General features: G+C 38.6%; 1 protein-coding gene and 2 long non-coding RNA genes across 6 annotated transcripts; 2 read left to right on the top strand and 1 right to left on the bottom strand.

The window, feature by feature from the left end:
• The first annotated feature begins 15,647 nt into the window (after nucleotides 1–15,647).
• LOC310732363 lies at nucleotides 15,648–22,635 on the top strand. Its single transcript, XR_014535463.1, has 3 exons — nucleotides 15,648–17,759; nucleotides 17,995–18,313; nucleotides 20,697–22,635. It is a non-coding gene; the product is annotated as an uncharacterized lncRNA (long non-coding RNA).
• Nucleotides 22,636–33,253: 10,618 nt separating this feature from the next.
• LOC310732355 lies at nucleotides 33,254–34,883 on the top strand. The gene is made up of 2 exons (XR_014535455.1): nucleotides 33,254–33,561; nucleotides 34,053–34,883. It is a non-coding gene; the product is annotated as an uncharacterized lncRNA (long non-coding RNA).
• Nucleotides 34,884–40,061: 5,178 nt separating this feature from the next.
• cdon (cell adhesion associated, oncogene regulated) lies at nucleotides 40,062–81,252 on the bottom strand. Of its 4 annotated transcripts, none has more exons than XR_014535432.1 (19): nucleotides 80,720–81,249; nucleotides 64,233–64,376; nucleotides 63,628–63,906; nucleotides 60,913–61,059; nucleotides 60,591–60,734; nucleotides 60,167–60,457; nucleotides 59,746–60,015; nucleotides 55,653–55,924; nucleotides 54,860–55,034; nucleotides 51,675–51,788; nucleotides 50,951–51,154; nucleotides 49,906–50,087; nucleotides 48,846–48,951; nucleotides 47,734–47,856; nucleotides 46,894–47,085; nucleotides 46,292–46,626; nucleotides 45,878–46,206; nucleotides 44,989–45,242; nucleotides 40,062–40,742 (listed from the first exon to the last, which is right to left on the bottom strand). XR_014535432.1 is itself a non-coding variant. In XM_083552623.1 (19 exons), exons 2-19 carry the CDS (start codon nucleotides 64,312–64,314, stop codon nucleotides 40,594–40,596), a joined length of 3,360 nt encoding a protein of 1,119 aa, XP_083408749.1. In that variant the 5' UTR covers nucleotides 64,315–64,376; nucleotides 80,720–81,252; the 3' UTR covers nucleotides 40,062–40,593. The 4 variants fall into 4 exon arrangements, 3 of the variants coding, with proteins under 3 accessions (XP_083408749.1, XP_083408750.1, XP_083408751.1); XM_083552623.1 differs by having other exon boundaries at nucleotides 45,878–45,957; nucleotides 46,331–46,626; nucleotides 80,720–81,252; XM_083552624.1 differs by having other exon boundaries at nucleotides 45,878–45,957; nucleotides 46,331–46,626; nucleotides 80,997–81,244.
• Nucleotides 81,253–114,070: the final 32,818 nt, after the last annotated feature.

Here is a 114,070-nt window from a genome sequence, read left to right as displayed (position 1 = left end):
TCATGCTTCAGCATATCAAGACATTTTGGACGATTTCATGCTCCCAACTTTGTGGTAACAGTTTGGGGACAGTTGGGCCAAGTTTCTGTTCCAACATGACTGCGCACCAGTGCACGAAGCAAGGTCTACAAAGACATGGGTAAGTTTGGTGTGGAGGAACTTGACTGGCCTGCACAGAGTACTGACCTCAACCCAATAAAACACCTTTGGGATGAATTAGAGCGGAGACTGTGATCCAGGCCTTCTCGTCCAGCATCAGTGTCTGAGTTTACTACAACAAAAACAACAACATTTTATATATATATATATATATATATATATATATATATATATATATATATATATATATATATATATATATATATATATATATATATCTCATAGTAATAAATACTGTTGTTGTTGTTGTTGTTGTTTGTCACAGCGGATAAAACATGAATGCCCAACCTTGTTAAACGTGTAGGTTTTTCTGAAAATCATCTCTTGAACTTATATTTTGTTAAAACACCTTTTAATTATAATACAGCACCCATTCTTACTAAATAAAAGTCTACCAACTTGATTAGGCAACTTTACTCCACTGTTCCTTTCAGAAATGCCCAAGATCAATCAAATTGCAAGGGGGTTCTTTTGTCCACTGCCCTTTTCCAGTCATTCCACAGATCTTCAATAGGATTTAGTTCTTGATGGTGTCATTCTGGAACATTAGACTTTTCCTTTCAAAGGCATTCTTTTGTTGACTTGGATTTGTGCTTTGGGTTGTCATCATGCTGGAAGGTAAGAATTTTAGTCATGTTCAGCTATCTAATGAAGGTCTGCAGATTTTGTGCTAAACTAGATTGTGATTCGGGATCCATTATTGTCTTTGAAAGCCCAGTTGAAAATAAGTAGCCTGACTGTATGCACCTTGGTTATGGTGTTCTAATCTGTCTTGATTATGGGTAATAATCTGTCTTGTTTTTTTGGCAATCATAGCTTTTACAGTTCTGTTTAAGTTCTACATTGGAAAACAGAAAGCACTGACAAAGTCTAGTTAGGGTTGAATTTATTTTCTTATGTGAAAGGTCTCGCTGTCTAGCCACTCATCATATAGTAAAGACGTGAAGAATAGGAGAGATTGTTGTCACATGCAGGGAGTGTCCAGTACTTGACCAATATTCCTATTGATGCTTTAATATTGCTGTAGGTATCTTGACAGCCTCTGTGATCTATGGTCCTGTCATCAATTTAAGAGACACATCCTGTTCCTGGTGATGTCACTGTGATGTGCCATTTTCTCCACTTGATGATGATGATGGCTTACATGGTGTTCCATAGTACATTTAATGTTTTGGAAATTGGTGTGTTCCCGCCTGCAGAGTAATACATTTTGACAATAAAATCCTGTACTTGTTTTGTAAGCTCTTTCTGGACCATGGCTTCAGCAGCTGGAAGAAACTTTGAAGGTAGATTAGAAATTAAGAAGATAACAGCTGATCTTTATTGTGAGGCTGATTACAGCCATTTCATTGATAATGGGCTTATGATAATTACTTTTGAGCATTGGGCTGAATGTGATTTATACAGTTTGAGTAACAGCCCAATTGTTACACACTTATGTAACCAGGCTATTGTAAGCACACACAATGCATGCTTTCCTAACCATCCACAAGTAACCTTTATCAAAATACTTATAACATGTACCACACTGCCATCCTGTTCTTCCTTCCAATGTACCCTTTCTATGTGCCCTTCCCATGTACCCTTTATATGTTTTCCTACCATGTACCCATCCCATGTGCCCCATTTACCCTTCTTATGTATTTTTGTGTATTTTCATGTATCTTTTCTATGTCCTTTTCCCAAGTACCCTTTCCATGTGCCCTCTCCGTGTATCCTTCTTATGTACTTTTCCCGAATACCCTTTCCATGTGCCCTCTCCATGTATCCTTCCTATGTGCTTTTCCAAGTACCCTTCCCATGTGCCCTCTGTTTGTATCCTTCCCATGTACTCTTCCTATGTACCCTTCCCAATCCTTAAGCAGTGGTTAAAGTTATTTCACATATATCTTGTTGTGTCATATACAGTAAGGAAAATAAGTATTTGAACACCCTGCTATTTTGCAAGTTCTCCCACTTAGAAATCATAGAGGGGTCTGAAATTGTCATCGTAGGTGCATGTCCACTGTGAGAGACAATCTAAAAAAAAAAATTCAGAAATCACAATGTATGATTTTTCAACTATTTATTTGTATTAAACAGCTGCAAATAAGTATTTGAACACCTGAGAAAGTCAATGTTAATATTTGGTACAGTAGCCTTTGTTTGCAATTACAGAGGTCAAACGTTTCCTGTAGTTTTTCACCAGGTTTGCACACACTGCAGGAGTGATTTTGGCCCACTCCTCCACACAGATCTTCTCTAGATCAGTCAGGTTTCTGGCCAGTCGCTGAGAAACACGGAGTTTGAGCTCCCTCCAAAGATTCTCTATTGGGTTTAGGTCTGGAGACTGGCTAGGCCACACCAGAACCTTGATATGCTTCTTACAGAGCCACTCCTTGGTAATCCTGGCTGTGTGCTTCGGGTCATTGTCATGTTGGAAGACCCAGCCTCGACCCATCTTCAATGCTCTAACTGAGGGAAGGAGGTTGTTCCCCAAAATCTCACAATACATGGCCCCGGTCATCCTCTCCTTAATACAGTGCAGTCGCCCTGTCCCATGTGCAGAAAAACACCCCCAAAGCATGATGCTACCACCCCCATGCTTCACAGTAGGGATGGTGTTCTTGGGATGGTACTTATCATTCTTCTTCCTCCAAACACGTTTAGTGGAATTATGACCCAAAAGTTCTATTTTGGTCTCATCTGACCACATGACTTTCTCCCATGACTCCTCTGGATCATCCAAATGGTCATTGGCAAACTTAAGACGTGCCTGGACATGTGCTGGTTTAAGCAGGGGAACCTTCCGTGCCATGCATGATTTCAAACCATGACGTCTTAGTGTTTCACCAACAGTAACCTTGGAAACGGTGGTCCCAGCTCTTTTTAGGTCATTGACCAGCTCCTCCCGTGTAGTTCTGGGCTGATTTCTCACCTTCCTTAGGATCATTGAGACCCCGCGAGGTGAGATCTTGCATGGAGCCCCAGTCCGAGGGAGATTGACAGTCATGTTTAGCTTCTTCCATTTTCTAATAATTGCTCCAACAGTGCTGCTTGGCAGCCTCTCTAGTGTCTTTGGACAGCTCTTTGGTCATGGCCATGTTAGTAGTTGGATTCTTACTGATTGTATGGGGTGGACAGGTGTCTTTATGCAGCTAACAACCTCAAACAGGTGCATCTAATTTAGGATAATAAATGTAGTGGAGGTGGACATTTTCAAGGCAGACTAACAGGTCTTTGAGGGTCAGAATTCTAGCTGATAGACAGGTGTTCAAATACTTATTTGCAGCTGTATCATACAAATAAATAGTTTAAAAATCATATATTGTGATTTCTGGATTTTTTTTTTAGATTATGTCTCTCACAGTGGACATGCACCTATAATGACAATTTCAGACCCCTCCATGATTTCTAAGTGGGAGAACTTGCAAAATAGCAGGGTGTTCAAATACTTATTTTCCTCACTGTAGCTATTGCACATACTTATTATTAAGTGGTTTTTCACATTAAAGGTGGATAAAAAAAAAAAAGCTGTGCTCTTTATGGTAATTTTTTTTTTTTTACATCATATAAACCTTATCATTTCAGCAAGGCCTCTAACCCTAAACTTCAAATTTGTATGAATTTGTAAGTCATTCTGGATAAGGGAGTCTGCCAAATGCTGTAAATGTAATACACAGTTATATAATTGTTCTGCTATATATTTTTAAGTTACATTTTTATAAAGACACAAAGCATAATAAAGATCTCCCATTCCTAGAGAACTTCCACTCTATTCGCCTCTCTCATTATGATTAAAGTCTGCTTTCAAATAAAATGATAGCCCTGCTGTTTGATGTTTTTCTGGTATGTGATATCCTCTTCATAGGCATGTGGTGCTAGTAATGTGAATGAACGTGTGATGATTGGGTAGACTGCACTCCACTCCCTCCTTATTTCACAGGTGAGCACTCCCTCTGGTGGTGCAGGGAGCTGGAAAATCTCCTCGAGAACAGCAAAAATAATCGGTTTCATTGAACTGTTGGAAGATAAATCCTCATCTAGAAATGAGGGGGTGGACGTGGAAGTGTAAATGTGCAGATAAATATCTTCTATACAGTAAATTAGTCTCTATGTAGGTAGTCTGATGTAAATGACAACTGAGTAATTAAGCCTGTGTTTATTTGTGTGTGTGTGTGTGTGTGTGTGTGTGTGTGTGTGTGTGTGTGTGTTTTAATACATTCCATTTCAGTAAACATTCATGATAATAATAATAACTGCATGATGTAATGTAGTGAAATTACTACGAGGTAAGCCATGTGCAGAATTTGTGAATTTCTTTGGAAGTCAAAATTAGCCAAGGCTCTGTAAAACTAATTGTTGCTTTCTTAAATGCCCCTAAAAAGTATTTTCTATTTCTTAGGGAAACAGTTGTCTCATTTTGCCCACTAATAGCTGTTGATGCACAGTCTTTAGGTTTACTAAGCGTGAAAAATGATGAACCGGGTAAGTTTACTTAGCTGAAAAATGTTAAGGTGGAAAAAAGACAGAAGACAAGTTCTAGAAGTCCTGCATATGCTTTTTAAATGTGTAGTTTATGAAGTATATTTTATTTAAATGGGGTGTATTTTCACAAATGTCTATAAATAAAAGTAATCTAATACCTGCTGTCAGCCTCAGGGATATTTCATTTATTTTTCATAACAGAAATGAGTTCTTGTCTAAAGAGAACGCATGAGACGCATGATGAGATTCACAAATAATGATCCCCTCAGTGTTAAATCACTTTGAAACATGGCGCATTATGTGCAGTGACAGAGATGTTCAAGGACACCAAGAGCAGTTCTCCTCCTCTGCTGAGATCATTTCCTTTTTCTACTCTCTGCCTCTTGTCCTTTTCTTTGTGTCCAGCACCTTTTGCTGTTGTGTGCCAGTATAGCTACAATGTCAATTAGGCAAGGAGATGGGAGCTAAAGAGAGAAACCTAACAGGCATGAAAAGATGAATAAAGGAGGAAGTGGAAGGTTAAGATTAGAGGAGAAGAGAGGCAAAAAAAAAAAAAAACAGCAGGAATGAAAAGATCCTGAGGTGTGGTGATAGAGAGAAAGAGAGCTGTGTTGTCATGGAAACTGGCAAGGATCTGAAGACTAAAAACAAGAATGGAAATTGGTTTACCCCCAGAGAGAGTGACGGAGTTGGATAACAAGATGGGAGAAAGGGAATAAATTATATAAAGGAGTGAAGAAATGTGAAGAGGGAATTGGTTTAAATTGAAGAAATATGCTCAAATGATTATCAGGGAGTATGAAATGAGCAACCTGTCAAGGCCAAAGGTTAATTGCATCAGCCAGGAACAAAACATAGTTTTGCACACACTCAACAAATGGCTTAAATTTGTACATGCTGAAAGAGAACATTTGTAACACTATTAACATTTCCTTACAATCAGCAGCAAAAAATCCATGACTAGAGTAATTAAGAGGTCTTACTAATTAGGCTTCATTTGTGTTGTGTGGCTGTGTGTTCTTGCCTTCATGGGTGCATGCAGCAATTGCCTTGTTTGTCTTTTACAAATTTAATTAATCTTATTAAAGGAGAGTCATCCTCGGGAGGGCTCAAGCTTCCCCTGCAATTCATCACACTTACTCTAAGGTGTGCAAATCTCCCTACAAAAATGGCAGAAGGTGTGTGTGTGTGTGTGTGTGTGTGTGTGTGTGTGTGTGTGTGTGTGTGTGTGTGTGTGTATATATATATGGACATCATTGTTTATTATAGATGAAAATGATAGATTAACAGTTTTTAACATATTTGCCTCCAGCTATTTTTTTTTTTTTTATTATTCCAGGAATCGGTTAAGTGTTTCTTAGAAGGCATTAGTTACTTATTTTCCAGTGAAGGGCATCTTTGAAACAATGCATGGTTAGCACTGAGAGTGCTCATTGAAAGTCTTTTTAAAGAGACGTAAAGTTCACAACACCTCACACTGCTAAGCCCGTCATTTTTTCTATCTAAATATTGATTTAAAAACGAATGAGAGATCAATGAAGAATTTCTTTTTTTCTGCTTAATAGCCCTGTGCCTGCTTTGATTTTCTTACCTCCTTTCAATGCCTTCAATCACCCACCTCCTTTATTTATTTATTTTTTTATTAAAGAACATCTCAATGCTTTATTGATGTCCTTTCAGCCTCCAGCCCACCTACTTAGTCACTTAGGACTGCACAGAGACACAAAGCAAGCGGATGTATTTTGACACCTAGAGCTGCTGGAATCCCATCCCTGGATGCCATGCTTGCTTATGGTCTAGCTTGATGGGTTGGTTGCCTGGCAACTAGTGGTTTCCGTGGTGACAACAATTTCCTCTGCCACTGCGTCTGTTACTGAGAAATCAGCTGGCCCTGCACACAAACTTGTATACACATACACAGTATATAGCTAAACATATAATTAAAGTATTATATATATATTATACATATATATATATATATATATATATATATATATATATATATATATATATATATATATATATATATATATATATATATATATATATATATATTAAAATGCCAGATTTATTTTTTGTTAATTTCAGGAGTGTAGAATGTGCTGTGGAATAATTTTTTGAACAGAGCACTAACTCTCAAATGCTGCAGGTTCTTAATGAGGTTCATGTGTGTTTAACTAAAGTAATTAAATATTAAATGAATATAGGTTATGGGAGCAAAAGGACATTTAACAGAATGCAGAACTTTAAATAGAACTACCATGCATGCAGTAACTGCTGCACAAACAATGTCTCAGTATTAAGGTTCCTGCTGAAAATTGGAAAATCTATTTTAATAAATTAATAAAGGATTAGAACAAATGAAATTCCCAAACAGTGAGTTTGGTAGGTATTTAGACCCCATCTGTCTTTGTGCACTATATTGCTATAGATTAATGGATCAATTTGTTCTCTTTTGCAATGTATTACAATTAAAAAATATAACTATAAATAACATTTTTAATTTTAATAACAAACATTTTAACATAAAAAAACAAACATTTTAATAATATTTAATATCTTTCATTTGTTTTGTTCTTTGGTACAAGAACACCTTTGGCAGCAGTTACAGCTTTCCTCTTTTTGGGTACAACTCGACAAGCTTTTCACAGCTGGATTCAGGCGATTTCTCAATGCATCCTGCCAGATCCTCTCAAGTTCACAGTGTTAGGAGAGTGTCTGTGAACTGCAGGCCTCTTTAATGCTATTTATGCCTGAGTTTTGGCTGGGCCACTCAAGACAATCAGAAACCTGTCCCCAAGCTTTTGAATGCTATATCTTTACCTCAGTCTGTGGGCTTGTGTGGTCTGAAGCAGGTTTTCTCTTAGGACAACTCTATACTTGGTTGCAGTGATCTTTACTTGTTTTTTTAGTTGCTGTAATTCACAGCAGAGAGAACGCATGCCATGCCTCTCACCCAGAGAACATGGCCAATTGCGTACCCATGTCACCCTTCCACAGATGGCTGTGGCATCATTAGGATTCAAACTTGCAAAGTAGGATTATACATTAATCAGATTAGAAAAGTCTTTTGGAGTACCTTATACATGCCTTTTACTTAGGAATGGCATTCATCTAAACACTTTACCATACATGTCTGCTTGAAATTGTATACGTAGTTTTAGCAGGATTACTGAATTTGTCCAGACAGCACACAGAATTTTACTTGCAACCTATGCTTCAGGGAACAAGCTTTAGATATGTTTGTATTCTTTTTCCTAGAGTTGCTAATCTTTATGTTTGGCTCTAAACTGATGCATATTGTCTTCGATTTTTGCAAATATTTTCAATTGTAGTTCACACAGGTTGAAAACAAACTTCTTTAATTGATAACTCAGAGTGTAGATGTTTTTTTCTCACTAGATGAATAAAATTTCTGTAGCTGTAGTCTGATCCTGGTATTCTCCAAATAGTTCCATGCAAGCAGATGCGCACACATCTACACATGTTCTACACTTTTAAAAAATATTTTACTTAATTCCTGAAAGTTATTATAAACAGTGTCCAAAAAGTGTCCAAGCTTTGGAAAAATGTAAACTATTTTAACAAAGTATTTTTCAAAATGTCAATACTTGGATTATATATGTACTGTATATATATAGAGTCATGTGATAAAGACCTCACATGAACAACATTATTTATTGTACAAAAATAAAGCCAAAATCAGGAAACACTGTGTGAAAAATCTGAATACACCATATGGTGTTTCAATAGCTTGTAAAACCACCTTTAGCAGAAATAACTTGAAGTATTATTCAGCAGGGAAGTATAAACTTTAGCAGGGTTATCCAGGCGATAAAGAACTACAAGACAACTTCACCTGCCTGAAATGACTTTTACAGCCGGTTTGTTGTGCAGAACAATGTGGCGGCAAGGAAGACCACACCTCCTCCCAACGACCAGCTACCAGTATGGTCCAAACCGTTCCACGGACAATGCCATCGCCACTACACTCCACCTGGCCCTCACCCACCTGGACAATAAGAACACATACGAACGATTGCTGTTCATAGACTTCAGCATTCAATACAATCATCCCTCAGCACCTGTTTGAGAAGCTGAGTCTACTAGGCCTGAACACCTCCCTCTGCAACTGGATCCTAAACTTCCAGAATTGGAGATCTCAGTCAGTCCAGAGCAGGAACAGCATTTCCAGCACCACTACACTGAGCACTGGGGCCCCTCAGGTCTGTGTGCTCAGCCAACTGCTGTTCACTCTGATTACTCATGATTGTATAGCAATAAAGAGCTCGAACCACATCATCAAGTTCACCGATGAAAGGACCATGGTGGGTTTCAAGACCGACGATTCGGCATACAGAGAGAAGGTGCAACAACTAGTGTAGGTGTAGGGCCAACAACTTGTCTCTGAATATTGGCAAAATGTTAAAATGACAATAAAAAGCTTGTTGACTCTTGACATAAAATCTTGATTTTATTAGTCTCTCACGTTGTTGTGGAGACTAATTTCGCCCCAATTTTAAAAATGTTGCTTTGGTTCATTGAGGTTTGTGGGCATTTTTTATGTACAGCTTTCTTTTCCACAGCATTTCAGTGGAGTTGAAGTCTGGACTTTGACTGTTGTAGATTTGTGTGTGCTAGGGATCAATGTCCTGTTGCATGATTTAAGCTTTAGCTGTCAGACAGCTGGCCTCATTTTTGACTCAAGAATACTTTGGTATTCAAAGGATTTGTGCCAAAGTCCTGTGGCAGCAAAACAAGCCTAAATAATCACCCCTCCAACACTGTGCTTGACAGTTGATATGAGGTGTTTGTGTTGATATGCCGTGTTTAGTTTTTGCCAAATGTGCCATTGTGCATTATGGCCAAACATCTCTACTTTGGTCCTATCCGTCGAAAGGACATTAAACCGTGTTCTTTTTACCGAGAAGAGACTTTCTCCTGGCAACCCTTCCAAAAAAACCCATATTGGTCACTTATACAATTGTTCTGTAATGAACTTTCACATTTAACATGCCAACTGAGTCTGACATTTCTTGGGGTGAATTTGCTGGGATGGCCACTCCTGGGATAATTGGCAAATGTCTTGAATGTTTTCCTTTTGTGAATAATCTTCCTCACTGTAGATTGATGAGATTTAATTTGTTTGGAAATGGCCTTATAACTTTTCCCAGATTGAGGGAGAGCAAAAACTGCTTCGCTAAGCGTATTGCTTATATCTTTTTCTCCTTGGCATTGGGTTAACACACACCTAAATTCTCCAGACCAGCTAACTGCTAAAACTTTTTTAAAAGTGGTCACACTTGCAAGTAACTCAAGTTATCAAGTGCATTTATTAAACAGTACCCTGCTGCTATTTAGCCTCTTAAATCCTATGTTAGCAGTAAGGGTCTACATAAGTTTTCACACACGGTTTCTCCATTTTTACATCTGCTTTTTATGTCAACAAGACTGAAATTGTGTACTATAATAAAAAGAGAAGATAACAAGACTTTTATTTTTACAGGTAATAAAGATGGCATTCAATTAGAAATAAACTGGCACAATTTATAGAGAATAAGATGCTGCAATGACATTAGCTGAGAGTTCTATAAATACATATATTATCCTTTCTTTCTTTGTCATCCCAAAAAAAAGAAAAAAAAAATACATATATATTAAAAGATTTACTGGAGTAGTAAAATATGCAGTACGGTTGTTGGGTTACCAAAATTGTTAATTCCAACATAAGAAGTATCACAGTTCTTAATACTAAAATAATAATTTAACAAAAAATCTGTGACATTGTCTCATCTGTATTCTTTGAATGTATCTTTATGTTTCTGAATTGCATAATGACAAAAGAAAATGTATCAAGTGTACTCAAACTAGTCTAAATACGGTTAAACAAAGATATGGCCTTTGTCTTTAGATTTTCTCAGCCACTCAGAGAAATGAGAACGGGGGGAATTTTATATCATTAACAGTTTAAAAAAAAAGAGTTTTGACAGCGACATGGAGGCGATCAGTAAAAATATAGACTAGTGCCAATTTCTTTTTAAAAGGTTTTAATTTTAAAACAGAACCAGTGACTGATTAATAGAGCTTTTATTGGGTTTGTTATAACAATTATATATGTAATCTGGTATTGGCAACCTAAAGCTGAGAAAGAGTCAAAACTATCTGCCATTTTGATAGTTTTCCATGTGGGGCAATAATTCTGAATCTAATTATTTTGGTCTATTTGCTGTTGTTCTCACTCACACACACACACACACTCACTCACTCATTCACTCACTCACACTCACTCACACTCACTCATTTACACACTCACTCACTCACTCACTCACTCACTCACACTAACTCACTCATTCACACACTCACTCACACTCACTCACTCACACTAACTCACTCATTCACACACTCACTCACACTCACTCACTCACACTAACTCACTCATTCACACTCTCACTCACTCACTCACTCACTCACTCACACTAACTCACTCATTCACACACTCACACTCACTCACTCACACTAACTCACTCATTCTCACACTCACTCACTCACACTAACTCACTCATTCACACTCTCACTCACTCGCACTAACTCACTCATTCACACACTCACTCTCACTCACTCACTCACTCACTCACACACACACACACACACACACACACACACACACACACACACACACACACACACACACACACACACTTACAGAATTCACTTTATCATGGTAAGTGGTGTGGTGGATTCACATCTGATTCTAGAAACAATAGGACCAAGGTGACATGCTAGTCCATCACAGTGAAATCCATGCATACACCAAGGATTAAGTACATGGCTGTGCGTAATAATACGGTTAGAATCTAAGTTCATAATGTCTCTAATGCCCTCTAGTGGCTGGGTGCAGTAAAACCCTAAACCCAAACCACTTTCATGTAAGCAGATTTAAAAAGCCCAAACTTACATTTAAATTTCCACAAATGTTTTTTTTTTTGTTGTTGTTGTTGTTGTTATTTTTTTCAGTAACCTTGATATCTCCTCTCTTACTTTATATTTGTTTTATAGGACCTATTTGATTATCATTAAAACCCATTGTTGATGAGTTAAGACTGTTTTGGGATGGGATGATTTAAAAGATTTGGCAGTCTACCCTCATTATTATTATTATTATTATTATTATTATTATTATTATTATTATTATTGTTATTGTTATTGTTATTATTATTATTGATGTTGGTGGTGGTGGTACTATATACTATTACAAATACTCTTTATGGACAAAACCTGACTTTATTGACACCTGACTTTTCCAGTCATATGTGGTTCTTCTCCCAACTGTCCCCTAAACAAAGCTGGAGGCGCACATTTGTATAAGATGTATTTGCTTGTGATAGCATTTAAATTTCCCTTTATTTGTAAGAGACTGAGACCTGTTCAAGAATGAAGATGCTCCTGTGACTAAAGCAAGCTCTTTGAAAGTATGGTTTAAAAGGGTTGAAGTGGATGGTCTTGACTGGCCTGCTAAAGCTCTCTCCTCAACCCTAGTGCATTAATGGCATTTGGCAGACATATTTGAATACTTTTGGGACATATATTACCTGACTTTTCTAATGTGCATGTGGCTGAATGAGTACAAATCTCCACAACCACACTATAAAATCTGGTGGAACAGCTTCCCTTAAGAGTCTAGGTTATTATAACAGCAAATGTGTACAAAATGTGAAATGGCAAAAATCACATACAAATCTTATGTATTCCTGTATGCATTTTTCTTGTCACTGAGCAAAGACAAAATGAAATGATGCTTGTTTAAAAGAGAATAAAAGTTGTGTAAAAGTAAAAGTTCTGTCCATATACTTACACTGTATGTTCAAATTCTTAATCCCTGTACTAGGTAAATCTGTGCGAATTCCTGGACAAAGATTATACTTTTAATTTATTTGCACTGCATCCTAACCAGCAAGTTATCTTTTTTTTTTCTTTCCAAAAAAAGTAGTTAGAGCCAGGTGGAATTTCAAAACACTGGCCCTCTTTTTCATTAATGCATGATAATCCTGACACCCTAAACATCGTTTCAGTTTTTGTTAAAGTGATGTTTTGAGAGAGAGACTGAAGAGAGAAAGGGAGAGACTTTATAATATTATACAGTACTCTGTAAAGGTTTCAGGCAGTTGTGGAAAAATGCTTCAAAATGAGAATGTTTTCATAAAATGCAGAGTGAGCAGACAAAAGGGAAATCCAGATAAAATCAATATTGGTGTGACTACCCTTTCAGTTCTTACACATTCAAACATTTGCACAATTTGTGCACTTGCACAAAGTCAGGGATTTTGTGGGATCAGAGTCAGGTGTGTGATAAGGCAATTATACCAAGCAGGTGCTAATGAGCATTAATTTTATATGCTTTTTGAAACACAGTCATTAACTGAGAAAGAAACAGCTTTGTAGGAGGCTCAAACAGCCAAACTCTGCTCCTAAGGTGAGGTTGTGGAAGATGGTTTCATGTCACATACACCACAGAAAGACACCAAGAGCACAGCAACAAGACAAACATTTTTTCAAGCAGACTGGGGTTTCAAGATGTGCTGTTGAAGCTATAGTGGAAAAGCACAAAGAAAAGGGCAACCGTAGATGCAGTGGTCGGAAAAAGAAACTTAATATAGCGGATGAAAGACACATCATGCTCACTTCTTTTCGACATCGGAGGATGTTCAGCAGTGCCATTAGCAAAGAAATGGCAGAAACCTGTGGGACTCAGGTACACCCATCTACTGTCTGGAGACATCTGGCCAGAAGTCCTCTAACAAGTAACAAGACGCAATTATGTACAAAAACATAGGAACTGGAGTGCAGGAAAATGGCAGCAGATGCTCAGGACTGATGAGTTAAAACTTTATATATTTGGCTGTGGCCAAAAAAAAAAAAGTTATTTGCAGAAAGAGAAGAACAAGGAGTCCTAGAAATAACAGACTTGGCCCCCACAGAGTATATATAATAATCTGATTTATATATACAAAGGTAAGTGGACATTATCATTTGCACTTTTACCTGGTAGTATACCCAGATGTTGGTTTAACAGTTTCACAGTCACTGTTGATGAATCCCCATTGTGGTGGTGATGCAAAGAACAATTTTCTAAAATGTCTTTATGCATAGCTAGGAAAGGTTGTTAAAAGGATTATAAAAATAAACATTTATAAGCTGTATAATACTGTAGTATAGCTGTATTATCAAGTGTACACAATATGTTGGCACACAGCATCCAGTTATGTTTAGAATAGGTCATTTTTTATTAAATATTATTATATAGTTTTTTTTTATATCATACATATTTGAATTCAATCAATTTAGACACAAGATTTTTAGCATAAAACAATCTATTAACTTTTAAAAAATTCATCTGATTTATATTTCTTTATGAGTTCAATCTCATTATTTTTGTGCTGTGTTCTGTTGCAGTTGAGGCCCTTAGTGACAGAAAGCAGTGTTTACATGTCACAGGGGATTGATGTCACATGTTAAGTATAATTATGTGTATTTAGTACGTTTTATTCACTGATTTTATTTTATTTTATTATTATTTTTTTTAAGATGAATAAAACTACCTAAGAAATTGTTTTTCTGTGGGCTGTAATGTGTGAGTGTAACCACTAGATGGCACGGTTTCAGACTAAATGCTCCCAGACGCTAAAAGTGATGGGCAGAAGCTTAAGTTAGCTGTGAAGAAAAAAAAAAGTCTTAAACAACAAAACATTAACTCCGTGGCTGCCGTCAGACCTTGCAATAAACCCTTTAATAAATGGTTAATTATTTATTCAGGAGTATGAAACACCTTTTACAAATGATTCTCATATAATGTACATCACACAGCTAATGAGTTACAGTTTATGAAATAGAATTGATCCGTAGTGGAAAGAAAAGAAAAGAAAAGAGAAGAAAAAGAGAAGATTGCACTGATCATTATGAGGGATGATTCACACTGTACAAGCATCAAACAGCGTTCAGCGTTTATAAACTTGACCAACACACACACACACACACACACACACACACACACACACACACACACACACACACACACACACACAAACATGTGGCAATATGCTTCATTTGAAACAATAACTCTCTCAAGCAATCTGGACTGCATTACACTGCTCTTGGTCTGCCCCCCCCCCCCCCCCCCTTCATTTCTCTCTTTCCCTCCCTCTCTCCTGTCTTATCTCTTTCAAAATGTCATATTCTTTTCATTAACCTACAGCTTACCCACAATGCAGTGCTGCCTGGCAAATGTTTCACAGTTAGGGGTATTGGCAGCATGCATGTAAGCCTGCATGTCTCTTTTTTTTCCCCACTGAATTCAAGTTTTCATTTGGTCAGAAGATAAGATGATTTTGTGGATAAAAACATCTAGAAATCTAATTTGCACACATCAGCATACATTTATGGATTTTACAGCTGTTCTATATTTCTAGCCAGGCTTTGCCTCTGCATCCGTTTATACCTGCTGAGCATCAGAAAAAAAATCATGACTACAAAAGGCAAACAGGGGAAGAGATAAGAGTGTAAAAGTTACTGATGTTTGAGAGAAATGCTGTGCCTTATTCAGGTGGGCAAACAGCCAGGTACATTTCTCATACCAGCCTTCGAGGTTGTACCATTTATTTTAAAATACAGGCTATGGAGAAATACTTTACTGTAAGTGTAAAAGTGTGCACATTGAATTGTGTATACATGTTTGTGTATGTTAAAGACCTGGCTACACACACACACACACACACACACACACACACACACACACACAGACACACAGACACACACACACACACACACACAAAATTCAGAGTTTCTACCCCCTTCTGCTTGTAGAATGCTGTCCCTGTAATTGATACCAGACTGGCTGTTTGAGTTGCCAAGCGCGATCTATACAAGCTTACAGACAAAGATTCTACTGCTTCCAGATGGGGGAGGCACACAGAAGTTCATTTTTCTAAATAAAAAAAAAAAATCATTTATTTTCCTTTCCAAATAAAGAAGCACATATCAAACTGCATAGCGCTTAAAGTCTGTTACCTAAAAGAAGGTCAACAGAGAGAAGTAGAGTTTTCCGAAGATTCGTTTCATTATTTGGTTTTTTTTTTTATTTATATGTATTGTGCTCATAATGGAATGACATCATAAGAAAATGATTTTCTTTTTATGTCTTTTCAATCATATTAGTGTCATTTAGAAATGATTACTGTGTAAATGTAGTCTGGTTGCTATTGAGCGAGAGAGCATTGGGTCCGTGCCCTTTCAGTGACAGTCATGATGAGCAGATTGAAGAGATCTAGTTTGTGAAGCTCTTAATTTCTGATCACCTGCAAACAAACATCAGAGTTTATTCAAAATTCATATTCTGTAGTAAATGTGACTTTTTAACTATGCAGGCTGCCTTTCTTACAATATAAGTTAAACATTACCTCATCGTGTTTATACGTAAAGACTCATAGACAATCAGGTTACTATTCCAAGCCTGCTTAACATGTCCATAAAGTGCTTAAGGAACTGCACAGTAACTCTTTTAAGAGACTGTTGGCCAACAGCAGGAAGCACTCTTTTCCACTCTGCTCTACTCCCTCTGTTCTATCAACCACTAGAGACAGGCTCAAAGCACATGGCCAGGAACAGCGGCCCTATCATCTGCCTCTCTCATGCTGAGCTGGCCTTGATATGTCCAAAGTATGCAGCTGTCTGGCCAGGAAGGAGAAAGGAGAAGGCCAGTATGAGGATGTCTTTAAAGGCCTTTTCCCTCATATTTCTTTTAGGTTGCAGCTGGAGTTCTACTTTCCCCGGTTATGTTACCCTTTTAGCCGTGTAATCGAGAGAATCGAGACCAGATCATAAAGCCTAATTGGGCATAGTTGAGAATTAGTTTTAAGGCTTATATAAAAATCAACAATTGAATGCCGGCTTGGAACGATATGATATATAGCACACGTGAGATGGCTTTTTTCTTTTAAATAGGAGCGGACTCATGGTGCTCCTGTGGTTTTGTAAACCCAGCTCCTGCAAAAGGACAGTGAGAGTGCAAAAATGTATAAAGAATGTGCCAAAGGTCAAGTGTGCTGTCTGGCCTTTAAACAAATGTTTACAATTGTATCGTTCTGCTAGGAGCTCCTAGTGTTGAGCCACCAACTGCAAACTGAGTCACCCCATGACTGCATAAAGCATTTCATCTCCCTAACAGATGAATATCCCATTCTGGATCCTATTCCACTTAGAAATGATCTGCCAATTATAACATATATAATGTATATGAAAGAGCTTTTACAGTTTTTTTTTTAAAATATCCCCCCTCTTTTCAGGTTCTGTTTACATGGTATAGAAAAACAAAGAGGCTTTCCACGAGCCACCTGCTCATGAAGCATTATGGGTTAGCACTTCCGTGATCTTAAACAGCTGGAACAGGTCTGTTAAAGCAGTGGTCCTCAGGCAGTCTTTCCCTCTGAATGGTGGGGACAGGGGGTGAATTAAGATGAAGAGAAAGACAGGGTTGAGGCAGCCGTGTCAGATTGTCATATCTGCTACAGGCCAATACTACCACAGCTCCCCGATGGCTGGACAGAGGAGTATGCGCACAGTGCATAAACACTCCACGCTACATTAGAGGCCAGAGCCTTTCCACATGTTGTTTGCAGAAGGCCTCAGTGGTGCTCACAGCCTTCTCCCCAGCTGCCTTTTTCTAGGTCAGTTTGTCTACCCCCCTTTCTCAGTCACACAGTCCCTGACAACATTCTCTGCACTCCTTTACAGAAGTTCCTTTGAAACCCTGGCAAACCCTGTCCCACTTTTCATGGTATCACACATCCATACACAGGCACAGCAATATCATGAGTCTCTCTCTCTCTCTCTCTCTCTCTCTCTCTCTCTCTCTCTCTCTCTCTCTCTCTCTCTCTCTCTCTCTCTCTTTCTGTACCAACATCATAATAATGTGTCAGTGTGTAAATAGGATGATTAAGTTAAACAATACACCTTGCTAACATGATATATACAGTGCAACCTCGATACTCGCAGGGGTTACGTTCTATGACCCCTTGCGAGTATAACAAAAAATGGCAAGGTTTTGACTCTCTCCTTCTGATGGTTCCTTTTTCAAGGGAATTGTACATGTACTATACTGTAAACTCAACAAAAAATGTGAATTACTTGTCATAAATGTTTTATTTACTACTTTAAATGAATAAAACAATAATAATGTAATTTATTAGTACAAACTCTGTTTTGAAATGTTACTCCGAACTTTCGAGCCACTCGCTAGTTCTAACGATCTACTAAGCCTAATAACCCTGCTCTTATTCTGGTTGCAAATGAAAAGTCGAGAACTATCGAGGTTGTGAGTATCAGGGTCACAAGTATTGAGGTTACACTGTATACAATATATTCCACATATACCACAGCAATTTGCCAACGATAGCTTGATATATTTTATAAATAGAGGGCTTGATTTTCAACCAGTAATTAATTTTTTTCTAGTGATGCAATACATGTAAGACTAGTTTGTTTTGTTATCACTCATAATCAGTGGCGGGTGGTCAGGGTCAGCAAAGCCTTCCTGCTGGCCTAAACACTATGAAATCAAATCAAATCAAATCCAATTTTATTTGTCACATACACAAACATACAGAGTACGACATGCAATGAAATGATTTGTACGACTGTCCGGCATGAGGGAATAGAATGGGGAGAAAAATAAAACAAAGAAAAGAAGGCAGATAAAAAAAAGAGTATAAACTGTGTAAAATATATAAAGATATATACAGTATATATATATATATATATATATATATATATATATATATATATATATATATATATATATATATACACACACGTATATGTATATGTGTGTGTGTATATATATATATATATATATATATATATATATATATATATATATTCCCGTGGGCTCACCACCTGCAGGAGGGACCGTAAGGGACGGTGCTGTGAGGGTTGGGCAGCAGTCGAAGGCGGGGGCCTGCTTAGACTGCTGCCCCCGCGACCCGAATTACGGATAAGCGGGAGAAAATGAATGAATGAATGAATATATATATATATATATATATATATATATATATATATATATATATATATATATATATATACAGTGAGGAAAATAAGTATTTGAACACCCTGCTATTTTGCAAGTTCTCCCACTTAGAAATCATGGAGGGGTCTGAAATTGTCATCGTAGGTGCATGTCCACTGTGAGAGACATAATCTAAAAAAAAAAATCCAGAAATCACAATATATGATTTTTAAACTATTTATTTGTATGATACAGCTGCAAATAAGTATTTGAACACCTGTCTATCAGCTAGAATTCTGACCCTCAAAGACCTGTTAGTCTGCCTTTAAAATGTCCACCTCCACTACATTTATTATCCTGAATTAGATGTACCTGTTTGAGGTCGTTAGCTGCATAAAGACACCTGTCCACCCCATACAATCAGTAAGAATCCAACTACTAACATGGCCAAGACCAAAGAGCTGTCCAAAGACACTAGAGACAAAAATGTACACTCCACAAGGCTGGAAAGGGCTACGGGGAAATTGCCAAGAAGCTTGGTGAAAAAAGGTCCACTGTTGGAGCAATCATTAGAAAATGGAAGAAGCTAAACATGACTGTCAATCTCCCTCGGACTGGGGCTCCATGCAAGATCTTACTTTGTGGGGTCTCAATGATCCTAGGGAAGGTGAGAAATCAGCCCAGAACTACACGGGAGGAGCTGGTCAAGGACCTGAAAAGAGCTGAGACCACCGTTTTCAAGGTTACTGTTGGTAATACACTAAGACGTCATGGTTTGAAATCATGCATGGCACGGAAGGTTCCCCTGCTTAAACCAGCACATGTCCAGGCACGTCTTAAGTTTGCCAATGACCATTTGGATGATCCAGAGGAGTCATGGGAGAAAGTCATGTGGTCAGATGAGACCAAAATAGAACGTTTGGGTCATAATTCCACTAAACGTTTTTGAAGGAAGAAGAACGATGAGTACCATCCCAAGAACACCATCCCTACTGTGAAGCATGGGGGTGGTAGCATCATGCTTTGGGGGTGTTTTTCTGCACATGGGACAGGGCGACTGCACTGTATTAAGGAGAGGATGACCGGGGCCATGTATTGCAAGATTTTGGGGAACAACCTCCTTCCCTCAGTTAGAGCTTTAAAGATGGGTCGAGGCTGGGTCTTCCAACATGACAATGACCCGAAGCACACAGCCAGGATAACCAAGGAGTGGCTCTGTAAGAAGGATATCAAGGTTCTGGCGTGGCCTAGCCAGTCTCCAGACCTAAACCCAATAGAGAATCTTTTAAGGGAGCTCAAACTCCGTGTTTCTCAGCGACTGACTTTAATCCTGACTGATCTAAAGAAGATCTGTGTGGAGGAGTGGGCCAAAATCCCTCCTGCAGTGTTTGGAAACCTGGTGAAAAACTACAGGAAACGTTTGACCTCTATAATTGCAAACAAAGGTTACTGTACTAAATATTACCATTGACTTTCTCAGGTGTTCAAATACTTATTTGCAGCTGTATCATACAAATATATAGTTATAAAATCATACATTGTGATTTCTGGATTTTTTTTTTTTAGATTATGTCTCTCACAGTGGACATGCACATACGATGACAATTTCAGACCCCTCCATGATTTCTAAGTGGGAGAACTTGCAAAATAGCACGGTGTTCAAATACTTATTTTCCTCACTGTATATATAGGAAAAAGTGTACATACAAGGTATGCACTTTTGTAAGCACTTTTTTACATCGCTCTGGATAAGGGCGGCTGCTAAACGCCACAAATGTAAATGTATGCCTATGGATACAAGGTATGCTTATGACAGTAAACAGTAATCACATAAGGTGGTTGATGTGATTGTCCTTAAAGTGACCGTGTGCGGTGTGGTGTGGTGTGGTATAAAGTGTACTGTGCTGTAAAAGTCCAGAGTTGAAGTGACAGTCCAGAGTTTAAAGTGTCGTAGTGGGAAAATAAAAATATTTGCAGAAAAGTGTGGCGATGGAGAGAGTGGACCAGTTTTTAGATCCTGGGTGTTTCCTGGTTCAAACTGCGAATGGCCTGCGGGAAGAAGCTCCTCCTCATTCTCTCTGTGTTTGCTTTCAGGAAGCGGAAGCATTTCCCTGAAAGCAACAAAGAAAATAGTCCATTGTTGGGATGGCTGAGGTCCTTCACAATCTTCCTGGCTCTGGCCCGGCTCAGTGTGCTGTAGATGTCCTGCAGGTCAGGGAGCTCGGTGTGGACATTCAACTAAACACACCACCCTCTGGAGGGCTCGCCTGTCCTCCATGGTGCTGTTCCCAAACCAGGAAGTGATGCTACCCGTCAGAACGCTCTAATGGTGCAAGTGTAAAAAGTCTTTAGCACCTGAGAGGGTAGTTTAAAGTCCCTTAAGCATCTCAGATGGTACACATGCTGCCGGGCCTTCTTCACCAGGGTGTTGGTGTGACAGGACCAAGACAGGTTCTATGTGATGTGAACACCTAGATACTGGAAACTGTCCACTCTCTCCACTGGTGTCTCGTTGATGTTTAGTGGTTGGTATGACCGCTCCTGCTTCGTGCTGAAGTCCACTATTAACTCCTTAGTCTTGCTGATGTTCAGGAGAAGGTTGTTTTCCTAGCACCATCTCTCCAGGTTTTTAACCTCCTGTATGTAGGCCGCCTTGTCATTGTGAGAGATCAGGCCCACCACAACAGTGTCGTCAGCAAACTTGATGATGGTGGTGGAGTTGGAAGTGGCCACACAGTCGTATGTGTACAGTGAGTACAGTAGGGGGCTCAGAACACAACCCTGGGGAGCTCCAGTGCTGAGGGTGAGGGTGGATGAGGTGTGTTTGCCCACCCGTACAGCTTGTGGTCTGTCTGTCAGGAAGTTAGAGATCCATTGGCACAGGACCTCCAACTTAGAGGTATGCGTGGAGGGAATTATTGTGTTAAATGCTGAACTGTATTCCACAAACAGCATCTTTTGTATAATTCCCTTTTCTGTAGTCCAGGTGGCTCATCGTAGTGTGGAGGAGATGAGCAATGGCGTCCTCAGTAGAACGGTTCTGGTGGTACGCAAACTGTAGAGGATCCAGTGTGTCTGGTAGTGATGCAGTGATGAAGTCTCTGACCAGTTTTTCAAAGCACTTCATCACTACTGAGGTCAGGGCTACAGGGCGTTAGTCATTGAGGCAGGCGGGCTGGGGTTTCTTTGGGACAGAAACAATGGTGGACTGTGTGAAACATGGTGGGGGGACAACAGACTGTTCCAGTGAGAGGTTGAATATCTCAGTAAACACCGGTGCTAGCTGGTCAGAAGCATTGACCTACATTTACAACCTAAATTCTAATATTTGTTCCATGAAATTGTATTCATTTATTCCCAACAGTTTATTCTCTTCATTTCATAGAGTTTCTCTTGACTGCACTGCGTCCAGTACATGTATGTAGATGTTAGATTTTTTGTCCAATCAGATTTCAGCCTCTTTGTGCTGCCATTTCAATCTAATCTGCCCAGGGCCTGCAAAGTCAATACTGCTGGCTATTTTACTATAGTCTCCTTGAAATTTAGCTCTGTTTTTTTTAACCAATCAGATTTTAAATTCGCCTCACAGGGCCAGCTAGCTGGCGAAACACGTCTGAAGCGCTGAGCATAAAAAAGCCTATGGAGGAAGAAAAATTAATTTGGTTTTGGACATATTTAAAAATAAATTTTCAAGAAAAGCTAGACATCGTGAGGAGAGGTCGGCCAAACCCAAAACTAGATAGCGTTTCTCATAATATTGTCTGACAATAAACCGGTCCGGTGTAGAGGTTTGGAGTTGTCTTAACCGGGTTTCTTGCTTTAGTAAAATGGTATTCATGCTCCATATGTGAAATGCCTCTCTCTCTGTAATGCCACGCGTTGTTATATTGTGTTTTTGTATTGTATTGATTGTTTCTATAATTGCAACGTAATAGTGGTGGTATAGGTACCAAATGCATGGCCTGCCACTGCTCATAACTATAGCTAGTTGTTTTTTTCTCTTTTTTTAAAGTTATGTTGCAGAGAAACCAGAACATTCAAAACACTGTACTACTGGTGTTAGTGGCTGTAACATATATCTAACTCTTTTAATCAAATTAAACAGCCAGAACTACTGTCAGAGCTGTACTTTTATATAAATAAATAAATAAATAAATAAATAAATAAATAAATAAAAATAATAATAAGATAATCTCTTAATAATAATTAATAAATAATACATTCTTAATAAAAAGAAGTATTACATTTATTTACCACACCAATAATTGTATGCAATCTTATAGTTTCTTATTTTATTTCTTTGGAGTTAGCAGTAAGTTTCATTTACAAAGAGCAGCATTCACATTAATTTACAACACATTATCTATTCTGCCTCAGTACTACATTTGTATTTGATAACATCCCTACTGTACATGAGTCTGAGAGCACACCTTTCTGTGCAGTCTCTGAAACAACCATCATCAAGATAGAATGAGTCTGTGCATGCATGCTCAACACCATAACAAGAGTTGTGACAGAAGCCTAGAAAACATGCACTTATAAACACACTATGCTTCCCAGCACAGAAAGGAATGCTGCATTAAATATCATATCGCACTGTATAGTACTGCAAATAAACCACACACTCAGCTCATATCTGTACACAAACATTTGTATTTGTCCCTATCCCTATTCATTTTCAATATCTCTTCATTTACAGTGATTACCATGTATCTCACCTAATCCATTTTCTCAATATGTCTAAAATGTGCAATATCATTTAAACCTATTAAAGCTCGTTACTACAGTATAAGCACTAATGTAGAAATAGAATAAGTAAATGGTACAACAGCAGGTTTCCCTTTCCTCCTATCAGTTCACTGCACATGTGCTGCCAGATCGCAGGCCAAATCTGCCTTCTAAAGGGCATAACACCTGCAAGTTCTTACACAGCACATTGATAAGACTCAAAGTGTTCTCTGATCTCCCAGTCTGCACCCCCCACAGACAGATCTTTGCTCCAATATCTCCTCTCACTTGTCCGAACTCCTTAATACAACCCACTCCCACAACATTTTGTTTTTCAAACGACTCACATTTTCCAGTCATCTCCTCCCTCCTTCATTCCTTCCCTCCCTGGCCCATGGGTTTGCCAGAGCAGATGCATCCAGGGCTATGTGTAAGAGTTCTGTAGAGTGCAAGGCTGAGACTGCTTTAACAAGGGATGTGCTTCACTAGTATGGAATTTGCTCAGCCAGCATATCCTTGCTCATCCTCCCACTAAATTACAAATCACCTCTCTTATCAACCTGTGATTTTACACTGTGGGATTTAGTATCTGCTGTGCTTCAGAGGAAGGCCAGAATTGATTCTGTGTAAATAGTATCACAATATGCCCTGGGCTTTCCATGGTTCCATGCCATTAAGTATTTATTTATTTATTTGTTTGTTTGTTTGTTTAATGTATGTACAACCCAAATTCACAAAAAGTTGCAACTGTGGGCAAAATGTAAATAAAAAAATAATGCAATGATTTGTAAATTCTTCTTCTTCTTTCGGCTGCTCCCATTAGGGGTCGCCACAGCGGATCATCCGTCTCCATACCACCCTGTCCTCTACATCTGCCTCTTTCACACCAACTACCTGCATGTCTTCCCTCACCACATCCATGAACCTCCTCCTTGGCCTTCCTCTTTTCCTCCTACCTGGTGGCTCCATCTTCAGCATTCTTCTACCAATATTATTCATGTCCCTTCTCTGCACATGTCCAAACCATCTCAATCTCGCCTACCTTACCTTGTCACCAAAACATCCTACATGTGCTGTCCCTCTAATAAACTCATTTCTAATCTTGTCCATCCCCGTCACTCCCAACGAAAACCTTAACATCTTCAGCTCTGGTACCTCCAGCTCCACCTCCTGTCTTTTACTCAATGCCACTGTCTCTAATCCATACAACATCACAGGTCTCACCACAGTCCTATAAACTTTCCCTTTCATTCTTGCAGATACCCTACTATCACAAATCACTCCTGTCACTCTTCTCCACCCACTCCACCCTGCCTGCACTCTTTTCTTTACTTCTCTAACACACTCTCCATTACTTTGCACTGTTGACCCCAGGTACCTGAACTCCTCCACCTTCTCCACCTCTTCTCCCTGCAACCGCATCACTCCACTGCCCTCCCTCTCATTCACACACACGTACTCTATCTTACTCCTACTGACTTTCATTCCCCTTCTCTCCAGCGCATATCTCCACCTCTCCAGGCTCTTCTCAACCTGCTCTCTACTCTCTCCACAAATCACAATATCATCTGCAAACATCATAGTCCATGGAGACTCCTGTCTGACCTCGTCCGTCAACCTGTCCATCACCACTGCAAACAGGAAAGGGCTCAGGGCCGATCCTTGATGCAGTCCAACCTTCACCCTGAACCAGTCTGTTGTACCTACTGCACACTTCACTGCCGTCACACTGTCCTCATACATGTTCTGCACCACCCTCACATACTTCTCTGACACACCTGACTTCCTCATACAATACCACAACTCCTGTCTTGGCACTTTGTCGTACGCTTTCTCTAAATCCACAAATACACAATGCAATTCCTTCTGTCCTTCTCTATACTTCTCCATCAACATCCTCAAAGCAAATAAGGCATCTGTGGTGCTCTTCCTCGGCATGAAACCATACTGTTGCTCACAGATGGTCACCTATTCTCTCAGCCTGGCTTCCACTACTCTTTCCCATAACTACATGGTGTGACTGATCAACTTAATTCCCCTGTAGTTACTGCAGGTCTGCACATCTCCCTTATGCTTAAAGATCGGTACCAGCACACTCCTTCTCCATTCCTCAGGCATCCTCTCCCCTTCCAGAATCCTGTTAAACAATCTGGTTAAAAACTCCACTGCCATCTCTCCTAAACATCTCCACGCTTCTACCGGTATGTGATCTGGTCCAACCGACTTTCCATTCTTCATCCTCTTAATCGCTGCTCTCACTTCCTCCTTACTAATCCTATCTACATCCTGCTTCACCAACTCCACATCCTCCAACCTTCTTTTTCTCTGATTTTCCTCATTCATCAGCTGCTCAAAATACTCCCTCCACCTTCTCAACACACTCTCCTCACTAGTCAAGACATTTCCCTCTCCATCCTTTATTGCTCTAACTTGCAGTACATCCTTCCCAGCTCGGTCCCTCTGCCTGGCCAATCGGTATAAATCCTTTTCTCCTTCCTTAGTGTCCAACCTCTTATACAGCTCCTCATATGCCTTTTCCTTGGCTTTCGCCACATCCCTTTTTACCTGCTGCCGCATCTCCTTGTACTCCTGCCTACTTTTTTCATCACTCTGTCGATTCCACTTCTGTTTTGCCAACCTCTTTCCCCTAATGCTCTCCTGCACTTTCTTATTTTACCACCATGTCTCCTTGTCTTGCTTTCTATTTCCAGATGTCACACCAAGTACTTTTCTAGCTGCCTCCCTCATCACTCCTGCAGTAGTTGCCCAATCATCCGGTACCTCTTCACCACCACCAAGCCCCTGTCTGACCTCCTCCCTGAACCTCACACTACACTCTTCCTCCTTCAGTTTCCACCATCTTATTCTTCTTTCAATCCTTACTTTCCTCCTCTTCTTCTTCGCCTCCAAAACCATCCTACAGACCACCATCCGATGCTGTCTAGCTACACTGTCCCCCGCCAACACCGTACAGTCTCCAATCTCCTTCAGGTTGCATCTCCTGCATAGCACATAGTCCACCTGTGTGCACCTTCTTCAACTCTTATACTTCACCCTATGATCCTCCTTCTTCTTAAAATAGGTGTTCACCACTGCCATTTCCATCCTTTTAGCAAAATCTACCACCATCTGCCCTTCCACATTCCTCTCCTTAAAACCATACCTACCCATCACCTCCTCATCACCTCTGTTCCCTTCACCTACATGCCCATTAAAGTCTGCCCCAATCACCAATCGTTCTTTCCTAGGTACACCATCTACCACTTCATCTAATTCACTCCAGAATCTTTCCTTCTCCTCCATCTCACAGCCAACTTGTGGAGCATAGGCACTGATGACATTTATCATCATCACTTCAACTTCCACCTTCATGATCATCACCCTATCAGAAACTCTCTTCACCTCCACTACACTCTTACTGTACTCTGTATTCCTTCAGAATCACCCCTACACCATTTCTCTTCCCATCCACACCATGATAAAACAGTTTAAACCCACCTCCAATGTTCCTGGCCTTACTCCCTTTCCACTTGGTCTCCTGAACACACAGCATATCTACCTTTCTCCTCTCCATCATATCAGCTACCTCTCTCCCTTTACCCGTCATAGTACCAACCCGAACCTCTACTCTCCTACACTGCTCCTTTTCCTACCGTCTCTGTAGACATCTTCCTCCTCTCCTTCTCCTCCTTCGCCCAACAGTAGCCCAATTTCCACCGGTACCCTGTCGGCTAACGATACCTGTGGCGGTCGTTGTTAACCCGGGCCTCGACCGATCCGGTATGAAATTCTCATTTGTGATCCGCATATTTGATTTGGCACATGTTTTACGCTGGATGCCCTTCCTAACTCAACCCTCCCCATTTACCCGGGCTTGGGACCAGCACTAAGAGTGCACTGGCTTGTGCCCCCCTAATGGCTGGGTTAATGATTTGTAAATCTCATACATCGATATTCTATTAATAATTAAACAAAAAACATAGCAAATGTATCAAATGAATATATACAATTTTAAGGAGAAAAAAAAGCTCATTTAAAATTTGATGGCTGTTATAGGTCTCAGGTCACATTATACACCTGGGAATTGAGGAGACCAGTTGAAGTTTTTAGGAAAGGAAGGTTGTCCCATATTTGTCTGATACAAGAGTCTAGTTGCTCAACAGTCATTTGTTTTTGTTTTTTTTTGTTGTATTTTTTAATTTCTTATTGCACCTAATGTTTTCAAATGATTAAAGGTTTAGACTGCAGGCAGCTAAATCAGCATCTAGACTCTTCTACTACAAATTCATGTTATTGTAATAGATGCAGTATGCAGTTAGAATTGTTTTTGTTCAAATATGCAAGGCCTTCACTGAAAATTTAATTTTCTGGATGAAAGCATTTATTGCTCAAAAACCTTTATATACCATTCATCATTGATGGGACCTTTCCAAATGTGCAAACTGCTCATTCCACAGGCACTAATACACTCCCATACCATCAGAGATGGATTTCTAGAGGTGTTAATGAGCCCATAAAGTGATTTCCGTTACAAAATCATGACTGTTTTAAATGCAGTGCAGCCTTAGTTGCAAAATGTTTCTCCAACTGTTTAATTTTAATAAAACAAATTCTAGACTTTAGTTTCCCCATCACAATTTTTTTTTTGAGATGTTGCATCTGGGTTCTTCAGTTCCTTCCCAAAACCCCTCCATTCCTGGCTCATGCCTAGTGCTCCCAGAATATGCTTTGGGTTCGCTATGATCCTGACCAGGGTAAAACTGTTACTGAAAGTGCGTTCTAAAAGTCTGAAACAGTTTTGTTGAATAGATGTTAAATGTAAGATGTAAATGTTATCTGTATTTACATTTACATCTAGCATTTAACAGATGCCCTTATACAGAGAGACATACAAAAGTGCTTTGAGTATAGTTTCTTTCGGCTTCTCCTGTTAGGGGTCGCCACAGCGGATCCTCCGCACGTTTTTGATTTGGCATATGTTTTACGCTGGATGCCCTTCCTAACGCAACCTTTCCCAATTTATCCGGGCTTGGGACCGGCACTGAGAGTGGCTGGGGATGGTTCCCTGACCGGGAATCGAACCCGGGTCGCAGCGGTGAGAGCGCTGCATCTTAACCACTAGACCACCAGGGGACCTACAAAAGTGCTTTGAGTCTCTAGCAATAAAAAAATCAACACTGGTTCACTAGATTACAAACTTAAGATACCACCAGCCTACAATTAAAACACTATTTACAGCCTGTTTACTATAACACTAGTGGTATTTTTTGTCATTTTATTGCACAGAGAAAAAGTGATTAAAATCTCATTTGCCATAAAGAGTTTCACTTGTTTGTATGTGTGGGTTTCCTTCAGGCTTTCTGGTTTCCTCCTTTCCAAACACATTGCAGTAAATGGACTGGTGTGTTAAACTATAACTGAGTGTGTGCATAGAGCCTTGTGATACACTGGTAACACATTTATGGTGTATTCCCTGGTAGTGGTTTCAGATCCACTGTGCCTCTAACCAGTATAATGTGTAATGAAGATGAGTGAATAAATAACTTAAGATCAGTGAACGAATTTAAGAAATAATACAAACAACCGATTGAGGAACAAGCATTTTAGATATGCCACGTGTGTCATATGGTTGTTTTTTTTCTGGAATGATGTAATATGTGAATTTTAATATGTGTTTCTATTATAATGTGTTTACATTTTTTGCCAATTATTTTTGTTACTGAATTAATTACAGTTAATCCTTAGTCTCACCAAGTAATTGGTTATGTAGGTAATCAAACAAGTCCTTCTCAATATTCAGGTATGGGTGTTAGAACAGATATACCTGCATGTTAGCTGTACAATCTCCACTTCACTGCAAGGGTGCATTGCTCCTAACAGCTCCTGCATTTGGTCCATGTCTTCTGCACCCATTCTCTCATTTTTGCAGGGTTAAGCAGCCGAACCCTTTGCTGGTTACTGTTCTTCCTGTGAATGTGCCTCTGAGGAGCTAGTCTTCCTTTTCCTTCTGGGCCTTGAAGTTACATCTGTTGCCCAACTTCACTCACCACTGCACTCCTGTAGTGTCAGGGGAGATCGCTGAATACGCAGCAGTTCCTCCATAGCCTGAGAGGTACACTTACAATATCGGCAGTGGCTACAATTAAGGCTGTGTATGGGCATGGTGAAGATACTTTTACTGAATTGGCCTTTGAGTCATTGTACCTTAAAAGACTTTTGATTGAGAAAAAAACAATAAAGTTAAATAATTAAAATGTTAACTAATAGTATTGCTATATTATATTAGTTATAATTAATATATTATTTAATCTGTATAAAGAGCCTGGGTTTAATCCTGAGCTTGAGGTTTTATATGTGCAGATTTTCTCCCACCATCCAAAAGAAAATCATGAAGGTAAGTGGGTAAGTGGGATGGTGTGTTAAATGTGTCAATGCATGTGTGTATAAAAATACTAGACTGGCATCCTAACATGAGTAAATTTCGGCCTGTAACCTAGTGTTCCAAGATCCAGAATCATATGATATGTTGACCCTGTTTTAATGCAAAAAATCACATTTATTTATTATATTAAAATAAAAGTTGATATTTATGTAAAATAAATATATGTAATAACCTCATGTCCAAAGTTTTGAGAATGTCAGCAAAAGTTGGCTAGTAACTTAGTAAGCTTAGCTATATAGCCTAACTACCAACATATTCAGCAATTTAAAGTCCATTATCAATTTAAGTCCATATAAGGGAAAGTATGAGGTAAAAGTAGTTTGGGATTTTATCCTGGTCAAATATGGATATAATCTGCCACATGTTGTTTTGAATCAAACTGAAAAAAAACCTTGTATTGATTAAAGGATAGGACTTTATCTTGTCTCAACAGCCTTTTGTGTTTTATAAGCGAAGACGTGGAAGACTTTTTATAACTGTGAATATACAATGTGTATATAATGTGTTCTACAATGTGTTCTTTATTTGATACAGTTATTTCTATTTGATAAGTTGAATTTAATTAATTGTTTTTATTTGTATAGTGTTTTTTATAATTAACAGCTTTATGGGAATACACCGATTATAAATTCATGAATTGCTACCTATAAGTTTGTCCCTAAAGGTTAAACCCTATGTTTGATGCGCAACTCCATGCAAATCTCATTCAGAGCATACATTTCATTTTCTGCCACTAAACACTGATTTAGTTTTGCTATTTTTTTGTGAAACTGGTTTGATTTTATTTGTTGTTTTCCCTCCACTGTGAAAACCCATGTCTGTGTGTATATGAAAATTTGTGACAAATTTTCTCGTACCATAATTATTTGATTCCAGGAGGATCCTGTGTCAAATGGGATGGGTACTTGAAATATAGGGGTCCCCACAGTGGATCATCCGTCTTCATATTACTCTGTCCTCTACATCTGCTTCTTTCAAACCAACAACCTGCATGTCTTCCCTCACCACATCCATAAACCTCCTCCTTGGCCTTCCTCTTTTCCTCCTTCCTGGTGGCTCCATCCTCAGCATTCTCCTACCAATATACCCCATGTTCCTCCTATGCACATTTCCAAACCATCTCATTCGGGCCTCTCTTACTTTGTCCCCAAATTGTTCTACATGCACTGTCCCTCTAATAACCTCGTTTCTAATCCTGTCTATCGTCGTCACTCCCAATGAAAATCTCAACATCTTAAGCTCTGCTACCTCCAGCTCCACTTTCTGTCTTTTACTCAATGCCACTGTCTCTAAACCATACAACATCACAGGTCTCACCACAGTCCTATAAACTTTCCTTTTCACTCTCACAGATACCCTTCTATCACAAATCACTCCTGCTGTCACTCTTCAGCACCCACTCCACCCTGCCTGCACTCTTATCTTCACTTCTCTAACACACTCTCCATTACTTCAATCACTGTTGACCCCAGGTACCTGAACTCCTCCACCTTCTCCACCTCTTCTCCCTGCAACCACACCACTCCACTGCCCTCCCTCTCATTCACACACACGTACTCTGTCTTACTCCTACTGACTTTCATTCCCCTTCTCTCCAGCACATACCTCCACCTCTCCAGGCTCTTCTCAACCTGCTTCCTACTTTCACCACAAATCACAATATCAATCGCAAAAATCATAGTCCATGGAGACTCCTGTCTGACCTCGTCCGTCAACTGCAAACAGGAAAGGGCTCAGAGCCGATCCTTGATGCAATCCAACCTCCACCTTGAACTGTCCTTGAAGTCGTTCCTACTGCACACTTCACTGCTGTCACACTGTCACACATGGTCACCTCATCTCTCAGCCTGGCTTTCACTACTCTTTTCCATAACTTTTCGGTGTGACTGATTTGTGACTTTATTCCCCTGTAATGACTGCAGGTCTGCACATCTCCCTTATTCTTAAAGATCGGTACCAGCATACTCCTTCTAGATTCCCCAGGCATCTTCTCACCTTCTAAAATTTTGTTAAACAATCTTGTTAAAAACGCCACTGCCATCTCTCCTAAACATCTCCATGCTTCTACCGGTATGTCATCTGGTTCTACTGACTTTCCACTCTTCATCCTCTTAATCGCTGCTCTCACTTCCTCCTTACTAATCCTATCCACCTTCTGCTTCACCATCTCCACATCATGCAACCTTCTCTCTCTAGGGCCATTCATGGAGTTTTTTGCAGGCGATCCGATCTTGTAATGATCTCCAAAGCTCCCTCCACTGTAAAGGACATAACTAAGCCTCTCTTCCCAGCTAAGGATGTTGCTTCCTGATCCAGCTGAGGAGTTTACTCTGCTTCCCTGAACACCTGAGGACATCACCCGAGGATTCCTTTCTGAGTAAGAATATCGCTGTACCTTTCTGTACGTCTAAGGATGTCACTTCACCTCCTCCCATTGCCTATTGGAGGACATTGCTCCACCTATTTACCCTCCTGCGGTCATCAGTCCACCTACTTGCCCACCTGAGTGCTCTTTCAGAGTTATGGACAGAGACTTCATTTCCAAGCATCTGATGCACCCTCAGATCACTTGGTTTCATGTCTGTGATCACTTACCACAATCCCATTGTCTGTCATTAGCACTTCTCACCTTTCACAGAACTGTTTGTCTAATGTTTGTGTTTTCATGCTTCTTGTTTCATGCTTTTGGTTTTGCATATACACAGGTTTATTTTTTTATTGTTATTTCGTGTTTTGATTAAAGTGTTAAAGTTCTAGGTTGGCACAATAAAAATATTGTCACTTGCGTCAGCTCCCATCACATTACAAGACACTGCATTATCTGTTATTTGCATGGTCCTCTTTTGAAATACAGATGATTGTGTGTACACTTTGTATTTATGCCCATGAAAGAGCTTAATAGTACTATTTAATAATACTCTAAAGACTAATGATGTCTGATACATTACGCCTGTTCTAGTTATAATTATACACAAGTCAATAGTTACATGATTAACATAATTAACACCACCTGTGATCCCATCTTATCTATATGCCCAGTCAGCATGATTGAGTAAATTCTCAATCCCTGTGCTTGGCTCAATCGGGGTGAATTTCTGGAAAGAAATTAATCTTTTATTTACTTTGCACTGCACCCTAACTATTGAGTTAGTGAATTGTAAAAAAAAAACCCAAAAAAACAAAAAACAAGTATTATTCTCTTTGACTGGGAAACCAGTCACAAATTGACTTTTTAGCCAAATTTGAGGTTGACAAGAATATGGAAAAACTTCAGTGGGTAAATAATGTGGCGTCAATAATGTTTGTGTATATAGAAGCTAATTTGCTTTCAGGTTTGTTATAGCCAGATGAAATTTCAGTAGACTGTCCCTCTTTAAATAATGCATGATAATCCTGACACTCTACACACACACACACACACACACACACACACACACACACACACACACACACACACACACACACACACACACACACACACAGAGAGAGAGAGAGAGAGAGAGAGAGAGAGAGAGAGAGAGAGAGAGAGAGAGAGAGAATAAGCATAGCTGCAGGTGTTTTGAGTGGTATATGTAGACTGATCTTCAGCTATTCTCCAAGCATCTGTTGTCTGAAGATCTGCTATTACTATTTCCCGTGGTTTGTGGCACTATGGGGATTCACCTGGAAAGAGCTCTGCTTTTTTGCACACTGCTAGTTCTGACACACGGTAAGGAACGAACTGTGATGTATCATGGCCTGTTTTATTATTGACATAGAGTCGAATACATTTTACATTTAGTGACATGGCAACAGGCGAACCTCAGATGTTCTGCTGGAACAGAATGCTCTATCCGTATTCTATCTTTGTTGACCAGAGAATGCTTCATTAAGTTGAGATATATTTTTAAAGAAAGCTATTTTCTCATTTAATTTAGCCTAAAACGTAACTATTTATACGTTTAAAGCATCAAAGATTAAGCTCTAAAAGGAACTAGTTAATGATAATGATGCTTAAATACTTTCAACATATCATTAAAGCAAGGAAAATATCTTTGATCTTAGTTAACTGACATCAAACAATAGCAATTTCAACTTTTAATTGTAGTAGATTTCTCAGTCTAGGAGATAGCACTTTGATTTCCATGCTGCTGACAAACTTTCAACCTGTCTTTCCTTTTTTAACACGTGATCCACATGAACATGGAAATGGCTCATTAGGCTTGGAGATCCCTGACCCGGACCACATCGACTACATCAGACAACAAGCAAAGGCTGTGATAAACACAACTGTGTCACTGAAATGTGGGTCCTCCATGCCAACTCTCTTTATTTGGGTATTCTCAAAAACAGAGTTTGATAGCAGTGAGGCCCTTGCCTACAACTATGGCCTTGGACCCAAAACCCTTCCACTGGCCAACACTCTGGGTGACCCCTTTCTGGCTGTCAACACATCTAGTCTTCAGATAATGCAGATACAAGCTGAAGCAGAAGGGATTTACACATGCCAGGCTCTTTATGACACAGATAAAGGGCCACGAGTAACATTCTACTATACTCATTTAAGTCTTCAAGGTCAGCAAAACACAGCCAAGGGGTCAGGAAGTGTGTGAGGAATTTCACATGCCTATTTAAAATGTGGAAAAAAAAAGCAACCAGCAATATGTCATTATTTATCATATGCTAGCTCTTTTACTCTGATGTTTCACTAATAGATGTTTGCAAAGTGTGTATAACTGTGTGTCAACTTTTTAACATTGTCTCCCCTTTATGTATAATATTATATATACAAATATATTAGTAGACATATTATACATATAAATTATATTAGAAAATTATATATAAAGGTAGTGTGTCACCAGGGCATTAAACAATTTAACCTTGTAGATACCATAGTCATCTGTTGCCAGCAATACAGGAGTTTTTGGATGGGAGTGATCGCATTGCGTTCTCTGAGGAGGAAACGTGTTATATTTTGCCTTTATTGGTCGGTGTCTGTTATGATCTAGGTCAGACCACAACAAACAACAAAATAAACCTGTGGCAAGACAATGTTTGCCTCGTAATTTACTTTTTTTCTTTAAAAAATACTGACTAAAGCTTCAGAAGCAACCCAGGCTTTAAAAACTCTTACTTTACTACTTGGCTAACCCAAACCCGAGAGAAAAAGTATTAACCATAAATACTGCTACTTCCTACAAACCAACGTTTACCATATACTACTGATAAGTGAATATTTGTGTTTGCTATTTACAAGATACAGTGCTTTTAGAGAGTATTTACACATTTTGTTATGCTCCAGCTTCATAAAAAAATTATTTCAATCGACACTCCATACCCTATAACGACAAAGCAAAAAATCTTAAATAAAGATTTTTAAAAGAGTCCTTTACCATTAAACACTAGTTAAATATATTTTTCAGAATTATCTTTGGGATGGTTCTACACTTTGATTGCAGTCTACCTGAGGAAAATGTAATCAATTTGACCTAATTAATAGGCACACATCTGTATATATATGTTCTATGAGCTGAAAATGCATATCAGAACAAAAGTCAAGCCATAAATTCAAAGAAACTGCTTGCAGAGCACAGAGACAGGACTGTGTCGAGACAAAGATCTTAATAAAGCTAAACAAAATGTAAGGTTTTGTGAACAATTTAATATTTAAATAGAAGAAGTTTGTCACAACTAGGACTCTTCGTATAGCAAGCCTTCTGACTAAACTGAGCAATTAGTGAGAAGGGCTTTGGTAAGAAATGTGAGATCAACCATCGCTCAACCAAGGATTAATGGCACAGTGGCATTAAGAATTTGTTAATTAATTGGTCTTTGTTTGTTTAACCTGTCATGTTGTTGTGCATGACAAAATAAATGTATGCATGTCTGAGGAATTATGATTTTTTTTCACTGGTTGGTGACACTCTCTTGGACCGATAGATAGTGAGCACTGCAAAAAATAAAAAATAAAAATAAGGCTTTCTATCTGGATTATTAATTAGGACATGAGAGACGTGATCTGAAGACTAAAACCAGCCTTAGTGTCAAAAAAAGCGGAAGAAGGGAAGGTTTGTGAGCATGTTTATCTTACCATTCAGCTCATCCAGATGTTGTTGACACTACTTTCCTGCTTCCATTGGGCTGCATTTTGTCATTTTGATCCTGCTGAATAAATGCCAACAAAGTTGAAGTCACATGCAAATGCAGTTTAGAGATTTTGGTAAAACACTGGCAATAGATCCAAGATATGAAGAGAAATAATAAACTAAGACAGGCTTGAAGTCAGATGAGGGACAAACAAAACTCTGAGGGCAAACCCAAAAAACAAAGAGCGAAACAAGATAATAAACAGAGCTATGAGTGACAAACTGAATGGCTTGGTAGGTTTATGTGTAAGCAAACTGATCATTACAGATGGCTGCAATGAGTTTTTGCATAAAGGCTGTGACTAATTGGAAACAAGTTTGTGAACATGGGTGACCGTGATCATGACTTTGCAGTGCTGTTCTGGTGATTGTAGTTAATGGTGTCAATGTCTGTTGGTCTGGGAAGTGTAGTTTAAGTGATAGTTAATCAAGAATAACACATGCATAGTTTTTGCCACCATTTTAAAAATAGGTATCTGATACGTTTCCTTGAGTGAAATCACTGTTTCTTGCCAAAACATTGCTGTGATTTGAATGGCCAAAAAGTTGGTAAAGTTCAGCAGTGTTTCTTTGAGATCTTGTCTCATGAAAGGATTATTTCTTGCAGCACTTTAAATAGATTGTTTTTAAAGTGGTTTTTAACAGTTGATTGAGAAACTTCACCAATAAGCCCTGTGTTTCAAAAACATTCGAACTGCTCTCTTTTCACCATTTCTTCACCATTCTCCTCAGCATTAGTTTACTTGTCGATCCAATACTGTCAATTTCCATTTATGTGAAACTTACTACAGCTGTTTCAGGAAAGCATAAGCTCCTTGCTCTATGCTGTGAAGTAAAATTTAGATTTGTGTCCAAAATTAAATTTGATGTTCTGGAATATGTTCTTTCGTGGATAGCCTTAAGGCAGCAATTGCTAATAACAGTTTACACTCAAGTCTCCATTATTGAATATTATTCTAATGATGCTCATACTCAAGTTCCTTTTAACACACTTAGCTCTGCTTGACATTATAGTATACAGTTATAAAAGTGGAATGATTTATATTCACACTATCCAGTGTCTCCCAGAAGATGATGGGTTCCCTTTGGAGTCTGTTTCCTCTCAAGGATTTTTTTCCGCGTGTTGCTTCTTAGGGAGATTTTCCCTGCTGCTGTTGCTTCTGGCTTGGCTAAGGATCATTTGAAGTAAAACGTTTTTTTTTTTCAGATTTCTGTAAACCTTCTTTGTAACAGTGTCCACAAATACATACATACAAATATATACAAAAGAAATATACACACATATATCACAATATATGGGACACTATTCTTCCTATTTAGAACTAGGGGCAAAATGTACACCAGTCCACCAACCCACATGTTTTTTCGAAGGTGAGAGGAAACCTGAGAACCTAATGCCAACATACAAAGACACAGAAATTCAGAACTGCAAATTTGTTGCACCTGGCCTGTTAGGACATGTCATAAGCTTTTCATCTTTTGTCTAATTATGATTTATAAATCTGACAAAAGTGAAAGAATGGCAGAGCTGCCAAGTTACATATGTCCTGCACAAAGAATCTTTATGCTGTTAAAGGTTCTATGGAAAAAATTACACACTTTCTCAATTATACAGTGTATGCTCATCAAATAATGACAAAACCAGAAAACATAAACTTATTCTTTATCATCTGTCTGCTACTTCTGCCTTTTATACAGAGAACAAAAACTGCGGATTTTCTTTTGGCTGTAGAAAATAATACAGCTTTGGACTGGGGCCAACATTGAAAGGATACATGTGGTAGAATGACTTATTATAGATAAACAGTTTGAAAAGCTGATTCAAATCAAGCTGTTCACATAGACTATATTAGAGCATTCTTATAGAGCTTGCAGAAGAATGGTGGGCAAGAGGAAAACAGGAGAGGGTGCTAACAGGTCCTGTCAAAAAGCAAGAAAAGAATTTGGGGGATTGACAATGGGTACACTTGTTCCCATGATGCCCTTAATAAGAGATGGGTGCTCAGGCCAGGAGAGAGTTAAACAGAGTTGAGAGACTGATTGAGGCAGAGAAGCAAAAAATGTCTTATTGAAAAAGATAAGCCATATAATCAGTGTCAGCTGGTGATGATGGGAGGGGATGAGTACCATACAATTTAATATATGCAGCTGACAATTGAAATATTGTGGTTGACCAGTACAAAATATCTCAAGGTCTCAATGATAACAAAAATAGCACACTCCCAGGCAAAGAGGTACCGGCATCACTGATTTATTTACTTCTTTTTGTGTTTCCACAATGCTCCACTGGCTTTACAACTCAAGTTTCTGTCCTTTCATATGCTTTGTATTTTGATTAACTATTGTCCAGTCTGTCTATATAGCTTTAGTATGTCCTCCAAGTACACTTTTGGGGAAAAAGAATGTCAGAATAAATAATCCACTTGCTCATGTTTAATACACCCCAGACTGCGCCTTAAAGCGACCACTAATGATGTATTCTGGACATCTGGCATAACTGAAATCCAATAGAATATGTCACCCAGTGTGGAAATTAAATGTACAGGGTATGTCACTGTGTAATTACATGACACAACTTTCAATGATTAGCTAAAGTGCTGGGCTTGTTATAGTTAATCGCCATGTAATCATATTCTGTTTTTCTTACAACCACAAGTGGTGATGGTAATCTACTCCATTTTACAAAAAACAAAATAATCCTCTTTAAATAATTTGTTATTTATTAATAACTTTATGTTGCTACTGAAAACTAAACCATATGCTGAATTTCCCCTGCTTGTCCATTGATATGAGCTGCCCCTGTGTATAATTCATCTAAACCATTATCACAAGCATCCTGTTTGTGTCCCATCTTCACTCTTCTCTCAAACTCAAAATCAGTCATACTTCATCACAAGTGCCTAATTCTACTTTGGCCTTCCTTCCCGTGTATTGTTAGTTTTTTGTTCATCTCTTTGAGCCCATTTACACAAACATTAATCCCAAGCGAGAAGTAATGCTTTCAGCAGTCAAATTTCTAACCATAAACAAATAATGATTACTCACCATCCAGCCACAACAATTATTTTATGATTAATTCATTTATAAGATCTGTATAAAAGAAGTAGACAATGGCATGAGCATGCAGCTTACGAAATAAACACATCTGTAGAAACACATGACTTTGAACTACTGTTGTGAACTTGCTTGCCTTTTTGGATCCTGGCTCCTGTTCTTCAACAGAAGTTCCTCTACAATCCGGACGGTGTAACCTCAAGCCAGAAATCACCTTAGAGGGACTTGGCAGAAATTACACATGACCACAAAGTGGCAGTTGCAAGCTTACTACCTCAGGCTTTTTCTCTAAAACCAAATATAGTAGAAGGAAGTGATCATCAGGGGTGTTTTTAAGCTGTAAGAATGCAAATCAACTGGCCAATGGTAGTCAGATATGCAGATAGGTAATAAACCCCACTATGTGGCCCTGCAGCTAGCATTTATAAAGCTCTTTATGAGATGAAGTAGTGTTTTGCAGAAACATATTTCAAAATCTACAAAGCTTACATGCTAAATAATTTTTCAGTCTCTTCAGAACAGTTAAAATGTACAACATTTTATCACAAAAACTCGTAATATTTTACCAACACACAAGTCGCTAGTAAGTGGTGACCAGTGTCCAATTTGATTTTGAGTCTGCTCAGCTTTCATATAATATCAGTGTGGGCTTCATTACAGGAACGTGGAAATATAGCAGTATACATATTCCTAATGAATGCTCCAGTTTCCTCCAAAAAAAAAAAACGCTCCATAAACTTACCTTTCGTAATACTTCTTGTTTATGATAATAGATTTGAAAGCAACAGGTGCAATAAAGCAATAATAAACACAATATTAGCTGTCTGTATATCAAGTTAAATTCCTCTAAAATATACTTAAGAATTAGTGATTAAGAAAATGTTCTTCAGTTATAAATCTGAGGAGGCTTATCTCACTCCTTCAAGATGACTAAAAAGTACACACACACACACACACACACACACACACACACACACACACACACACACACACACACACACACACACACAAAGAGAAGCAGGATACACTCTCTACCATATCTTTTTTATATTATTACACAACTTTACACATACAATGGTTGAACTCCACACTGTGTGGAATGTGGGAAAACTAAAAATGAAAAAAATAAAAAAGTATTTCATCCAAAAAGCATAAATAATATAAAAGACTAACTTTTTTTCTTAAAACAGATACATTCATACGAAATAATATTTTACTAATACAAAAAATAAATAAGCCATCTAAAGGAAAACCATATTTTCCTTTTTTTTTTTTTTTTAAAGTCCTTCGCACAGATGAAAAAGAGGGACAGCACTTCCAAAATCCATTCTTCTGTGCCTACTTTTCCCTCCATTGCTCCCTCATTCACATCCAGCACAGTAGGTCAATATAGTGTCCTTCAGGTAAAGTCTGAGCATTACAGTGCTGGCATATTTTTTCTCTGAATACATTTTCATGTTTCTTCATTGTCTGCAGTTCTTGTGTCGTTATGCATGTTTAGGAAGTGAATACGTGAAAAGGTATGTTTGTGTGTATGTGTGTGTTTGTGTGAGAGAGAAAGTTCAGATCTCATGTGCTGTTGGGTGAATAAGGTCCCCATTTAGACTTGCAGTGGAAATCCAGGTGGGTTTCTCTTTACAGTCCAAATTAGATAGGTCCAGCCTCTCCAAACACATCAATGGCTCGTCTGAGTTCAAACACTGTATTGAATCTGTATGACCATAAACAACAGATATAGTCAATTAGTGCTACAAAAAAAAAAAGAAATCTATGCTTAGTCTGTGTCAAAGGCAGCAAGCCTATCAAATAATCTAAAATATCTCTACACAGTATAGCGCTATATATATGCGGACACCTGACCATCATACCCTAAACAAATAATTTATTGATTGCACACAATTGTATAGGCACACAATTGCACTATTTTTTTTGCTGTTGCATTGCAAAAAAGAACTAAGAGGCCAAAACATGTTCCAGCGTGAAAATACCCCTGTGTACACAAAGCTAGCTCCAAGAAGATTTGGAAAATGGAAGAATTTGAACGGTCTGCAGAGAACCCTGACCTCAACCCCACCTTTGGAACCAAAATGACTGCATGCCAGACATCCTCACCTGACATCAGTGCCTGACCTCACTATGATCTTGTGGCTAAATTGGCACACAGACCTGTTCCAAATCCCGTGGAAAGCCTTTCCAAGATTATTAGATTAGATTATTAGAAGAGTAAAGGGGCCTAAATCTGCAAGATGTTCAATAATATCAACAGGTATGATGTTAAAGTGTCCACAAACATTTGGCAATTTAATGTAGCTCAAAACATAGGTAGAATAGGTAACCATATATACAAACCCGATTGTGAATAAAAACAGAATGCAATGATGTGAAAGTTTAAAATTTCAATATTTTATTCAGAATACAACACAGATGACATCAAATGTTTAAACTGCGAAAATGTATCATTTTAAGGGAAAAAAATAAGTTGATTTTAAATTTAATGGCATCAACACATCTCAAAAAAGTTGGGACAAGGCCATGTTTACCACTGTGTGGCATCCCCTCTTCTTTTTTATAACAGTCTGCAAACGTCTGGGGACTGAGGAGACAAGTTGCTCAAGTTTAGGAATAGGAATTTTGTCCCATTCTTGTCTAATACAGGCTTCTAGTTGCGCAAATGTCTTAGGTCTTCTTTGTCGCATCTTCCTCTTTATGATGTCTTTATCAAATGTTTTCTATGGTGAAAGATCTGGACTGCAAGCTGGCCATTTCAGTACCCAGATCCTTCTTCAACGCAGCCATGATGTTGTAATTGATGCAGGATGTGGTCTGGCATCGTCATGTTGGAAAATGCAAGGTCTTCCCTGAAAGAGACGACGTCTGGTTGGGAGCATATGTTGTTTTAGAACTTGGATATACCTTTCAGCATTGATGGTGCCTTTCCAGATGTGTAAGCTGCCCATGCCACATGCACTCATGCAACCCCATACCATCAGAGATGCAGGCTTCTGAACTGAGCGCTGATAACAACTTGGCTTGTCCTTATCCTCTTTAGTCCGGATGACATGGCGTTCCAGTTTTCCAAAAAGAATTTCAAATTTTGATTCGTCTGACCATAGATCAGTTTTCCACTTTGCCACAGTTCATTTTAAATGAGCCTTGGCCCAGAGAAAACGCCTGCGCTTCTGGATCATGTTTAGATATGGCTTCTTTTTTGACCTATAGAGTTTTAGCCAGCAACGGCGAATAGCATGGTGGATGGTGTTCACCGACAATGTTTTCTGGAAGTATTCCTGAGCCCATGTTGTGATTTTCAATACAGTAGCATTCCTGTATGTGATGCAGTGCCGTCTAAGGGCCTGAAGATTACAGGCATCCAGTATGGTTTTCCGGCCTTGACCCTTACGCACAGAGATTGTTCCAGATTCTCAGAATCTTTGGATGATATTATGCACTGTAGATGATGATAACTTCAAAATCTTTGCAATTTTTCTCAAAGAAACTGCTTTCTGATATTGCTCCACTATTTTTCGCCGTCGCATTAGGGGAATTGGTAATCCTCTGCCCATCTTGACTCTGAGAGGCTATTTTTATACCCAATCATGTTTCCAATTGACCTATTAAGTTGCAAATTGGTCCTCCAGCTGTTTCGTATATGTACATTTTACTTTTCCGGCCTCTTATTGCTACCTGTCCCAACTTTTTTGGAATGTGTAGCTCTCATGAAATCCAAAATGAGCCAATATTTGGTAAGACATTTTAAAATGTCTCACTTTCAACATTTGATATGTTATTTACAATCTATTGAGAATAAAATATAAGTTTATGAGATTTGTAAATTATTGCATTTCTTTTTTTTTCACAATTTGTACAGTGTTCAAACTTTTTTGAATTGTGTTTGTGTGTGTGTGTGTGTATATATATATATATATATATATATATATATATATATATATATATATATACATACACACTGGAGATAAAAATTAGAGAACAATTTATAAACAATTGAACAAATCTGAATTAATGTCATCTTAACTGCTCAACAGTTGAAGGAGTTTTTGTCCTGTCTATACCATGTGTCCAGAACACCTTTTCCACAAAATAACTAAGGCATTTTAAAAAAAACATTATTCTGCAGAAAACACACTGATCAAAATTAGAGAACACTTTCAGATACCTCCCAGTTATTGGTGTTAATCTGGCACCTGGTGATAATTTCCTTAATTATCTGTCAACCCGTATTTAACTGGCAGCCTACCTTCCAGTTTCACTGACTCTGCAAGATGGTGGGCCGTTCTAAAGTGACTGAAAGCCTCCGGCAGCAGGTTGTCCAGATGAAGGCCGAAGGGATGACTCTATCAGCCATAGCAAGACAAATTGGTCGTTCCAAATCTGTGATTTCAAGACTATTGAATCTTTACATCACAAACTCATTCAAGTCCGCCAAGAAGGCTGGTCGTCCACGGAAGACAAATACAAGAGAGGACAGGATACTGTGGAGGATCTCAATGGGCAATCGTTTCCACATTGCAGCTGGAATTGCTCACCAGTTCAGCGCTAAACAGGGTAAGGATCTGTCTCGTCATACAGTGTCTCGACGTTTAAGAGCATTTGGACTGAAAGCCCACTCTGCAGTGACCAAACCTCTCGTTAGCAGAAAGAATCAAAAGGCTAGACTAAGTTTTGCTAAGGAGCATGTTGTGTGGACAGAGGAGAACTGGTCCAAAGTTCACTTCAGTGATAAAAGCAAGTTTAATTTATTTGGGTCCGATGGGAAACATTATGTTCGGCGACAAACTAGAAAAAGACTGAACCCAAAGTGTGTAAAGAAGTCAGTGAAAAGTGGAGGAGGAAGTGTCATGGTTTGGGGCATGTTTTCTGCAGCAGGAGTTGGGCCTCTTATACAGCTACATGGCAGAGTGAATGCAAATATTTATCAGAACCTTCTTTAACAACATATGGTTCCTTCCCTGTGTTCATCACCCAATCAGCCCACAGTGTTCATGCAGGACAACGCTCCATGTCACACAGCAAAACGGGTAAAGCAGTTCCTTGAAACTGAAAACATTGAAATAATGACATGGCCTGCCCAGAGTCCTGATCTCAACCCAATAGAGAACCTCTGGAAAATCCTTAGCGACAAAGTTATGGCCAAGAAACCCACTACAGTCACAGAACTGTGGAGGAGACTGGAAGAAGAGTGGACCAAAATCACACCAGAGCAGTGTGAGAGACTAGTGCTGTCCTGTGGCCGCAGATGTGCTGAAGTCATTCAGAGCAGAGGCCTGTACACTTCCTACTAATTGCTGACTGTTTTAACCTTCAGAAAATTTTTTTGTAATCTTTTTCCATGCTACAGTCATTGTTGGTCTCTAATTTTGATCAGTGTGTTTCATTTCATTTCTTCTTCTCCCGCTTATCCGTAATTCGGGTCGCGGGGGCAGCAGTCTAAGCAGATTCCTCAGACACTTCTCCGTGTCCAGGGATCGGGCTGTCAAGGCCCCCGCCTTCGACTGCTGCCCAATCCTCTCAGCACCGGTCCCTTACGGTCCCTCCTGCAGGTGGTCCTGCAGGAGCCCACGGGAATTGATCAGTGTGTTTTTTTTGCAAAATAATGTTTTTTTGGAAATGCCTTAGTTATTTTGTGGAAAAGGTGTTCTGGTAGCATGGTATAGACAGGACAAAAACTCCTTCAACTGTTGAGGAGTGAAGATGACATTATTTCAGAATTGTTCAATTGTTTATAAATTGTTCTCTAATTTTGATCTCCAGTGTGTATGTGTGTATGTATATATATATATATATATATATATATATATATATATATATATATATATATATATATATATATATATATATATATGAGAGAGAAAGAGAGAGAGAGAGAGAGAGAGAGAGAGAGAGAGAGAGAGAGAGAGAGTGTTATGACCAGGAACACTACTTTTGTGCTTCTGACCCACCTCTGCTGTAGTTGGTGCCTGGCATTTCGGTTCCACTCTCAAAACTCTGGGATGATGTCGAGTCTGAGTTCACTTGCATCTGTTCTCTGATCACATCCACCCTCTCGCAAGTACCCTGTTGTACTGGGCTGTCTTTACTATGGTGCAGGTGTGAGCCATGGTTTAAAGGCACCATCTCGAGACCATCAGGTTGGAAAGGTACCAGGTGGTGCTTTAGGCCACCTGAGAAATTGCCATTGGCTTTTGTGTAACACCTGGTCATAAACATAAAGATGCATGTGAGGTTTATTTTAATCATCCAGACTGTTCAACTATCAGGGAGTCAAAGTTCACAGCAAACTGTCGTGTCATAATCTGCGGAATGTTTTTATACAAGTCCTGTAAAAATCATTTCCTTAATCCTATCAGCCTCCAGTCTGACTCAGCCCCTATATGTATTTTTATCAAACACAAGGCCTGTATGCTAAATGATAAATCTGTATTCACCTTCTTTCTCATACACACAGTAATACATGCAAGTGTTTAAACCCAAAAATATAAATATACACTCAGCAACACACACACAAAACTGTTGTAAATAAACAAAATCACACATGCACACACACAGCAAACTCTGAATGACTTCTGCTCTTATCAATTCCATTCACTCCGGCACTCCCCACTGACTTGTGGGAAGCTGAGAAGTAAACAGTGCTGCCATTAAGAGTTGCATGGCTGCATGCCGAATAAACTGTTTGTGCTACACACACTAGAACAGATAAACAAGCCACACTGATGGACGTATGCCACAGTGTGCGTGTGCATGTCTGGACCAGACAGAACTCTTGAGACCCAGATGACTGGAATGTAGACAGAAAGAGCCCTTTCTCTCTAGCTGTTTTTCTCTCACCTGTTGTTGTTACAGAAGTTCTGGCAGTTCATGCAGTCAGAAGAGTCCGTCTGGGTTACAGATGTGTACATGCTTCCTCGCTGCCACAACAGAAACACAAATAGTTAGAAAACTTCACTTTGATGTTACGTCACATCACAACATATGGGAAAAATTGCTATAGTTCGGTGTTATTCATTAATTCAGTTATTTTTAACCAAACACTTTCACATGTTTACAATGTTTAAGCACCAAAAAATGCTTTATATTATTTCAAATAATTAAAACTAATCATTAATGCTCAAACAATGGACATATCTAAAATGCTATAATGGGTATTGTAGCTAGACCTTTACAAATCCTTCTCGAAAGCCTTTTATATTTAATTCAGATGAAATAATGTGTACAATCATTAAAGAGCCATAAAATTTATACATTGGTTAACGACAGACAGGGTGTCGCCATTCTACTTACACTGTGCAAATGGTGAGGGTGTGTATGCTCAAAGTCCACAGTGCTGTGGGGCAGAGATGTGTCATGGGTGTGGGAATGTCCCAGACTGTAGACAGGACCTGAGCCATTTAGCAGTGTCTGACCATTCGGGAATTTATGGTGGAGGTGATGGCAACCCTGAGGCATGACAGACCCACTGTTCCCATGACTGCCATGCAGGTTGCCATTGAGCTGGCTGGAGCCAGATAGTGTTGTGTACTCCATAATATGACCATTCATCTCAGCAGGCTGGTACAGGTAACCAGGAGGGTTGTACTCTGTAGAGAACAACAGAAGGTAAAAGAAAGATAGAGAGAGAGAATCTAAACTAATTTATAATTATAAATATTCAGGCCCCTGAAAAACACATTACTTGTTTGCAAACCTATTTCTATCTATGGGATATGTGGGCTACTACTTTAACATGCACAGCCCAAAGTATTTACTCTGTTACTCAACCCCATTCAGAGCTTCACAGTGCGTGTTGATGCTGTAAAAAAAAACATGGTAGTGGATCACTCCATAGGCCTGGATTTGGAACTCACTGTGCATGCTGTGTTGCTGACGGTTTCTCCACAAACACATGATAATAAAGATGAGAAGGATAAGCACCATGACACCTAATATGCAGCCCACAATCAGGTACAAGACACCACCTGCTGAATAATTTGAACTGGGTGGGTACACAACTGGTGGAGTGATGGGCCTCTGACTGGGAACACCTGGCAGCTGGCGTGCTGTACAGATCAAAACAGAGAGAGAGAGAAGAATAAGATACAAGCTTGTCTGGCAACAACAACCATGCCAAGATCAAAGTCACAAAGGTTACATTTTTTCAAATCCAGATGTTTGATGTGAACACTAACTGCTACACCTTTTTGATTTTCTGCTTTTAAATGCAGCTGCTACATGATTGCATAATTGCATTAAGGTGCAGGTGTACTATTGTTCCACTTAAAGTGAATGTATTAGACATTCCCATAAACATGACATTGTCATATACTGTGTATATTCGTGCATTTCTTTATACATTCACAGCTGTAAAATAAAATGGAAGATGAAAGAAAACAAACAAGCATCTACTAAACAAAACTGTGCAGCAAGCTCTTTACAGGTTTAAGCTTTGTGCTAATAACAGGCCGTTGCAGCATTGGGTCTTGTTTTGATTTCCCCAGGCCCGTATTAATAACAGTTATTAAAACATGACGTAAGGGAGATGAATCACAATGTGTCCCATTGTCCCGGACTCTAATAATCCATTGCTGTGTTCAGGTCTGTAATTACAGCAGTGGCTTTTATAGCCTCCTTTAGTCTGTTCAAGTATTGCATTCCCATAAACGTATGCTCTCTACTCTCTCCCCCTTTCATTTCCTTTTTTCTCTCACCTTTAGTTTCACATATCATCACGTTACTATAATCACTCTCTCCAGCATCATTGTAGCACTGCATCTTGATGTCATAGGATGTCTCAGGTTGGAGCTGACCAATCATGTGCCAGCGCTTGATACCTGCAGGAGCGTAAATGAAAAAGAGCCAGGTTACTGTGACATAATTATACATGGCTGTCTCCCTACAGTGCCCTCCCTTTGTATGTCTCTTTCTCGCCATTTCCACTCTTTCTTTTTCTCCCTCTTTCTCCCTAGTCCCATAATACTTCAGACACATGCTTTATTCCAGACAGAGTCCTTATAAGGCAACTTAATGTTTGCTCTGGCTTGGCTTCAGTATACCCACAGCACTGTGCACACACTCTGATCTCAGAGATGAACACATACAGCCACTCTGAGTCAGCTCTTTAATCAAAGCTTGTGGGACAGAGTTCCACGAGCATACAGCCAAAGCTTGGAATTAGATATAACCTACAGACATACACAAACAACATACAACAGTACACAAAAAGCATGAATAGCCGTTGAGGTTGGTGCCCTGTGTGACTGAATTATCTGACTAAAAGTATATTTTCGCCAGCCTGTCAGTTATAAAACAGAACGACAGTTCTCAGGCCAGAGAGAAATACGAAAAAAGGGTCTGAATCATTGTTAGCATTCTTCCAGCTGTGAAAGGCCCCTCTCACTGTCTTGAGTGTAGTGTTTCAGTTTGGGCCCATTAGAGGCAGACACTTATTTAAAACACATTTTTAGCCTGGCTCATTACACCATGCTACAGGTTCACTGCATGTCAATAAGCAGACATTTACAGGGATATTCATTTCCTTTGCACACACACACGCACACACACACACACACACACACACACACACACACACACACACACACACACACACACACAATATCTGTGCCTTAACTTCCACATCAAGGCCACACCCAATTTAGCATGGAACATGGAACACAATGCAACTTGAAAGAAATCAAAAGGTAATCGATCCACATGGAGCATGAATCAGCATGAAGAATGGAATAGCTGATGTACTGGATAAACATTAGAAAATAGCTGAGTGTAAGAAAAATGAGCAGCACGAAGCATGAATCTTTCATACCTTCAATCACATCCCTCTTATAATCACCATCATTGTCACTGTCCGTAGGCCGATAGTAGATGTAGAAGCCCTGGATGGGAGTGTTGTTGTTACTGGATGTAGTGTACTATGGAAGAGAACCAGAAAGACAGACACACTAGTTACCAAAACACTGAAATATCCAAGTTCACTCTGCCAAACACTAGCAAACTGAGCCTGAAGAAACTAATATTCACAAAGATGATCAAATATGCACAGAGAAACTCGCATTCAAGACCCAGAATCAAACTTGCATTCTTGGTTAATTAGTTTTATCCTTCATTTTCATAAAACAGAACACATACTCTCCCACTGCCAAGAATCTATAAATAGCCATCATTTTCCTCTGCTCTTTTGACATAGCACTTAACTTTGTTTGGCAAAAATACCCACACCCTGTTAAAGAAGTCCAGTATTATTAAAACAAACCTTTTTTGAAAATGATGGATAATAAGAAAATGTCTCATGTATACCTAATGGCATTTGGAAAAAAATGAAAAGTCTGTTCTTAAATATATTGTTTCATACCAGTAGAGACTTGCATGACCAGGAACTACTATGCTGTTAAATCAGGACTTTAAAAAAAAGTTTCAGTGATTCCTTTTGAGAACAAAAATAATCAGTTTTTGCCGTTTGCCGTTGTCATTTGTGTTCACTGTCAATACAGTCTAAATAATTTAAAGTGATCTGGATGAGTGTTTTCAAACTATTTCATACAATTCCAAAGTCAAGAATACTAATATATAATAAGTCCACTCAAAGTTAAGGTAAAATTTTATAGAATTAGCCAAACTATTCTCTTGTACTGAGCAGTTTTACAGCCATTATAATGAACTCATGTCAACCATAGTTTTAAGCTTTCTGTGCCAAGACATGCCAGGTTGGAAAACAGTACAGCTGGTTCTATAAAAATGATACCATAAAGAAACTAAGACACCAATTGCACTGTACCCACAAATAAAAAACTTGCTTATTTAATATTAAACTCAAGTACATGAAAAGTGTGTGGAATACTATTTGTTCATGCCAATGTATTACTCACAGTCCATCGCACCATGATCTGACTGTCACTGACAGCATCAGTAGAAGAGATGTGAGGACCAGCCACGGGTCGGTTGGACACAGGTGAACTTGTCATCGCTATCTGGTATGGCCTGGAGGTGGCACTGTGAGGACTCTCACCATAGATGTTCATGGCAATGACGCGGAAACGGTACGTGGAACCTGGGAATAAAAATGTGAAACACATTTAAAATACCTACTTCGAATAATCATCAACTGTGCCTTGGAATGATGCAGGGGCCCATGAAGAATATCCAGCAACTGATTGGGCTGAATGACTTGTAATTTGAATAAGCTACAGCAGTGGAAACCACAAACATACCATACATCAATTATTAAGTTTAGATAATTATTAACGTGTTTCAGTAGTCTCTTAAACAGAACAGGTTTAATCCAAAAAACAAACAAAAAAAAAAGTTGGCCGAAAAAAATAAATGTAATGTGGAATAAAAATCATCATTTAACAAAACATAAAAAAGAATATTATTGTACACATTTAAACAACCTTTAAAAAGAAAATCTGATGTGTGCATAATGTATTTGAACATGAATGGGCTACTTTGGGCTACTTAAAGTTCGAAAGCCTTCGAGTATGTGTTGCAATCTCATATGGCTAATGAAATACACAGTGGTAAAATAGCCTGGAAAAAAATGTTGTCAAGAGGAAAACTACAGCTAAGAAGAAAAGTAAGATTGTTCTCAGTCAGATTAAAAGTAGTTCAGTGATGGTGCATTTTATGTGTCCAATTTCAGTGTCTGTGATAAAACATTAATACATTTTATGTTAAATGAATGCACAGTATGCATGCAGTATATTGTCTTTGTTTTGAAATAAACTCTAATACTATAAGCACATTTGGGCCAATTGAATCTTGCTAAATCTAGCTAATCTAACTAAAACATTATTATTGAGGATAAAGATCTATTATCTTTTGATTTAATATGTTATGGTTAGCTTTAGAAACTTCGTTTTAGATGCAGGCATGCCACTGTTTGAGTTTAATACAAGGTGTGTGCAAATCTACCTGCTTCTAAGTTGCGTATTTCCACAGACAGCTTGAGAGGTGAGATGTTGTCATCGGCTATGATCCAATCCACACTGCGGCCCTTCCTGTACTCTACGCGAAAAGCTGTGATTGGAGAACCACCATTGGCCCGTGGGATCCATGTGACGTAAACTGAATTCTCGGATGCCATAGAGATGGTTGGCCTATCTGGGGCCTCAGGAACTGCAAGACAAAACAAGGCTAAGTAAATCTGAAACCATAAACATGATTATTCGAGTTACTAGACTGAACATGAAAAATGGCCATGTTTCCTGTGAAGTGGAAACAGTTGACCATCAATCATGTGAAAAGGATCAAACACACACACAGAGAAAAAGAGCAGCTAAAGTAAAATAAACAGAAACACACAACATAGACAAACCACATGCCAGAGTGGAGCATGTACTTACTGAACGGGCTCTGGGCCATAGACAGAAAGAGGCAAATTGAGAAAGAGAGAAGGTCATAGGGAAGAGAGGGGGTTAGTGTAAAAAAAAAAAGATAAGGCTAAATTAATGTTCAATCAAAGAAACTCACTCTCATTCAAAAAGACACAAATCTTCATAACCCATACATGCATAGACATTATAATAAATATTTATAACATGCACTCTCAATTACAGCCATTGCCAAAGTATTTGAATTGTTTGATTTTACTCTGTCAAATTAATAATTTGTGATTTATTCATCATAGAAGGTGTACCTCTGTCATGGATGACCACTCCATAGTGCGTATTGATTTTGTCTTCGGGGGCTTTCTCAGGCAAAGACACAAATGGGGCCTTCGAGGGATTCTTATTGGAGGAGGAGCTCTTCTCTAAAAAATCACAGAGGGGAAAAAGTGAGAAAAGAGAATGAGAATGACGAGAGGACGAGGGGAAAAAAACCTGAGAGAAGTGCTGGGAAGAGATTGGCAGTGATTTACAGCTCTGTTATTCCCTCTGTGAACAGCGGCTGCACTGTGCCAATGCAGTGTGGAGGTCTGTATGCTTCATTTAGCCTTACTGACTGGCTATGCGTTACTGCACACAGTTGCATGTTCTCAAATGGAAGTGACGCGACTCTAATAATCTTTGCTCTGTGTGTCCAGCTGGATTATACAGGGCAGTTCAATTGTGTTTTACAGGTTTATGAATATACAAACATGATAATGGATGCTGTGATATAATAATATCACATTTTGGATTGGTTTGTTTGGTTCATAAATATATATTTATGCATTGTATGCTGTATTAAAAAGTGTGTAAAACAATAAGTGTGTGGAATAATATAACAATGCAAAAGATTATATGAAGCCTATTAGGAAGATTGTGAGGTCTCAAAACAAAACGAAACTAAACTTAACGAAACTAAACAAAACCAAAAAAAGGGCTACTGCGTCAAATACAGTGAGGAAAATAAGTATTTGAACACCCTGCTATTTTGCAAGTTCTCCCACTTAGAAATCATGGAGGGGTCTGAAATTGTCATCGTAGGTGCATGTCCACTGTGAGAGACATAATCTAAAAAAAATAATCCAGAAATCACAATGTATGATTTTTAAACAATTTATTTGTATGATACAGCTGCAAATAAGTATTTGAACACCTGAGAAAGTCAATGCTAATATTTGGTACAGCCTTCGTTTGCAATTACAGAGGTCAAACGTTTTCTGTAGTTTTTCACCAGGTTTGCACACACTGCAGGAGGGATTTTGGCCCACACCTCCACACAGATCTTCTCTAGATCAGTCAGGTTTCTGGCCTTGTCGCTGAGAAACACGGAGTTTAACTCCCTCCAAAGATTCTCTATTGGGTTTAGGTCTGGAGACTGGCTAGGCCACGCCAGAACCTTGATATGCTTCTTACAGAGCCACTCCTTGGTCATTGTCATGTTGGAAGACCCAGCCTCGACCCATCTTCAATGCTCTAACTGAGGGAAGGAGATTGTTCCCCAAAATCTCGCAATACATGGCCCCTGTCATCCTCTCCTTAATACAGTGCAGTAGCCCTGTCACATGTGCAGAAAAACACCCCCAAAGCATGATGCTACCACCCCCATGCTTCACAGTAGGGATGGTGTTCTTGGGATGGTACTCATCATTCTTCTTCCTCCAAACACGTTTAGTGGAATTATGACCCAAAAGTTCTATTTTGGTCTCATCTGACCACATGACTTTCTCCCATGACTCCTCTGGATCATCCAAATGGTCATTGCCAAACTTAAGACGTGCCTGGACATGTGCTGGTTTAAGCAGGGGAACCTTCCGTGCCATGCATGATTTCAAACCATGACGTCTTAGTGTATTACTAACAGTAACCTTGGAAACGGTGGTCCCAGCTCTTTTCAGGTCATTGACCAGCTCCTCCCGTGTAGTTCTGGGCTGATTTCTCACCTTCCTTAGGATCATTGAGACCCCACGAGGTGAGATCTTGCATGGAGCCCCAGTCCGAGGGAGATTGACAGTCATGTTTAGCTTCTTCCATTTTCTAATGACTGCTCCAACAGTGGACCTTTTTTCACCAAGCTGCTTGGCAATTTCCCCATAGCCCTTTCCAGCCTTGTGGAGGTGTACAATTTTGTCTCTAGTGTCTTTGGACAGCTCTTTGGTCTTGGCCATGTTAGTAGTTGGATTCTTACTGATTGTATGGGGTGGACAGGTGTCTTTATGCAGCTAACGACCTCAAACAGGTGCATCTAATTTAGGATAATAAATGTAGTGGAGGTGGACATTTTAAAGGCAGACTAACAGGTCTTTGGGGGTCAGAATTCTAGCTGATAGACAAATGTTCAAATACTTATTTGCAGCTGTATCATACAAATAAATAGTTAAAAAATCATATATTGTGATTTCTGGATTTTTTGTTTTTTAGATTATGTCTCTCACAGTGGACATGCACCTACGATGACAATTTCAGACCCCTCCATGATTTCTAAGTGGGAGAACTTGCAAAATAGCAGGGTGTTCAAATACTTATTTTCCTCACTGTAACTCACTCAGCAACATATATATGGTGACTTTAAAAATAAATTAAGTTATTGTAAATTCTGTACATTTATTGCACAAAGTTTTCTTGATTGTTAAACAATCATCGTGTGTTATATTTAAAAAGAAAACCATTTGTAACTTTTATAATTTAACTGGTACTGTATCCAGTAAACCAAACCTTCTCCCCAAACTAAAGTTAACTTATGAAATATTGAATGGCTAATACTGCCAACTGTAGTGTAATTAAAGGTTTCTTGTTTTGAAAAAAAAAATAAAACCTAGATGGCTTATTTAATGAGTTGACATTAGCAAGAATAACAACTTTCCAAAAATATCAACAAGTCATGCAAATCAAAAGTGGAATAAGTTATGAAAATTAATATTTACTGTTGTAAATTGTCAAAAAAAAAAGAAAAAAAAAATAGCTTCCAGTTCAAATCCAAATACAAAAAACTGATAAAACTAAAATACTTTGAGCACTAAAAAGAAGCATATACAATGACATATCAATACTGCATTACACTTTGTATAATACTCCAGTATTATAGTAAAACTACACAATATTATAACTATACACAAGTAACAAACACAAGAAACTGTTAAATAAACATTAGTTAATGCAGGTGTGTTTAGTTAACATTTAATTACCCTTAAATATATCAGTTAATAAATCTGTTAAAATGAATGACACGTTTAACATGTTAATTAGTGTAGTAATGGTAGTTAAGGGAAATTGAACTGAACAGAACTATATGATTTAGATAGTGGACATTATCACTACAGCAGTACCACTCTAGTGGTAGTGGAGTTTTTTTTATTAGATAACACACTATTGCTGGAACTAACAACACAGTCCACCCAACACCAATCAGCTGAGAGCCGAGAGAGTGAGTGGATGAATATGTGAATGTAATCCTCACCCTTTCCGGTTCGAAAGGTAAGCATGGCGGGTTGGCCCTCGCCAGCATTGCTACGTGCCACCATCAGCACCTCATACAGACTAGAAGGCTCCAGGTCCGACAGGGGGAGGCTCCTTTCACTACCGGGAACTCGTACTGTGTGCCAACTCCCCACCACATTGCCCATCTCATCCACCTATAGCAGCATGGGAAAAAAACAGGAGCTGGTGCTTATACATCAACATGAATCAGCAGATATCGCATAGAAGAACTGCTGCTGTTGAATTTATGTCAAGTCTCTGTCCTTATCTCACTTTTATTTTACCCAATGGTTTCTCAAAATTAAGACAACATATGGTAGTGCATGTACAGGTCTCTGAGGATTGTTTTTTGTTTGTTGCCATTTTGATTATTTTACCATTATAAAAGCTTTTCGTTAATAGATTTTTGACTTTAGTGACAACAAAATAATTTATATCAAATTTAATTTATTGTGATAAAGATCCTTATTGAGCAGTTTAGCATAAAAAGAAGAAATCTGTTGGAATCACAGAGATTTAAAACAAGCAAACAAAAAAATTTTTATGAACTAGATGTATATTTGATGGTAATGCTCTACATTAAATCACAAATCAAAACAGGTATTCCTAAACCAGATCAACACATTGCAGTTTTACCAAATACATTTAAGTCTTCATTTAGCCATTCTCTGAAAAGTAAATAAATTGTTAGTAAGCATGATTATGCAAAGACAAACATCTCTAGAAAATGTCTTCAAAGAAGCACTTCCAAATAAAGTGAAAATTTTAATCACCTTGCGATATTTAACAAAGTAGGCGTTGATTGGTCTCCCCCAGTCTCGCCCTGGCCGCCACTCCAGTTCATATGCATTGGGTCTATGTGTTTGTGGTGGACTGATAATGATTGGGGCCTCTGGAGTTGGCTTGTCACTGGTCCTCTCTGTGAATGAACCTTTGGCATCACCATCTGATGGTAGGAACAGCCCCTCTCCCTCATCACTCTGGACTGGTTGGACAGTTGGTTGCATATCTATTGTAGCAGCAGTGGTTGAAGTGGTCTGCGGATCTGTTGAAACAGTTGTTTTGGAATATATTTTTACATTGTCTGTGTTTAATGTGTTTAATATCTAATACTGAGAGCATTAATGTTTTTAGTACAGTTAAACAGTAAAACTAGATCTTAAATAGAGCACTGTGTTGAGGACAATAGTTTCTATATGGCGATCCAAGTCTTTCCCTTAAAGAATGTGAGTAATCTGTTGAGCTACGACGCAACTAGAAAACGTCAGTGCAGCAGGAGTAAATGCTTCACTACCAATATGGAGCTCTTTCAATCTTCATTGTAAAACACAGTGGCCAGGACTTAAACGGCATTGCCCAATAATGCTTTGTTTATTATTTCTTGCTTAACCGAATACTATCTGCAGCCAAAGTGGTCCACCTGGGAAATAACAAATACTGGAAACATGACATCTTATACAGGCTTGGCAGCAAAAAGATGTAATGTAATGAAGAACAGTGATGCATTTAAACAGTGTGTGTCTCAGTGTCCTGCTCTTTAGTTAGATGAATAAATTATGTCTAGTTATGTATCTACAAGCCAAACCTAAAAGACAGCTGTATCTGGGTAAGCAAAAATAATTTTCAAAAAGAGTTTGGATTGTACACAGTTGATGTAGCGCTAGGCTAAAATGTGATATCTCTGTATCTCTCCTCTGTTCTAATTCTGGGGGCATGGCACTGGTTTACGCTACAAAACAAACAACTTCAGGGCTGCTGACTGTAGAGCAAAAGCCTGGGCTTAAAACAAGTGCACTTGCATTCCACACTGCAACTGTAAAATACCAGACACAATCCAAGCTCTAAGCTTGCTCTGTACTCTCACCCTCCATAATATGGTCCACATTCCCTCCCTTTTTTTACCTCTCTTACTCTGTAGTTTACATTCCAATGCATAAAGATGCATGGTGAATACATAATGAGTACAAAATAGGGATGCATTACAATTTTTTTAAATCGTAAAAACAGAAGTCAGTGTTGTCTGTACGCAAAAGTTGGATTTTTCTTTTATATGTAAAGCATAACCTATGCCCTGACAGCACTGGAGAATACTGAGAAAAAAGACTGCTGAAAATTTTAATTGTAGAAAGTTTTTCAACTTCTTGAACAGCTGTCCTGGCAAACTTTATTTCAAGTAGTCGATAGTTTATATAACATGGCTGTGACTAAGCACGCTAACCATGTTTCAAAGCAATAATCTCTTTCCCCAGTCAAGAATCTGTCATTCGCAGTTAACCAATGTAGTTATCAAATATTACTTTGCCAGATTTACTTGTGTATTAAGTAAGAATTTGCTATTAGAATCTGATATGTAGCTGGAACAATGTTGCTCTCCTGCAAATAGGGCAAACTTTTTAAAAAATTTTTAGTGCATAACAATGAAATTCATGCTTTCTTAAGTCTAAAATCACAGGTGGGTGTCTATCATTATAGCCATTTTAGTTTAATTAAAGTTTAATTCAAATAATTGTGTATGATTTTATGTTTAAAAAGTTTACATTCATAAAATATTTTGGCACACATTATAAAGAAGACCTTATAGAAGTCCTCAATCATACAATGAAGTTGTTATTTGAGCCATCGTCAAGAAGTGACAGTTTACCATTAAAAAAAAAAGTAATATGTTATAAAATATTACTATAATAATGTCATATAATGTCTTTTTAAAAGTGTCTGAAATGTCAGGGTGCAACATCAAAGTCAAACAGTGCAACCAGAGAAAACACATTGAAACAAGTACAGGAGAGACATGTAGCTGAAACACCATATGCAATGCATTTTATCAGTTTTCATGAAGACTAATTAAACTAATTTCAACATGACAATTTGAATTGAAATATTAGATTAGTAAATACAGCATATATATATTTATAATAATATGATTGCATAATTATTGTCATTTGTGTTTATTTATTTATATATTTAGCTATTTATGTATTTATTCATGAAATTGCAATGTTAATGACACTGAAATCCATTTAAATGCATTTTTCATAACTCTAAATAAATGTTATAATATTATAATTTCAGTATTGCCACCTGACATATTCTGAGGGGTTAAACTGACCTTAGACATGAGAGAAGCAGAAAGACAAGCAGTGAAAATTTCAGAGACTAATCTTTTACTCATCTACCACACTAGTGATGTAACCGAATATAAATGCATCAGTACACATCGTACACTTATTATAACACAAATATATATGTCTCTCTCGCCTTCATTCTGACTCAAGTCATTCTTATGTGCATTAATAGGGGAAAGTTGGGTGTTCAGTAAACATTACCAATGAGAGACTGCCATGACATCTGGCAGGGAAAAAAAAGGGGGGAGCGAATATATAAGGGAGTGGAAAGAGAGAAACCAGTGTGTACAGTGAAAGGATTCTTAAATCATTTACGTTCAAGCACAGAGAACAACCAGTATTTGGACCCGTGTTAGTCAAAATCTTGACAGACATACTTCTCAGCATGCACTGTGCTCAATGCATGAATATAATAAGTAGGCTGGCCTTTCTAAAGTTTTATGAGGAAGTCTCAGGTACTGCATGTTACCCATAGTGGCACAGTCATTAGTGTTGTCACCTCACAGCTTCAGAGTCCTTTATTCGATCCTCACCTCAGCTGTGCATGATGTAATTCCTGATTCTCTGGTTTCCTCTCACCTCCCAAACACGCAATTAGATGTAATAAATATGCAATTGTTGCTAGGTCTAAATAAGTGAATGAATAAGTGTACTAATACACTGGAATGTGTAGCCTCTCCACATGCCCAGTGTTCCCAAGATTTCTTGGTCCACCCCAACTTTGACCTTGGATGGATGAATGTCTAAATGTTCACTACTTAGAAATATCTCAGTGATGCAGGTTATTGTCTGTATATTTTGAAACAAGTGAAATGTATGTTATGTTATTTAACTTTTGACACAGGCTGTAAAACAATTTTTTTGGAATTGTTCCAGTTTTAGTGGGGAAAAAAAGGCAGGGCAGTTTTTTAAATAGCAGAGCATATATGCTGTGAGAAGACTTATTACTTGAAGGCACATTTTTTGGGGGCTGCAGTGATAGATTTAGCAGACAACTTACCCTGAAACATTTTTCCATAATACACTCCTCCAGTATCTGAGATGAACAACTTTACATAAACAGTCGTGATTTTAAGCCGACCTGCATTTTATCAAAACCATATTCTCTCTGTCACACAAGCTAGGGAAAAACAGCATTTGGAACTGACCTCAGATGTATTTTTTTCTAACATAAAGCTTGCAAATCTCTGCCTTTATCAATCACGCTCAGAAATGCTGATAAACAGTGCTGGAGCAGAATGGGGGAGGTTAGAAATTGTGTGTGTATGTGTGTGTTTGTGTGCACATAGGTGTGTGTTAATAAGTGGAAGGCCAGTTGTATGTAAGGTTGACAGCTGGGTGGTCTGCTTCTCATCATAACCTTGTGCAGTTACTCCTTACATTCCGCTGTTCAAGAGCTTATCCACGACAGTACATACAAAGCTCACTCTCATGGCTCTGGTGCTGCCCGCCAAAGACCTCTCTGCTCCTGCAACCCTCCCCCAGCACTGCTGTAGCCAAAAAGGCCTGTCTGCATCCCATAATCCTCCTTCCAGATCCTCAACAGGGCCTGGCGTACTCCCACACCCCTCAAACACTAGTCTCATATATCCTTCCCTATGTCCCTCCTGACATCACTACTTAAATATAAATTAGAAATTGTTGTGTAATAACTTTAGAACAACTCTTCTATAAAATAAGACTTGATAGAATGGACTTTATAAGAAACTTTTCTTTATACTGATGAAAAATAAGACATTCTTACCAAGCTGAATGCTAAGTCTGGCAGCTGACTGTGCCGAACCAATCCTATTGTCTAGCACACACTGGTACATGCCCTGGTCCTGAGTAGTGACTGAAAATATATGCAGGGTGGAGTGGGATATCTGGAGTCGTATTGAAGATAAAACTGGGGAAGAGTTGAAGAGCCAGGTGATGTTAGGAACAGGATTTCCTGAGGTGGCACAACTGAACTTCACTAATGAACCAGATTTCACAACCGTGTCACTCAGACCTCTTAGTATATTAGGAGGACCTATGGGAGAAAAAGAGAAAAACATTATCTATGACATCTCATTACATGGCAAACAGCCTAAATGTATTTATTTTATTAACCTGTATTTTTGTTTACGTGATTGGGGCAAATATGAAATATGACTTGTAATATTCCACATGACTGAACTTACCAAGCACATCCACAGTATAGTTTGCACTGGCCAAAGCACCTTCCTCTGCTTGAACAAAACAAGTGTAATTTCCGCCATCACTTATCTGAACATCACTCAGCACCAGATTACTATGCAGAAGTCTCATTCTAAAAGTAAGAAGCAGCTCTTGGCCATTCTTCAACCATTTAACAACAGGAGAGGGATTTCCTGATACTACACATTCCAGAACCAAGGACATAGACTGTTCCACTGTCAGGTTGACAGAGTTGACTGGATATACTATCCCCACAGGGGAAGGACCATCAGAATCTGCAAAAGGGAGAGCGGGGTTAGCTAAATACAATCCATACACAGCAAAAAACAAAAAACGGATTCGTGTTTTCTACAAAGTGCCTTTGCAGTAATATGTTTTTTGTTTTTTTGTTTTTTTAATACAGCTTACTTTTCACAAAGAGCTTAGTGCCATAGGGCTCGACCTTGACCTCTCTGGTAACAGGATTATAAGCTCCACATTTATACATGCCCTTGTGCTCTGGAGAAACAGAGACTATCTGAAGGTTCCCAGAAGGAAGGATTAAATATTCATCTGAAAGATAATATGAAAAACATAAAAAAAAAAAAAAAAAAAAAAATATATATATATATATATATATATATATATATATATATATATATATATATATATATATATATATATATATATATATATATATATGAATTTTTTTTTATATAGACATCCGAGCTATTTTCTTTTTTTGGTATACCTGTAGACTCCTCCAGCCATTTTCCACGTATTCTGTAACGTGGCAAAGCTGGAGGATTGCTTCGAGGTAGCTGGCACTCTATAACAGCAGTGTTCCCTTCTTTTTCTACTAAAGACCGCCGATTAGTCTGGCCGAACTCCGTAATATCTAAATGTACAGTGAAACACAGGTCAATGCAAAATTATAAAATAAAACATGATCATCATATTAACCTTTGGGCCTTTGAGTACAATAATTACATTGGAGTGTGGCCAACTGGTAACATGTCTACTCTACTGAATAATAATACATTGTTATCTGCATGACCAATCAGGCAAGTGCTGCTTCTGATAATGTTCACTTCCCGACATCAGCCCATGCCACTACAGAGGAAACCTCCAGACTAATAAAGGATACTGCTAAAGAGGCACATGAACTAAAAAAAACTTCCTTCCTTTTGTGGCACTTGATTTGAAGTGTTTTTGGCCAAAGTGCTAGCAGCTCAAACACAAGCAACTGGTTTGGTAGCATTTTCTTATTTTTCTTTTTATACATCCATGATCTGGTGCTGGTCTATGATATGATATAAAAATTATTTCATTGGTTGGTGGTGTGATATACAGTGGATATAAAATGGGTTGAAAAATGATTATTCACTTTTTATTATGTTAAATAATGATTTTCTTCAGATGGGACTGGGGGTCTAATAAAGATGGGGGAATCATGGATATCTACTAATACCAATCTATTTTGGCACAAAACCAAACAATGCAAACCTCTGTTAGATAGCTAAAAATGAAAAAGAAATTTCACCTTCCAGCATGATAATAATGGCACAAATCAACAAAGGAATGCCTTTAGAAGATGATCAATGTTTTGGAATGACCCAATCAGAGTCAAGATCTAAATCCTATTGAAAAGCTGTGGAGTGACATTAAGACAGCTGTGGACAGAAGAATCCCTTGGAATATGATAGACCTGGAGCAAAGATGATTAGAAAAAAAAGGCTAATAGCAAGTCACACTGATGGACAGTGCATGCCCGAAGCATACTACAAAATAAATCAAACACCCTTTTTGAGGTAACACAATGGAATGCTCTACAAAGGCCAAGTCACAGCAAAAAACAGCAAGGCATAAGCCAAGCATCTGATGATGTCTATAGGCTGACTTTAATCATCGACATCAAAGGATTTAAAAATGTAACTTAGTTATTTATTGAAATGAAGCTGAAAGTCTGCAGTATGAGGTCACTTTTTTAAAATTAAATTTCAAACCTATATAACAAGTCAAAACAATGACCTATACCTTATTGCCACTCACAGTGTAAGTAAATAATGCTAAGAATATTACAGTGCATGTCAAGACATGTAATGTATTAGACAATAACCAATATATTGATTCTTATAGACAGAATGTTGAATGCATGAAGAAATGGCCAGTTTATTGTGAGTTTTGTCATTTCTTCATTTCTTCATGCATTCAACATTCTGTCTATAAGAATTGGTACTTCTGAGTACTTTTCTGCATTATATTTATTTTTCAGAAAACTGTAAGTATAGTACAAGTATAAGAAACAAACTTCTTGGGCTTCAATTCAAGTGCATTGGCTCTACAGGAAAAAGAGGTGAACTAGCTTGTGAAGAACTTGTTCATGATGTATGCCATATGTTGGAGTATTTTTTAAATAGAAGCTTAGGTATTTTTACCCTTATTTTTTGACAAAGCAAACTTTACTTAATAAGAATTGCTCTGATTTGTTTTATGTATTGTATAGTCCAGATCAAATTTCTTATGCAGATTAATGGGTGTCTATAGGGAAAGCTACTTAAGTTTAAGGGGTTAAATTGTATTCAGTGTCTCAGCTGATGTCCTGGAATGTTGCACAGTGTAGTACAGCATAGTCTTTCAGCTGAGGCATTTGTTTATTTCTAACACGTATGCACAGGCATCTGCCTTTTTTATTCGTCATAATTAAATCCCTACTTCTTTATAGTCGTTATTTAATATTCTTCAGTTGATGCCGGTGGAATTTTAAATATTCTCTGTGAAAGTCTTGGTCCCTGAACTAGTGAACGAGCATGAAGACATGTTTCTGTCAAGACACTACAAATCATTTCTATAAGTCCCTGGGAAAAGGATGTCAGCTGAAAGCTGTAAAACTAAATAAAGTAATTAAGAGTTCAAAGTAAAATTCATATATAAAATTCATAACTAATAACAACTAATGAAATGTTTATATGCCAGTGTTAAAATTGAAAAAAAATATATAATTTCACAGTACAAAATGTATTTTTTTCAGTACATGTTTATGTACTTATTGTGAACAGCAAAAGGAGATACTTGTTGAATTCCCGTACCCCTTATAAACATCACATTTAAAAACAACAGCTTTATCTGTTCGGCAAGCACGGACAAGGGAAACTAAGATGCATCAGGAAAAAAAAAAGTTTTGCTCTTTAATCAGACAGCATTCACTATTAAACTTTGTATAAGACTATAAAAGAGGCTTGAAGGAAACACGTTATGAGACACAACAATTTATCTGTCAATCTTAAAGCTGCAGATATCACACACTTTTCCAACACACACTTAAATATCTAACCTGATCATCACAACAATATAACAACGATTCCGGAGTCATTTGAAATCGAAACCATATTTTGACTTATATATTTTGCCAGTTCTGTTTACACCTCTGTAAGTGTGTCAGAGTGGGAGTAAACTGTGTACATACCTGCGATGGTTACCCGTGCCCATTGGCTGATGATGGAACCTGTGTCTGAGTGTGCCACGCACTGGTAAGTGCCAGTGTTTTGGGGCTGGAGAGAAGAGAGGGTGATTCTGTCAGGCTGCACCTCTACCCCAGGTAACAAGCCCGGCTCCAGGGCATGACCTTGGAACAACCAGGTGACTGTGGCTGAGGCAGCATGCACCGAACAGTGCAGGTGAACAGTGCTACCCTGCTTCTGAACCACAGAGGCAGGTTGTGTGTGGAACAAAAGTGATAATGCAACTGAATAGTAGAAAGGGGGTTGGGGGACAAAAAAATAGAGAGAACAAACATAACATATATCAGCAATTTCACCATTGCTCAGAAAGAAGCAAAGTTTGATGCTTTGGTGTATACATGGACTAAGATAGGTGGAGAAAATATGAACCACAATTCCAGATGGGGATATCCAGGATAACAATAAATATAGAGCCTCTGCTATCTAAAGCTGACTGTGTACTGACTGTAAAGCTAAGTGTGAGTGTGTGTGTGTGTGTGTGTGTGTGTGTGTGTGTGTGTGTGTGTGTGTGTGTGTGTGTGTGTGTGTGTGTGTTTGCGTCTATACTCACAAGGGCAGTTAAGAAGAAGGGTTTGGCAAATGCACAGCACAACAGACAGAACCTTCAGGCCTCTTAGGCCTCTGTCTTCCATGATGCTGCTTCACCTCAGGATGCTAACCAGGGGTCTCACTCACACACCCTCCACATGCACACCTGCCCCGAAAAAAAAAACGTTTATTAGACCATGTTCAACCCATCTTCATTTTTTTTTATTTATAATGTAATAAATGACCTCATTGCAGCTGTGGCATACCAACTACAAACACTCTCCTCGAATGTGTCACATTAAAACACTGTGCTGTATAGAACAAACAATATTTGTTTTTCTACATACGCATTCGCTTGAATTTCTTTATACCGATGTCTGTGTGTGCTAGCCCTTGCTTACACCATCCTGCCCCAAAGTGACCCAATATTACTGTGTTTGTGTGTATGTACATACATAAAATAATTTAAAAAGACACGAAACAACAAATTGACTTGTTTTCTATACTGAATTCTGAAACTCAAGAGACCAGTAGTACTTTAGATTTTGCTATTAATCCCCGACAACACTCACAATACGCATCGTGACACATCCTTCTATGCATTCCTTCATCTTGGCTAGCCTTCCCCCATGAGAAATCTGCTACTCCTGTCTCCCACTGAGAGACTCTCCACATTCACACTCTGGAATTTCCACTTAGTCTCTTCCCTGCCCCTTTGTCTCACACAACTTCACTTGCTGTCTCCCTCTCCTAACACCCTCTCTGTGTTCCTCTCAGGGACTCTCTGCCTGGGATACATGCCATCATCCACTCTTACTATCACTCTCCTCTCGCAGTGTGTTGCTTCCTTACAGGCTCAATGTAGCCTGAAGTGCAGACATGGGGTGCTGGCTCACGCTCTCACACGCTCACACAGACACGCATTAACACACTGATGCAGAGAACCCAAACAGACAGACAAGAAAAGAAGTGGAAGGAACGTAATGAGAGGCATTCCTCTTTCCTTTTGAACCAGCAGCCACCCCACCCCCATTCCAGGCTCCACCTTCTGTGTCAGGCCCAAGCTAATCTGACGGCTCTTTGATCACCATCTCCTGGTTTGTAAGCGTGGTTTGGCTAGGGGGCTGAGGACAATAGCCTTCCAGCTGAGACATTCACAATGTGGATGCCATGGAGCTTGATACACAGGGCAGGTTGCTCAGCTCTGACAAATTAAAAAAGTGACACATATAGTTTCATCTAAAAGTATTGGAAGGGCAAAGCAAATACCTTTTTTTTTTTGCTATACACTGAAGAACTTTGGGTTTTGCTGTCAAACAATGAACATGAAATGACAATAATTTCGGCTTCCATTTCCTTATATTTACATCTAGATGGGTTAAACAACTTAGAACATGACCCCTTTTTAGAACTTAGAACATGACACCAATTTTTCTAAGTGGACATTAGAACATGTGGCAGGTGTTTCTTGGTGCCTACATGCACCCTGTTAGATTAATTGTTAAAATAATTAATAGCTCCAAATGTCTACTCCTGTTTTAAGTCCTGGGTTTCAACTGTGAAGACTGCACTTTTTGCAGAAAATAAATAAATAAATATTATATATATATATATTAAGCAAGTTATTTTGAAACTGAGGGCAAATTTAGGAGTGCATTTCACCTGCTGAAGTAGAAACTAAAGAGAAACCACCCTCAAAAAAACAACTGAAAGAAGTGAGTTGATCTAGAATTTTTATCTGTCGTCTGATATTCATCTTCTGGTCTCAAATACAAACGTCTTCAGTGTATTCTAAAGTCCTCCTACAGTCCCTTTCTATAGTGCTTTTCTAAAGGGACTGTAGGAGGAATCATCATCAGAGCTATACAAGCATAAAAAGAGATGAATAAGCACACATGCCGACTTGCATACAATTCAGACAATCAGAAGTACACACGCACACACACACACACACACACACACACACACACACACACACACACACACACACACACACACACACATTCTTATAACAGCAAAACCTCTACACGTTGTTCCTCTTTGTCTTCTACATAAATTATTTCATTAAATTTGTTTGGAGCAATAATAATTTCAGTGAACCCTGTGGAAGTTAGTCTACTACAGTGCAAGTCCAAATGCACTCTTTAAGTCAAATGCACACACAGACAAACACATCAACCACAGAATAACACACACAGGAAATAATAAATGTTTTAGCCTCTTGCTCACACCCACTGTCAAGTAGAGGGTCAAAAGGTCATCAGAGCATGAAGTGTCAGTGGGTGTCTGCTAGGACTGGTCCAGCCCTATGAGGTCACGCTCCGGAAAAAAGGGGTGTGGAAGAAAGTGTGGGTAAGAAACGATACCATGTTCTCACCACTAAGATCTGCTAAAGCAAACTGGTTTGGAATAATACTTTGGAATACAGGTGACACTCGCATCAAAAATATAAATTAGAATAAATGAGCAACCTGTGTTAGTTCTCACACAAAATGTTTTAAAACAATGTGTGTGTAAAACCTGTAAGAAGCACATGTAGCTGTGCTGTATCTCCTCCATCCTATGAATCTAAGGGCAGTATTTATGCTCTGCTGCATGTCCTGACAAGCTTTAAGGATTGCCCCTATGCCATCAGTGGAATCTGCTCCTTACCTCCAGAATAATCATATATAATTTAAATCATAACAAAAACCTGTTATTTAAAACCCTAGCCAATACCATGCATTCTGACATCTCACATGGATGTGACTGCTATGCAAACAAATGTGGCACTTTACAGTGGACTAATGCCACCTGTGTGTACACTGTATACAGTAAGGAGTGGGTACAGAAAGTAGTGGCTCTTGCAATCTCTCCTGGCAATCTGGCGAGACGAGGAAACACAGAGGCATCATTCCTGCCTCTTATCTCCCTGCCTTTCTACTGACATCCGCCTGTAGGCTGTGGGCTCAGGGTAGGCTGATGCAGCACAGGATATCTGGTGTCATTCTTCATAGGCAAAGAGGAAAAGAGAGAGGGAAAGCAAGGGGAGCTGGATGCTGGTAGGAGATGCTTTCTGGAGCCTTAACACATGGATGTCAGGGGAAAAGATAAGGAAAGAGAGAGAGAGAAAAAAAACTGAGAAAGAGAGATTATAGGGGCCTGTCACATGCCCATTCTTGTGTTTCTGTTTTGATGATAATCTTACATCCATCAAAAAATAAAAAAGCCTATTAGTAACAAAAGTGCAAAGTGTAGCTATACCTGGACATGGATAGACCATTATGCTACCATTAAACTATTGCCTGTATTGCCAACCCTGCTCTTTAAGACACCAAAAGACCAACATCTGACTGTTGAAAGCATTCCACAACCAGTAAATGTATAATCCAACCTAAATTAAAGGCCTAAATTGTACTGCTTATTACTTAAGAGGTGGTAGATGGCTGAAACATGGTCAATATTCAGGCCCCTTACTATAAGGTTTTTGAATAGCAAAAATACCATCACACTTTCTTTTTTACAGTAAGTAAAGAAGGTTTAGACTGGCTGGCAATAAAATGACCCTTTTCTATGTAAATAATGAAACATTGGTAAATGACATTTAAATAAAACAAAAAATATTCTCACCAAATAGATGATAAAACAGTAGTTAAGATTCTGTAGGTCTAATAAGTAGGTTATAAATTCAATCCCAGCACATCAAAGCTGCTTTTTCTTTCTTTCATTAACTTTCAAAAGCTCAGTTGTATAAACTAGATCATTCTAATTTGCCCTTAATAAGTATGTATCGGTACTTTTATTAATAATTATACAAGTATACATTTTATTATTAATTTATAAATCTATTATTATATTATTTATTAATCTATTTGGAAGCTAGTATAGTTTCTTTGCAACTGCATTTACACAAGCATATACAAATTAAATTTATGTTTATGTAGTTTCTTACAGGCTACTTTGTTCACAGCCACAGATTAATCAGAAGTGCAGATATTAATGAGTTATGCCATTTTTCTTTTATTGTTTTCCATGTATATTAACTATGCATTATTCAGTCATAATTAGCCATTATTTAGAAATAAAATTAAAAAGAATACACTATAATAAAATGCTCATCATTTATAAATGCACTTGTGTGCTGGGACAGCTCGGATGGCCTTCTATGAACAATGCGCAATCTGTTGTTTAAGGTGAAAGGTGATGCTTTCCCAGTTGGCTAGAGAACAAACACACAGCATATGTGTGGTCTTAGATTTAATACCTAAGCTGTGATATAATACCTTTATTTAATGTTAGATAACAGTAACTTTTTAGAATCTTATGATCAAACTTATTTATCCCCTATAAAAAAGAAAATATTAGAATAAATCAAAGATGGCCACAGCCAGGTATTGATAAGCTGTGCATTATTGACATTATGAAACTATAGAAATTCATAATGACAAAAAAAATTCACTGCTACATTTAGCTGTGACTTTATAGCAAAGTTATAAAGTCTTTATAAAGTTATAAAGTCTTCAAAGTTATATAATTTTTGTGTATTATTATTTATTACTTTTTAAAAGCATGGGTCTTGGAACAAAGATTTAAGGCCTAAATTCCTAATGATCTAACAATAACTGGATCTAGCAACATCTGTTTCAGTTATTGCACATAACAAAACATAGTTTTTGCCTTTGTGATGAAGTTTTAGGCACAATACAAGATAAAAACAAATATATATGTATTTTATTTTTATTACTGCCAGCCTGTATTATACAATACTACAAACCAATTCCTTAAAACAGATTATGCAAATCTACCACATTATATCTCTAGTAAAAAAGCACAAAAACTGCATTTGACTTTCTCAGTAAGCCAAGAAACCTCTAAATTATACTGGGAAAAAAACAGTAATAAAAGCTCACTTTGAAGTACTCTAACTCCATGCTACTGATTTGCTTCCTCTAGCACATCACTGCTGGAGAGCAAATGATGGAAACTTCCTCTATCTTCTTATATCCCGAATGGTGCTAGAATAACACACTCCAAGACCTCAAAAATCTCTGTTGCAACAAGATGAGCATTATTGCCTGAGTGAAAGCGCCTACCAGGGTGACACCAGGAAAGATAAACATTGGAAAAGGCCCCTGTGGGTGAGTGGCATCTGGAGACACCTGCATCCTTCAAAGAAGAAGAGCAACACAACAGATCCATACTGGATAAACATGGACAAAAGAAAACAACAGACAGCATGAGACTCTAAAGGGAACATTAAATAGAGATTAAAAGAGTGAGAAAGAGAAACAGAAAGAAATAGTAATGTAATATTCATAGGGAAAAGTATTATATAAATAAATTCGCAGATGTCCAAAAGCTTTGCGATTTAAACAGATGTGTGCAAAAGAGACATCAGCTGCAAAGAAAGAAAGAAAGAAAGAAAGAAAGAAAGAAAGAAAGAAAGAAAGAAAGAAAGAAAGAAAGAAAGAAAAAAGGAACGAACAAGCTATGAGTTTTGACAGTCTGATCTGACATGCTGAAGATGTCTCTCATACTATACACTGAACCTGTCTGCACTCGTCCTCCCAGCTGCTGACAGAGGAGCTGCTACACACATTCCTAAGAGAAAGCAAAGGAGGGCAACAAGGCTGAGAAAGAAAATGGAAAACCAAAAGGTCACTAGACTAGAGCTGATATCACAAGAACACTACAAAAAAAGCGTAACATAAAACCAGTCGGGAGAGAAATGGCTCATGGGGAAGGAAGGCGCAGTAGAAAAGAGAGGATTAATCAGGATGTAAACACTTGCCAAGCCTCATCTCATTTCCCCTGTTAATAACAAACTAATGCGGTGTGAACTGGTAGTTCAGTCTACTGATGGTACATTTATATAATAGTAGAACTTAGTGACTTAATAAGCAATCAAGAGTAAAAGAGAAAGAGAGAGAGAAGAGAGAGAGAGAGAGAGAGAGAGAGAGAGAGAGAGAGAGAGAGAGAGAGAGAGAGAGAGAGAGAGAGAGAGAGAGAGAGAGACTAAAGTAGACAGAGTGGGGGACAGACAGTAGGCTTGTTGAGGCACCACCAGAAGCCTCAACAAGCCTATAATTGGCTACTATTGGTTGAAGTTTGAGGAATGAAGGCTGCCTTAGGCCAAGCACGGGATGCTAATGAATGGAAATGCTTGGCCTCTGCTGGGCAACCCCTCTCTGATTAAAGTGTGCAGGCAGATTTTTTTAAATGAAGGAAAAAGTTTGACATGGCTTGAAGAAAGGCATAGGTGTAAGTCTGGCCACAATTAGGAATGAAAAAAATCCCATCTTTGGGAACAAAAAAGGAAACCAATGCAAAGTGTTTTGACCAAATAACTGAAATGACGGCTGTTTATTAGCTGAAACAGAATGATTATTGGATAGTCCATAGTTAGTTAGTTCATCAACATTATGCGTGTTTGGCTAAAGGTCATCTCTCGGTAATTCCTACCTATGACTTTGTAAAAAAAAAAAAAGAGAGAAGAAAACAACCCCTCAACTTGGAATTCTAATGTGGGACATCAAATCAACATGGCTGCTCACAATATAAATGTACATCACTTATCATAGTATTGTTGCAAATAACCTGCTTTGGCTCCCTGCTCTTCAGCAATCATTTTTATGAACAATCAGATCAAGTATACCACTTTACTAGTTTATTAGTACTACATGTAGTGTAGAATTGTTTAGCAGAATTGCGTCTAGTGTCGTGAGTTTTATACTGCATCACCTGTTCTAAATGTTAAAAGCATGAAGCAGTTACTTTGACTACCTTGACATATCTAACAATTGGCAATATAATTGGGGGCTTACTGAGCTACTAAAATTACCACATAGGTCATTTTGAGTCTTTCATACTTTGTAGGTACTGACTCTATATAAGCTTGTACTTACGGTTTTTGCCTCGGATGTACTGAGCTGTCACAATGAACTTTAAAATATAAATTAACAGTCTTTGATACTTTAGGTAAGCTTAGTTAAGGTCAAGTTTATTTACCAACGACACTAAGGGTTTATAGTCAGTCTGAAGTCAAACACATCCTTGCCCTAGATATAGCGAATTAACTATCATGCCCAAACTTCTATCAAATGATAATTTTTTGCTAAATTATCTTCAACCAATGCTACACTAAGACCATAATGGTTTCCGGTCTGTGGTTTGCATCATAATATGCACATGCTGGTGCTGTCATGAAATTGTTCTTGTACAGTGTAAAACCAAGTACCTGACAAACCTCCTCAAACTTGAGATCATTTCTCCTCATTGTAATAGGCTTATTAAAACCTTTATTGAAATTGTGGCCAAAATATTTTGCTCTGTTTAATTTCAATCCCAACCCCTTGTTCAGGTGTTCTTTACCGCAAAATCCTGCCATTGGTGTGAAAAACATGGCTAGTTTCTGACTGATGGATCTAGTGAAATGTTTCAAAATCTGCATGAAACATCTAGGGTGGAGAATTCACTGGCTCCAGAAAGTCTTATATATATATATATGCTCCAGTGTGGGCAGGATGCATCTTTCATACTTCACAGCTCTGTCCAAACTTTTTAAATCAAAACACACCCTTATTTTATTCCTCTTCTGATGATGTTGTAGGTAACATTGAACGTTTATTATGACCTGTCTCATCCCAATCATATTGTTTTACTTTGACAAGCTCAAGCTCTGTTACCCAAAGCACTAGTGGGAACACAAGTCTAATTCTCAAGCGAACTATAGCTGTAAGTACACACAATGGAACACTCAGTTGCTCAGATCAGTCACACTGAAATAACTTTCCATCATAATCCATAAGCAGAGCATGGAGTTGAACCAAAGAAAAAGTCTAAAAAACAGTCTAAAAAAAGGTATTTAAGGTCTTTTATCTTTCTGACAAAGCACAGCCTTATATCTGAGTTGCAGGTGATCCAAGTTCCAGTGTGCATAGCATGAAGATGGAAGACACGACTATTGCTGGGAAAAAAAGCCAAAAGTGGCCCCTAGATGCAGAGGTTAAGATTCAACAAAGCAGTGTTTACCAAGTACAAACACACTGCTTTCCCGTCCCAGAGCTTTCCAGCCCAGACCTTTCCTCCCCCACCTTTCTATCCTCTAGTACTAGTGCATGGATCTAAAATGCACTATAGTGTAATAGTAACTCCTGTTATATCTTGCTTAACCACAGACATAAAAACAGAAATTATGGTGTTTGAGGTAAATGCTGAAAAAGGAAGACGATGGTAAAGAGATAAGTGAAGTGAATCCGAAATTTTTTCACAACTCAAATTAATAGCAATGCTAAAAATCAACAGGGCCACAGTCTAGCCCTCTAGCCGAGTTCACATCGCTCAGAGAAGTGGGGATTCGTAGGGGTGGTAATTTTGACAGAGAACAGGAATGTGGAAGACAGCAAAAATCAGAGGCTGTGCAAGCCCAGATGGGCTATAAAGGACTAGTCTAAGGTTGGCAATGTCAAATGCATCTGATTCATAGTTCATAGGCTATGGAATAACAAATGTGTGCGAGTGTTTGCATGTTTGAGTTGCCAGGGGGGAGTCTGATTACTGACATTCCATGGGCTATGTGAGCAGTTAGCAGGAATAAAAAACTCATATTAAAGAAACCATGGTTTTTTTTTTTAAACTCTTAATGTCATCCTCTCTTAAAACATCATTTCAAAATTCATTTATCAGGCCAATCCTCTTCCATTACTGTATTTGACATGATTATGATAGGATGGCAGTTACAATGATTAAAAGTTGGACCCAGTCCAAGGCTTTAGATTCAACCTCCCTGTCCCAGTTCTCCTTCTCTCACTCCAGGCCCCAGCTCCTCCCAATCTTCCTGGACTCCATCACCTCTTTTGTCTCTATAGTAACCAAGTCGACCATACAGCTACACAACAGGCTCTGCTCAGTCTCCTGCCGATAGGTCCCTGGCCCCAGACCAAAAGCACTCTAAGGGTAGAGACATATATTAAAAACTGTGTCTTGAAACATGTGGAAAGCAACAACAAAATGACAGTGAGTCTCCAAACAGATAGTTCCAAGAAACACACTCACACAGGTAACTGTGAATTATCTGTTGAGCTTTCTTGTGCAGAGCGTATAACTACAGATTGTTATTACAGAAGCCCATGAGATTAAATTAGCAAAGAGAACCACAATGCTACAAAGAGAGAATTAAATGTACCCTCGCATTTACGTCTGATTATTTTTTATCTTCATCCAACAGTAGGAAAAAAGTCTGAAATAAAAACAAACATAGTTAAAGAGGTTAAGAAGAACAAATTGCTCTTCTTCAGCTCACAATAAAAAATCATGCCTGTGAGGGGCCTCACTCAAGCTGCTGAGGCTGTCAAAATGTTTATCTGTTTAAACTTCTGACTCCCTGGAAGTGTAAAGGTCTTATAAAGCAAATTGGTCAGTGTGATTTCAGTAAGCCTGAAATATCATATCATAATAACATATAAGCCTTTCCATACTCATGCTGAAATCATAAATCTATAGTTTATTGTATTTTCACTGGAGTAGTGCTTGATGTGTGGGCAAAATATGGACATTGGCATTATATTTAATAGCTTTCACTCCAACACCACTATATGACAACAGCAAAACCATGAACAATAATGAACAAAGCTTTCAAACACCTTAGTCAAACAGTTCTGCCATACTTAGTCAAGAGTGTCTTTGACCTCCTGATAAAATATTAATATTTAAGACATTTATTTATTTATTTATAGTATTTGGAAGATTCATATACAATATTAATTAGAAACATTAACACAGTTCAATATAGAGAGGATATTATCGAGCTAGCCTACAAGGTCCAAAAGCAGCTGCTGACTTAATTTATAGTGTTCTTCACTCGTTTCCAAATAGCAGAGTGACTAAGATTGAGCAATTAAACACTCATTATTGGCTACATAGGTGGAGGTATTTAAACTACGAAAATTGTGATATATGATTATTAGTTAAAATGGAAGAAAAAACTGTTGGTGGCACAGAAGTGGCATATTCTCAAAAAAAGTGGGTAGTGTTGTGTACAGGAAAAGGCCAAAGAAAATAATCTTGCAAATAGGAAGTTGCTACAGACAAAGACATCATTCTACATAGGTCTACCCATTTTTATATTCACTTGTGGAACTGAGAGCAAAAATAACAGTCTATAACTTCAAAAATGTTTCATCCAAACGACAATTCTCCATAGAAAAAAAATGCAACAATATTAGCACTGAGAAGAAAATAAAATGGTTGTTTTGGCAGCAATGTGCCCAGTCATCTCTAGTCATCCTTCCACTGTTTCCTGAGGGATAAATGAGGCCAAGCACAATTCAACTTAACCCTGAAGGGGAAAGCTGGAGTTACAAAACTCTCTACCTTGGTAAATTTAACCTACAAAGTTGAGAAACAAATATAGATAATTTTATATATAAAAACTTTTAGCAACAAACTACCCAGCTAAACCTATTGAACTTTATAATGTGACAGTGCTATAGATTTTCTAAACTGTGAAGCCTATGACCAGTATTAGAGCTACTGTGTCTGTAGCTCTCAAATTAGTGAAAAAGTGTGAGCATTCATGTTGACTTCAAATGCTCAACTCGGGGTTAAGAACTGTTTCCAAAATTCCAGAACAGTATTTCCATCTGAAATACCAGGTTACACAATGTTTGCCACACCTACAAAAATGACCATGGAAACTAATTTAGAGTATTTGAGTGTTGTGTAACTTTCCCAAAAAGGACCGATATGAACCTAAAATGGAAATGAATCAAAATCAAAGAACACAAAGTAATAGATTAATTACATAAAAAAATAGATAACAGGCATTTCTATGAACTCACAATTTTTTTATTATTGTTTTATTTAATTTGTCCTTAGTTTTAAATATTTATATGATATATATTTATGGTTTACTTTGACATTACAATTAACATATGTAATCTCCCATATTTTAATAAATAAATGAATAAATAAATCCACAAAAAATTATATGCAAACTAAAAATCATAAAACTCTAATATACAGATTTTTGGATCTACAGCAATATCATTAATTCTACATTTTGACTAGCATTAAAATGGACATTTCTGAATTATCACGTCTGCACACATCCTTTTGCCTTTTAAAACACATTATATTGCCATGGGCCTTCAAAAGTCGGAAACAACCCCAAATGTCTCTATGCGCTGACAGCATGGTTATGGAAGTCATTATGTACCTTAGGCCTCCTAATTATAGCAAACCGGATACACACAGCCGCAGTTTTAAATTGATCTGTTAATCCCTGTATCTGTCATTATAGCTTAAAGAGTGCTCTATACTATGTAATTCTAGTAATCACCTAAGAAATTTGTACTGTGGTATTCTTCAAAATGTGGGTTCAATTTAGAAAAGTGAGGACAATAGTATTAGTGACTCGAGATTGCTCAGTGTTACAGAAGTGTAAATAACTTTATTTTGCACATGGATGTGACTGACAGTTATTGTGCACCAGCAAAAGGAAAGGCAAATGGCTAACCCAACTGCAATCTTCCAGCATGCTGACTAAAGGATGAATGACAGGTGCTTTTGCTGAAGGAACTTTCTTTTAGTTAAAAGAGTGTACAAAACTAAATTATAACATATGATCATTTCCAGTGTTTTTTAAACATGGACTATATTGTGCATGTATTTTGGTAATCACAGATTAGGTAAGCAGAGGACTCAAAACTCCAAAACCTAGGTTCTCATTATTATTATTATTATTATTATTATTATTATTATTATTATTATTATTATAATTATTATTATTATCATCTTATTATTTTGCAATACACAGGTAAGGAAGCAAAATTATTGCTTGGCTAAATGCACACATGAACATGTATTGCGCTGCTCTGTAAATTTGACACTGTATGCTTCAGCTGATTCTTTGACTAAAAGGGGAAAACATTTTACAGCCTCAGATAAACAGCACAAACTGATTTAGCGGTTCAAACTCGCTTTTATCCCTCCAAGGCCAGATACAGGATTAACAAACTGCATAACATCCGTGTTGCAATGAAGTTTGAGCCGAAGAGCTCCAAAATAAACTTAGACAGCGCCGTCTCTCTCTTTCTCTGGCGGACACACCCGGTCTGCCTCCCATCATTACACCACAACATATTTATCATTCAATTTTACTATGCATTTTTTGTCCTGACTGCAGCCCAAACATAGTACCAAAACCATCCCCTAAATCCACTGCAATGCTGGTATCCCTGTCCTGCTCTTGTCTGCCATACCCTAGCACACAGAATGACAATGCTTTACATTGAATAATGTGCAAAACAAGGGTATTTTTAGGAGTAAAAAGTCCACTGTGAGCGCACTACACAAGCACACATTCAAATTGTCCACATTACATACCTCCCCGGCAGCCACATGTGTTTAGCATTAGCCAGAACACTCTAATCGGCCAAACATTATTCTAGCCCTTGTAATGGCACAGCAGTGTTTAGAATCAGGCTGTATGATAAGCTCTGGTATGCTAATGATTTGTTAATGCCTATACTTGGGGCCACTGATGGACGATGCCTTTGAAATCACAGGATGTAGCCCAGTTATCTGATTAATGGTTCCAGGTTTCAGTAACCTTACTTTACAAAAATCAAAACACACCAGGTTCTTTATGAGTTAGGTGCATCTGAAAAGATCAAAACAATACATGCATTCTGAACAACACATCATATACAATGTTTAAATAAATGTCTAACCACTATTTTGAACCCGCTGCTGCCTTCTTCCCAAGCACCCATCTACATGCATCTTTAAGCACTTGGTTAATCACAGCCTCATTCCTCTGAACATTTCAGTCCAAATACATCCCCTATGAAAGAAAAGTCACTAGGGAACATTAGTGCGATAGGGGTGCCATTAGTCTACAGTGGCAGAAACAAAATAAACAAAGACCATTGAAGAGATGTTCGAGTTCAATATAACAGTATCTATTTCACCTGTTTACATATCTGCAGAATGATCAAAGAGAAAGAAACACAGATAATATCATTTTTGTCAAGTTTCTAAAAGAGAAATAAGAAAAATAAATTAATATAATATAGTATTAGCATGCAGTAGTTTCCAACTATCGCCATCTAAACAGTAAGCTTTATATTTTGGTTCTGTCTATTTGCTAAATAGTTTTCAAAGAAAACATCAAAATATGGATAAAATCAGGTACTTTTTTTGTCTAATAAGTGGCTATAGACCTGTGACATTAAAAAAGTAGATAAACCCCCCCCCAATTCTAAAAGTCCATTCACTTAACTACCGATGTACATATGAATAATATCACATATTCATTTTGTCCTAATTCACGTTAACATCTATTTCTTTTGGCAACTCAATTGAAGCATTAGCACTTTGTTCACAGATTTTGAGTCAGATTTATTTCAGCTTCAATTCACTAAATTCATCAGGAACTTTAATCGGAATTCCAGCGGGTCAAAAGTTTACATAAAACATTTTGACAGTCCCTTGAAATCTAAGTAATGAAATTTAAGAGCATCTGAATGAACAATTGTCATTAATAGGCATTAATTGGGAGCGATTTATATTTATTTTTATAGTAGGTAGATCATTTTGACTTGGTCATTTTATAAGTAGCTTGCATGCTGAAAAGGTGTGTGCAACCCTGAACTAAAGGTTCCACATGCATTTGTAAAAAACCATTGTACAGAAAAACAAAAACAAAATCTTGGACCACACGGAAACTGGAATTATTTTTGTAATAATCATTGAATGCTTTATAACTGAAATTTCCCTCTGGAGCTAAGTCTTCGTTGCTGTCTGGGATGCACTGTGATGCAACTGCGTTCACACTATAAATGTTATTTGGCCATACGCATCCCAGATCACTTCAAAATGAACTTTGAGCATCTCTGAGATTCATACCTGTGCTTGTGCTTACCAATTGGATGCATGTTAATTCCAGATATTAATGAGGGCCACTGGACCAAAGGAAAAACTCAAGACCTCAGCCTAACGCTTTAAATGAAAACTTAGTCACCACAGGGTCTCCTGACAAGACGTTGATTCTAACCACACCCACAAGCAGAATGCTTTAAAGACAACAAATTGAAAGTCGCACAGCTCTAGCCTAAATCTTACAGAAAATTTGTGGGCTGAACTGAAAAAAAAAAAAAACATATCTGAGCAACGAGGTCCACAGACCTGGTGAGCTACATCAGCTTTGTTAGGAAGAATGAGCAAAGATTTCCGCACACGATTGTGAAAAGCTTGTTGAAGACTAAGCCAGGAAGTAAAAAAATCAATGGCAACAAATACAAACAAAATGTATGGACACTTGAAAATAACCTGTGTATTAGCAATGATTATATAATGGCTAAAATGCCCTAAATGATAATACAGGGATTGCATGATTATATGACAACCTACAATGTTGTGAAAAATGAATTTAAATGTCTTTAACCTTAATTTATGTACTTTTTATGCTAATTTTAGTTTGTCTAGGTATATTCTCAATATTGCTGTTTTTATTTAAAACCGAAGTTTATGATATTACCTCGTGACTATTTGCTTAAGAATATCAAAGCCATAATTGATGGGCTTTATGGACTCATCCAATACACACACAGTATATCGCTATCAGTTTAACTTTGAGGGAATCCATTAGCAATAGTGTATTGCCTGTTTTAGTGGTCAACACTTTTTATACTTTTTAAAGAGAAAGAAAGAAGACAGAACAGAGACAGAAGCTTCAAAGGAACACTAGCAGGTGGACTGATGTGACACAAAAAAACCTGAATTCTGAAACTTTTACAACTTGTAAATCATTTTCTGTTTCTGACTTCCTACTTTCACCTATTTACTGAAACATGATGGCTTATATGAAACAAATGCAAAAAAAGACTAATTAATAAGTAATAAATAATAATCATTCCACCATATAATTGATTCCACCAAAACATATATTTTGTCTAAATATCTTCCCACGTATAGATTTCTAACTTTTAACCACACGACTTTACCAAATCATATTGTGTTGTTAATAGAGCAAAAGAGGATCTCATTTTCTCTCTCTGTAAAGGAAGCACAGAGGGCTTTGTTGTGTGCCACTGATGTTTTCTTAACCTCTCTGATCAGACAAAAGCCACTCACATGCCACATGTAGGCATCCATTTACATCTCTTTGGGAGAGTTGTGTCAAAAGCAGTCCTGTTAGAGAGCTCGAACGGCTCCCAGCGCAGTTCGATTCCTTGACTGAACCATAAAAGACTTTTAAAGCATAACTAAAACATGAAATGAAATTGAAATTGTCGTTAATATCTGTGTTTATATTCGTCTGAATTGTATCGTAACTAATATCTCTATGTGTATTCTTGTCAAGACAGAGCAAAATTGAAAAGGTGTTTTCATAAAAAAAGAAATAAACACATAGACACCTTGTAAATGTATTACATACACCTTATTCTTGTAGATTTGTTTTTCCAGATTATATTAAAAACAGTGCATGTACATGATTAATTACACATCTTAGTATTCCTGTGGTTTTTTATGTATTACCATTATACTCTCACTATATTAACAGCCTTACTTTCAGTTCCACATTACCACATCTATAGTGAAGCAATCACTGCTTGAGACTTACAGTAAAGATACACTTTTATTATTGTTGCCACACATAATACTGATACCAGTTCCTGCAGGTGGCTTTAGAGAAATCTCCATCGCTTTCTATATCACCTATCATTATGTTTCATTCAAATTCCTGTTTCTATAACATAAAAAACAGGCATCCTGCTCATAGTCTAGTGATCTGAGTGATCAGATGTGGCCAAATAATGTTAACATTTATTATTATTGTTTTAGTTTTTGTCATTATTATTATTATTATTATTATTATTATTATTATTATTATTATTGATCTGTAATAATGTTTGCATTAATCAAAAATATTTGGTTTCCCATTTTTTTGAAGTATCGCCTATAATTAATGCAGCACAAAAAGAAAAAGACAATTTAAATACAAGTTTTTTAGGATCTACTCATTAGAAATTTAGAATTGAGTTTGTCAAGAAAACTCAAAATGTGTGTATCTACAGCCTGAACTGTTTACAACTGACTTTGATGTCGTCCTCACGTCTTGCAGTACTATATATATATGTATGTGTGTGTGTGTGTGTGTGTGTGTGTGTGTGTGTGTGTGTGTGTGTGTGTGTGTCCAGGTTATTTCATTGAGCATAAGTGCATTAGTTATAGATTATCACACGCTACACTGTGTTGTCGCGGTCGCGCGCATGGCGCCTCCTTTACAGCCGAAGGAAAGGGTCTGTTCAACTCCGTACATTACAACCATTTACATAAATCATCCACTTTTCACTAAAGTGTAGTGTGCAGCGCGTTTACATTAAACCGTTTGCAAACACCGCGGCCCATGAGCCTGCTCGAAATGTGTATTGCGTTGTCTGTGTGTGTGTGTGTGTGCGTGTGTTCAAGGCATGCAACCTGGGCAACCTTTTTTCCCCCTGCGCTTTTTTCCCCACAAACTCTTACCTTCCGATGGAGGGAAAACCAAGCCAGATAAACACTCTAGCAGCAAAAAGCATTCTGAAAGCAGCAAATCCGAACCGGTCCCTCCATTAGAGACGATATGCAAAGCAACGGGTGAAGGAAAAAGAAGCAGAAGAAACAGCAGAAGGAAAAGTTTTCTCTCTCCTCCTAGGTAGCCACGCTGAAGTTGAGAGATCAGCAGCGTAGCTCATTGAGTACAAAAGTCAACTATAAGGCGAAGTGAAGCCGAAAACCAAAACTCAACGTCAAAGTTGCTTACACGCAGCACGAGCTACACGCAGCGCTCCAGTTTAGTTTGTTGCTCATTCGCGTATTCCCTGCCCCGTACACACTCTCTCTCTCTCTCTCTCTCTCTCTCTCTCTCTCTCTCTCTCTCTCTCTCTCTCTCACACACACACACACACACACACACACATCCTCGAGGCGAGGATCGAATTGCTCAGCAAATCATGGCAGTCAAGGCGCAGGCTGGTCGTCAAACCAGGAATGTTCCAACCCCGCAAGCCCACAACAGGGCAGTGCCTGAGTGGAGAAAGGAGGGGTGCCCTTCAGCCACTGGCTTAGCAAACTTTCAGCAGCAAAGCAATATTGCAGGCCTCTCAGCCCCCCTTCTACACACACAAAGATATACCACAACACCATGTGTTTTTAATGGACTCTACTAAATATACCTGTTGTCATTCGTGGTCCAGGAGCAAATGCATAGTTGAGCACAGTTTCTTTAAGCAAGCATGCACGCTGACAAGACACAATTACAATATAGACACTTTACAGTTTACATGAGTTTTTATCTTTCACTAAATATTTCTGAAAGAAAAAAATAGATTGAATGAACGAAGAACAGATGGACTAGGCAAATATATATTATAATAGAGAAGAATAATTTTCTTCTAAGTTTGTTAGGAAGTTTGGGTCAAGGCACCAGGGCCAACTATTAACTGGTACCTGGAGCAAGTTATGGGTCTTGGTTAAGGAGGCAGCTGTGTTAGTTTGGTGGTGTTAGAGCTGAAACCTTTGGCCAAAATCCATTGATTCAACTTAGAACCTTAACTACTGAGCCACCACTGCCTTGACTTGAATAAGACTACAAATCCAAAAGACTAATACGTATTTTCTGCTCACTATATTGCAACAGTTTTATTCTTATAGTTTATTGCTAATTGTAAGTCATAAGTTGACAGATTAGCATCTACCTACATTTCTAAGAAATCCAACTTTGAATGTGACAGCAAAAGGCAGACCTGATGCTCATCTCCGTAAATGGTTGCTGTCTACGCTTTGTATTGATCGAGGCACTTTGCATTGTGACATCCTGATTAGATTTAAAATAGTTTCAATCGTCAGTTGTTATAACACTAGATTACATTTGAGAAAGAAGGAATAAATCTGTTACTTGTAGTCTCTTAGCTTGGTGCAGGGGGATACTTGTATACCATCAGTGAATAAAATCAGTATGTGATTCAGGGAAGATGTCTTTTCAATTTTTCTTAAACTTTTACTTTCACACACTCTTCTGACCAGTGATTAATAGTATACAATGCTATGTTTAGCTAAAATGGTGAAGACTTTATTCACATAAATTTGCACAAAACAAATCCACTGTATGCACTACTTATAAATGTGACTAAAGTGCTGCCCCAACCGTTCTTAATGTGAGCATGAGAAAATATAGTCACTGGTAAGTGGTACACCATTTCAGCACATTTTTGAACCGGAGATGCAGAGGAGAGTTATGAATGGTGATGGTGATCTATTTATACAGAGCTCTTGGAAAGCCTCGTAAAAGCATTGTATGACTCACAAATGACAGGCATGAATTATTCTCTGTAATTAATTATTATTATTATTATTATTCTCATCAATTAATGTACTGTTTATTTATTTGATCATAACACTGGCTGAAGCAAGGCAATATAAAAACCTAATTGATATGACTGAGTAAAAGCTGTATTTGTGCAACTAATGGCCACAGGTTGCTTTTGGCTTTAGAATTTCTGGTTGAATTGCCATCTTATTCAGTGGCTGGAACCATTTCCTCTACAGCAGTGGTCTCTGTGTGAATGTGTGTGTGTCTAGGTTTGAGTTTATGTTTACAAGTCTTTGTGGAGCTCAGTGATATCTGAGACTTTATAGATCATTCTCTTTCTCCAAGGTCTGCTTTTTAGCAATCTATGCCTAGTAAATCCTGACTCTAGGAAAAGAAAGAAAGGAAAGAAAGATAACTGGTTGTGTGTCTTAGTATTGACATTTGTCCAGGATTCAACATTCTACTCTCAGATCTATTTGATTGAACTTTTGTAGGTGTGATGTAGGATCGATTGTGAACCTGGAATTTCCCGACCATTCATCTGACGTTGGTTGAGGAGGCCTGGCATGGAGTCAGCATTCCAGTTCTTCAATGTTGTTTTTAGTTGGGTCGAGGTCAGCGCTCTGTGCAGGGCACTTGATTTCTTACACAACAAACCTGACAAACAGTGTCTTTATGGATATTACTTTGTGCTCCGGGGCATTGTCATTCTGGAACAGGCCTGGCCCCTTTGGGTCCAGTAGAGGAGAATTCTTAATGCTAAAAAAGATCCTATACAATGTGTTTAAAACATTGTGGCAACAGTCTGGGAAGCCTCATATATGGTGTCCACATAGTTTTGGCAACATAACATGGTTTGTAAAATTACTTGTGTTTAAAAATAAACTTCACTAAAATGTTTACTTCGGAACAGCCTATTGAAACACCTTAGATTGTCTGAAAAGTCTAATGATGCAGTTCAAAAGCCTTTTTTAAAACAGAACTGATAAACTGCAGAAATTAACCAACAGTGTGAGTAAATAAACTAAAATGTTTGAAGAACATTTGTACGAAGTGTTCATATGTACCTTTTCTAACAACTGCAAAATCTAAAATAAAATGATCTTTTTTTCACCACAATAGTAATTGAGATCTGGACAATACGGTATGTGAATAAAAGGGATGGACTGAAGAGTATGATTCTAAAATAAAGAAAATTCATTTAACAGTAGAGTCAATGGTCTGAAAAAGAAATAGGCCAATTAATTTGCATTTACTCCAAAAATGGCACAACAACCTACATTTCAGATAATTTTGCTTAAAAATGCATAGGATCAGCTTTAATATATGCTTTAACTGCTAAAACTTAACTTTAATTTTGATTTAATTATACTTATTAATGGTAATGTGTGTTTTCATAGCCAGTGACCAGTGTTACGTCTTTTTATTATTTGACATTTATCAGTGAAATCCCACATCCTATTATGAAATGACTATGGTTATTAATCATTAGAAATACGAGTCAAACTAGCATTGGCTCCTGCCGTGGTACCATGCCCATGAAAAAAGAGGGGTGCTTTAAAAGAGGGAGTGTATGACAAAATTCTGGGTAGGGGACATGAGGGCAATCAAACACATTCACATATAAAAGGCCAGAAAGTGAGCCAACCATAGTGAGAAGGGGCCTACACTGTGCATAAAAGAAGGGAATAATGTCCAGAGTTGAGAGAGTGATTGGGGTTCCAGATGCCATAACCATGCTGAGAACTGGAACATTGACACTTTTTGTTCACCCAGATCTTTGTATGTCTCTGGCTTTCTGGCTTTGTTTTTGTCTCTCTGTCTCTGTCTCTCCGTCTCTCTCTGTCTCTCTCTGTCTCTCTCTCTCTCTCTCTCTCTCTCTCTCTCTCTCTCTCTCTCTCTCTCTCTCTCTCTCTCTTTTTGCACGTAAGACTATCAGGAAAACAGCCACTATAGCATGACATCCTCAGTGTTATGTGAAACACAATTATTGTATCAATAGACAATATAGACTATATCCTAACCTTTTCCTAAAATAAACATTTAACGATCATCCACATTTCATCTATAAAACCTCAAACCACCTGTCACATTCTAAAACTGTCTGAATTGTTTATTGTACAAGTAGTGCCATCTAAGGCTTTAAGAGCTGCAAAGTGAGCTGAGGCAGAACTGCTACTGTCAACAGGTCCAATGATACCACAGTCTTCTTCACTAAATGAAGGTCATTTCAGATAGTAGGAGTGCCATCAGTACTAAAGGTTGCAGCAGGTTAGGCTCATGGGTCAGAGTTCAGGGTTCTTTTGTGAATCAAACCATGAGGGAGGGAATATTCAAAAGTGGCATAAGAATGTCCAGATGCCCAGAGCTGCTTCATCACTAGGCTGAGCAGTGTTCAGTGGACAAATGAAAAAAATAATGAATATAGCTCTGGAACATCATGTCCTTTGACAAACAAAATGTAAAATTGTCTGTGGATAATTTTTAAAAATACTTAGTTGACAAACCAAATTCTCTCAAAACCATCTTCTTTGTCCATCTCTTATTCTTGTCCAGCTCTTAATCTGTTTTTATGTTTTTATCTTATTTATATATCTTTATCTTATTCATGTAAATAAATGGTTTATGGCTTTAATTCTTTTTTTTTTTTTTTTTTTAAACACGCACCATGCCAACATTGATTTCTGATACCCCGGCCCTTAATAAACCAAACACAAAATACTGATACTAATAATGTTAAAATTCTGCATTATATTTAATTGTAAGGAAAGTGATTTATGGTGATGTTTTAACAGACAGTGGAAATTTTCACAGCATAGGTTATAAGAATATAGAAAATATCATGCAGACAGGAATGTGTGCATATGCATGCGTGTGTGTAAGAGCAAGACAGAGATTTGAGACATCACCTCCCCATCTGGTTTGTGCATTACTAGGGCTAGATCACATTATCCATCCTGGTCTCACTGGGAATTTCATCAGTATGTAACATCTTACTTATTCACACATCTACTGTGCTCTCTCTCTCTCTCTCTCTCTCTCTCTCTCTCTCTCTCTCTCTCTCTCTCTCTCTCTCTCTTCTCTTTCTTTAGGGCTCTCAAACACTCACACAATCAAGTCTTAATTGGGTGTTTGCATTGACTATGTTACTGTAATTTAATAAAGCCATATGTACACTACAACTGTGTTAGTGGTAACTATCACTTTTCTTTTAGTTTATATATTTCTTTATATTATTTTCTAAGAGTATTCATTATATGCTGCAGCAGTTCTTTAAAAATATGGTGTGAGTAAAAAAGAGAATGAAAGAAGAAAATAGAAAGAAAAAGAGAGGGGTTTGAAATTGCTTTATGTGTGTAAAAAAAAAAAAAAGGAAAAAAGCAAAGCAATGCATTGACATGACGTGTGTTTTCAATTTGTTTCGATTTAACTTGCGTAACATTAAAACAATAAACATGAGAAATTTTATGGAAATCCAGATGTAGATTTAGATCTATAATGTAAAAGCCCAGCGGTCACAGAGATAATACGCATCCCTTTATATAGCCATGGTCACTAGGGGTGCAACTGTGGCATCACAATACAATTAAAACAATTTTAAAGTACAATAACTGGGACTTAAATTTAATTTAGTAACATGCCTAAGGTTCTGCAGTTAGATATGTTGTCATAGCTTTCTGTAGCCCTAGATGTTTTTTTAACCCTATGAATTTTCAGAAAGCCACTGTGATTGAATCTGGAAGGAAAGGCCATCTGAATGCACTGGTGTACCTGATACAATGTTATGCTTTGTTCCACCATTCCCTACTCTACTGTTGCAACTTACCTGAACACCAAAATGCTTCTATACACCACATATGAGGGAATGTTCCAGGTTCATCTGATTGCAGAATGTAGGAACAAATGGTTTAATATGCCAGTGTACTTAGAAGAAGAAATGTTTTTAAGCTCCGTTAGCCTTATGTAATTTGAGTGTTGACTTTATTAAGTAGAAATTATTGCACATAATGTAATTTAAGCTGTACTGTATGATAAGTTGCCTACTTATTATTTATTACTGCATTATTGGATGAGGAAATGGAATAATATTGAATTGTATCAAATGAGATATGGGACTAATTATCATATAATTTCAGATTTCTGAACATGTAAAAGAAATTCATAAATATAGGACATATAGCATATATATGTGTGTGTGTGTGTGCGTGTGTGTGTGTGTGTGTGTGTGTGTGTGTGTGTGTGTGTGTGTGTGTGTGAGAGAGAGAGAGAGAGAGAGAGAGAGAGAGAGAGAGAGAGAGAGAGAGAGAGAGCAATACTTAATTTCACAGTGCTACAAGTAAGTCATGCATTCCTAGTTCTAATTAAGCCAGTAATCCCCAGCTGCCCTCTTCATACCCCAACTACAGGAAACAAATGCTTCTGTTTCTGCTCATCTTTCTCTGTGTGATGATACTATGCTGCTCATCACAAATACGTACAATACATTTTCCAAGCACCATGCATCCTGCACATATATTCTTGTACCTTGTACTTTGTACCTCACAGACAGTTCACTACAGTTTAGATGGCATGGGTGGATTTGGGAAAAAGTCATTAGTTACCTGCTGTTAGGTCTTGAATGGAGGGCAAGCCTTGAATGGTTCTTGGCTAAAACCAATAAATCTGAACAATTCAAATGAATTTGGTGGCTGTCACTCTCAAACGCTTGAATGCATGTAGAAAATAAGGTTACAAATTACAAAACTCTCTGTCCCCTACATACACTTACACACACTGTCAGCTCCCACTTGCACCTACCTTAATGCTGGATCGGGGATGTCATAAAAACATGAAGCAAGAGACAAGTGTTTGAGATAGCCACCAGCATAATGAAGCACATTCCTAAGCTGTGGGGAGCTGTATATTGGTGGTAAAGAATTGAAGCTGAGCAAGTATTTACTCCAAAAATAAGACTAAATAAATAGTAACTGCTGCTGTTTTAAGACCTTCCTGTCACTAGACACAGCACTCTATAAAAGCAGCAGTTATACTCACAGTTATATTCCTATTGGGTTCCCTGGCCTTAGATTTACCCTGCCAGCCCTCTGCATTGGTGGTTCAACACAGGGCATCAGTATCAAGCTTGACCTTTTAAACTGATGCTTTTTCCAATCTAGACTATTTTCTTTAAAATGTAATGGCATTGTATTCTAACATGCAATGAAGCCCATTGCTTTTGCACTGTTGGTAGCAGTATAATATTGCCCATAATTGTACTTTTCAACCGTAAAAAAATTGACATTTGTAAGCCCTTAAATAAAACATTTTTATTGCCTACTGTGGCAGCGGATCACGAGTGGAGGGCAGAGCTGGACAAAATGAGCGGGAAGCCTATACTTTTAGCTGATGAGACTAATCAGTGTGCTCTTTTCAGTCTGGCAACACCAATTAAGAAGAACAAGAAACCAGCCTCTGTGGAGGGAGAGACACCAAGCAGAGAAGAGTGGAAGGGTCTCCAAACGCTGACTGAGCACAGAAGGATGGCAAGAGAAAGGTATGTGTACTCAGGCGGATGTCGAGATATATCTGCTATAAATGGACATTCGGTGCAGGATGAGGATGGGTTCCCTCTTGAGTCTGGTTCCTTACAGGGTTTTTTCCTTATGCCATCTTGGGGAGTTTTTTCTTGCCACAGTCGCCACCGGCTCGCTCATCAGGGAAAAACTTACACTTATAAAGAACATTATTCAATTTTAACCACCACATTATTTGTGTAAAGCTGCTTTGAGACAATGTTCATTGTTAAAAGCCTTATACAAATAAAGATGAATTGAATTGAATTAAACAAGGCGTGTCGGTCCACAAAGGATCTCGGGCAGACACCAAGGAACGACAGGCCGATCCGCAAGTGAGTTCGAACAGAAGCTGAATAAAGGTGTCCGCAAGAGTGTGGGTGAGCTCTCCCATTAATATTGGAAAGGAAAGTGAAGGGACAAAAATTTAAGTAAAATAAAGAAAGCTCTGCTTGGTGAACTATTGCTTGTTGGTTTTTATTCCAGCACAGAACCAGTGAGATTTGTTACAGTGGTGCCAAAACCCCGTGCTGAAAGAGAGGTATGAGGCCAAGGAGACTTCGCCATGGAGTTCGCGGAGTTCGCAAAGGAGACTTTGCCATGGAGTCGAGATGGGACCTTTACACACAACAGTCTCTAGAGTTTACACAGAAAAATGTGAAAAGCAAAAAAAAACATCTAGCGAAGGGCAGTTTTGCAGGTGGAAATGCCTTGCTGATGGGAGCTGTCCAGAGAATGGGCACACAGATTTGAACCATAGGAAGTAGGATAGAAAAGGAAGTCTATGGTAAATCAAATAATAACTTTTAACAACTGTGGTAAGCAGTTTCAGAATGCACAGTGCACCACACCTTTAAGATTGTGGGCTGCAATAGCAAAAAACAAATCAGGGTTCCACTCCTGTCAGACAACAACAGAAATCAGAGAAAACCACAGCTCTCGGATAGAGTATTTTTTTTTGTTTTTTTTAAGATTTAATAGACACACATTGTGTGCAACATTGTAAGCATTTTTTCCTCAAAGTTGATGTTTTAAAAGCAAGAAAAATTGGTAGGTATAAGGATTTCAGTGAGTTTGACAAGGGCCCAATTGTGATCGCTAGACGACTCGGTCAAAGCATCTCTAAAACTGCAGGTTTTGTGCGATGTACCCAGTCAAGAGTCAAGTCAAGAGTCAAGAAGCTTTTATTGTAATTTCAACTATATATAGCTGACGCAGAACACAGTGAAATGAGACAACTTTTCTCCAGAACCCTTGTGATACATAACACAACAGAGAGCTACATACAGGACACAGAGGTAAGAACTAAAGTAAGTTGTCCTAGCAACATAAAGTGCATCGTGTGCAACCTAGTGCTAACAGTGCAAGACAAAAGACACAACACAAGACAGTGTGGGACAGATACACAAAACACATAATAGCACTAACCAGTCAACATACTGTATATGTTATACAGTAAAATGTGCAAAAGAGAACTATATACAAAAGTGTACTTGTAGACATATACAAAATCTTCTTCTTCTTCTTTTAGCTTCTCCCATTAGGGATCTCCACAGCGGATCATCCATCTCCATACCCTCCTGTCCTCTACATCAAACCAAATACATATACACAATGTTTAGCAAAAACAGCAAGAGCATTTAAGAGGTGCAAAACAGCATGTAAACAGTATAATATGATTATAATATATGGGTGGTTCTAAGGACATGGATGTTTATTAATTGAAATGAGTATTGAGAGTGTTTTTGAGTTTAGGTTGTAAAGTTCAATAACACACAGCTACAGTAAGTGAGTGTATATGTGAGCTTGCTACAGTTTAATTCTGTGGGTTAAGGAGCCTGATGACTTGAGGGAAAAAACTGTTGCACTGTCTGGATGTGAGGGCCCGGATGCTTTGGAACCACTTCCCAGATGATAGAAGAGTAAAGGGTGTGTGTGAGGGGCTTGTGGGGTTGTCCACAATGCTGTAAACTTTGTGGATGCAGCGTGTGGTGTAAATGTCCGTGATAGAGGGATGAGAGACTACAATGATCTTCTCGGCTGTCCTTATTATCCTCTGTAGGGTCCTGCGGTCTCTGTAGGGTCCTGCATTTTCCAAACCAGGCAGTGATGCAGCTCTTTAGGATGTTCTCGATGGTCCCTCTGTAGAACATTGTTAGTAAGGAAGATGGGCTTTTCTCAGCCTTCTCAGAAAGTAGAGACTCTGCTGGGCTTTCTTGCAGATGGTGCGGGTATTTAGTGACCAGGTGAAGTTCTCCGCCAGATAAACACCAAGGAATTTGGTGCTCCTGACTATTTCCACAAAGGATCCATCAATGTTCAGTGATTGAGAATGGCTGCCCTGTTCTCTTCTGAAGTTGACATTCAGGGACAGGTTGTTGGCTCTACACCAGGCTGTTAGCTGTTGCACCTCCTCTCTGTATGCTGACTCATCGTTCTTGCTGATGAGCCCACCACAGTCGTGTCATCTGCAAACTTGATGATGTGGTATGAGGTGAGCATTACTACAAGGTTATGAGTCAGCAGTGCAAACAACAGTGGACTGAGCACACAGCCCTGAGGGGCTCCAGTGCTCAGTGTGGTAGTGTTGAAGATGCTGTTCCCGATCCGGACTGACTTAGGTCTCCCAGTCCAGGATTTAGTTGCAGAGTAAGATGTTTAGGCCAAGTAGGCTCAGCTTCGTACGTATGTGTCCTCATTTTCCAGGTGTGTAAGGACCAGCATCAGGGCCAGGGCCAGATGTAGGGTCATGATGATGGCATCGTCTGTGGAACGTGTCGGACAAAACGCAAACTGCATAGGGTCCAGTGAGGGTGGTAGCTGGGTTTTGATGTGTCTTGAAGTACTTCATAACAATGTGTGCGAGAGTAAAGGGATGATAGATATTGAGGCAGGAGACTGAAGACTTTTTTGCCATGGGGATGATAGTCATTGTCTTGAGGCATGTAGGAACAGTGGTGCTGTTTAGGGAGATGTTGAAGATATCAGTGAAGACAACTGCTAGCTGTTCTGCACTCTGCCAGGTATGTTGTCTGGTCCAGCCGAATTCCGTGGGTTAACTCTGCATAGAGTCTTTAGACAAAGCACCTTGTTGTTGGGAGGAGGGGTGGTCTTCCTTGCCACCAGGTCACCTCAAACTGCCATAAAAGTTGTTTCGCTCATCTGGGAGGGAGGCATCACTGTAAACAGCAGGTAAAGTTGTCTTGTAGTTTGTGATCGCCTAGATTCCCTGCCGCATGCACCAGGTGTCTCTGCTGTCCTGGAAGTGTCCATGTATTCTCTTGGCATGTGCGTGCTTCTCTGCTCTCATTAGCATTAGTGCTGGGGGGAATGTACACTCTGACAATTTAAGCAGTAGTGAATTCCCGTAGTAAATAAAATTGCCTGCATCTTACAATCACAAACTCCACTTGCGTGTAGTAGCCAGGGGCAAGCACAAAGTTCTTGCACTATTTAGTGTTAATATAAACAATCACGCCACCATTGCAAGTCTTACCACACAGAGCTGCATTTCTGTCGGCACCAAAACGCAGCTAGACATGTATTGTTGGATGGCGGCATCTAAAACTCTGCTTCTCCAGAAAAACAAAAGCACAGCAGTCTCTTAATCCTTGCCGCGTGGTCTGCTGGAGTCAGATGTAGTTCTATTTATTGTCCAGCAAGCAGACATTTGAAAGTAGAATGGATGGGGAGTCAGACAGCTAGGGTTAGCCTTTAGCCTAGCATGGACACCCGCGAATTTGCCCCGCTTCTGCTTCTTTGAGCACCGCTTCCAATGTCCCCTCTTCTGGCCACCGACATCAAGCATTGCTGGGCACTAGGGACCTGGTCTTTGTAGCCGATTTCTCAGCAAACTGAGGTCCTGAAGGTTATTGAGAACATCAGGGTGGTGTTCTAAACCCCCTGCTGTATTAACATTACACACATGGCCGTGTGGCCACTTTCAACTCCACCACCATCATCAAGTTTGCTGACAACACTGTTGTGGTGAGCTTACTTACAGGAGATTAAAAAACCTGGAGACAATCTTCTCCTAAACATCAGCCAGACTAAGGAGTTGATAGTGGACTTCAACAAGAAACAGGAGCGGTTATACCAACCGATAAACATCAACAGGACCCCAGTGGAGAGAGTGGAGAGACAGTTTCTGGTACCTAGGTGTTCACATCACACAGGACCTGTCTTGGTCCAGTCATATCAACAATTCTGAACTTCTTTGTGTACCTAGATACCGTCTATCCTCTGCGGGTGGCAGATCCTTTTCTGTCATTGCTCCAATACTATGGAACTCCCTACCCATTGCACTCAGAACCATTACCACTCTGACTGAATTTAAATCAAGGCTTAAGACCCACCTTTTCAACCTCCACTATCAGTCAATGCATATGTGTTAGGAGTCCTTCATTTTTCTGAAATGTGGTGTATGTTTCATGTACTATGTAGTGTTCTATCTCTTGTCCTGTATGTTTTTATGTCTATGTTGTCTCTGCTATTAACTCATGCAGCTGCATGTGATCCTTCATCCTGGGCAAATGTCCGACGAATATGTTTATGTTTATGTATGTTCATTATATTTCATCTGTCTTGATATATTGAAATATTGTACCTTGTAAAGCGTCCTTGAGCTTGGGAAAGGCGCTATATAAATTAAACTTATTATTATTATTATTATTATTATTATTATTGGTGAAGAAGGCCCGGCAGCCTTCATCGAACAAATCGTGGCAACGCTGTTGTGTAAAAAAAACCTTCAAAAACACGTGCATGCACATTCTAATTTATTAACGCACATTATGTACATAAAGAAATTTCAAACACGTTAATATACTGCCGCCATTTTGATTTTCGTTTATCTCGATCATCGGTTACCTCGATGCTTTTTGGGGACCCCCTAGGACATCGACATAACCGGGTTCCACTGGAACCCGGTTATGTCGATGTCCTAGGGGGTCCCCAAAAAGCATCGAGGTAACCGATGATCGATATATATATATATATATGCAAGTTCTCCCACTTAGAAATCATGGAGGGGTCTGAAATTGTCATCGTAGTTGCATGTCCACTGTGAGAGACATAATCTGAAAAAAAAATCCAGAAATCGCAATATATGATTTTTTTTACTATTTATTTGTATGATACAGCTGCAAATAAGGATTTGAACACCTGTCTATAAGCTAGAATTCTGACCCCCAAAGACCTGTTAGTCTGCCTTTAAAATGTCCACCTCCACTACATTTATTATCCTAAATTAGATGCACCTGTTTGAGGTCGTTAGCTGCATAAAGACACCTGTCCACCCCATACAATCAGTAAGAATCCAACTACTAACATGGCCAAGACCAAAGAGCTGTCCAAAGACACTAGAGACAAAATTGTACACCTCCACAAGGCTGGAAAGGGCAACGGGGAAATTGCCAAGCAGCTTGGTAAAAAAAGGTCCACTGTTGGAGCAATCATTAGAAAATGGAAGAAACTAAACATGACTGTCAATCTCCCTCGGACTGGGGCTCCATGCAAGATCTCACCTCCTGGGGTCTCAATGATCCTAAGGAAGGTGAGAAATCAGCCCAGAACTACACGGCAGGAGCTGGTCAATGATCTGAAAAGAGCTGGGACCACCGTTTCCAAGGTTACTGTTGGTAATACACTAAGACGTCATGGTTTGAATCAAGAGATTCTAAGATTTCTAAGTTGGAGAACTTGCAAAATAGCAGGGTGTTCAAATACTTATTTTCCTCACTGTATATATATATATACATATATATATATACGGGGTTGGGGCTCGTATGCGAGCGCCTGGTGGCCGGGCCTTCCCCCACAGGGTCCGGCCGGGCTCAGCCCGAAGGAGCGACGTGGGGCCGCCTTCCAGTGGGCTCACCACCTGCAGGAGGGACCGTAAGGGGCCGGTGCTAAGAGGATCGGGCAGCAGTCGAAGGTGGAGGCCTCGACAACCCGATCCCTGGACACGGAAGCTAGCTCTAGGGACGTGGAATGTCACCTCGCTGGCGGGGAAGGAGCCTGAGATTGTGCGTGAGGTTGAGAGGTTCCGACTAGAGATAGTCGGGATCACCTCTACGCACGGCCTGGGCTCTGGAACCACACTCCTCGAGAGAGGATGGACTCTTTACAACTCTGGAGCTGCCCATGGTGAAAGGCGTCGGGCTGGTGTGGGTTTGCTAATAGACCCCCAGCTCAGCCGCCATGTGTTGGAGTTTACCCCGGTGAACGAGAGGGTCGTTTCCCTGCGCCTACGGGTCGGGGATAGGTCTCTCACTGTCGTGTGTGCCTACGGGCCAAACGGCAGTATAGAGTACCCGGCCTTCTTGGGGTCTCTGGGAGGGGTGCTGGACAGTGCTCCGACTGGGGACTCCGTCGTTCTACTAGGAGACTTCAATGCACACGTGGGCAGCGACAATGACACCTGGAGGGGCGTGATTGGGAGGAACGGCCCCCCTGATCTGAACCCGAGCGGTGTTCAGTTATTGGACTTCTGTGCTAGTTACAGTTTGTCCATAACGAACACCATGTTCAAGCATAAGGGTGTCCATCAGTACACGTGGCACCAGGACACCCTAGGCCGTAGGTCGATGATCTACTTTGTGGTCGTTTCATCTGACCTGCGGCCGTATGTCTTGGACACTCGGGTAAAGAGAGGGGCGGAGCTGTCAACTGATCACCACCTGGTGGTGAGTTGGATCCGATGGCGGGGGAGGAAGCTGGACAGACTCGGCAGACCCAAGCGTACTGTGAGGGTCTGCTGGGAACGTTTGGCCGAGCCTCCTGTCAGAGAGATCTTCAACTCCCACCTCCGGCGGAGCTTTGACCAGATCCCGAGGGAGGCCGGAGATATTGAGTCCGAGTGGACCATGTTCTCCACCTCCATTGTCGAAGCGGCCGCTCGGAGCTGTGGCAGTAAGGTCTCCGGTGCCTGTCGAGGCGGCAATCCCCGAACCCGGTGGTGGAAACCGGAAGTAAGGGATGCCGTCAAGCTGAAGAAGGAGTCCTACCTGGCCTGGTTGGCTTGTGGGACTCCTGAGGCAGCTGACGGGTACCGGCAGGCCAAGCGAACTGCAGCCCGGGTGGTTATCGAGGCAAAAACTCGGGCCTGGGAGGAGTTCAGTGAGGCCATGGAGAAGGACTATCGGCTGGCCTCGAAGAGATTCTGGCAAACCGTCCGGCGCCTCAGGAGGGGAAAGCAGTGCCCCACCAATGCTGTTTACAGTAGAGGTGGGGAGCTGTTGACCTCAACTGGGGATGTCGTTGGACGGTGGAAGGAATACTTCGAGGATCTCCTCAATCCCGCCGTCACGTCTTCCATTGAGGAAGCAGAGGCTGAGGGCTCAGAGGCGGACTCGTCCATCACCCAAGCTGAAGTCACCGAGGTAGTAAAGAAACTCCTCGGTGGCAGGGCACCGGGGGTGGATGAGATCCGCCCTGAGTACCTCAAGTCTCTGGATGTTGTGGGGCTGTCTTGGCTGACACGCCTCTGCAGCATCGCGTGGCGGTCGGGGACAGTGCCTCTGGAATGGCAGACCGGGGTGGTGGTCCCTCTTTTTAAGAAGGGGGACCGGAGGGTGTGTTCCAACTATAGGGGGATCACACTTCTCAGCCTACCTGGGAAAGTCTATGCCAGGGTACTGGAGAGGAGAATACGGCCGATAGTAGAACCTCGGATTCAGGAGGAACAATGTGGTTTTCGTCCAGGCCGTGGAACACTGGACCAGCTCTATACCCTCTACAGGGTGCTGGAGGGTTCATGGGAGTTTGCCCAACCAGTCCACATGTGCTACTGTGTCCCTCGCGGCGGCCTGTGGAGGGTGCTCCGGGAGTATGGGGTCGGGGGCCCTTTACTAAGGGCTGTCCGGTCCCTGTATGACCGAAGCAGGAGCTTGGTTCGCATTGTCGGCAGTAAGTCAGACTTGTTCCCGGTGCATGTTGGACTCCGGCAGGGCTGCCCTTTGTCACCGGTTCTGTTCATAATTTTTATGGACAGAATTTCTAGGCGCAGCCAGGGGTCGGAGGGTGTCCGGTTTGGTGACGACACGATTTCGTCTTTGCTCTTTGCAGATGATGTTGTCGTGTTGGCTTCATCAGACCAGGACCTTCAGCATGCACTGGGAAGGTTTGCAGCCGAGTGTGAAGCGGCTGGGATGAGAATCAGCACCTCCAAATCCGAGGCCATGGTCCTCAGTCGGAAAAGGGTGGCTTGCCCACTTCAGGTTGGTGGGGAGTTCCTGCCGCAAGTGGAGGAGTTTAAGTATCTTGGGGTTTTGTTCACGAGTGAGGGAAGGGTGGAATGGGAGATTGACAGACGGATCGGTGCAGCTTCTGCAGTAATGCGGTCGATGTACCGGTCTGTCGTGGTGAAGAAGGAGCTGAGCCGCAAGGCGAAACTTTCGATTTACCGGTCAATCTACGTTCCTACTCTCACCTATGGTCATGAGCTCTGGGTCATGACCGAAAGGACAAGATCCCGGATACAGGCGGCCGAAATGTGCTTCCTCCGCAGGGTGGCTGGGCGATCCCTTAGAGATAGGGTGAGAAGCTTAGTCACTCGGGAGGAGCTCAGAGTAGATCCGCTGCTCCTCCACATCGAGAGGGGTCAGCTGAGGTGGCTCGGGCATCTGTTCCGGATGCCTCCTGGACGCCTTCCTGGGAAGGTGTTCCGGGCGCGTCCCACTGGGAGGAGACCCCGGGGAAGACCTAGGACACGCTGGAGAGACTATGTCTCCCGGCTGGCCTGGGAACGCCTTGGTGTCCCCCCGGAAGAGCTGGAAGAAGTGTCTAGGGAGAGGGAAGTCTGGGCATCTTTGCTTAGACTGCTGCCCCCGCGACCCGGCATCGGATAAGCGGGAGAAGATGGATGGATGGATTATTAAATAGTTTAAATATTATATATTTATATTATTTATGTTTACATTACTTTTTCGTATTTTTATCTTTATATTGTACTTCCTTCCATTTTCTTCAAAAAAAAAAGCATTTCACTGTATGTCATACTCTGTATGAATGTGTGACATAAAAAAAATAAAAAAAAGTGGTCAGTATCTATCAAAAGTGTACTAAGGAAGGACCCGGTGACAGGGTCATGGGCAGCCAAGACTCATTGGTGCACAAGGGGAGCGAAGGCTGGCCCATGTGATTCAAACAAACAGACGAGCTACTGTTGCTTAAATTGCTGAAAATGTTAATGCTGTTAATGTTCGACAGGTCAGGACTGTTATGGCAGCCAAAGGGGGAACAACACAATATTAGGCAAGTGGTCATAATGTCATGCCTGCTTGGTGGCCTTAAATTTATGCCTGGTCGGTGAACACACAATCGCATGCACACAGTCTGAAGAACGAGCCAATCATCCATGATCAGAATTAGCATTCTGATTTCAACTTAACAGCAACAGGTACTTTAGAATATACAGTATATGTCACTAAAAACATAGCTTTGAGGAAACATGTTTCTCCTTGTACTACATACTTAGGGACACTTCTCATATTTGTGTCCCTGATTAGATCACAGACAACTACTAAAGTTTAGTTACTTCTCTTAATTATTTGCTTTTTCAGATTAAAAACTGGAATACAATAAATTACCATTATAATAATTGGTCTAGTGTGGAGTCATGTCATGTTCTTTGATCTTTCAAGATTGAAATGGATAAATTGCATCATTTAGCAAGGGTACATGGTTGTGATCTGCCAAATGTCCATATACTTTTGGCTATATAGTAGTGTAACTTTTGTATATATTCACACACACACACACACACACACACACACACACACACACACACACACACACACACACACACACACTTTCTTTCCTTTCTTGCAGCCTGCATACAGACAGAGAGCTCACTCTTCCAAAAGCCATTACATGCTTGCTTGACTGCAATATATCTCTGGGTAACCTCTGTGAAACCACTGTCTCGCATGTTAGATGTAGGTGTGTGTGTGTGTGTGTGTGTGTGTGTGTGTGTGTGTGTGTGTGTGTGTGTGTGTGTGTGTGTGTGTGTGTGTGTGTGTGTGAAAGAGTATATACAAAAGTTACACTACTATATAGCCAAAGTATATGAACATTTGACGAATCACAACCATTACCCATGTTGTACAGTACCCTTGTTGAATATCTCATTGCAGATTTAATCCTTCACTCTTCTGGGAATATAATTCACTAGATTTAGGAGTGTGACTGTAAGGATTCATGCTCATTCAGCCATAAGAGCTGTAGTAGGTCGGGCTGTTTAAGTTCTTCCACTCCAACATTGGCAAATCATGTCTGCTTACTTCGTGCATAGGGTCATTGTCATGATGGAACATGCTTGGTTTCAGTAAAGCAGAATTCCTAATGGTACTGCATAGTCAGGTGTCCACAGACATTTTAACCATTTAGTTATATAGTGCAGGAGAGCTAGCAGTGTGTTTGACACATAGATTGTAGAAGGTTTTTAGCTGCACCCCTGCTGGAAAATATTTTAGAGTCAGATTCTGATATCTTCCTAATAATTTGTTTCTTACTAATTCTTTTTTATAATTCATTGCTTCATTGTTTCTTTCATCAATCTTTTCGTTTCTCTTCTTTCCAACATACCAGAAAAAACAACTCTATCTATAGGCAAACGAACCATCAGTCCAGTCCCCTGATGTAGTTTGGCCCCCATTTTCTGCGCTTGTTCTGTAGCCATAAATTGCTATTCCCTGGGGAAGGCACGTGAGACAACCATCCGGAGAGAAGAGAGATGAATCTGTCTGGATCGTCTCTTGTTTCATACTTGCCTTGCTACACAAAAGTCCCCACAGTACTGCCTTCAACTGCCTTGAACATTCTTTACAGAAACACAGTTTTCATTCAAAAAACATGATGGTTACTCCATTAATCCTTTAATTATTTTGACAATCAAGGCACTTTTTTTTATATTCTAGTTTAGTCGGATAAATAACTATAATGGCTTTGAAATATGTTTTTAAACTCATGAATCAAATTATTAGTCGTTTTTTGTCAAAATGTATTTATTTATCCAAATTTATTTTATTTTAATCCTATATATATATATTTTTTTTTTTTGTTAAATGTCTCTATGTATTAGTTATTACCACAGTAGATCTAACCCCACAAAGCAAAGCAAAATCACTCAGCTGGAAATGAAAGCAGTGTTAAGGTATAAAAGAGGGAGTTTTTTAAGTCAATAGTTTAACTGTCAAAAATATGAAACTGAGCAACCATCACAAAACTTGGAGCAAATAAGGTGATTATTAAGGCTGGAGATTGATAGAACTGTCAGGTACAATCTGAAGACATTGATTATTTAAGAAGGCCAGGCCAACAAGCCAAACATGAGTAGGTGAAATGGGAAGCTGTTACACACAAGTAGGGTATGATGCCTCAAGTCATAAGTCATGTTTAACTTCGATACAGAATGCCTTGCAAAGCAATATAAAACATTAAAATTAGGATTTTTTTTCTCAGCTGTGACAATGCAATTTGAAAGGATAAAGGAAGTGCATCATGTGTCTGGGCAAAAAAAAGAAGAAAAAAAAAAAACATTTTCCTTAAAACATATTTTGAAACTCACTTTTTAGTTTAGAATTACTTTAGAAAGTATCCTCTTATGACTATGGCAATGGCAGCCCTAGGGGCTCATGTGAAAAGAGTACATAATATGCAGGGGTGTGGAGGATAATGTTTGCATTTGACCAAGGACACAATTGATATCCCTCACTGGCATTTGAGCTCAAACTGCGTGACAGTGAAAACAGACCTTGCCGATCATCCACAGCTATAAAAACCTTCAACGTATCCCCACTCATCTTCATCTCACATCAAATGGCTCGGCTCAGAGCACCCATAAATAACCAGAAGTGAACCACAACACTAACACTTAACCTTCAGGAAGCAGACCAGAGCATGACTGAAGCATGAGGAAGATTAAATATCTTTCCATTTTAAAGCTTTCCTACTTTAAATAAATATTAATAACAGATTATTGTACTTTACAAAATGTACCATTATGTATTCATTTTAATTTCTATAAAATACTGACAACGGAATACATTTCTACTGCAACAAAAAGTGAAACCTTCCTGTTTTTCCACATTATTCCATTGCAATGCTTCCTTCACTGGTGCTTGCCTACAAAGCAACAAATAGACCAGCACCAGTTACATTACAGCACTTACGTCATGTACCATACTCCCTTCTATCCACTACCACTATTCTGTTGGTTCCACCATCTCTCAGGGTACAAGGAAAGCATGCTTTAAGACTTCTCATATTTCTAGAGGATGACTTTTTTTTCCCTTGATATCTTAACAGTTAAGTCACTAGCTGTCTTTAAACAACATGTATCTTCTCATAACTTCTGCACTTCTCATAACAGAGAAACAAAACAAATGCTTTTCTTACTACAGTCACTTGCAACAGAGTTTTAGGCTGATAATATTCTTAGTCTGTGACCTAATGAACCAGTATTATTATGCATTTACTAATAGAGACTTCAAAGCACTTTTGTCAGTCTGGATAAGGTTGTCTGCCAAATGCCATGCATGTATATGTAATTTAAGCTCCTCATTATCTCAAAGCAGTTGCAACACATGCAAATAATTATCTGCTCCTAATGCTCCTCTCATAATCTATAGCTTAACTGGCCTCGGTCACACCACTGCCTATTTGGGCTATGATGATTCTGCATTTGGAGCAACACCATGTTGGACCCAGCTGTGTGTAATTCCCTCTCTGTCCTGGGTGTACAACAGTGCACTATAGCACCCAGTAGAGGCATCTGGCATAATAAAGTGCACTGACCTGAGCATCTGATCTCAGCCTTGTGGTCAGTAAATCTCAATAAAGATAATTAATAACTGTCACCTTAAAATTGAGAATTCTGCTTGATAATGAAATAGAAATGTAGATTAATACCCCCATATAGTCTGTCCTTTCTTGTTGGGTATTATGGAGACTACTGATTTTCATCCTTTATCAGAGATGGCAAAAGTGCACACATGCTTCAATCAATTATAAGTACAGATACTCATGTTTTAAAAGACTCTGGTAACGTATTGACTACACTTTTTCACTCAAGTTAAAGTAAAGTTTGGGCTCTGACATGTACTTAAGTAAAAAGTAGCCAATACCTGTTTTAGTCTCACACTGGTAACTGGACCTTACATCATATTAATATATTAATACAAAACAATTTCAAAATGTGTTACCTAATGAATGTATCCAGGCCGAACAACCACCATATAGAACACAAGCAGAGAAAAGATGATGATGATCAGGTGATGTTTTTATCAGTCATCTTTACATCAGTATTTCTATGATAAGAAATAGGTTGATAGGCTGAAAATGGTGCACAATGCTAGGAAAAAATATTGATCATGTCATCAAATAGATTAAAACAAAAAAAAAAAAAATAGTGAGACTGTTTTGAAAATGTAAGAAGTAGAAAGTATTATATTTGGGAAAAAAAAATTTGTCTGAAAAAAAAAAGTACTGATACCATAAAAATCTACTCAAGTACAGTAACAAAATATTTGTACTTCGTTATGTCCCATCTCTGTCCTTTATAAAAATAAAATGAACTAAATAAAATGTTATAGATTGTATAAAATATTGAACACAAAGTGTAGAACAAAAGCGAACCAACCTTAATTTTTGAAACGCGAATGTCTTTTCAATTAGGCTTAGTATCCAGGAGCTCAGTTACTGTCTTTTCTGAAAGACAGTACATGAAATTACTGAAAGTACATCACCTGAACTCTGCAAAGCAAACTTTGCCAACAACAACAACAATTGGATTCAGGTGTTCCCATCATATGAGACAAAAAATTAGTTGTACATAAAAGAGAAAGCACCAGATACTCATGTAAAGTAGTGTGGTATTGTGGTATCATGAATGCTGTTAATAATAAATGGTTGATATTTTCCAGATGGTCAAAGATTTATACACACCATATTGATTGAGTCTTTAAATAGTCTGTTAGATTTCAGGAATTGATGGAATGACTTTAAGAGGCTTCTGATCGTCTATTGCCATTTTTAGGTGTTAAAGAGATAAATTTTACTTAATACTAAGTAAATTCAAGTAACCCAGCCTTTAGAATCTTCAAACAAGCAATAAAATTTACAAATCTTAGAGCTACACAGACAGTATATTATTAAGATTAACAAACAATGTAACTCTAAAACACCATTAAAACAACCATGTCAATGGTGAAGTATTTGGAGGCCAAAGTACAGTAAATACATCCGCCATTAAGAGTGTTTCGACACATCAACATGCCCAGAAGACCCAAGCCTCCAAAGATGATATTAAGAAATTATGATTGCTATTCTTTTGCAGGAGATTTCTCTAGTCAGATGAAAGTTTGAACTGTTTGGCCTTAATTATTAGTGCTATGTATGAGAGGCAAAGAATGAGTCTTTAAATAACAACACAAACCCATCTGTGACACATGGAGATTGTAGCAGCATGTTGTGGGTCTGTTTTGCTGTGAAGGAACTCGATGCATCAGAAAATAAATATCGTGAGGAAGAGAGATTATCTGGATTCAGAATAAAATACTAAAGCAAAACGAATTCCTCATAACTTTGTCAACAAAACTGGAAAAAATTTCCAAACAAAAAGTTCAAAACCCTGATTGAGTTACACCAGTTCTGTAAAAAGGAATAAGAAAAGGCTAGGAAGCTTGTGGAGCATTTGATTAAAGTTTAGGCAACTGAAAGTTAATCATACTAATAAACCCAATACTGTAAAATGTATGTCAAGTTGTAAATCACTGAATTAAAAGCTATTAGGTTAAAATGACAAATAAAAAATAATAAAGATCCTAATTGACTTAGCACGGTGACAAAACACATTCAGTTGATGTGATGGTGGTACTGTACATGCCTGAGTTTGTTTGTATGCAAACAAATCTACTTAAAAATGACTCTTTTTGCTTTAAGAGAGATGACAGGAATTTGTTTTGGGGAAGAAATGGGGGAAGCCATAAATTGTGTGAAAAATGTTTTTCCATCTTGAAACTGTAATAGAAGGCAAAGAAATAGGGGGATGGAGACAGAATAGAATGTGGGTCGAAGTAAGGAGGAAGGCAATATTTTTTCTTTGCATGTCTGCACTGCACCATCCTGAGCTGAGATGAATTGATAGTGACGGAATGGCAGTTGGTTTTCATTTGGTTGTCTGTTCCTCAGCACTATAAATATTCCTTTGTCTTTATTTATACCTTCACACATCTGAGTCGATTCATTGGAAGGAAAGGTTGACAAATATTCCTATGGGTGTAAACGATTCCTTCCCGTGACATGTACTGTGTACAGACTATGGGTTTCTCTCTCTCGCTCAGCAAAATATATTTTAATATCCTCTTCAGACTCTAGGGCTAATAGTCTCCCCTTGCCCTTTTCTTCTAAATAATCCTTTTATTCGACCCAGCAGGGGCTGCAATGGAATTTAACTTAAATATAAGATCTGTACCTACACAAAACCAGCTGAAAATGCATTTGTATCCTGGGGGAAGGAGGAAGGGTAGATTTTGCAGACCAAAATATGGGAACAGTATGGAACCGGCACTTGTTTGTTGCCCTCTGTGCATACCAACACAAAATTGAACACCAATAAAATAAGTGCCAGATGTGGATTACTGGCTAGGACTTCAGTTGGCAGTGAACCTATGTGGGGAGCTGGCCATGAGGTGAATGGGCTATTTTGTGGCCTGTTATCTTTCAAACCTGCCGAGCTACATATGTGCCAGGCTCAGCTCCATAAACACAACCAGATCGTCTTTTTATCCAGTCCACTCTATCACTCTTTATTTCTTTTGTTTTCCTTTTTTCTTCTTTATTTTCTAGCATAGTAATGCCATTACATTCTTACTTTATACATACAGTGTGCGTGTGTGTATGTGAGTGTATGTGTTGTTTTCCATGTTGGGTCTCTGAATTTGAGGGCTTCAGACAGCTCCCGTCTTTTATCCCAAATCGTTGACCCCTGCCCCCTGGTTTGAGTTCTGACAAACTGACAGTAATCATAAGCCTCATCAAAGGCATAAAGCCCGACTCTAACCTGGGCCTGCTTCTCCTTAATGTCGCCGTTCTCTCATGATAATATATCACAACATGTGGAAAGAATTTGGGGGGAAATAAAAGGATTTTAAGTAAAGACTAGTCCTCTAAGATTTGCATGCCCAATCACCAAACAAAAAACATATTAAAAACAAATATTTAACCATTGGAGTGAAATAAACCATTTTCATATACATTATTAAGCACAATTGTTGAGTACTGACAGAAAATGTCGGATTAAAATTGTTACAAGCTAATTATGACATTGAAGTTCCAGGTAAAACAGTCTTTACACAGATTATAAACCACAATATGAATCAAAGGAGCCCACAAGACCCAGGCATTGTGTGTGTGACCTCCAGAGGAATTGCATTTTTTTTTCTCCCTGCTTATGAGTGTCTTCAGGGAGAGTGTAGCTGGGCCCCTTGCCTCTGATTATTATATGCCTTTCTATTATGGGTAAGGTTTCCATCTGTTTCTGCGTAAGAAAACAATGCAATACTGACAATTCAGCCCATAATGCTTATTGGCTGCTCATTTAAAAGTCCCTGTCAGCATTCCAAATGAGTCAGGGTGAGCGTATTTCATGCCATGTATAATCAATAAATAACAGTTGGTGAGTTGGAAAAGTTCATGACACAAAAAAAAGTAAAAGAAAAAAGGTCATGAGCTCTGAAAGCATGGGAACAGATTAAAATAGTGACATGCAATGATTAGTAGAGATAAGGTATCTATTGAACCCAATGTTCTTAATTAGACCATGGTCTTTAATCAGACTAACTACAGTCATGCAATGCTTTCCAAATTCTGGTTACGTCAGGCAAGTCTATCTCCCTTTCTTTCTCAGCAGTCTTGAATCATCAAAATGCATCAGTACACAGGCTGTATTAGTCGAGTAGTGACACTGAAAGCCAAATGTTAGCAATCAAGTAAGGGCCACTTAGCAAGGAGGAGTAAATCACAAGAAAATTCACCAATATTTTTTTTTTTTACTTTTTACGTTGCAGTTTTGGTTGAACATTGCTACCTGAGTTTTTTACTTGTTCTCACTTTTTTCCCCTCTTTTGCTCTTTTCATAAATCTATTCTTTAGTTTTATTTTTATGTCTGACTGTGCAGGTTGAATTATACAGTTAAGACGTCTCATGCATGTCTGTGCTAGACATGTAATAAGTTAAGTACAGACATACACGTTATGTATTAAGAACATTTTGATATTAAATTTATTTAAAAATCACCTTTTTGTTTCTCTAAATTACAAGCTTTGAAGCTCAACATATTAAAACTATAGAATAATCAGACAGCTCATGTCACTCTAATGCTTTAATATGTGACAGAGCTATCCTGGTATATGAATTTAAAGGAACTACTCTGTGATACCAAGCAACCCCTTCTTTTCTATACTCAAGTAAAAGACTCTCAAGCAGTGTGAGAGAGTGGAACTAGATTTGCTCTGAACCCCTGCTGCAGCCGGAACATCTGCCCACTCAGTGGAACCAATCAGAGTGAAGAGACCAAGGCCATAACGAATCAAGCTGCTCGGTGAGCCTTTTTGTTGGAATCCTGGGGTGGAGCTGGAACAAATGCAGTCAACACCCGCTTCCTCCCTCCTTTTCCCTCCCTCCCCACACCCGTCCAGCTTTGATATCTTAGACCCCCGCATGGGGAAATCACCTCCTTCTCCTTCCACACTAATAATCCCATGGATCATGACAGAAAGATGATGGTCTAAGCATTCAAAATTGCATGCAGCATATGTGAAAGACTATGTCTGTTCTGCTTGTCCATGGCTCTCTTTTCTGAAACCCAGGCAAATCTTTGAAATACTATTTGATGGAATTTGTGAAAGGTAAAGCTTGCTTACATTCCATGTTGCCAATAAGGGCGTTGTTATGAAGATCTGACTTATCATCACTGCTATCCTCATGCTTATCATCATCGGTATCCTCTACAAACATCTTGTCCACACTGGTAAGACAGGGACTAATCATGGTCAAATGAACCACACTATTTAGCTGACTCAAGATTAAAGACTTAAGTAAAAAAAAATAAATAAATAAAGGGACCGGTTGCCATAAATGCACTTGCTCAATGTTTTTCCTTTATGTAAGTCAGTGTGACTTTCACCCCAGCACACATGTGCACACATCCTACTTTTGCTATTAATGACTAGACCACATTTATTACAGATTTTAATATATGTAGCACACTCATGACTGTGATGACTGCTTTGCAAGTCTGCTTGTATCCTGGACTGCCGCACCGCAAAGTTTCCCCATTTCTGCTAGATATGGCAGGATGATGAAGATATAGCCATGTATGTTGTGGCCTTGACCAGTCTGGTCTTCATGTATTTTTGTCCATACATTGTTCTATGTGCAGTTTATGCTATTCTGGTGAAGCTGTTATTGTTGTCACATGCAGATGCACAAGTTGCAGAAAATCTTTTAAAGTCTTCTGTTTGATTTGCTAATGGGTTTGGTTTACCCTGACATAGCCAGATAGCCGACCAAAAAGTCAATGGTCAAAAATGTATCCTTTTGTCTAGCAGATCAATCAGAAACCATTAAGGAAGATTGTCTGGTCTATGATAATGCATATGAAATGAAATGCAATGCTGAAATAGATCTACAATATATTCAAAATTAAGCACAAGATCCAAAGACTAAAAGCAGCCAAGAAACATTACAAATCAGGCTCACTTCACAAAGTGTGACATTGTAGATTCTATTCTACTGAAACATCGCTTGTTTGTAGTACATCAGCTAGGAAGCTCGAGCACAGAGTCATGGAAGGCTGCTATGCTAAAACATGGTTAAAAGTGAAGCTATCTCTGGGCAAACAAGCGATTAATTGGGAACAAGCCCACGCCACTGCGCTTATCATTAGTGCTTGGCTTCTCTCATTAGCCAGTACACTCCTACCTTCCGCTTGAACTTGTCAGCTTTAATTTAGCTAATTGGCATTTCTAGTAAAGAGGCACTGACCCTCCACTCTTTAACCCCTCTTTCCCCCAAAACATTTTCATGTTGGCCCCATGCTAGCCTGACATACAAGCCTCAGGATACTGCTTTGTTCAATTGTTTGGATACTAGTTTTTCTTTGTCATGCTTTTCTAATCCGCTTGTTTACCAGACTAGTGTCAAGGTGTTTCTCTAAATATCCGTTTCCCAAATTTGCTATTACAGAACTATTAAAAAAGTATTTTAATATTATACAAATATATATAAATACACACACACACACACACACACACACACACACACACACACACACACACACACATATATATATATATATACAGTACAGACCAAAAGTTTGGACACACCTTCTCATTCAAAGAGTTTTCTTTATTTTCATGACTATGAAAATTGTAGAGTATGTATATATATATATATATATATATATATATATATATATATATATATATATATATATATATATATATATATATATATATATATATATAAATGTGGTCAGAAATGATCGGGCAGCTTAATAAAATGTTGTTAGGTAGTTAATCAGGGTAAAAGTGCTGGAGATTGATTGATAATGCAATTTAAAGTTGATTTTAATCTCCTAAAGTACACTGGTTGCTTCATGGAATATTTAAGAGAATGCTTCTGTGAGATACTGTCTTGGGAAATAGAGCGAAAAAAGTGAAAAAGTGCCAGCTAAATCATGTATGAATGAATGAATGAATGAATGAATGTAAATTGCAAATTAAGTCAGGTTGCGTCTGTGTACTGCAGTAATACTATGTACTAGTCTTTAGGGGTTAATGTAGAGTTCACTACATACATGCATCTGATTTTATGCATAGAAAAACAACAATTTAAGTCTGACTTGACTTAAAAAAATATAAGTCAAATTTTTTACACACTGGATAACAAGAATAAAGCAGCCAAAAACACATAGACTGAGCGATGAAAAGACTTTCGAAAGGAAGTGAGTTGTAGGCAGACTCCATGAAGATAAAAATGGTAGAGATCATGTGGAGGTATGAATATTTTTTTTTTTCCGATTGCATAACACAAAATTTTACGAGGAGAAAAACGAGAAAAAACTGAGTATGATAATGAGACAGAGGGAGAGGGAAGTAAGGCCCGGTCAAGAAGGCATAGTAGCTGGTGTGTAGTTTATAGCACAGAAAGGCTTGTAGGGTGAAAAACATTATTTTAGCAGCCCCTACATCCAAATAAAAGCCAGATGTGCAGGGATTAACAAATGCCATTCCTTATCTTTTTGTATCCGCCCCTCTGTCGTTTCCTTTCTCTGTTTCTTATTTTCATTTTCATTCATTCCCAAGGTTCTTAAGCCTGGTGTTATTTATTAAACGACAGTGCAAAAGATATGGAAAGCAATTGGAGTCTTTTTTCTTTTTATATAACTGGGATTGTACTGTCATGCCTTTGAAATCTGAGGCATAATGGCCAGTTTTTACACAGTATTTTACAAGTGGTACATAATTAATAATTATATTGTAGATTTTTTGGAGACATTATTCATTTGTGCCTTCAGCTTGTCTTTGAGCTCAGACTCCATTGTAAGCAAGTAAAAAACCTCCATCTTTATGAACGAGGCTTTACAGGCATGTTGATGTCATCTTGTTCCATTTCATTGCCTGCTGGCGACAGTTACTAAGGTGTATTCTTGCATGGCAACAAAATAAGCCAGAAGAACTTTGTTTGTCATCCAAGTTAAAGTGATTTTATAAGTTGAGGCCAATGTATAAAATATAATATGCGCATGCATGAATGTTTTGTACTATTCATAAACAATAAACCAAGGCACTCGTGAACTTTTAATGTAATGCTATTTTGCAACTACAGATAGTGTACAGGATTTCTTTATAGTGTACAAATTACAGCAGCAAGGATTGTAACTCATAGCTCCGTCAGTTTATAGTCTAAATTTTACCTATTAAAGGAGAAATTATTAGTAATACCTATTTACCTACAAAGACCCTATTTTAATAGAAATATGCTACACTACATGACCATCACACCAATAAATTGGTCTAAACTGTTGTCACAAACTGAGACGCACTCATACACAGTATAACATACAGTGCTCTTATCTGTGACATTGGGGAAAAAATTAATAAAATACAGATAATTCAAAGGATAAGAATATATATATATATATATATATATATATATATATATATATATATATATATATATATATATATATATATATATATATATATATATATAAACAAAGGCTACTGTACCAAATATTAACATTGACTTTCTCAGGTGTTCAAATACTTATTTGCAGCTGTATCATACAAATAAATATTAAAAAAATCATATATTGTGATTTCTGGATTTTTTTTTTTAGATTATGTCTCTCACAGTGGACATGCACCTACGAGGACAATTTCAGACCCCTCCATGATTTCTAAGTGGGAGAACTTGCAAAATAGCAGGGTGTTCAAATACTTATTTTCCTCACTGTATATATATATATATACAGTGAGGAAAATAAGTATTTGAACACCCTGCTATTTTGCAAGTTCTCCCACTTAGAAATCATGGAGGGGTCTGAAATTGTCCTCGTAGGTGCATGTCAAAACACCCCCAAAAAGCATGATGCTACCACCCCCATGCTTCACAGAAGGAATGGTGTTCTTGGGATGGTGCTCATCACTCTTCTTCCTCCAAACACGTTTAATGGAATTATGACCCAAAAGTTATATTTTGGTCTCATCTGACCACATGACTTTCTCCCATGACTCCTCTGGATCATCCAAATGGTCATTGGCAAACTTAAGACGTGCCTGGACATGTGCTGGTTTAAGCAGGGGAACCTTCCGTGCCATGCATGATTTCAAACCATGACGTCTTAGTGTATTACCAACAGTAACCTTGGAAACGGTGGTCCCAGCTCTTTTCAGGTCATTGACCAGCTCCTCCCGTGTAGTTCTGGGCTGATTTCTCACCTTCCTTAGGATCATTGAGACCCCACGAGGTGAGATCTTGCATGGAGCCCCAGTCCGAGGGAGATTGACAGTCATGTTTAGCTTCTTCCATTTTCTAATGATTGCTCCAACAGTGGACCTTTTTTCACCAAGCTGCTTGGCAATTTCCCCGTAGCCCTTTCCAGCCTTGTGGAGGTGTACAATTTTGTCTCTAGTGTCTTTGGACAGCTCTTTGGTCTTGGCCATGTTAGTAGTTGGATTCTTACTGATTGTATGGGGTGGACAGGTGTCTTTATGCAGCTAACGACCTCAAACAGGTGCATCTAATTTAGGATAATAAATGTAGTGGAGGTGGACATTTTAAAGGCAGACTAACAGGTCTTTGAGGGTCAGAATTCTAGCTGATAGACAGGTGTTCAAATACTTATTTGCAGCTGTATCATACAAATAAAAAGTTTAAAAATCATATATTGTGATTTCTGGATTTTTTTTTTAGATTATGTCTCTCACAGTGGACATGCACCTACGATGACAATTTCAGACCCCTCCATGATTTCTAAGTGGGAGAACTTGCAAAATAGCGGCGTGTTCAAATACTTATTTTCCTCACTGTATATATATATATATATATATATATATATATATATATATATATATATATATATATATATATATATATATATAAACTAATAATAAACCAAATAATAATAGAAATGTGCACAAAGTGTACAAGTTTTGCCAAAGTCAGAGTGAAAGAAGTCAAGTGGCATGCTGTACATTTTATATGCTTTTTACATAAATAATTTTGAGATAACATTTTGTAATTCTAATAAAATTCGAAGGATGCAATGAACATTTTAAATACAGACACAGATGAATAAAGGCATATAAAATAAGAAGCCATTATAGTTCTCATGAGTAAAATAGACAGCATGCAGGCAAACACTCATTCTCAATGAAATACACAGCAGTACTTTATGCCTGGCTTTGGTCATACTCAGTCTTAAGTCAAAGTGGCCAAAACCAATAGCTTTAACAACATACACATTTAGATCAGACAGGAACAATACAGGATGTTGTAATTGTGTTTGTGCCGTGTGTATTAGAGCTCCAGTGAAAGGCATGTATTTGGATGAGAAAGGAAAACAGAGGCAGAATGCTATAGGTAATGGGATAAAAAAAAACTCTTGTCTTTGTTCGCTGTTAAAGTTTGTGTTTGTTTGTATACATATATATTTGGTTATAAATTACTTGGAAGCGGTTTCAAACTGAAAAAAGTGTGTATGTACATGTGGAGCATATTGTGTGTCAGCAGCATTGTGAGTCTTGCTGTTTTCTGGCCTCTGAAAGACGAGCTCTCTGATCTCCCTCTGGCTCTCCTGCTGCCCAGCTGTCTTCTTCTCTCTCTTCATCTCTGACACCCTGCTTCTCTCTCCAGACTCCCAAATGCCCACCTCCAGTAATGCCCTCCACTGGCTCCTACAAGCACCTCCTCCTTCCAACAGCAATTTAGCATAAGAGACACACAGCATAAGAGACACATAGGGAGAGAGAGAGAGAGAGAGAGAGAGAGAGAGAGAGAGAGAGAGAGAGAGAGAGAGAGAGAGAGAGAGAGGTAAATCTGTTCTGTCATCTGAAAAAAAAAATTGAAAAAAAATCTTATATTCCACCCCATGGTTTAGCAGTCTGACTGTGTTTAAACATCATGAGATGTTTTGGTCTTAGCAATACAGGGAAAAAGGTCACACTGCCTTCGCATATCACACTCCATTTAAAAAGTTACTCAGGGGGAGTACTTTTCTCATTCACTCTCCTGCTGTGTATGAATGTTGGTCATGACACTCTAGGAGATGAGAGAGTGAACTCTGACCCTGCATTTTGACTCGACTCAAATGTCCAGACATTATGGAGTCTTATTGTATGCATATGAAAGGATAACAAAAAGAATGCAGCCCTTCTTCCAACCCTTTCTTTCCCTGTTCCCCATTTAGATTGTTCACACATAATCATATCCAGTAGAGTGAAAAAAAAATCTTAATTTTTATTTTTTATAATATGAGAAATGCACAAATTGAAACATTTTCACAAGAAAACAATTTTTAATTAACTTAGAAATAATTAAAATTAATGTCCTGAAATTTTACAACAAACATTAATAGAAGAAGTAATGCATGAATGTAACATACCATTAAAACATAACTCAAACGTTCAGGGTCTTTATTTTTATTTTTTTTATTTATACCTTTCTGTGTTTAAAGTATATGTCTTTTATTGTCACAAATTTCAGTGCTCCTTTTTTATTCTTCAAAATACTATTTAGAAAACATTTTAATAGTAAAACCAACATATAGAAGCATAAATTTACAGTAACAGTATAAAGGGCTCCAATGCATTCCACATTACAGGTTTGTTATTGTTCTAACGGAAAACACAACTTTTTTTGACAGTTGCATACAAATTATATTGCACATTTATATCAAACATATTTGTTAATAACTAACGTGCAGACATTTATTTTAAGCCATTTAAATATGGACTTGCTTCAGATCATTGTTTTGCTGCATAGCCCTGTTATGCCCAAGCAGCACACCATGGACTGGTCACTAGACATCAAGGATTTTCAAGTTAAGCGCAATAAACTTGATGGTAAGTTGCCCAGAACCTGATGAAGCAAAGCATCCCCAAACTACACTTCCACCAAAATGTTTGACTGCTGTATTAGCTTTGCACTGGGTGTAAAGAGACACATGCTTTCTGAAACCTTGACCTTGAGCCAATGTTTTTGGCAAATGTAAGATAAGCTTTTTTGTTTGTTTTGTTCAGCAGTATTTGTTGTCTTATAACAATCCAACTGACACTATAAAAATGGTTGTTCATGAATTGTTGAGAACCTCATCAGGTCCTTGAATGTTTGAATGCCTTGAAATGGCTTTGTAACTCTTTTATCTCTTTGAAAATTTATTTTGATCCTTTTTCTTACAGCATACTTCAAATTACTTAATATGAAAAAAATATGAAAATATTTTTTTGATGCTGGTAGTAATAATCCCTAACTGATCCCAGTAATTGATTAATTTTGTTGATTACTAAATAAGGGAACTATTACATTTCATACAGGGCCAGTTTGTGTTGTATAGGCTTTTCTTTTTTCAGTAATGGAAATGATTATGTAAACACCTTAATATTGTAATTATTACTTATGTCTTATGTTTTAAGTTCATACCCTTAATGGGGTAAATACTTTACTTTTTTACCATTCCCAACACAATGCTATCTATTATGGTCAAATGAGGAAGCAAGATAATTATTAGAGCATTACAATCTAATTTAGTTTAGAAAAGTTACCTTGTTATAAAAAATAAATGATGTGTCTATAGGCTGCTTTATATTATAGAAGATAAACGATAGCAGGTGGCTTCAGCATTGCTTTAGCCTCAGCAGATGTCCATTTATTGCACTTGGCAATTTATGACATGCCTCTGCATTGCACTTATCCAGAGCAACTCATGATCTGATCGTGTTACCCAAGCAATCTTGGTTCTTTCTAGAGAGGACATGGATCTCTCTCCCCTGTTAACTGGTGTTAGAGTTTTAGCCTTACATGTGATGGTGTACAATCAGCCATTTAACTGTCTGATAGCCAAGTTATAGAAATAAAAACATTAAAGAAATGCATTACATACACTGACATGGAGACATATATTACTATATATGGCCCTGTTGATGAGAAAAGATATCTGTTTGATTCAATTGTAAGAAAGAAAAAAAGGTAATCGAACTCTTAAATGCTTTATCCAGATTATAACATTCTAACAAATCCTGCTTCATCCTATTTTCCAGTAATATATTGAAAAATCACTGGATAATTTCATAAATAAAAAAATAATGATTCATCTTTTTGGAAGCATAGTGTGATCCCCATATCACTCCAATAGTATTTTTACAGTTATGGTATTTGGCAGATACACTTATTCAGAGCATCTTAAA

Source organism: Silurus aristotelis (genome assembly GCF_946808225.1).
Source record: "Silurus aristotelis genome assembly, chromosome: 10".
Lineage (NCBI taxonomy): Eukaryota > Metazoa > Chordata > Actinopteri > Siluriformes > Siluridae > Silurus > Silurus aristotelis.
The sequence above is the reverse complement of the archived record's forward strand: the minus strand, read 5'-3'. Positions and strand labels throughout refer to the sequence as shown.

What these genes read in the sequence shown, in the direction of transcription:
- cdon (XM_083552623.1), bottom strand. Translation starts at nt 64,314, where the DNA reads ATGGAAGACAGAGGCCTAAGAGGCCTGAAGGTTCTGTCTGTTGTGCTG. An exon ending in ACTTTGTTAAATATCGCAAG is followed by an intron (nt 55,035 to 55,652) that starts GTGATTAAAATT and finishes ATGCTGCTATAG; the next exon opens with GTGGATGAGATGGGCAATGT. An exon ending in TCAGCAACACAGCATGCACA is followed by an intron (nt 46,627 to 46,893) that starts GTGAGTTCCAAA and finishes TGTTCTCTACAG; the next exon opens with AGTACAACCCTCCTGGTTAC.